This window comes from Sinohyriopsis cumingii, chromosome 8 (assembly GCF_028554795.1).
Source record: "Sinohyriopsis cumingii isolate HCF-2022 chromosome 8, ASM2855479v2, whole genome shotgun sequence".
Classification (NCBI taxonomy): Eukaryota; Metazoa; Mollusca; class Bivalvia; order Unionida; family Unionidae; genus Sinohyriopsis; species Sinohyriopsis cumingii.
In genome coordinates, this window is record NC_142968.1 from 10,083,223 (window position 1) to 10,227,401 (window position 144,179).

At 36.2% G+C, this 144,179-nt stretch overlaps 2 protein-coding genes across 2 annotated transcripts; both read left to right on the top strand.

The window, feature by feature from the left end:
* Positions 1-17,560: 17,560 nt before the first annotated feature.
* Positions 17,561-77,966, top strand: LOC149792962 (tropomodulin-1-like). Its single transcript, XM_089966831.1, has 10 exons — positions 17,561-17,703; positions 37,088-37,238; positions 41,068-41,224; positions 45,930-46,043; positions 51,693-51,782; positions 52,238-52,368; positions 60,355-60,462; positions 64,939-65,082; positions 66,388-66,535; positions 70,150-77,966. The coding sequence occupies exons 2-10, from the start codon at positions 37,110-37,112 to the stop codon at positions 70,185-70,187; spliced, it is 1,059 nt and encodes a 352-aa protein (XP_089822957.1). The 5' UTR covers positions 17,561-17,703; positions 37,088-37,109; the 3' UTR covers positions 70,188-77,966.
* On the top strand, positions 74,167-78,210 carry LOC149792963 (uncharacterized). The gene is made up of 2 exons (XM_089966832.1): positions 74,167-75,902; positions 76,107-78,210. Exon 1 carries the CDS (start codon positions 74,167-74,169, stop codon positions 74,602-74,604), a length of 438 nt encoding a protein of 145 aa, XP_089822958.1. The 3' UTR covers positions 74,605-75,902; positions 76,107-78,210.
* Positions 78,211-144,179: the final 65,969 nt, after the last annotated feature.

The window sequence follows — 144,179 nt, forward strand, 5'->3', positions numbered from 1 at the left end:
TGGGAGGCGGCTAGGACTTGGAAGAATGAGAAGAGAGAGGAGAGGAGGAAGGAAGCACGTCTACGGACTACTGACCACACTGAACCTAGACCTGTATCTAATGTTCCGGTCATCGAATTGAGACATACTACCCAAACCGGGGAGGGGGGGGGGCGAGTGGTCTAAAGCGCTCTCCGTTCCGGATCACTGCCATCTCACCTCTGTCTGCGTGGGTTCGAGTCCAAGGCTCGGCTAGCGTGGGTACGTGGGAAAGCCTGCCAGTAGCTCGTCGTGGGTCGGTAGTTCTTCCCTGGGTTTTCCAGGGTTCTACCTCCATCAGTTATACTGGCCGCAATGTATCATATGCTGAAAAATTGCGTTAAACCCTAGAACAACAATAACCCAAACCCAGACTATCGAATTGACAAGAACCTGCCCATCAATTTCAACAGTAGAAAACAAACAAAACAAAAGACTGCTTGTAGAAGAGGAGGAGACAGAGGATTATATTCCAGATAGGCAAGGGCTCGTAGATATGGGGTACAGCAGACGCTTGAAGGTTCGGGGTACAGCAGGCGCTTGAAGATTCGAAGAAGGCTAGCCATATAATATTTGGCTTGGAGATCGCTGAAAGCCTGTAAACCGAGACCTCAACAATGGCAGTTTGGAGTCCGAATCCTCTCGCCAAGAGGCTTAATGACATCTTCCTTTTGTCAAGTCTGGTGGAGGAAGCCGAGCAGAAGCCAGAACCACGTGGGTCTGAGACATTCCATGAGCCGCAGTTCGAAGAAACACTGTACGCGGTGGAATGCTTGGACAAGGACCAGCTGAAAACGTTCGATATGCCGACATAATGCCCCTTTTAAGGGCGACTAACAAATCACTCATATTTAAAGGGTTTTTAACTTGGATTGAAAATCCGACTTGTATATCTATTTTCGAATCAAATATAACCCTTTAGTACCCGTTCCAAATTTAAACCGAATAATTTCTTAACGAGACTGAACAAACTATAGTGGCCACTTGATCAAAAGGTTTTTATTACTTTCGAACATGTAAGTGCACATTGTACATACTGTACACGGTGTATACAAAAATTCAAATTATAAATAAGAGGTAAATTTATAACTTTAATGCGTGACCCTAATTATTGTTGTGTCTTACACAGAATTGGTACTAGGGACTGCCCAGAATTGGTACTAGGGAATGCCAGAATTGTTACTAGGGACTGCCCAGAATTGGTACTAGGGACGCCAGAATTGGTACTAGGGAATGCCAGAATTGGTACTAGGGAATGCCCAGAATTGGTATTAGGGAATGCCCAATAGAATAACTGAGCAAGATTTGACCTATTCATACTACATTGGCATTTCATCCATCCCGTTGACACTAGGCATTTCCTTCCGAGCCTTTTGCCTCCTATTCCTCTCTCGGACTTGCAATAGACCACATGTACTCAACGCGAGCTTGATGTTGAAAAGAAGCAATAATCTGAAGCGGGTGGGGGAGCAGCAGGGAGGGCGAATCCTACAAAGGTCTAGAGACCGCCAAATGATAAAATAAGCCTTAAAAAAAAGCTAATCCTACAACAGCAACGAGACAAAAAAACGCGACCCCCCCCCCCCTCAACTTGTTGTCGCCCCCGGGGCTGCTCTCTTCGAGTTTCTCACGTTAACCATACAATGTATCAAGTCCAATACGGTATCGTGTCCGCGGGTCGTGTAAATTTATTGTTACAAATCCATGAGGCTTTCTTTGAGTGCGACTAAAGAAATTTTTAAATTTATTTAAATCCATATCGCCACCACACCAGGTTTGATGAATATTTCTCAGCGTATGAACATCAACTCCATTGAATATCGCAAGAAGATTACAGTTATCCCTGATTACCTTTGGTATTTGTGTGTAACGTTGAGTAACATAAATGACATCGGTGTTTTTATGACGACCCCGGGAAAATATTCTTGCAGGATTTTTTTGCTTGTCCAGCATCACATCATCATACACTACTAGGTTATTTTTTTCCCCGTCGAGGTCTTCCACGGACGGAGCTTCTTCGATATCAGTGATAAATTCAACTACATCCTCGTCACTCAGCGCTTTTGCACTCTCATTAAAATCTTTTATAACATTATAGCATCGCTGATCGTCTACAGATGGTGCTACCAAATACAGCTTATCCCACTTCATCCACTTCATAATCAGGTTCAGCAACAACTGCGTTTTACCCGATCCTGACGGTCCAATGATAATCATTCTGATAGAATTTGGCAACACCGAATTATGCTTGATTGGCTCCCTTCGCCGCGTCGCAGAAAAGTCTGTAATTTCCATTTGTATACAAAGAATAATAATTATGGATCTATATTGTGTGAAGTGTCGGGCACGAACCCCTACGAATGATCTAACAACGGTTACAACAAAAAATAACAGACTAGCACTTTCTGGTACGTGTACGCGATGTGGCACAAAAAAATTTAAATTTCAAAAAAAAAACGAGGTGGTGACATTGCAGCCGCCCTCGGACGACTTCCAGGTACCCCTTGGGGAAAGTATCCCGGAGAAAAACATCTCCCAGGATACAATTACTGCGGTCCGGGAACACGACTAGATATCAGGCTTGACAGCAACGATCAGCCCAAACCCGGCGAGTATCCGATAAACGCTATCGACGCAGCGTGTCACATACATGATATTGCTTATCGAAGTAAAGATCTACAAGACAGGCATATCGCGGATGTGAAATTAATTCATGCACTAAGCGCCATAAAAAATAAATCATTTAGGGAGTCACTCGCTAATTGGTTAGTAAGATCAGCGATGAAATCTAAATTAGCATTAGGCGCTGGATAATTAATAACGATGCAGACAAGTCCAAGGACTTCCAACGCTAGTGTTTCCATGCAAGCGATTTATTATTCCCCGGCCGGATACTGGAGAGGTAACTCAGCAATTAATAAACTCGCCAACGCGGCATCAGTAACACGCGAGGTTGCCAAAAATTGGCTGTCAAAACAAGCAATATGGCAAATCTACTTACCACCACCTCGACAAATCAATTTTGCACATTTTGATGTTAGTACCCCCAATGAAGTTCATCAGGCTGACATACTATTCCTGCCTCATGATACTGTCCGCAGAAAAACATACAAATACGCGCTAACAGTAGTTGATGTTGCTAGTAGATACAAAGAAGCAGAACCGTTAGCGACTAAAACAGCGTCCGAAGTCGCCTCTGCGTTTTCGCGAATTTATCAGCGAGGACCTCTAAACTGGCCACGATTATTACAAGTTGATCCTGGTAAAGAATTTCAGGGCGCGGTGTCATCGTTGACAAAGCAGCATAACGTTACCATACGACGAGGACATACTGAAATTCATCGGGATCAGGCAATTGTTGAGCGATTTAATAGAACACTCGCTGAGAGATTATTCGGATACCAGTACGCGAGGGAATTCATTTACGATACGAGATCTCGTGAATGGGTTGCAAGACTGCCAAACGTGATCCACGCACTGAATAATGAAATTACCAGAACAACAAACATGAGACCTGTAAATGCAATCACAAAAAAATATATACCCCGCGTCAGTGAACGTGTTTCAACGCAGCCAACGACGCTAGCGTCCCCGTTGCTGGGTAATGTCACCGTTAGGTATTTATACGAACCCGGCGAACTCGAAGGAGGAAAAAAAAGGGCAACTGATCCTATATGGAGTGTTACCACACACAAGATATCTAGCATAACCAGATCAACTGGGAGAAACGCAATCTACAGATTAGATTCAACTGCTCCTCAGCGTGGGTTCACACGCGAGCAACTTCAGGTGATCCCCGCGGATACACAATTACCACCTCGATCGCTTAAATAACTGCAGCAACACCTCTGCGTCGATTACACTCAAGACAGGTCAGCATTACATTTTCACGCGTATGACCGCGATTGCTGTCTATTCTATCCACGGTAAATTGTCTTGGGTCGTTTTTCGAATACTGCCACAGCAATAAACAATTACAACTCGCACAGTGATTATTCTGACGCTCACGTAACGACAACACAGCGTTGATATCCAGGTTAAACTCTCTATTATTTTTCTTGTCGCTTTGTCGGTAACTGTCTAATTTTTTTCTTATTTGATCTTTTTGCGTTAACTCAACAACGGCTGACTTCGTTGACGTATCTAATGCAATTCTTCGTAACTGAGCCATCTTTCTTACTCTGGACACGGCTAAATAAACTAAATTTGACCATTCGATGCGGTCATCAACGATCCAAACAGTTGTATCAGAAATAGTTAATCCTTGTGCTGAATGAATCGTCATAGCATATCCTAGTGTCCACGGTGATTTATTTATTGCTAATGCATCTTCGACCGCATCGACGTTAACTGTTACTATATCATTCAATACTAAATTTTGTTTCTCTGGTTTTCCGGGAATATCAACATCAGTATTCTGCAATCGTGTATCATCTGGTCTATAACATAACGGCACTTCCCGCGTTGGAAATTTCTGCCGCTGTAACTGAAATAGTCGCCGCTGAAGTGTATCTCTGACTGATTTTCTACTTGCAACAATTAAATCATCTGGTTTCCACGCCGTTAAAAAGTTATCAAATGAAGTCTCTGGAATTATTTCACGCATTATTTCACATTGGACTTTATTGGTTTGTAGCCTAATTAGTTTTTTAAACTCCTTTAATGTGTCATCAAGCGCTCTGATGTCATCACGCATTTCCTCGTAATAATCAACAAACCCTCGTAACCACTCGTGGGGGGATTCGCCGACAAATGGTGGTGGTTGACCATGATCGCCGCACATCACAACTGCGGTATTTTTCGTTAACAACCACGTCAGGAACCGTTGTAATGTATCCAGCGGCACAGTGTCTATTTCATCCCAGATGATTTTCTCCGGGATATACTTCGTTCCCATTCGCGTAGGAGTCCATGTACCGCCGCTGTATTTGAAAAAGCCGTGATAAGTGCAGGCCTTTACTCCGCGTTGTATCATTTCTCTGGCAAGTCTGTGTGTTGGTGTTAGCACGACCAAATCAGAACCGCGGAATAGTTCGATTGCACGAGTTGTCTTACCACAGCCTCCAGGTCCGTTCAAATAAACTGTTCTGTGTCTAGCAATTGGATCGTGCACAGAAGGTCCCGATGAAGGTGTCCATGACATCCCTGTTGATTTCCGATATTCATCTTTAATTTCGACATCAGCTGATGCGCAGTACGAGTGTAATTCTTCTTTTTTTACTCGCCATGTTCCCCATTGACCATCAGATTCTGGCAAATCTAACACAGTCAAATCGTCTTCGTGAATATAAAACGAATCTGTCGCAACTCTTGCCACGAAGGGAACTCTATTCACCATCGACAGTAAATTTATAGAAACATAAGCCAGCATAGAGGATCTCAAATGAGTATACTGAGCTGAATCACCGTCTATATAACTAACAACTGTTCCTAATCGTTTTCCGTCCGGGATTATTATGTCCTCGCGGGAGCAGAATGTATCTTTCGCAGTAGTATCAGCGATAATGAAATTTAATTCTTCCTCATCCATAATTAATCGACTGTGATGTCGTTTATGATCATATGCTCCGCCTTGAGTAAATTTACCTATCAATCTTCGGCCGAGATCTTTACAGTTGCGCTCTTCCTCGGACGTGTCCGCAGTTGGTAACCAAACTGAGGTTTGTTTTGAGTAACAAATAATCCCCGTACTGACAGTAATAGATTTTAATATTCCTTTATCAACCATAAATCGCAACAGCGAAAACGGTACCCATTTCTTTTCGTGGAAATGTCTGCCAAACCAAGCATAATTAATAGGATGTAACCGTGTTGCAAATTCGAACGATTCCACGTGAGCAAATCCAGTCAGGTCAAAATCAGGTAAAGGTCCGTTAATAGCTACTCTTGTCATTAAATTTTTGGGATGTCCAAACCGCGCAAAGTATTCAGCGCATTCACCACGGCCAAGAAAACTTCCTGGATAGCACGCAATCATATCCACCGATACCATATTATCACTAACAAATACACTATTCCATAAACCGCCGTGTCCGTATTCGATGCAACTCTGCTGAACATTCTCGAGAAAACTCTTCATGGTTGGTTTCCAATTATTTTTTTGTCGTGCTATATGTGCGGCAACACTTGGAACAGTAAAACAATTAGTTAGTAATTGATCAACTTGCTCAGTTGAATATTTTTCTGTGAGCGCTTTCATTTCATTTTGTAACTCCGCAGTTCTATATATTTCTCCGTTCGGGGTCACGAACTGGTCATAATCACCAACTTCAGAACTTCTAAACAACCATACCGATACCGGATCGGTTTTACTCATTTGATAAATACAATCAAACATACCCGCGGAATAATACCTTATAACACGATCGCGTGGAAATATTTTAACTGATTCCGTCCAGGCGTGGCTGTTATGATCAATAATTGTTATTGAAGCTCCACTACGGTTGTATTTCGATTTATACAATTCCTCGCCTGTTAGCGATAATACCGTTATAGGAAATCTTAATAATTTTTCTAGCGCGGCAACATCCTTAATTGACGCCCCTACATCTTTGACTCGATTAGCCCATGTTGTTATTTTATTTTTTCTGATCTCAGTTAGACCATTTCCACGTGCTGCGTTTTTAAAATGTTCCATTACTCGCTCAGCTACACAATTTAACACCACTGATGTTTTCATTGGCGTGAGTTTATCTACACTTGGTTTCTTTATCGGATATATTCCGTAAACGACTGCAGTTACTGGATACGATCTGGCGTAATACGGTATATCAACCCCCGTCAACATTCCTGGTCTAGAATTATTGCTCAACAAAATAGTTTTCCTTTTAATGTCAAGGATAGGATCATTTTTATCACGGATAATCCACGTGTCATCGTCGTTTTCGTTGACCACTTTGACAATAAATTTTATCTGTATGAAATATCTTCTATCGTCGAGATACCCAATTATGTTACGCGCGATTGTATCGTTCATGGTAGCATCAATGATAACGCTCGCGTGAGCGATGCTAGCATCGCCAAAAACTCTTCGAGTTTCGGGGATAATTTTATATGTCGACCACACATGTGCGGCACCATCACGACGAAACTCTTCCTTGGCATTCTTGATAACACCAAGCAGTTCCTTTAACTCTCTTCGTCGTACATCGCCGGTTAACCGGTCAAGATCGAATCGACCTCGGGGAAATTGGAGATTTCCAGGTTTTATTCTGGATAGTCTTTCAAAACTCATTATTATAATTAAGACAAGTATTTAAATAGGTAAAAAGTGTTATATATAATGAATCAATGCAAATGGATCAGACTAAATTCGACCACGCCGTGTAACAAACCATGCAGACACGAATACTGCGGACAACATGCTCAACAGGTCCGCCGTGGAAGTTTAGGACCAACCGTGTGTATCCGATGTGGTGTTGGAACACGAGGAAAAACGCAATTGTGTTCAGCGTGTGGTGGAAAACGCTATCGAGAACTAAAACGGTATTACGATAAAAAAAACTGTGATAACACTCTCGTAGGAAACTCTCTGAATTTCTCCGAGCGTGATTACATAAATAAGTTTTCAGACAAATTATGAATTAGACAAATGATTTGCTTGTAATATAATGAATCAAGAATTCGTCCCCGAACAAGAATTTGTTCCCGAACAAGAATTTGTTGCACAACAGGAATTTGTTGCACATCCAACTATTAAAAATTATGAAGCATCACGCGATGGCACGGTACGACACCGCCGACTAAAGAAACCAGTCGGTTATGTAACCAATACTGGTTATCGTCTATTTACTGGCCCCGCAAAAGAGAAGTATTTATGTCACCGTTTCATCTATGAATGTTTCCATGGACTGATCAAGGATGGTTTTGTCATTGATCACATTAACGGTAACCCTCTTGATAACTCCGTAGACAATCTTCGCATGGTCACCCAGAGCAAGAACTGCCTGCTGGGTAAAACAGGGCGTAGTAAAAAAACTGTAAGAAGAGCTATTAAATCTATAAACGCAATTACAGGTGAAGAAATTGTATTCCAGTCAATGTGCGCCGCTGGTAGGTATTTCGATATTTGTCCACCTTCTGTACAGCATGTCGCAGATGGGATCCACAAAACAGCATTGTCCAAAAAATTAAATCAAAAAATCACATTTTGTTATATCCCTCTTATCATTGACGATAACTCGGATATGCAAAAACTACATTGAAAATCTCTGATTTCAAAAATCTCTGATTTCACACGTGTAAAATGTTTACATTTTTCCATATTAGATAAAAAAAATGGTATAATAATATGAATTACGAAAACATAAGAATCGTAATTGATGAAATTCAAAAATTGAAACAGCGGGGTTTTAATATTTTAACAGACCCGGCCACAGTTATGTCGGATTTTGAATCCTTGAATGAGCTATCAACGAAGAAGAATACTCTTCCTTCCCGATACAGGTTTATTAAAATGCTGCAAAATTGCATTTATAGATCACTTGCCGAGATCACCAATGAACAAATACCCGAATTTATTCCACTGACGCGTGCAGTTGAAAGTATTCGTCGCACACTATCACACGAGTATGAGACTCGAAAATTAATTAATTCCCGAGTACGACTGCTAAAAAATCAAATAAAGAATTCCGACGCGGCAATCTCCGATTGCTCTGAAATGCAAGCATTTCCAGAAATGCAAGCATTTCCAGAAATGCAAGGACTTCTGGATACATTAAGCATTTCTGAGAAGTCAGAGACTTCCCTGGAAGTCTAACGTAAAAACGCTAGCGTGAGAAATGTTTCACATTTCCGCAGAAACACCATTGTGAGTTTACAAGGGTAAAAAAAAAGTATTATTTTTTTTTGTCTTTGAAATTCTACTATGGAAACGCTAGCGTTTCTGGAAATATGCAAGCATTTCTCAGGAAGTCCTTAGATTTTTAAGATTTGCTTGAGTGTTTCTGCGGAAATACATGAATGAGAATAGTTCATGATGTGTTCTTGGTCACAAAAAACTGTGATCGTGTGATACTTCTGTAACTGTTCCTGTTGCGGCCGTGTCAACAAGAAGTCTTCGTTGCCGTGGTCGTCAACGACTTGGTCGTCAACGACTATTTCGACATCCGAATACTGTTCCGGGAAATCAAATGCGGTCCTGATTGCCGCGTTGAGAATTTGTTTGTCATGTATGCGAACTCGGACATGGATATACTCGCGCATTATACACAACTGCAATTTTTTTAAATGAGAAGTCTTAAGACGAAAATCCATTAGGACTTCACCAACAGGTTTATGCTCACAGTCTCGCCACGCAGGTCCAACAAATTTCCCCGTTGGTCGACGAGTTTGAAATTTATCGTTGACAACCACGGATTATTACACCGCAGATAGACCACATTGATTGGTTCTTGCACAATCAGAAAACCAGGGGGGTCTTTTGGTGTGAACGTATACAGGATAAACCCCTGTTGGGGTGTAGTATTATCTGATGCGCTGTAGCTACCGTCGATGACGTCACATACAAGATTGACCGCGACCACATCTGTGATCGAAACTATCCCGGGAGATATGTGTCTGCCATCGGATGCTGTACTGTTGTCGTGCTTGAGAATAACCGGCTGCGGTTTTATTTTCGTGTACGCGGCAAGAATATCTTTGAAAGATTCCTCGATGAGATCCTGGACTGATTTTCGTAGCGCAGGTGCGTTATATCCAGGAAATTTAAAATCTGGAATATCCTTCACGGAAATACCATATTGGGTTGCAAATTTTAATCTAGTTTGCTGTCCATATTCCCCCAGGACATTCCGAGGATCCTCCTTAAACGAATCCGGATCCACGAGATCCAACAACAACTGAATTATTTTTAGATTTATGATTTCCATCGCGGATGCAAGTTTGTTTAGTTTTTCTAACGTGGTGATAATTTTATCGCGAGAACTGCTTGCAGAAACGCTAGCGTTTCTAGTTCCCGTTGACGTATCGGAAATATAATCCTGAAAATATCCTCGCAACAATTGTAGCTGTTGCTGATGTTCAGTCGATATCGGAATAAAAAATTTAGAATTTAAGTCGTCGAGTTTGTAATTATCTGCAATGTGAGTTCCATCATCACGTGGAACCGTGATCTTCCAAAAATTAAACATATCATTTGGCGGCCAAAGATCTCCTTTTCCTTTTGATAGTAATTTATCTGCAAGGGAAAAATAATTGCTGTACGCGAGGTCGTGTATTTCTTCCTTGGTGGTCTCGAAATCCGATTTTTCAGGTTTTGGTGGACCCGGTTCGACCTTGGGTCGTTCTCGTGGCCATCCTAATACTGTTCGAAGAGAGCTGCTATAAATATCCACGGCGTATCCCGGTGTTGAGATTTCAATGACCGCAGACAGCGTTGGTTCGTGCGCGGCTATAGATATTTTGGCTTCCTTGCCGGTGATTCGTTTTATTTGGCGTTGTATCTCCGCGTTGATTTCTTCGATCTGATAACTCCCAGTGGGTAGCGTAATTGTATCCCAGTCGAATTCGTCAGAGTCGGCTTTGGTTTTCCACGAAAACACAAACGAATTATTTGGCTGCTGACCGGAAAATGATTCCGACCTGATATTGGGCCAGCTGTGATACGCACTGAGCTTCGACAACGCGATTTCGTTCACGGCAATTGGAGTTCGAAAATTAATACCGAATTGGGGTTCCGTCGACGATACTGAGATCATCGTTGTTTTTACCGGTGTTGTGTTTGTGACTATTTGTTGAAGCAATTCCTGTGGCGTTGCCATCGTTATTATTTACTGAACTTTTCAAATAGTCATTGTACGCGTGTGACATCGCCGTAAATTCAGAATCTGATATCGTTCCGTCGTCGAGACTTGATGATATCAGCGATGACAGTTTCTGATATGCGGTCACGGCGGTAGTTAATTTGGTTGTGTAATCGTGCAGTTTTGTATTCGCGCATGATGATATTTTTTTTGCTATTATTCCAAAGACGCCGGCGGTGGTTGTTGTCACAGAAACACAAATTGTTGCAGCGACTACTGCAGTCACGGGAGTTATCGCTGATAGTATTAATCCCGCGGATGCAACAGCGGTAGATACCGAATAAACCATAACATCCAATACTACAACGCGGCGTCGGTACTTCCTTACTTTACGATTAAGCTCGTCGATGACGGTTTTTAATTCTGATTGCCACTCATAGACCTGATTGTATCTGTATTCGTCCCCGCGGAAATGCTTCGCATTTTCAGAAACGCTTTTGTGTGAGGACTCGGAAATCGGAGATTTCTCATCGGAGAGTCCTTGCGTTGACATTATTTAAATCGCATGCGATTCAATTATGCAGTGACCAATTGAGGCGTTGCAGCGACGAATTCCAAACAAAACCAGTAAGATGTTGCTGTTAAAGTATCGTCGGCGGCTTCAAGCATAAATGTTTCCTCGGTTCCGCTGTTTAGTATTACGGTTACAACCCCGGAATACTTATCGGTGGAATGTCTCCAAGGATATGTTGTGAAGATTTCAAATTTAGCGGCTGAAAACACAGACAACCTGTAAACACCGGTGGCTGTTGCTGTATATTTGATAGTGTTATTTTGTCGTGACCATGTTGCGAATCCCGATGATACCGTGAATACGATGTTGGTGATATGCCCGGAAGTAACTCCAACGGGGACTTTAATCAAATTGGTTTTGTTAACGATCTCAGGAATACCCAATACTATATCGTGCTGTGTTTGTTTGATCGTGTTAATGTTATTTTCTATTATCTGAACTTGATCTGAAAAACTTCTTTCCGTTCTGACTACACCTAACCGGGTATTAATCTTATTGATATCGTTGGCGTTATTAGTAAGATTTGGTATGATTTCAGAAAGTTTCGTGTCGACGACTGGAGGATCCCCAAAGAACTTATCCACGGTCTCATCAGTTTTTGAGAAGTTTCTTCGAAGTCTTGTAAACGCGCCCACGTGAACATCATACTCTGCACGCAGCGTATTTAGTTTACCGTTGACGATGTCCACGTATTGTTTGTTTGACGCATCCTGGTCGGATTCGGGATTCGCTAACGCGGTTATTTTGTTGCCGCTCATGTCAAGTCCGCCGGTCATTACGTCGCCGGATTTTGTTACTTTGTCGCTGACTAGGTCAACAACGAGTTTGTACTGCGCGTCGACGTATTGTTTGTTTGCTGCATCGTCGTTCGAGGCTGGATCTCTGAGTACGGTTATTTTGTTTCCATTCATGCTGAGTTCGCCTGTCATCGTGTCACCGGCTTTTTTCACACATTTATCAACGCCGCTATCAATACTGTCTTTGATGCTTGCGATTGATATATTCGAGTCCTTGATGCTACCACGGTCAGTAAAAACGGGAAAGTTACCAGGGATAGCTGTACGAACATTACGGATTAAATCATTCCACTTGATGTTGCTAGTTTTTAGTTTTCCTTGCTTGTCCTGAAAAACAGCAACTTCATCTGGGTCAACTCCGGCTAGATTCAAAAGATTATCGACTTCATCTCGGGTCGCATATTTTGAGAGATCAACATCTGTGCCAGGTTTGACTTTTCTTGTGAAAGGTCTTCCGTAAATATCCACCATTATTCTTATTGCTGTTTTTCAAATGCGTGAGAAGTCCTCAGAAATCGGAGATTTCCAGGGACTTCCAGAAATGCTAAGCGTTTCTCGATGCGGTATATTCATACACTACTCGATGCGGAGACGTTGCTGGATTTCTTGAGATTGCATCAAGAACATTTAAAACCTCGTTCCCACAAATGGGCGGATCAATTAGTGTTTGTGTTGGTAGCGTCGACTGCCACACTGGAATATTAAAAAATCCGCGGACATACTTGAGAAACTCAACTGGCGGTGCTAAACCGTACGAATCAAAATAGATAATTCCACGTGGATCGATCGCGTAAGCAACCCAGTGAGTTCCCGGACCGTCTTTGTTGTCGAGATTGATAATGCCAGTTTCTGGATTATTCGGCCGCGTCGGTAATTGATCTCGCATGAATACTCCTCTGAAATGTTTTATACGCAATTTTTTAACAGCATCGAGTAAATCAAAATTGGACGCTGGAAGCTTCAATGGAAACTCTCTGAGTTTCTGCGTTAGAATTTTTTTGGATACCATGATGCGGGGGTTCCCGGTAGTCTTAGCCCTGATCCGCGAGTGGATCTCCCCTTTTTTTTATATCCACTCCCAGTTGTATTCTTTGATGCTAGTCCCAAAAGAGTTGCCATTAAAGGAAATCTTGGTGAATTAGGTGAAGACATAACACGCTTCATGACGGTGGGAAGTACTGTAGCGAGAAGGGCAGGTGGGATATTACCACCCGTGGTACCCCGGTTGCGGTATCCGTTTCCAGTTGCTTTCTTTAGTGCGAGTCCAGCTGCGGTTCCAACTGCTCCTAACGCTGCTGCCTTTGCTGCTGCGACTGCTGCTGGTGCTAGTGTTGCGGCGAGTATTGGAATAAGAGGAAATATTCCACCGGTTTTAACCATATCGTGGATGGCCCCAGCTGCAAAATGAAGTTTGATTCCACGTCGGGCCGCGATCGCGTTAGAAATTTGATTGAGCTGTGTTTGAGTAACTGATAGTTTATTCTGTCCTGTACCGAGCTGTGAATGTTTGAGAGTTATAGATGTTCCTGACGATGATGCTTGTTTGGATCGTAGTTTATTGATTTGTCCTTGCGATAAAGCAACATTGACGTGATGATATACCATTTATTTAATAAGGTATGATTTAATTGTGTTTCATTACATATTTTCTACGGGAGCGTCGATGACCCTCATTCGTCCGCCAACACCTTCAAGCAGCATTGCTTTATCGGAGAGTATAACCGCGACAGCTCTAAAACCACCAACGGGAAACTCACCAACGTTAGCCTTAAAGTGTATATCAACGACAGATTGTTTGGTTAGATCAAGATGTTCCAGCGAAAAGTAATAAATCGGATACAGCGTTGTAAAATCCAGTTGTGATATCTGCAACCCGGTATCGATATTTTGATCACGCCCCATAAATGTCATTAGACGATGATACGCACGCGCAACCTGATTACTTGTAAAATCTATCACTATATCTTCGGATGGTTCTTGATGCCCGTTTATTCGCAGCGAAACCCCGCTGACCCGAAGGTGGTCAAATATCATATGCGAACGTATTTGATTATTTACTCTCGCGTTAGCCTGGAGTGCTATGAAAATATGTCGTGGTGCTGACACCCCCTGCTGTGATGATATGTGCCACGTAAACTGTCCAATACCGGCGCCTTGAATAGAATCTGTTGTTGTTGTCAACCATGATATCAGTGATTTACCGCCTGTGTCCATGAAAGAGAGTAACCGTTGCTCTTCAGCGAGTGATGGAGACATTACTGGCATCCACAACGCAAGTTTGAGTAATACTACTTTACCCTGATTAGCAGCAGGATCAGCACCTTCTCGCCAGATAGCGTCGTTGTCGTCACCTTTTCGCACGAATACAACTGTGTGCTTGGCTCCGTAAATAACCTTTCTGACATTTCTGCAGAACCCAAAGATGTGAGACAGTGGAATTGCGCATGAGAATTGTCTATTTGCGCCTGATAACATTAATTTACGCGTAGCAAAACCAAGATTGTACTCAGGGTTGGGATGAGCTACCGGCCACACATCAGCATCAGCGTTATCGGCAAAGTTTCTTGGTCGTCTCACAATGCTAGATCTGTGGTCGGGATGATTAGAATTATCCTTAGCAAACATCATAGTCGGACCAGCCGATCTAGTGTAATCATCTGAGTATCTCGCTAATCCCACGATTGTTGTAGCAACGTCAACATTATCCTGAATCGTTTCAATTTCTTTTCCGTCAATGCTGTATGAGGCACTTCTGAATAGTGCCATAATGCCATTATTAACAAGACCAACTCGGAAATCATCTCCATATGGTGTATTAGCGTCAACATTTGTTACAATTTGCCCCGTGACTTCAAGAAATGCTTCAGCGGGCAAGAAATATCTACTTGTGTCCTGAACTTGTAATTCAATTCGTCCTCGCTGATTGGGATTTCTTGCTTCGTAAGAATAATACTGATAATCGCGCACGGACTCATCTTTTAGTATTGGTGCATCCATGTCAAATGCTGGATCAGATACGCGTTTAAACATTTTATATAAAATTATTGTCGTCTAAAACGAGGACCATTTCGGGAAATTCCGCTTCCTGATATCAGGCTCGTATTTATTTGTTCGGGTGTTTGGGTTACAAGCTCTGCAAGTTTTTGATTGGCGGCTTGATTTATCACTTTACTGACGTCCGCGGGCATAAGTTCAGTACTGGCCAGTTTCACCGGTGGTGGTTTTTTTGATCTGCGAATTAACCGTGACAGTCTGTCCTTGATTGACGCGAATGCCTTCCCGGCGAGATCACCAACAGATCCAAGGGCTTTATCCTTAATGACATCAATAGCTTTCATCGACAATTGTTTTGCAATCGGTAATGCCTTAGGGGCTATTCTTGAAAACAAACCAGTAATTGTATCACCGAGACCATCTCCATAGGTTGCTCTGTAGACTGGTAATCGCGAGTTTACTACGCGGACTTGTAACACACGAGCGTGTCCGGGTTGAGAATTGTGCACGATCATTTTATTTAATTATTGTTTCTCTAACTAAATTTGCTAGTCGCTGTGGTAACCGTCTGCGAGTTCATCAATGAGTCCCCGGTAGATGCCGATATCCATAATACCACGCTGAAATAGTCTCTGACAGATATCTGCGGCTTCATTTATAATTTCCCGAGAGTTGTTTCCGGCACGTCTTCCTCCTATGAGAACTTCTAACCGTGACACATCATTGACGATATTGTCAGGGCAAGTAATGTGACCACCAAGACCACTACCAGTAGCGGCTGGTGCGTCGTGAAATTCTTCCTCTGGAGATTGCGGCCGAAGTTGTGGCTGCGGTGGTGAAGGTTGTTTTTTCCGCTGCCGAGTTTGTTTCTGCTGCTGCGGTGGTGGAGAAGAAGATTGCTGTTGTTGCAGAGGTGAAGGAAGTTGATACCCGGCGGGTTGTTTTTGTTCTGCTTGTTTTTCTCTTGTTTGTTTTACTAGTATATTATGAAGGTTTCTTAAATCTTCATTAAGATTTATAAAATCTGGATCATCATCTCTAGCCTGCTTTTTGTTTGTATATATTCGATATATCCATTTGATAATATTAGCATCAGCTGCTTTTTCATAGGCGGGGGTTAAAATTTTAGTTTTATTATATAAACCGCGTAATACTTTTTTAGGTAATTCTTCCCTTTTAGTATTTTTAATTTCTTCGATAAAATCTTCCTTAAATCTTTTAATTAATTCTGCGGTTTCTTTTACTGATTTTGGTTTTTCTTCCCCGGCGGCGACGTCAGTACCCTCAAGTATTTCTTCACCGACAGGTGGAGGTTGAGCTGCAGCGATATCAGCTGGAAGTGTTCGTAAAATCTTCTTTGTCTGTTTAGTTCTTCTTGCTATTTTTTCAGCCTGCGTCGCAGTTTGTTTTGATACCGGAAGAAGATCTTCTTTGATGACAGTTGCAACTTTCTCAGTAGCTGCAGTGACGGGTTTAAATAATTCCTCCGCGGATTCTGCAAAGACTTCCCGTGCTTGCTGTCTTAGTTGTAATTTTTGTCTGACACTATCACGGACAGGAAGAAATTTCTGAATTGCTTCGAGACGTTCTCGAGCTAATCTAGTAGTAAGTGCTTCTCCGATATTTGCCATTATTTATTTGTCAATGATTTAATTTCCCCGCATGGATTTGTAACAATAAATTTACACGACCCGCGGACACGATACCGCGTCGGCCTTGATACATTGTATGGTTAACGTGAGAAACTCGAAGAGAGCAGCCCCGGGGGCGACAACAAGTTGAGGGGGGGGGGGTCGCGTTTTTTTGTCTCGTTGCTGTTGTAGGATTAGCTTTTTTTTAAGGCTTATTTTATCATTTGGCGGTCTCTAGACCTTTGTAGGATTCGCCCTCCCTGCTGCTGGGGGGGATCATACCCAGTGGCAAAATGACCTCAGATTACTCCCATGACCCGTCTCTTTTATAGAATTGATAGACATGGTCCTGTGTCAGAACTGGTCATGGACGTAATCTGAGGTCATTTTGTCACTCGGTATGATTTTTGCCATTAGATTATTGTTTGTTTTTTTTTTTTTCTTCAACAATTCGCTCGCGTCGAGTGCCATTGAGTAAGAAAGGAAACTTAAGATATTGCATGACCCAGTCTGTCACCAGAATTTGTGATTCTTCTCACATATATACACTGATATGACACTGTCGCGATTTAATCGAGAAAGCATTGAATTATGTATGAGTGAAACTAGTTCTTTTGCATAAAACTACTTCCTCCATCATTTTCGGTACTTTTTGTGTGACTGCTACTGCCGTATTTACCCGGAGGTTTCTGCTTCATATTTTAATGGACACATTTGTTGTTGTTTAGATTTTGCCCTTTAGCCAGGAACCATATTCTTCCTGGATACTTCTGTTTGTAGAGGATATCGTATGCGGATGAAGTACTAGGCTGCATGTTCTTTAGCACGAGTGACACATCATAGATATCTGATCCGGGATAAAATAATTGTAATAGATGTATTTACATCAGCACTGTAAGCTTTAATGTCAAGGTCGTCAGGGTTGGAAAGAAGGGCTGTGTAATCAGGTAAGCTCAAAAACTGAGAAAAGTACATTTCTTGAGTGAATTTTATGGAAGAGGTGGTAACTATATTGTTACAATGATTTTACCTCTAATAATTTCAAGAAATTTTTGCTTATATTTTGTAGGTTTGTTCAATTGTAAGACACCTTCCCCCCCGGCTTGGGTCTGAAGTTTGCGAAAATGTTCTGTACTGTATACTACACAACGAGCATTGATGATTCATCGTATAGAAATTCACATGAATATTTTATCTTCGTGCTCAGCGCTTTTATCATATTTGTATTTTAGAAAGAAGTTCTGATGCGGTTTAATCGCTTGACAAATATGTGAGTTAGAACGGCGAGCTTTCTGATCTGTACTCGGTAAGGTTCTTGGCCAAGCCTAACAGTTAAGTTAGTCCTGTTTGAGAATAAACATCTCGTAAGGAATTCACCAACAAACCATAGGTCTGGAAGTATCGCCATTAAAAAAGCATACTTATGCTGGGGATAACCAATGAGTTTTTAAATTTTTAACTACTCAAAAAAAGAAAATTTCATCTTGCAAACTTTCACAAGAAAGTATTTTGGCTAGTATGAATTTCTATTTGATTTTGGCAAGTTTTCAATGTTTTCATCTATGACGTTTTGCAAAACCATTTCAAACTGATTGTCAGTATCACAAAACTAACTAGTACTAATATTAGTACCCTTACTCGTTCCTCGTGGACAGGGTACTAACATGAGCATATATGTGTCAATGTAGCAAGCCAGGTGTGATTCACACCCGCCACTCGTTTAGACTAATATCAACAATTTGAACATATTCCTTGCATATAATCCAATAAATTGAGTAGTCCTCTTATTTAATACCGGAAGTATCGAAAATCATTGTAGAAATAGTTCTAAAATCTTGTTTACCTTTTTCATCTGATATTTTCGTTTAGATCATCCACCATATTATTTCAAATAATGATTATTTCCATTCTCAGCCTCTTTTGTTTGTTTGCCATATAAGGACATCAAAGCCTTTTTTGGAAACAAAAACAAATCGTAGTAAAAATATGGCACGGTTTGATTAAGAAATTCTGCGCATTAAAAGTAAATACGGTTTATTGGCAACTTTGAAATTCCACCAAGAACCCATTATTGATTGATAATAACATTGTGTAGGATATCCAGATATGGTCTGGCAAGCCTTATTTAGAAAAGGGGTCACTGCGAGAGTCTTGCGTTATCTGTCATGGTGGAAACGGTGAGGTTAGTGTAACCGTGCCAGTTTATTTTGTCGAGTAAGGGTTTAATAAATTCAAAACAAGCCAAACTTTTTTCATAACATGATTATAGTTGTGTAGTAGATTTCTACCTGACTCAAGTAATGACTTTTTTTTGCTCCATTACATGATATGGGATCAGTTCATAGCCTCAACCACAACAGATCAAGTTGAGGCTACGACACTACTACCATGTTGACTTGCACATTCTGCTTGACAAATCTGGCTTTAATATCCAGGTTGCTGCATCAGCAGTAGGTTTCTGGTCATTGTTCTCTGTATAAATATGTTGAGAATTTTGTCTTCTTTCCTTTTTCTACCAACAGTACTTAACACTTATTTAATAGTTTTGGACTTTTCTATGACAACATTGGAAAGCGGTTTATTGTTGATGTCATACAAAATTATTGTACCCCCAACAGGGATGGCGCTGGCTTTAAAAAAATTGTCACCCAAAATATCAACAATTTCAGTATTTTGTTGCCAATTTAAAAAATATATTGCCTATTTCATAATGCAGTACTATCCGTTTACCTCAACATCCTTGGGACCAAAGTAATATTGTCAGCATAAGTAGGTGTTTAGATAAGTGGGGTGGGCTGAAAATAAATTGAAATTCCTCATACAAGTGAAATTTTTAAAACATGGCCTGTCGTCAGTGACTAGGATTTACACAGAATTATTTTTTTTTTATTAACCAAAGACAACTTGTCTGAAATACACTTGTATATTGACAACTTAAATTTGTGTAGTACACTCCACAACATGTTAAATAATATACATGCATATGAAAAATCCATGAAATCGAGTATCTGATTATATGTTAGAAACTTAATGTATCAGTCAAATCCTGTCAGAAAACACAACTAAAACATATATACAGTAAAAACTACTATAAGCAACCTCTGCTATGAGTGACCACCTGTCATTTCCGACCACAATCGTAATGCATGGATCGATTTTATTATATAAATGCTCTGTTATGAGTGACCACCTGCTGAACGTGACCAGCGACTGCGATGTCTTGGCAAAATATGCATTTCGACACTGCTATGAACAACCACATTGCAAAAACAAGGATAAACTCCACCGACCTTTATTTAATCCCTATAAGAACGATTGCTTACTAAAAACATTAGGCTGTCTACCTATGTCCATATTTTTTGCTATGGTTATAGTGTTTTATAGTTTTTGTCGTAAACCAGACTAATGTATAGGTAGATTATTTCCTAGGCTGGTTCCTTGCTTTGTATGCTCCCTACGTTATTCTCCACTATTCGTACTGGGGTGAGCAGCGCAGAGAGCATACAAAGCAGGGAACCAGACTAATTATTCCCACACTTAACCTGCTTCCTGGCCTTATCGTAGGACCCAGCATCCTTATGAATGACCATATCGCAAGAACAGAAAGACACCACTGACCTATATGTAATCAATTGTTACAACAAACGCTTGATTGCTAACAATTATTCTGATCAAAAACAAACATAAAAGGAATATATTTTTTTTTAAAAAGGATTGTTACTACCGGTGATATATGCTGCAGTCTGTAAACTGAGCTAATGTACATGTCATGAATTGCCATTTTAATGTCAAAGTTGACGTAGTGGTCATGTATATTGTTTGTCTTTAGAGTTTATCCGTATTGCCAGGGGTGAATAAGGTCATTGTCTATTAAACCAGTAAGAGAATCATTTGTGGGATTCGATTGATAATGTTTAAGACTTGTAATGTTTGTTGTCCCCCCGCCCCCAGATTTGGGAATCTGGGTTTCTTCGAGGGTGTGGAAACTCTGTTCATGTCTACCCAGAAGACATCCAGTGGTGTTTCTCCCTGAGTGAAACTGGGCAGGTCTGAGGCTGGGGAGAGTTTGGAAGTCCCTGAACTCATCTTCAAGTTGACACTGTTTGTCAGTTGCTGTAACCAGTCTGTCACTCAGCTGAAGCACAGCTTCTTCTGAAATCTCCAATCTCCTCTCAGGATTCAGGTAACCAAGGGTCTTCAGGGTCAGGTCATTAAATGGAAACTTGGCTAGCATCATGCTGTAACTTCCTTATAGAAGGACGTCACACTCCTAAAGTAGGAGCTTAGCTAGGTTGGAGAAATGTCATCTGGGGTGTTGTGAACAAAACATCTGGCTTCCATACCCACTGCTAACAAAGAGTTGTCATGCTCAGGGTTGAAAAATGATGTTTCTAACACAACTAGGCATTAGGTTATTTGAAAATCACCTGGAAGTTGATGTGTTACGATGTATTCAGAAATAGTTTTCAAAATGTGTTCCCTACTCAATTTTCAGGTGAAAATGACAAAAACCTCCAGGGGTTAATGTGTTAATACTGAGCACCAAGTCAGGCAGTTGTTAGTACCATTTTGTAAGTCTTTGGATCGGGGATCAAACCCATGACCTCCCACATCCGAGGCAGATGCTCAAACCGCTAGGGTTAAAGTAGGAATGTTATTGCTCAGTTCTATGCTTATATACATCTTCTAGAGTCTAAATGTCACAATCAGTGTTACCCTTTACCTGCTTCAGAGACCCCAAAAATTTTAATTTGACACCCAGTTTTGACACCAGGGAAACTTTTGACTCAGTCTTGCATCACTAGGGGACACACTGCACACTATACCCAAAGTAAAAGTTCTTAGTGTAAAATATCAAAATACATATTGATGTGACTGAATCCATCTGAAAGAAATTAATGTCATACTTCTAAGATACCACCTATCCATGGGAAAAGGCCAAATCTTGTAAACATGTTTACAAATTTTATAATTAGTAAGTGTCAAAATGTTTGTAAGCACTGTTTAGACTTAGAGATACTATGCAGTTTTACATTATTTAATATCTTAAAATAGACTACCATATATACTCACGTATAACCCGAATAATTTTGGAAAAAATAAAGGCCTGGAAGGGGGGGGGGCCAATGCATAAACTTGACACTTTTTAGGTCTTTTTGTTGACTACTATATTGACTGTAAATCTTGGGACAAGAAACAATAATTTTTTTCCGTGTCCTAAGACATAGGCATGTGAAAATTAACTTTCGATGACCCGACAATTATTAAACTGTTATAAAGTACTGTGATTGATTTTTGTTATTTTGCATGTGTATATTTTCTGATTTCTTCAACATGAAGTTAAATAAACGTAAATACATACTTCGTAATTCGTGGGCCAATTGAGTTTACCAGGGAGACCATGCTGAACTATAATGTATGGTATTTACACAGTGCAAAGCGTGCATAGTGTCACTAAATCATTCTTTATTCACAAACATAATAGATGCAGATTTTGCTTTATTCATTGTTTCAACCAAATTGCATTCTTTGAGATAATATTTCAGCTAGTCCTTAATAGCTATTTCATTTACGTTGAAACACGTGCTAACAAGTTGCTCATTTTCATTGATATAAGCAATCCTACAAATTGAGGTAATTTTAAAAAAAAGGTAAGCACGTTTAATTGTACAAGGCACATAATCATAATTTAAATGTTCACAAAGAGTGGTAATAATAGAGGCTCAAATTCTCATATAGAGCAGCTAAGAACAACATCAGTCAATTTTAGTTTTGTGTTTTAGCTGAGCAGACATAACTTTCCACACAATGGAAAGCTTGATGTTTCAGTGTCTCCTGTGTTGATTGTTGGCAAATTTGTCTTTTCGTTTTGCGACAGCAGTACAGGCCAGTTAATCATTAAAACCCTAAAACTGACTTGTGATGAGGGAATTTTGACCGGTAACTATACCAGTACATTGATATGTAATTGTCTTTTATTCCATATGGCATACGTAATGAACCTTTCAAAAGTCAAGTAGGGAAACTGAATAAAAAATAGAGATTCGGACTTAAAATGGGGAGGTTTATCATGGCATTTTTAAAGCCTTGTTTTCACTAAATATTGGTCGATCTTCCTGGTCCAATATACGTGAAATTAATAAAGAGACTTGATAGTTTTCCTCTACCTCTGTCTTAAATAAAGAACTCAGAATCATTTGAGAGTGAACGACTTATCTTGAAGTAATGGAAGCAGATTACTAATTAAGCTCCATATTCAGCATTTGTGACTGCTTTTGATCATGCATAAATTTAATGTTATTTACACTTTGTCATATAGCACTGTTGACTATTTAGCCCATTGGTAAGAACAGATTTAAAGCATGGAAATAATTAGTATTTTGTTATATAGCACTGTTGACTACTTAGCCCTTGGATAAGAACAGAATTAAAGCATGGAAATAATTTAGCATTTTGTTATATAGCACTGTTGACTATTTAGCCCTTTGGTAAGAACAGATTTAAAGCATGGAAATAGTAAGCATTTTGTTATATAGCACTGTTGACTATTTAGCCCTTGGATAAGAACAAAATTAAGGCATGGAAATAAATTGGCATTTTGTTATATAGCACTGTTGATTATTTAGCCCTTGGATAAGAACAAAATTAAGGCATGGAAATAAATTGGCATTTTGTTATATAGCACTGTTGACTATTTAGCCCTTAGATGAGAACAAACTTAAAGCATGGAAATTATTTAGCATTTCATATGCCTGTATAAAGAGGAAGTAATAAATTCAGTCTTACGGAAGAAAAAAATAATAGCTTTGGATGATAAATGATAAACAGGTGTAAATTTATTTTCTGCTTGTATCTTAAGCCACTGGACCAAGCAACATTTATTGGCTTAGGGCACATATACTCCTGATAACACTGCTTAATACTAGAAGCAATTCTTCATTGAGGATTTTGGTGGGTCAGATTTGGCCTAGCTCTGCACTGAACTCTATCATGTACATCTGGCCATCTGTATCCATTCATCTGTTCATTTCACCATCTGTCCATCCATCTCTGTTTTCCTTGCATCCTAACTCTCTGATTGTGGAAGGATGATCATATTCGGATTGTTTCGACTCTGATACGCGGATAACTGTGAAGTTTTCTATCCTAAATAAAGTCACTAGACAAAGAGGGGTGGGTGTCTGAAACCCCATGTGCATAGGTGATGTGAATTTTCCCTGTAATCTTATGTTGGATGTGAGTGATAAGTGATACAATCCCCCACCTCTATGATGCTTTTGTTATCATTACCTAGGATATGATCAACCATGGTGTTATTCTCCGAATTGAGCAAACAATAAAATAAAATATGAAATTAATGAATGGAGTAACAGAGATCTGAGCAACGATAAAGAATAGAACAACGCAAGCCACTGTATATAAAATATAACAATTTAATCAATTACATAAACAAAATGAAATTGAACTTGACATCGGAATGATACACTTTCTCATAGAAATAGATAACAAAATTGATGTGAAATGTGATTAGTTGTTCTGTTATACCGATAAAACAAATTTCATCATAGCATCAAGTGACTGATAGCACTCAAATTGCTTGCATGTCAGCCTGATTGCCGCTGGTCCTTTCCAAATCACTGTTGGTGACAGGTCAGCATTGCTGTATTTATTCTCTCTTTCTCCAGCCTATTAGAGTACTCAGCTGTAACTTGGCAATTCGATCAATTTGAACAAATTAATGTAATTTGTGAGTCATGTAACATTAGCGAAAAATGCATGCAGATGCTTTAACTTCTGAACTAAAAGGAAATTGATGTATGAATTTAAATGACTTGAACAAATAATTACAAACTTGCATCAATGAACATATTGTATGTGTTTGAGACAATACCTTTGTGTTTTCAGGACTTGTTCCCTTTTCTATGAAGCTGAACCTCTCGCTCTCAGGTTTCAGGTCTCTCAAATTCTTCCAAGCCCAGGTCCCCTGGTCAAATTTTTTAATGAGTTAAATTACTTATTAATTTACTTGGAGTCCCTCAGACCTATCTTTTGATTGAAAAACTTGGACTGACTAATTTTGCATCGAAATTACGTGAAGCCTTGAATTTTGACAGGGAAACACCTCACTTGTTCAGCTTAGCCAATCAGAATTAACTTTTTCTATCAGCCAGAGTTTTAACACTCCCATCAAAGTCAGAATAATTCTCTCTAGTTTGCCTTTGTTAAAAGCTATTCTGAAAAATATATTTTATGACACCTGTTTCTGTTGGCCCAAGATTTCCCAAAATTTGTCTCTGGCTTGTATTTACTTTGTCATTTATTCCATTTGACCTTACCGTAATATCCATGTCGGACCATTATCCTAGCAGGTCCTAATTAAAATTCACTCAAGCTCCAAAGAGAGCATAGATTAACCATTGCAAGCTACAGTTGTGAGCCTAGCCCATACGTCATTCTTATTGTGTGTCACGCTGACCACGAGAGAATGTACTTAAAAAATGAAACTCCATTAACACAAATTTGGTGACGGGGGAGAGGTTTATAATAATATACTGTATGATTTCTTGTATTATGTTCCATGAGGATGAATAGATGGCAGTGAAGGTTTCAGAATTGGATGTAACTTTTGCAGTGTATCCCCTAGGGGTGCAAGATTGAGAGTCAAAAATTCCCTTGGTGTCAAAAGTGGGGGGTCAAACTGAGTATAAAACAAAGCACAAATGAGGGTAAAGGGGAACAATAAATGTTGGGATGATGGTGATGGGTCATTGAGGTGAACTTTATATAAATGCAGCTATTTGTGATGGCTTCCATCTTTAGTTCGACTCTGGAAAAAACTCTGGCTTTAAAATTTATGGGGTTATTTTGGCTGAAGTTTGCAAAATATGAACTGCTTTATAGATGATCTACATTACATGATTGGAATGTTGCGGCTTATTTTGGTAATACTGTGCATGTATGTTTAAGACAATAGATAAACTCATGTCACATTCCCTGGAGCAAGTGTACTTGTGTACTTCCCTTCAACACTTAAAGTTATCCTTTGAGTTACAGTATATGATGATGTAGCTTTAGGAGAGACTGTGCAGACTTGAGAAAGAGAAAAAATCCTGTATAATGGTTTTCTTTTAAGCATTAAGCTTGGTAGATTATTATGTAGATAGAAGCAAAGTTAACAAAATATTTGGGCAACAGGCAAGTTAGACGAGATAACATAAACAGGCATGTGGATTGGAGCATTACCTGAACACTTCAAATACACGTACATGTAATTGATGTAGAGTTAGTTAAAAAGTCTGTCAGTAATGTAATATGCTGGTATGCTGATAATTTTATCATGTAGACTAGAGTCTTATCTTGTTTGATAGAAAATCAGTTTATATGGTGTCTACAAAATTGGACTAAATAGCACCCAACGATCCACTGACAACCCACACTACGAAATCTTTACACCTCAGCTGCAAGCAGAATCCATTTTGCTATAGGACAGGAGCACAAGGCATGTTTGTATTTTCTGTTGCATTTTGCTTAATATGCATGTGTTTGGGATTTGGATTTTTATGTAGCTTTTACAATTTTTCTGTCATATCACTGCGATGTATGCAGTGTGGCAGTTCATATTGATGTCTAACAATGTGGCATCATGCTGCAGACATGTAGCATGATGTCCCACCCAGTCACATTATCCTGACACCAGACCATATACAAACTCTTAATTCTGAGTGCCAAGTGAGGCAGCTGCTAGTACCATTTTTAGAAGACTTCAGCATGACTTGTCCAGGTTTTGAACCCGCAACCTCTGACACCCGAGGTAGAGTTCTAACCACTTAGGCCACAGTAGCAGTTGCTTGTTCAATCTGGTGTGACCATCATGTTATTTTAATATATAATCTCTTTTTTGCATTTGGCCAAACATGCTTATTATTTCCATAATTGAAAAAAAAAATCTACAGTAGAAAAATTTGCAAAGTTACCAGGACTGCCTCATTTGTGCTGATAGTGTATTCACCCTTTCTCAAATTCATGATTGTGTTAATAAAATATCAAAACATTAGCTTTTAAAAATCTTTTCGAATAAATGTTAACACATTAGTCTGTAAGAAATTTGTCTATTATCAGAGATGAAGAGGGTGGGTATTGCACAGCAGCACAAGTAGGTTATCTAGTGCCAAGGCTATTGGAGTTAAGTTCCTTGCCATAGGCACTACATAGTAGACAGCCCAGGCTGTGGCAGTAGGAGGATTCAAACCCACACTGTTAAATCAAGAGTCTGGCTTGATAACCACTGAAGGTTGAAGAAACTGAAATAAGCAAGGGAATTCAGATAGTCACTTCATATTATTTTGATTGATGCTAGTCTCAATTCAGTATTGGGATTGTCAATAGTTATTACATCTTATTATTTCTAGCTGGTGCTGCCATAATAGAGGCTGCCATAAATGGATGGAATAGCATAGAGTAAGATGGTACTTTCATTTTTAGAATATAAATACTCGTGGAAACATTTGCTATTAAATATATAGTAAAAATTTATGTATAGATGAAGCTTGGCTTCGTATTCGTTGGCATGTAACACGGGTCACAGTGATAGAGGCCCCCCCTTTCCCCCAAGTTTGTGTCCCATGGGTTAGAGTGTTAGATAGGTGGAAGTGATGAATAATTTCATGGTATCTATTAGTGTGTAGCTTAGGTCACAACAATGAATAATGTATTGTATTATAATTTGTTAGAGTGTAGCTTGAGGTCACCATGCTGAATAATGCAATGTTGATGGGTACATCATGTCTAAGTGAAACCATTTTGCCTAAAGGCAGTAGCATATAGAGGTGGTGGCAAAGGTGAAAGCAGTAAATCCTGCTGGTAAATATACAGTAGTTTTCACACTGATTTGTTGAACACTTATATTGGGATATTGCAACTTACAGCTTGTACTACATCTGGCAGTGTGAGGTAAGTGTAGAGTGAGGGTAACTTAGCTTGTGTTTGTATCCCTGCAGAGCTTAATTGCTGCTACATTTTTAGCACAGCTGTCTTTAATATTTTGATAAGAGAAGTACAGGGCCACATTTCTCTGATACCTGCAAATCCAGTGTATTGATAACTCCACACCTAAAATTTTTGAGAAGAATCAGGACCAGAAACTGGCAGTAGGCAAGGTTGACTCTCAGTGCCATGAGCTCTTATATGTGTTTTTTTTTCTTCACATTTCAGGGCATTTAAATTATTGGATACAAGCCAGCAAAGATAATTGTGTTTTTTGTGTATAAGCAAGAAGATTCATTCTTTAGTTTGGTTTCATGTTTTATAGTACAGTTTTACAGTTACAGCATTTTGTATCAAAACAAACAATAAAATTTCCTTGCTCAGATACACACCACCAACCAAGGTATCTGATTCGGGTGGATAAAAAGGCCAAAATCAAATCTCTACTGTTCTGGACAGGAGTCGGATGCTTTATCACCGAGCCACCATAGATTATTAAGATTTGTTGTTCCTAGGTTTACATATTTGTTGCAGTCACATGTTGTTTGGGTGCTGTACTGACTCGTAGATCTTATGGCTAACTTGGCTATCTTACATTTGGTATCAGTCAGCCCAACACTGGAAATGCATTTGGTATCAATCAGACCAACACTGGAAATGCATTTGGTATCAGTCAGCCCAACACTGGAAATGCATTTGGTATCAGTCAGCCCAACACTGGAAATGCTGATAAAAGATGCCAAACTTTTATTTTTTATTTTGATGCAATGGGTTTACTAACTTGCACATCTGCCCACTTGTACTTATTATAGGGTCGGGTTAATATTGTAGGTTTTACTTAAAGATGTTTAAATTTTGGCATAATGGGGTTATTTGCTCCTTAAAACTGTAACATGTTCCAGGAAGCTTGGAATTTTTTGGATAATATCCAGAATAGACAGGTTTATTTTTGTGTGCCAGGTTTTTTAAATCTGTTTTATTGATGTTGGTGGGGGGAAGGGGCATATTTTGATATCATCTGTCATTTGATCATGCAGACTGTTTGGCTCTATCTCCTGAACTAATAAAATTCACCAAACTGAATACATTGGTTGTTTATATGGAAACAATCTGTGACAGTGGTATAATTGTTTTTGGCTGTCCTCTTGGCTCCCTGGAAATGGGCAGGGGCATTATATAGATATGAAATAAATTACAGTGACATTCCTAAGTTTTTTTTTTTATTATATCAAACTTGATACTATATGTAAGTGTAGGGGGGTGACACTTATTTTATGAATTTAGGATTATGACCTCTGGGTCACGATCTGCAAAGGGAGAGAGTTGGGTTGAGGGTTGCCATAACAGCTAAGATGCATTTTCATTATATTTGTATATTGTAGAGCAGGTGTCCTGTAAAGTGCTCAACATGGTTTGATTGATGTTTGTTTATTTTGCTTTCATCTTGCTTGTGAGGCCTACATATTGTTTTCTGACATAATTGTTGTCCTTATTGGTCACATCGGCATCAGTCTTGTGCAGTTTTACTTTCATTTCATTGATACTTTCTTGTAGTCATGCCACATGTTGTGTTCATTCACATTGATGTACATATACTTTTCATGTGCCCATGATTACATTTAATGAATGGATTCAGCTTTATTTCTCTGATGCTTGTACTACTGCAGTAGTGAAAGTTGATGACTGGAATTATTTCAAGAACTAGATCAAAAGTAATCAGTAAAGTTAGGGCATGGTGACTTTCTTTGTGACTGGTTAACTTGGGTTACCATGCCAGATACAAAGTGTAGCATTCTCTTCCATTTATTATTAGAGTTTTCAGTATAAGAACTTCTTTTTTTAAAGTTATACCCATACTTGGTCATTGCTTATGAAACAATAGAGAATTGGAATCAATAGAGAATTGGAATCGTGATTCTTTTGCTCATATGCTGTTACGTTACAACAAATGTAAATAAAAAGCTGCAAAGATTAATTGAACCTTTCTTTGAAATATTGCTAGTGTTCAATTTTCAGTGCAAATTATCTTAAAGAATGGACTGTGATAGGTATTAATTGTGATGTACATGACCATAACAATGTTCACTGTACATGTAGGTGCGTGACCATAACAATGTTCACTGTACTTGTAGGTACATGACCATAATATTCACTGTACACATAGGTACATGACCATAACAGTGTTAACAGTACAGTACATATGATAATCATAACAGTGTTCACTATACATGTAGGTACATGACCATAATGTTCACTGTACATGTGGGTACATGACCATAACAGTGTTAAACGTACATGTGGGTATATGACCAAAACAATGTTCTCTGTACATGCAGGTACATGACCATAAAAGTGTTAACAGTACATATGGGTATATGACCAAAACAGTGTTCTCTGTACATGTAGGTACATGACCATAACAGTGTTAACTGTAACTGTAGGTATATGACCATAACAGTGTTTACTGTACATGTAGGTACATGACCATAACAATGTTCACTGTACATGTAGGTACATGACCATAACAATGTTCACTGTACATGTAGGTACATGACCATAACAGTGTTAACTGTAAATGTTGGTACATGACCATACAAGTGTTTGTTGTACATTTAGGTACATGACCATACATTTGTTTGCTGTACATGTAGGTACATGACCATAACACTGTTCATTGTACATGTAGGTACATGACCATACCAGTGTTTACTGTACATGTAGGTACATGACCATAACAGTGTTTAATGTATATGTAGGTACATGACCATAACAGTGTTCACTGTACATGTAGGTACATGACCATAATAGTGTTTACTGTACATGTAGGTACATGACCATAACAGTGTTTAATGTATGTGTAGGTACATGACCATAACAGTGTTCACTGTACATGTAGGTACTTGACCATAACAGTGTTTAATGTATATGTAGGTACATGACCATAACAATGTTCACTGTACATGTAGGTACATGACCATAACAGTGTTTAATGTATATGTAGGTACATGACTATAACAGTGTTCACTGTACATAACATGGTGTTAGATCTCACTTATCAATGATCAGTAAGAAAACATGCACAGCTTGTTGCAGATTGTATGTATTACTAACAAAATGTATACCATTATGCAGATTGTATGTATTACTAAGAAAATGTATACCATTATGCAGATTGTATGTATTACTAAGAAAATGTATACCATTATGCAGATTGTATGTATACTAAGGAAATGTATACCATTATGCAGATTATATGTATTACTACATTGCTTTGGGTCTTTTTACCAGGGTACACACTTGTATGAATCCAGTCTAAAATTTAATGAATCTCCTTTAAAAATGAGTGACCATGCAAAAATTGTGTAACACTAAACAGATCCATTAACTTTATCATTCGCAAAGCTCAGACTGACTGTACAAGTGCTTGTAGATCAATGATCATGATCAGTTATTGTATATTAGGTGACTTTTTGCATTGAAGCAATTAGACATTTATATTGATATCAAAATTGTTGTACTAACTGTACTTGGTGAGGTAAAAAAATCAAAGCTGAATGTGCATAAAATATAGTGCCATTGCAGGGGTCCATTTAGCCACTGTCCTGCAGGCCCTTAACCTGTAGGTTTGAGAATGGCCAGTTAATATTGGCAGCTACAGGCCTATGGGTTCAGTTATATTTTCAAAAGTCTTTTTTTTTATTTTATGGAGAGGGCCAGTTGATTTTCCACAGAGCCAGATGATTTCTATGTGAGCTGGCCCTATTGGCCAATGGAGAAATCTTTGTTAAGGCAACCTCTTCATTGTCATAACACATGCTTACTGCCACTGCGCTGACAATTGAGATACATTTAAACAACTGCAAGTTTCATATTTATTAATTGCAAGTTATTTATCACACACAGGTTTATGAAACATACGAATATGTTTTTTTATAAACAACTTTTCTCATATAAGAACTCCATAACAGTTGAAGCTCCATCTTATGAGAATGCCATAAGGGGGAATTGCCCCTTTGTATACTAAATCCTGGAGAAAAGACTGGCACTGTGCATATTATTATAAAACCATATGCTCTCCAAACTCGTCTGGTTTTGTAGATCATGTTTGGTAACCCACTCTGATTTATCTGCATCATCAGTTCATAGGGAGGCTGCACATGCAGTGGAACTTTCTGACATGTCAATCAACCTTGCTTAGCACCAGCATTGTGTACTTATAAATTATTTACCATGGCCCACTGTAGGGCTGTCCGCATGGGACTTGTGCAACAATGTTACTTATAAATTATTTACCATTGCTTATGGTGGGGATATCAGCATGGGGCTTGTGCAACGATGTTACTTATAAATTATTTACCATGGCTCATGGTAGGGCTGTCAGCATGGGTCTTGTGCAGTGGTGTTACTTATAAACTATACCATGGCCCATGGTATGGCTGTTAGAATGGGTCGTGTGCAGCAATGCTACTTATAAATTATTTACTATGGCCTATGGTAGGGATATCAGCATGGGTCTTGTGCAGTGATGTTACTTATACATTATTTACCATGGCTCATGGGTTTTGTGCAATGATGTTATAAGTTATTTACCATCGCCCATGGTAGGGATGTCAGCACGGGTCTTGTGCAACGATGTTAATTATAAATTATTTATCATGGCCCATGGTATGGCTGTCAGAATGGGTCGTGTGCAACAATGCTACTTATAAATTATTTACCATGGCCTATGGTAGGGATATCAGCATGGGTCTTGTGCAGTGATGTTACTTATACATTATTTACCATGGCTCATGGGTTTTGTGCAATGATGTTATAAATTATTTACCATCGCCCACGGTAGGGATGTCAGCACGGGTCTTGTGCAACGATGTTAATTATAAATTATTTATCATGGCCCATGGTATGGCTGTCAGAATGGGTCGTGTGCAACAATGCTACTTATAAATTATTTACCATGGCCCATGGTAGGGATGTCAGCATGGGTCTTGTCCAGTGATGTTACTTATACATTATTTACCATGCTCCATGGTAGGGATGTTGTGCAACTATGTTACTTAATATGTAGTGAATTTTCCCACAACCAGGTTAAAAATACATGCATAGGTAATGTATGTATAGTAATTTTTGAGCCAAATTAACAAAGAAACCACTGCTTCGTTGTTGTTTAAAGTTGTAAGGTGTCTATCTTTTGATTTAACTGTTAATTCTGTACAACTGTATTTTTAGTGCCCTAAAATAAGATTTTCTTATGCAAATGAGCATGGGTTGGGTTTTGAGCACACAAAAAAACAAATAGCCACTCCTTCAATTTTGTTTAAATTTGTAAAATGTCTATCTTTTAATGTAACTGATAATTTTGCACAATTTTATTTTTATAGTGCAGCAAAAAGAAGATTTCCTTATGCAAGTGAGCATTGATTGGGTTTAGAGCAAATGTTGGAAACTTCATCTGACACTGTGACACATTTTCCAAGAGCATCTAGCCAAACACTTACCTTTTTAGATAGATTATTATTGTGGCTAATCAAGCCTATGGAGATAATTGGTTTGCATAGAAACATATCAAGAAAGGCTTTGGTGTGTTGCAAAATATACACCAGTCCAGTGCTGACTGATCTACAATTATACTTACAAATTAGTACATTTATGGACCTTTTATAGGTCTTGGATGCCATCTATTCACTGACTGCTACCTATTACACTTCGCAATTGTAATGTGTAATTGGGCTAACCTCACAATGGATGGATTTACATAAAGCAAAGATATAAATCATTGGAGCATGCATACATGTGACAGAAAAGACAGGTCAATTCAGGACAGGTCAAGACATTTGTAAAATTGGGTCAGGAATTTTGACCTTAGAAGGAGGGAGGGGGGTTTTCACACACAGAATTTTAGCATGTAAATGGACAAAAATACAACCATGGAACAAATTTACTTTTTTAAATATTAAAAGAAAATGGTATGCACAGTAAACTGTTGTCATTCATAATCTTATATGTACCATAAGTAATGTTGGCATTTGTTAGGAGTTTGTTTAGTGCACTGTATTGGTTGAATTCCACATTGTTAAACACTTTGGAAATGGTGTGCTGTTACTGGACCCAGGTTGTCTCTGAAGTCAGTCTGGATTTTCCTCAGAATGTAAAATATCCATTTAGTGTCTGCCAGTGGAATGTGACAATGTCAATACAACTTTGCCATGTCCAGCAAGAAGTCTAAATCATTTCCTGGCGATGACTATGAGTAGATTCAGATTGCTGACTATCTGCCAAAACTGGTCAAGGTTGATACTGTTTGCGTCTAGTGTTGTTTTAATGTCTCTACGGTTTTCTCCACACGAAGCACGATCTTGTACATTATATGACCACACCCTTTTTTTATGTGAAGCCTGTTTTTGGCAGACAGCTTTGTTGTCATTATCATCACACTCCACTATTTAATACTGACATCAGATCTGGGAAGTGAATATTACTTACTAGTATTATAGACAAAGACCTCATTCATCCTAGGCATGATGCTGTTGTTTTAATGGTTTTTCAGCACACAACAGGTTAGACATGGTGACCAGTATAACTTCATATGAAAAGCCAAGGTAAATTGGTATAATTTATTTTTTGTTGTTGTTGTGCCATGTGACAGGTTCACATGTATGAGCATGTCTCACATTCAATTTTTTTTCCACACCATTTCTTAATGTAGCAAAAATTTTCAAGATTTCTTCCCATTTTGCTAAGTCATATAGTCTTACCTATATTAGCAGACCTGTGTATCAGTTTTCATTTACCTCTTACAGTTTTAAAGTTGTGCCACGGTTTTTTAAAAAACAATATAAACATTTGTGAAAAAATGGCATGTGGCTTTCATAGCTAAGAAAAGTGATGGTTATTGGGAAATTGTGAATACATTAATCTGGATTGAAAGCCTTCAAAATGATCTAAACAACAGGGGAAATCAAATCAAACATGCAAGTGGCACATCTGTTGCTTGCAAATGCACATGTTCTGGTAGTACAGTCTCCAACTGCATACTAATTTGTTTTTATTGGTTCATTTATGTTACAATATAAAACAAGATCACTACAGTCCCAAGATTGTTGTACCTAAATTGTCAGAAACTGTGTACTCTAAGACAGGCTCCATTTAGAACATGAGCAGATGCAGTACTCTTGAGACAGGATTTACTCAGTAAAAGAGCAGGTGCAGTACCCAGAAACAGAATACACTAAGGACATGACCAGATGCAGTACTCCAACATTCTAACAGTGTTTTCCAAACTATTTTAAAGTTGCTGTCCATGACTCCTTTCTTGAAAAATATTGGTGTGTGTGTGTGTGTCACATTATCCTGACACCAGGCTGACCAGTCCAAACACTAACCTCTTAATGCTGAGCACCTAGCAAGGCAGCTGTTAGTACCATTTTTATAAGTCTTTGGTATGACTGCCATGGATCGAACCCATGACCTCCCGCATCCAAGGCGGATGCTCTAACCACTTAAAACCACTGGAGCAGTTAAAAAATATTGGAGTCCCACCACTTAAAATAGCAGCGCAGAAACAAAACCCATTATCCTTGCAATAATTCAGAATATTATGTGTATAAATAAGTCGTCATGGGTCATGCTCTTTCATTGTGAAATACTGTTATATTTAAAGACTGAAAATCTGAGGCATTTGAAAACTTGTAAAATTTGTATTGTGATGCTACAACTAAATCAATTCTCAATGGCTTTACTTTGTGAAATACTGTTATATTTAAAGACTGAAAATCTGAGGCATTTGAAAACTTATAAAATTTGTATTGTGATGCTACAACTAAATCAATTCTCAATGGCTTTACTTTGCCATTCTTTATTTTTATGTGCAGCTAGGAGAAATCAAGGTAGAGGTTACATATTTTTTGGTATTTACTATTTGGTTGGCTTAATTCAATTTCAGATCAATAAATGTGCCAGTACTCTGGAGGTAGAAACAAAGGACTATATTTCTTTTATTTGTTTTCATTTCATCTGAAGCAACACATACTACATTCACATTTTTCTTAAACCAAGCTTAACCATACCTCTCCATTTCATGTTTAGGATCAAAATCCTTAAGTTCTTAATTTTCATTCATCACTATCAACAATTGCATTGTGTTTGAAACATCGACAATGGTTTGCATTGATATGATTATTTGATGAGAAAACTCACAAGCCACTGACAAGAAACCTCACTAACAAGTCACTCACAAGTAACCTCACACACAAGCCACTGACAAAAGACCTCACACAAGCCACTGACAAGAAACCTCACTCACAAGCCACAAGCATTATAGGTGAAATCAGCAACGCTGCAGCAGAAACAGGTTTGTCTGCAGCCATATGTTTGGCACCAAAGAAATAATTTCAAGTTGCAATCAAGAAAGTACACATGATAATTGCTAGAAAAAGAATAGGCATAATAGCCCCAAAAATAGCTGAATTTGTGATGTGTGATAATTGACATGGGAGAACATTCTTGTGACAAGCAAAATAAATCAGAAAATTTTAGCATTGTTTTTCTTAATATGATACATGTGCATGCATTTGATCAAATGCAGCTGTTCCAAATATTGTAGAACGATTTAAAATACAATGGAGTGAATGTGTACAGTCATGCTTATCAAAGCATGGTATCAGTTTGCACGAGTGTAATTCATCTTTTCATCAAACAGTAATTAGACATTGAGAATTGATTAACAAGTGTATTAATCTCTGTATCTGCTAAAATCTGGCATATATGAATTACAAAACCCTTTACAGTCACTTAGAACTGGCTTATTTCCTGCACAGTACGTTAATTTTACTTAATCTGTAGAAATCGATCATATAAAAGAGAAGATCACCAACAAAATCTCGCATAATGAGGACTGACCTAGTGGAATTTTCATGTGTTCAGAATTAAAATTAAAAGACCAGACAGTTTATACATATTTGTACACATATTTCTATAGCTCAGAGAATGCAGGGTTCACAAATACTTTTCCCTATAACTTGTTTATTAAGCACATGCATTGTGAATTTATTAATTTCTGCAGTTTCACTTTCCTAGCTTTACACGCTTTGAATGAGTCACTATAGAGTCTGAATACAGGACTGTTTTCTATTATTTCCTTGCTTGCTGAAATAACTGTCTGCTATTCAGATCACAGTTCTTTAAGTTGGGACGGAATTTATAGCAAACTGCAGTGACTGTCTATAATCAGCATTAATGATCATTTATCTTTATTTTGCCTGGTCTAATTTATGCACAGTATAAGAACCATGGGGAGAGCGAACTTCTTTTCACCAAAACACATGAATATAATACATGATGTGTACATTTCAGATAACAAGAGAAGGGCTTCATCATGACGACGGCATTTCCAGTACAGTTGAAATCTGAGTTTCCAGACATCGATCTTGAAAACATTGATGAACTTTTGGCCCAGCTGACGGCAGAAGAGATAGATGAGCTTAATGGGGATTTTGATCCAGATGTAATTATTGTTTTACCCTTTAACTGGCTCACCAGTATTTCACCAGAGTGACCTTTGATGTTGAAGAATAGTAATTTAATTCTATGCATGTTCAGATGTACACATTGCACAGACCTTTCGAGATTCCAGGAATTTTTCTTACTAGTAATTCAAATGAAGAAGCTATCATTTTTCTGTGCAAATCATACAGCTACTTAATGAATGACTCACTGTTACGTTTCCCCTTTGATTTTGTTGCATATTCATACACTCATGCTGTCCCTGCTGTACTTGCACCCCCACCCACCACCATCCGCACAGTTATAAAGCGCTGAGCAGTGACATTAAACCCAAAACAAGATCAACTACATATAGCTCAACGTTGTGTATATTCAGCTTTGTGGCTGTTGTTGACTGCATACACTGTCATTAATGCTTAATAACTAAGCACAAGGTTTGCATTTCAGGATCAGTTAAGTCGTTTCTCTTAGCTCTGTTGGTCATAGACCAGAAGAACATATGGGATGTTCTGTTGTCTATCATCCATCACCCTTCCATCTGTTTGCACATGTTTGTTATCTCTATCCTTCTAAACTGCTTTGAAGGTTGCAATGAAACTTTACATGCACACACTCATCCTAAGTGAAACTTGTGCTTCTTGGATATCTAATATGGCTGGCAAAGTGACCATATTGAAAATCTTGTCATGCGTATTTTTCAGAAAAAGGATGACAGTGGCTGTCTTGAAAATCTATTTTATTGCTACTCCAGAATTGATTGTCATATCAACGTGTTTTTACTGAAAGACTTCATATGATGTCTACTTGGCCCTGAATTAAAATAACGTCAATTTGATATAATCCAATATAGTATAATAACAGGGGCCACCTTGAAATCATGTTATTGCTACTCCTACAAAATGGAAAGTCACACTGATATTGGCTTTTCACCAGAAGATTTTTTTTAAGATGTTTGGTGGATGCTATTGAAAATGGTGCTGACCTGATGGCCAGTGTCACTGTCATAGTGGTCAGCTTGAAAATTTTGTTGCTACTTGTCCTGAATGGGGTAGTCATATCAGCATGTTTTTGTTTTACTGAATAACTGTTTTTGATGTCTGGTTGGTCTTAATAGTGACGATCTGATGTCCAATATGGCTGCCACAGTGGCCATCTGGAAAATCTTGTTATCACTATTTGAACAAAATGCAATTTTACCCTAGGGTATTTACCAGAAGACATCTTGTGATGCCTAATGGTCCTAAATGAAAATGGTGTCAACCTAATGGTCCTAAATGAAAATGGTGTCAATCTAATGTCCAATATGGCTGCTACAGTGGCCATCTTGAAAATATTGTTATTGCTAATTTTCATGAATGTAATATATCCAAATGGTGCCATTCACACATTGAATATGCCTGCTGTAGTCGTCATCTGGAAAATCTTATCACAATTTTGCCTCACTGAATGCTCACATCAACATTGGGTTTTCACTTTAAGACTTCACCATAAAGACTTCTTATGGTGTCTGTTGGGTCATAATCGAAACTGGTGCTGATCCCACTTGTAATATAATTGCCACCATGGCTATCTTGAAAATATTATCTCTTTCTACATGGCTGGTGTTATTGACATTTTGCTTTCACCATAGGGCTTCTTATGAGACTAGTTGTTACTAAATGGAAATGGTGCTGATCTGATTTTGAATGTTGCCATCCATCTTGAAAATTTTAAATGAAACCAGGCTGACGTCTAATATGTAGTTTGAAAATTTTGTTATCCCTGAAGAATATTTAATATGGTTTCAGCACTCTGTTAACTCTTTAAATACTAGAGCTGCTATAGTGGCTCACTGCTCTTTATTGTAGATGCAGTCACTATTGCAGCTGATTTTTGGGCTGACTAACAGGGCCTGATGATTCTGTAGCCAAACGATAACTTTTCAGTGATGACTTGAGCATGTGGACAAATTATTTTTATTTTCTTTCAATTTTGCAGCATAGTTAGTTTCAGCCACATTTCTTTCATTTAATACCATGGAAAAATATCTTTATTCTTTTCACTCTCTCCCAAAATGAAAATGGGACCAATATTTTATTGAACTCAATGACTTGCAGAGCATGTGGCTTTCTTATCCACACTGCACTGTCTTCATATACCGCTTTGGTGGCCTAGTGGTTAGATCAGATGCCTCGGATGCAGGAGGTCATGAGTTCGATCCCCGGCCGAGTCATACCAAAGACTTATAAAAATGGTACTAACATCTGCCTTGCTCGGCACTCAGCATTAAGAGTTTAGTGTTAGGACTGGTTGGCCTGTTGTCAGAATAATGCGACTGGATGGAACATGATGCTACATGTCTGCGGCATGATGCCCCAGTGCTAGACATCACTATACACTGCCACACTGCAGACATTGTAGCAGTATGACTGAAAAATTGTTAAAGCTATGTTAAAATTCCAAATCACACACACGCACTGTCTTCATCATCATATTCTATCACAATTTCTGACAGACTGGACAAAGGTGATAATTCATTGTCACCGCCAAGACTTCCTAGATCAGTATCATCAATCTCATCCTCAAAAAAAATCTGAAATTTGTGATTCCAAATCGCTAGCAAAAGCCTTTGTTACCACTGTCAACAACCACATGTAATAACTAGAAATCGTGTGTTACAGAAAATCCCCATATTTAGTAGCCATATGACATCTTTCACAGCATAAACCGTCATTTTCTGTTAGCTCTATTTTGATTGGTTGTGTGCCCTTTTACTGCCCATTATTGATGACTTAGATTGTAACATGAATGTATAGAGCAGATTGGTATATCACTGAGGTGTAAAGCATGCAATAGGCAAGTGGATACATCTGTTAATATCAGTTCTTGTTTTCAGGCAGATTGATTTATCACTGCAGAGGCAAGGCACATGCATATAGCAAATATACAAATCAATGGTAGGGAGAGAGGTAACGGAAGAAATAGTCTCATCTTGAATTCCAGAAAATACTTTTCCAGACAGTGGATTGTCAGTCTGTTAGAGGGCCTTTTGTATTTATTTATTGTATATAGCTTAGGTTGTCATTTGGAATTAAACTGGTCATATCAAAAAGGATTACTTTTCCACTGTAACAACAGGATAAATTTTTGCTCTTAAAGAGCAAATGAAATGTGTTTGTTCAGATTTCTTTCAAAAGAGGAAAAATGTTAAAATAGAAGCATATCAACCTTTACTAAGCACACATTATTGAATATACAAGACTTTTAACATAATTTTTTTTATTGTTCAGATATAATCATCATAAAGATGACTGATTTTTCAAACAGTGTCTGATTGTTAATCACTTTGGTGTCCATCTTTCTATGGGTGGATTGTTTTTCATGCATCGGCTATTGAAATGTCAATCATTAATGTTGACCATCCCCCTTAATGGTATAATTGACAAATGCGTACCTGCCAAGGTGTGCTGGTAATTTGTTGATATATACCCTCCAATGCAGCACATTATTGTATAGTGAGTATGGCGGGACTTAAATAACCCATCATGAAGCAAGGAGAAAAGAAAAATCGCATGCGCTGTAATGGGCCTCAAATTTAGTACAATGTTAATTGTGTTTTCAGTTAAAATATTTACATTTCAAAGTATGATTGTTTAGTTTCCCTGCTTCTGGATTTTGACATATCCTTTAAAGCTTACACTTTTTTGCATTTTATGAACACTTGAGCTTTTCAGTGTATAAAGTATAATGACCCAATATTTAAGGACATCTTTCCTGGAAGAACAATTTTCCATTTCTCTTGACTGTCCTTTACATGCAGGTTTTACTGTACTGAACATTTTTTCTGTCAGAATGCCCTGCTGCCACCCTCAGAACGCATGAAAGATCAGACAAAGAAACAACCCACAGGAAAGTTTGATCGAAAGAAATTGTTGGACTTCTTAGAAAAGAAGGCAAGGGAAGAGAAGGACTGGGAGCAATTCAAGCCATTTATTAAGGAGTTAAGAGGTTTGTTTACTATCCGTGAATTTCTACACTAGTGGGTGCTTCATGTGGGATAGTCATACTCGAGTCTGTCATTTCATCAAAACATTTCAGGAAAGCCTGCTTTCATTTCATGCCATTCCCCCACCTCTTGTTTCACTACAATGCATTAATAATCATCTGCCCATCAAATAGGAGGGTGAAAAGTTAGAAAAAAGATACTCTAAGCTCATTAATCAATTTAGTAACAAATTTGATGCATCCAGGTCTGTTACTGATAAAATTTATCTTTTTAATATTTATTCCTATAAATATGTGAAAAGGGGACAGCTGCTATAGAAACAGTCGCTGATTTTTCACTATAACTATTTTCATGGTTGTCATTTTATACAGTGGCTTTATCATGTCAGAGTGTCACATTTTAAAATCCCAATTGAAATATGTGATTATGTTTTCTCTGTAGTGCAGTTTCACTGGTGCCTATACATAGTCTTGTTTCAGATCCAGCACACTAGCAAACCATTTAGAATGCACTTTAGTCTGTGTTCTCAAAATGAACTGTATACCAGCCTGAAATGTGTCCTGTTATGTCTTATTTATCAGTTTATCATTAAGGATACACTGTCATTGGTTTTCATACAAATATATTCAGTGCATGATACATTTTTTCCGTTCATTTTCAAAATAATGATTGCTATAAGGGCCTGTCACATAATTAGCTCAGTGTAGTGTATATTTTTATACTTACACCATACCATATCCATGTGTGAAGATACGTATCAGACCCCTGTGATGACATTAAGGATGGATGCAGTAAAAAAAAAAAAAGACTATAATGTATTAAAAATTGATGCTAAAATAGTGATGCAAGTGGAATGCTAACCTCAAGATTTATATGTGCAGAGGACCAGGCCAATATAGGAGGTGGATTTATAAATCTTGGTACATGATAATATTAAATTAGAGTCTGTGTTATGGATTTGACAACACAGATCCATGAAAATCTGCTGTAAATGATGACATGGAATAGAATCAGCATTTGTTGGAACCAGCTTTTTTTTATCACCGTAAATGGCAAGATCTAGTCTGTATTAGCTCCTGAAATTGGAATATATTCTGCCACTCTGTCCTCAAAATCAGGGGAACATTCCGGTGGCCTAAATGGTTAGAGCGTCTTCCTCAGCTGCGAGAGGTCATGGTTTCGAACCCCAGCTGTGTCTTACCAAAGACTTATAAAAGGGTACTAGCAGCTACCTTGCTAGGCGCTCTGCATTAAGAGGTTAGTGTTAGGACTGGTCGACCTTGTGCCAGGATAATGTGACTTGGTGGGACATAATGCTACATGTCTGTGACATGATGCCCCAGTGCTAGACATCACTATAAACTGCTACACTGCAGACGTTGTAGCGATATGACTGAAAAATTGTTAAAGCTATCAACACTCAGTATTTAAAAGTTGCTTATGGTCTTATCTTGAATTTCTTGAAATATTTTTCCGCCAGTATAACGTTGGTCCCTTAAAGGGACATTTTGTTGATCTTTCCTTCCATGGACACTTGCATTATTGTAATACAAGCATTATCAAGCTCTTGGCATTTTGATTGCTGTTGTTGTCGTAGGGTTTAATGCCATTTTTCAGCACATGATAGGCTATACATGGCGGCCAGTATTAATGGTGGAGGAAGAACCCGGGAAAACCCCGGAAAGAACCACCAACCCACAAGAACTTGGCATTTTGAAGCATGAGGCATTATCTGGCACTTAAGGAAATGGGAGGTATTTGGCATATTGATCTAGTCTGGAATTTATCAGTTGAAATTTTTCAAGCCTAATATGCAAGGTTGACTGTTTAAATATCAACAGCAGAGTACCAATCTATGATAAATCATCTCATTCCCTCTATACACACAATGACAACATCAAAGTACCAGTCTGTGATAAATCATCTCATTCCATCTGTACGCACAATGACAACATCAGAGTACCAGTCTATGATAAATCATCTCATTCCATCTGTATGGGGGCGCTCACCAGTTATTCTGTACTTTTGAGAGAGTGACGTATGTAAGGTGAAGTTGTTTGCATTTAAAACATGCACAGTGGAGAGAATGTTGACATACCTCTATGCTACATTAATGTAATGTGGATGATATTTCTTTGGATATTGTACTTTTGGAAATTTTACATGATCTAAGCACACTGCTAACTAAAATGACTGCTCCCTTGTGCTAAAAAGTCAGCCTGGATTAGTCTAAAGTACACTATCCATAGCAGCTGTTAAAATAGGGAAAATGAATTTTGCCAAACTAGACACTACCAGCTTCTGAAAGTGCATTGAATGAATTACCAAATATATAAAATGTAAAAAAATTATCAGCTCTTTTTTTATACAATTTACCTCTGTAGTTCAGGAAGTGAAAATGACCAAATGGAGCTAGCACTTTTTTGAAAGGTGCACATCTGGAGTAAGGCCAAGCTGTATACTCTATAACCCATATTACACCCATCAATCATACACCAAAATAAAGGGAATTAAAGGTTCTTTGAATTATACCTAAGATGTACAAGGTTATTTTTAAATAGCCAGTATAACCAGTGAGGAAGGCTGATGGAAATTCTTTTTCTTTAAAATTCTAAGCCTGTGCAAAATACGAAACTGTAGAGCACCACCTATACACAATGACAACATCAAAGCACCAGTCTCTGATAAATCATCTCATTCCATCTGTATACACAATAACAACATCAAAATACCAGTTTATGATAAATCATCTCATTTCCTTTGTACACATGACAACATCAAAGTACCAGTCTATATTAAATCATTTCATTTCCTTTGTACACATAATGACAACATCAAAGTACCAGTCTATAATAAATCATTTCATTTCCTCTGTACGCACAGACAACATCAATGTACCAACCTGTGATGAATCATCTTATTTCCTCATAGTACCAGAATATAAATTATCTTATACCCCCTGTGCATATAATGCCAGTATCAGTGAGGTAGTGTTTGCCAACGCCCTTGTCAGTTTGAACCAACGTAGTGATTTTGAAAATGAAAAGCATCAAGGATATAACAATTACATAAAATTTAGCCATTTCATTGATTCATTTACAATTTCTAACCTTATTGTCCCTGGTGTCCCTAACAGTGTCATCTTATTAGCATTTAATGCCAGACCGGAGTTTTCTGTGTGAACAATATGCCTGCTTGCTGTTGTTTTCTGGTTCTTGAAAAGTTCATTTTCATTGAAGGGTTGAAATCCTTGGACTACATGTACCTAAAAGGCAAACACTGTATCCATTATTTGCAATGTCTCGTTTTAATATTTCTATTTAAAAAATTGAACAAAATAACTCTTATGTAGAGTGCATCATATGAATGTAACTCTAAAAGTTATAGAAAAATATACATACTTTTTTGGAACCTATCAAAGATGATGAACCAGATCACTCCAGTTGTTTTGAAAAATAGACTTGCCTGTGCAAATATGGTCACCATGTTAGTTAAGGAACTCCAGATTGGTTTAAAACATGAACAAGAGGACAGTTTTAGGGACAGTCAGATTAAAATTATGATGAATGAAATGAAAGATTTTTGTGCAGTTTTATATTCACAAGGATTTTATTTTATGTCAAACTACTAGGGTGTTTGGTAGCAAATAGTGTAGTCTAGTCTGTGATTAATCATCTCAGGGTGGTCCAACATATTCAACACTGTGGGCCACATGGACCAAAGAAATATAAAGTTTGCGGGACTCGCACACAAACACACATACATACACACACACATAAACACACACACACACACACACACACACATTGAAATTATACTATGATTATAGAACTGACCTTTTATATGAACACAGGCCACAAAGAAGTCACAGTCCACATTTGGCCCATAGGCCTGTAGTTGGACCATTCTGGATTAGTCACAGTCCACATTTGGCCCATAGGCCTGTAGTTGGACCATTCTGAATTAGTCACAGTCCACATTTGGCCCATAGCCTGTAGTTGGACCATTCTGAATTAGTCACAGTCCACATTTGGCCCGTAGGCCTGTAGTTGGACCATTCTGAATTAGTCTCAGTCCACATTTGGCCCATAGGCCTGTAGTTGGACCATTCTGAATTAGTCACAGTCCACATTTGGCCCATAGGCCTGTAGTTGGACCATTCTGAATTAGTCACAGTCCACATTTGGCCCATAGGCCTGTAGTTGGACCATTCTGAATTAGTCACAGTCCACATTTGGCCCATAGGCCTGTAGTTGGACCATTCTGAATTATCTCATTCTATCTGGGCTGATAATGATGCCAGGCAACAACATACTGATGTTTTTGTTACCACTAAGATTCCATAGTATATGGTGAATATGATATTTTCTTAAAAGGATAACATAATAAATAAGCCACTCCTGTACATTTTATGTGTTCCATACCTAATGTGCAATAATGCCTTGGTAGCATGCTTCCACTGGCCGTAGTACAGTGTTGTTGATTATGTTTTGATTTTTGTGGTGAAGGTCTTATTAATAAATTATTCAGCCAAGACTGGCACCAAGTAATATATGTCTGTGACTCTGGCACAAATAATAATATGCCTGATATGCAAGGGTTACCTGTTTTGCATGTTTAAATTGGCAGCTGCATAATTAATTTGATGATCACAGGCAAGTCACTGCACACTTGTTTATAACATTCATATAATTACTTTAATTTTAGGTAAAGTTTACAAGAAAAAAGAAGAGCCTAAACCAGTGGAAGACTCTGAAATTGAAACAGAGTGGGATGAGATTTTAAAACAGGCCTCAGAAGAAGAACTAGTGGATTTAGCAGGTACTTGATGACATGGACTCCTTCTTATATCCGACTTATAAGCAGTGCTTAGCTCGAGATGAAATAAGGAACCAACACTATTAAGGCTATTTAATTGTCACCATCAGTCTGCCTGTTCTTCTGTAATTATTCTCTCACCTACTTTCAATCTTCCCTTGGCCTGGTCCCTTTCAAGGGTTTAAATGCACTGTCTTGCAGACAAGTTGAGTCTAACTGCAAACAGTTTTGTACCCCTGATCTGCTGCCTCATATTGTGTACTAGATAGATTTGGGTGTGTGTTGTTTGTTTACTGGTTACTCCTAACAAACTGCATATATCCAGATTGGCCAACGCATTCTGATGTTACAGTGGCAGATTTGGTTTTGTGGAATTTTGCAGTTGAACTCCGCTTGTAATTGAGTATAGATATTTCATATTCCAATTACAGTGTATTGTATTTGTAATGAAACTTTTAATACACAGCATTACACCTCACTCATCATATTCGGGGCGGGGGGGGTAGCTGGTAGGAAGAAGATCGGGAATGATGCATTTTTCATGGGCATTATGTAAGCATTTGACAAGAGTGGGAATTTGGAGATGGTGAGTCATTGACAGTCACATGAAATTAGTATATACCCAGCTCACACCTTCCTATGCAAATGCATCACATTTGCTGATCCAGGAAATTGTTTAATTTATTGGGTTAGATGCAACATGGCATTTTTAATCAGAACCATTTAACATAGTTTGAGAACTACTTTTAAAGATGCCTAGAAATGGTGGACACATCAAAATGCAATTTCCTTGAAATAGCTCATTTACAATGCAGACCCTTAACAGAACTTTTTATCAAGCCTTTAAAGTCATTGAAAAAAAGGGAAAGTATTTTCCTGGATCAGGTCAACTCTGTCAGCTGTGTCACATATCGGATCTGGAACAAGGATGTTGTTGAGGGAGAAATTGATGTCATCAAGTTCCTTGAAAGATGATTGTTGTTTTGGGGTTTAACACCATATCCATGTACTCTGGTCCTGTGGACTACACAATACATATCCATGTACTCTGGGTCTGTCAACTGCACTGTACATATCCATGTTCTCTGGGCCTGTGGAATTCACTTTGCATATCCATGTACTCTGGTGCTGTGGACTGCACTGTACATATCCATGTACTCTGGTGCTGTGGTCTGCACTATACATATCCATGTACTCTGGTCCTGTGGTCTGCACAGTACATATCCATGTATTCTGGTCTTGTGGACTGCACTTTACATATCCATGTACCCTGGTCATATGGACTGCAATATACATATCCTTGTACTCTGGGTCTATGAAAAGTACCACAGTTATCTTTTTGTTGCATCCTATTTTTTTTCCATGGCATCAAGTGTTCATGATTCAGTATGACGTTATTTTAAAATTAAGAATGAATTTAGTATGAACAAAACTGTTACACCATGCTTACCATTAATAGTTCATTCACTGCCAAGGTCCCATTCATAAATTAAGAATGAATTAAGTATGAACAAAACTGTTACACCATGCTTACCATTAATAGTTTATTCATTGCCAAAGTCCCATTCATAAATCCTTACCTTTATGATGTAACAGTATGCACAAGCTTAAGTTATAATTTTATATGTGTTCATCCGTGTTACTTGTAAAGATTTGTACAATATTCTTAATTAAAACGTAATTTCTTTCCAAACAGTTCCTTCGTAATTCACAAATAGTAGTTAAATTTGTAATAGCAATCAAATATCTTTCTTTTTCAATGGGATGTCTATAATAAATAAATTACATTGTATTGTTGGAAATTGTGGTCTAGCCTGAAGTACTTTGGGCTTACAAGTTGACATCATTGTGTTGAAGTGGTAGTGTTATTGGTCTTCAAATTTAGCAGTTAATTTGTGACAGATATTAAAAGATGGCATAAATAACAAGCTTGATAATGCTCAGACCCTTTAGTAATAATAGCAATATTGCACTTAGCCGTTTTCATTAAGGCACTGCACCCAGCTCTCCTTAGCTGGTGCCATGTCATCTTGGTTTTTAAAAAAAGGTTAAAAATCTAAATCAGACACAGACACACACACACACATGCATGGACACGTTTTGAATGCATAAAAATACCAGATCTTTGTCAGAGGTTGTCCCAGGAAGATACTTGACCATCTTTAAATTACACTTAGAGGCAACACTACACATGAATCACCTGTTCTGTCCCACTGTCCATCCATTGACAATTGTTAATTGATATCCTTGTATCATATCTTGTCATGACATCATTTATTAATTATATAACAAAATTGTTTTATTCAGATTCTTCTCTTGGAGAAAATTAATAAGAACTGTAAACTTATTACAACTACAAAGACTGTTCTTTTTTTTAAAAAATATAGGATTAACGTCCTTGTAAATCTCGTAGATTTTAAATAGCTCTGCTGACATTTTGATTTTTACCATAAGAAAAAAGTATTGTAGATAAAAAGTATGTCATAAGCATATCCAGTTTTTAATTATGACAGTGTTGACATAGTTTGGTGCTTCCTATTTATAAAGATGACCATGGTATAGTACTCACTGGTGCCTGGAGCGGCCAAGTGGTCTAAAGCCCTCTCCATTACGGATCACTGCCATCTCACCTCTGTCTGCATGGGTTCGAGTCTCGGATTCAGCCAAATGTGGTTATGTGAGAAAGATTGCCAGTAGCTTTTCGTGGGTCTGTGGTTCTTTCCGGGGTTTTCCCGGGTTCTTCTTCCACCATTAATACTGGCTGCCATGTATAGCCTATCATATGCTGAAAAATGACATTAAACCCTACAACAACAACAGTACTAACTCATTCTAACTGTCCATGGTACAGACTTACTTATAACACTGTCCAGGGTACAGTACTCACTGATTATAACACTGTCCATGGTACATTACTTACTCATTATAACACTGTCCCTGGTACAGCACTTACTCATTATAACACTGTCCCTGGTACAGCACTTACTCATTATAACACTGTCCCTGGTACAGTACTTACTCATTATAACACTGTCCCTGGTACAGTACTTACTCATTATAACACTATGTTACAGTACTCCCTTATTGTTTAGCTGTCCATGGTACAGTACTCCCTCATCGTAACACTGTCCATGGTACAGTACTCACAACAGTGCCCATGTTACAGTAATTACTTGTTATAACAAGGTTACAGTACTCTCTTATTATTTAGCTGTCCTTGTTACATTACTTGCTCATTATAACACTGTCCATGGTACATTACTCACTCATTATAACACTGTCTCTGGTACAGTACTTACTCATTATAACACTGTTTCAGTATTCCCTTATTATTTAGCTGTCCATGGTACATTACTCGCTTCATTATAACACTGTCCCTGGTACAGTACTTACTCATTATTACACTATGTTACAGTACTCCCTTATTATTTAGCTGTCCATGGTACAGTACTCCCTAATCATAACACTGTCCATGGTACAGTACTCACTCACAACAGTGCCCATGTTACAGTACTTACTCATTATAACACTGTTCATGTTACAGTACTCCTGCTTTATAAACCTGTCCATGGTACAGTACTTCATTAAAACTATTCATGGCCTAGTACCCCCTCATAAAATACTGTCCATGGTGCATTACTCTCATAACATTATGGTACAGTACTCCTTCATCATAACACAGTCTGTGTGAGCAGTGGAATATAAAACCTTATAGAGACACTGCCTTATTATGATGTATATTATACATATAACTTGACTACCAGTTAATGAGATTTGGTGCCATGACCATGCCAATTAATGAAATTGGAACCAGGACCATGCCAGTTAATGAAATTAGAACCTTGATCATACCAATTAATGTAATTGGAACCAGGACCATGCCAATTAATGGAATTGGAACCAGGACTATACCAGTTAATGAAATTGGAACCAGAACCATACCAATTAATGGAATTAGAACCACAACCGTACCAATTAATGGAATTGGAATTATGAATATAAATTAATGGATTGGAACCAAGACCATATCAATGAAATTAAAACAGTGACCATTTCATTTAATGGAATTGGAACCATAACAATACCAATTAATGAAATTGAGGCCATAACCATACATACCAATTTATGAAAGTGGAATGATGACCATACATACCAATTAATGGAACTGGGACAGTGACCATACCAATTAATGAAATTGGAACGATGACCATACATACCAATTAATGGAACTGGGACCTTGACCATACCAATTAATGAAATTGGAATGATGACCATACATACCAATTAATGGAACTGGGACCTTGACCATACCAATTAATGAAATTGGAATGATGACCGTACATAACAATTAATGGAACTGGGACCTTGACCATACCAATTAATGAAATTGGAATGATGACCATACATACTAATTAATGGAACTGGGACCTTGACCATGCCAATTAATGAAATTGGAATGATGACCATACATAACAATTAATGGAACTGGGACCTTGACCATACCAATTAATGAAATTAGAATGATGACCATACATACCAATTAATGGAACTGGGACCTTGACCATACCAATTAATGAAATTGGAATGATGACCATACATACCAATTAATGGAACTGAGAACCTTGACCATACCAATTAATGAAATTAGAATGATGACCATACATACCAATTAATGGAACTGGGACTTTGACCATACCAATTAATGAAATTGGAATGATGACCATATGTACCAATTAGTGGAACTGGGGCCATGACCATACCAATTAATGAAATGGAGCCACGACCATAACTATCTTATAATAGGAACTGCGTTATAATAAAAAGTCTTATAGTGAAGGAGTTATATATTGTCTGGTATTGAATGTTCTGGACTTCAAACCTCTTTTGTCAGTAGAATGTTTTGGTCTCACATTGTAAAATGTAAGACGTAAGTTATGCATTACTGGCATCATCAGAGAAATGAAAGACAGGTATCATATTAGTGGGATCGTTAGAGAAACATGATACATAGGTATCACATTGTTGGCATTATCAGAGGTTATATGTTGAACATTTTGTTGAAAGTTACATGTCTTCTACATTGGTCACTTTATTTAATGGAAACTTGTATAATATTGTTCTCCCCACGTTTATACTTTGCAGTGGTAAGGCTTCCGGTTTTGTGTTAACAGAAAGCTATGCTATCATAGAGCTGATTATTTCTGTGATTTTCGCCTTATCTTCTATAATACATTTCCCAAGTATGTGGTCCATAATTCAAGATATGAATTTTACCAATAGAGAAGGTATGCACAAAGTATTGTGATCTCAGTCAATGTGCAAAACATCCATCTGAGTGTATAGATGCACATTGAATTTGGCACCTAATTAGAGGATCATTATTTCTACAAAAAGCTATTTGCATACTGAATGAGCTTATGCAACACTGTTGATGTTAGAGCCGGTTGCTAAAATTACAGCTAAAACAAGAGGAGATTAATAATAGAAATCTGCTGGGATAAATAGGTCAGCTGGGATAAATAGGTCAGCTGGGATATAAAACCTTTGAAAAATGAGGCACATTATGCTGAACTTTTGTCTTAGTGCTGTTCTTTTCATATGGTGCACGTTAATCTTAAAAATTTGTATTGTCATTGACATTTTGTGTTACAGCTGTTCTTGGTTTTCATGGAATGCTAAACCAGACTCAGTACTATGCATCATGGGAAGGGAAGGAGATTGAAGCTGGTGGTGGATTCAAAGGTCAGTCACATTAATCCATTTTCAGATGTTTTTAGATGGCTTTAAAGCAAACCTTGTATTGATGGCACACGCAAACATACATCACAGAGTGAGCTTATGGTAAGAGCAATACGCAGACAAATTTTGACTCATTATTTGAAAATAAATTATATTACATTATTTTCACACAATAATAACTTTCTTTTTATTTACACATGGCAACTCGTTTTGAAGCTTTTAGTAGTCTGAGCATTAATTTTAAGAGATTTAGGGTAGTTTTCAGTTGTGAAAATGTTTTCATTTCTGATCAGTACTTGAAAAGACAAAAATGTAAATTAAAAGAAATAATACTTAAGTAATGTTTAAACAGCAAGCGTTTTCACATCTTAATATGTTCACTTTCAGTCTGAAAAGACTCTTATTTGAAATGTTAGCCTAGGAAAGATACTGACAACAGAAATTATGCATTTGAACAGGGGTAGCCAAAGCTGCAGATCTGTTGCCACTCCCAATGGAGCCACCCAATCCCACAGATGTGGAGGACAGTCTGAAAAGGATAAAGGAGAATGACCAGAAACTGAAACACCTTAATTTAAATAATATCAAGGTGAGAATGCTATTCATATAAAATAGGTTATTGCATGATTTAGAATTTGAATTGTATTTTTGTAGTTCTACTACCTATAGACCAGAAGATTTTATGGTATGGCCTGTTGTCTGCCATCTGTCCATCCGTTAACAGAAGCTTATTATTGTTCCTCCTCTTAAACTGCTTTGAAGATTGCCATGAGTGCTTTCAAAACACTTTCATTCCATTTTCTAGTTGGTCCAAAATGAAAATAGCACAGTTCGGTCATCAAACATGGCTGCAACAGTGGCCATCTTTAAATGTTTATCACTACTCTGGATTTGTTTTTAAAAAATCTCATTGTCACTGCTTCATTTGAATTAACGCTCATATCAACATAAGGTTTTGACTGAAAGACTTCTGATGCCTAGTTGTTCATACACGAAAGTGATGCTGGTCTGACATCCATTATGACTGCTGTTGCAGCCATCTTGAGAATCATGTTGTCTCTAATTCTAATTCTCATGAACAGAAAGTCGTATTGACATTGGGTTTTCACCAGAAAAATTCTTTTGATGTCCAGCTGGTCTTAAATAAACTTGGTGCCAATCTGCCGTCCAATATGGCTGCCACAGCAATCATCTTGAAATTTTGTTATCAGTACTCCTGAATAGATTTGTGGATCAACATGGGTATTCCTTAAAATACGTCTTATAATGTCTAGTTGAACCTAAGTGAAAATGATGCTAGTCTTATATCCAATATGGCCACCATAGCAGCCAGCTTGAAAATATTTTGCTATCACTGCTCCTGAACAAAAGAGCTAGTTTGAAAATCTTGCTATTGATGTAGAATATCAGAACATGTTTAAACACTTGGCATTGGAAAGGAAGAATAGCCTTATTTTGACTTCCTGCAAATTCTTTTCAGGCTGTAGTTTGAGTTTCATCAAGGGAATCGTGTTTTATAGAGTTATATCCATTTGAAAAGGACAAAATTTATGACTTCCTTAGAGTTATCTCAATAAAACTATTACCATGATTTCATTTATTTTCCTCATCATTTTTTGCCTTTTTACGGAAAGTAACATTTTTATCAGGACCTCAATGTGGGAAGTTATAAAGGTAGTCATATTGTTTCTGCAAAAGGATCATATATGGGGTCCTGTCATTTTTGCAGAAAGGTCATTATAAAAGTGTCTTATTATTTCTTCACAAAGATCATTAATCTGTTGGGTCCTATTTCCACACAAGGATCTATATTTGATTGGGTCCTATTTCTGCAAAATGATCATTATTTAATTTGGTCCTATTTTTACACAAAAATCATTATTTGATTGGGTCCTATTTCTACACTTGGATCATAATTTGATTGGGTCTTATTTCTACACAAAGATTACGATTTGACTGGATCCTGTTTCTGCACAAAAGGATCATTATTTGATTGTTTCCTATTTCTATGCAAAGATCATTATTTGATTTGGTCCTGTTTCTACACAGTGATCATTATTTAATTGGGTCCTATTTCTACACAAAGATCATTATTTGATTGGGTCATATTTCTACATAAAAAGATCATTATTTGATTGGGTCATATTTTTACACAAAGATCATTATTTGATTGGGTCTTATTTCTACACAAAGATCATTATTTGGTTGGGTCCTATTTCTACACAAGGATCATTATTTGATAGGGTCCTGTTTCTACACAAGGATCGTTGTTTGATTCAGTCCTGTTTCTTCACAAGGATCCTTATTTGATTCAGTCCTGTTTCTACACAAAGATCATTATTTGATTGGGTCCTATTTCTACACTTGGATCATTATTTGATTGGGTCTTATTTCTACACAAAGATCATGATTAGACTGGATCCTGTTTCTACACAAAAGGATCATTATTTGATTGGGTCCAATTTCTATGCAAAGATCATTATTTGATTTGGTCCTGTTTCTACACAATGATAATTATTTAATTGGGTCCTATTTCTACACAAAGATCATTATTTGATTGGGTCATATTTCTACACAAAAGGATCATTATTTGATTGGGTCCTATTTTTACACAAAGATCATTATTTGATTGGGTCTTATTTCTACATAAAGATCATTATTTGGTTGGGTCCTATTTCTACACAAGGATCATTATTTGATAGGGTCCTGTTTCTACACAAGGATCGTTGTTTGATTCAGTCCTGTTTCTTCACAAGGATCCTTATTTGATTCAGTCCTGTTTTACACAAAGATCATTATTTGATTGGGTCCTGTTTCTATACAAAGATCATTATTTGATTGGGTCATATTTCTACACAAAAGGATCATTATTTGATTGGGTCCTGTTTATACACAAGGGTCAATATTTGATTAAATCCTGTTTCTCCACAAGGATCATTATTTGATTGTGTCCTATTTCTACACAAATATCGATATTTGATTGGGTCATGTTTCTACACAAAAGGATCATTATTTGATTGGGTCCTGTTTATACACAAGGGTCAATATTTGATTAAATCCTGTTTCTACACAAGGATCATTATTCAATTGGGTCCTATTTCTACACAAAAATCATTATTTGTTTGGGTCATATTTCTACACAAAAGGATCATTATTTGATTGGGTCCTGTTTATACACAAGGGTCAATATTTGATTAAATCCTGTTTCTACACAAGGATCATTATTTGATTGGGTCCTATTTCTATACAAAGATCATTATTTGATTGGGTCCTATTTTTACATAATGATCATTATTTGATTGGGTCCTCTTTTTACAAAAAAGAATCATTATTTGATTGTGTCCTATTTCTACACAAATATCGATATTTGATTGGGTCCTATTTCTTCACAAGGATCATTATTTGTTGGGGTCCTGTTTCTACACAAAAAGATCATGATTTGACTGGGGCCTGTTTCTGCACAAAAAGATCATTATTTGATTGGGTTCTGTTTCTACACAAGGATCATTATTTGATTGGGTCCTGTTTCTAACACATGGATCATTATTTAATTTGTCCTATTTCTACACAAAGATCATTATTGTTTTTGCATAAAGAACATTATAAAATTGTTCTGTTATCTTTGTAGAAAGATCTCTTTAGATTCTAAAGTTTTTGTCACCTCCACAAAATTCATGAAAATTTGAACCCCTTAAAAATGATGAACTCACATCAATTCAGTGGTTGATGTATTGGAATAATTTGGAAGGCATTTTTACAGTACATAATCTAAATATTACAAATGAATGAAATATTGCCTTCTAAAACTTAGAGAATACAGTTTTCCTGGTCAAAGAGGAAATTGCTGGTAACAAGAAATAGCATACTGGTACTGAATCAAAATGCTTAGTCTATGAATTTAGCATTATTTTGCCACCACCATTTAGTTAATCCAAGTCAGTTTGGATTTGTCATTGTCACAACAATGTAGCTAATCCAAGTCAGTCTGAATTTATCATTCTATTGTCACAACAATTCGGCTAAATTAAAATTCAGTTTGGATTTATCATTATATTATCACCACCATTCAACCGCTCCAGTGTCGATGTGGTTAGAGCATCCGCCTTGGATGTGGCAGGTCATGGGTTCAGTCCCTGGACGAGTCATACCAAAGATTACAAAAATGGTACCAGCATGATGTCCCAGTGCTAGACATCACTATAAACTGTCACACTGCAGAAATCATAGCGATATGACTGAACAATTGTTAAAGCTATGTTACAATTCCAAATCACGCACACACACACACACACATATTTACATACACCACCACCACCAGGGGCCCTTCTCTATAATCAACAGATTTATGCTGATAACTGAATTTTTTTGCACAACTCCCACAAAATCAACCCTGGGAGAGTACAAAATAGCACCCACCACGTAGTGACATGGTGGGATTGTGTACATGAATTTTCAGTTATCATTATATTTTTCCATTGGATTTTGAGCATCATCAGTTGGAGCTTAACTTACTATATGTGTTATAAGTTATATAAAGTCATTAATATTTGGAAATCCAGAAATAGCTAACACAGGGGTCGTGGCATATTCACTGTCCATTTTTTCCTTATTATTATCCCTGATAAAGTCAGGAGAATGCAAGTAACCTGACAAAGTCAGAAAAGCAAGAATATTTTTTTTAAAAAAAACAAGAAAAGCAGCCAATTTTTTAACATTTATTGCTGTAATGAATTGCCAACTGAACTTAGATACAAAGACACAGTGATCACATTCAAGAGGGCTCTCAAAACTCATTTATTTCGACTGCAAGAACAAACTTAAAGACCTAATAATGTTTCCTACCTTAAATATTCTCAGCATGTTTTTTTAATGTTTTCTGATTTCATGGTGTTTGTTTTTGTAATCTTATCCTTATATGTTTTTTATCTTATAGGTGTTGTCTAATGTTGTAAAGCACTTAGAGCTTCTAAAGATTAGGCGCTGTACAAAGTCCTCATTATTAGTATTATTATTGTAAGCTTACTGATCACTGGCACAGTTATTTCCCTTGATGTTGTCCAAGGACATTTAATTTTTCTGTTTTAAGATAGGAGTGTTTTCTGTCTTACTTCAGGAGTGAAGTACTGAAATATTATTCATTGTTTGAATGCTGATTTGGTTACATGTCGTATGAGAGATTTTAAAAAAAAAAAACACAAAAATCCAACCCAAAAAATAATTCATTTATATGTGAATGCTATTGTAAAATACAAGCAAGGCTACTCACTAATCTCTCTAGGTATCCTTGACAGAGTTATCTCCCTTAATCTGGAGTGTTTTTGCAGACAAAGCCAAAGTAGATTCAGGAGTGGCGTTATCTGCCTCTGGCACAGTCAGGAGATACTGAAATGTTAATGTTAGTTTTTGTTTGTATTTCTTTGAAAATGCTGATCTGGTTATTTTATCTGCAACATTTTATACCGAAGCTGGAAAAATGCAAAAATATTTGCCAGCTGCATATATCGATGGAATTTCTAGATTGTGTCAAGGAACATGGAGCTATGATGAAAGATGTTGCTGAGATGAAAAAGAAATTAAGATATCCAATAAGGGTGAAAACAATAACTGGCGAGATTTTGTACAAATCGAAATATAATAAAAGTGAGCTCTGATAGAAATCTTTGATCATAATGAACATGCATGGACAATAGCTGTAACAGTATTTCCATGAAATCAAACTGCTAAATTCTATAATGGTGATATGTTTGATTTTGTCAGAAATATCAGTAAGAGTGACCCTATATCCATGTGGTTGATTGAAAGTTCTGAATGTGGAAATTATGATCAGTTTGTATGACCTAGCTGAGCCATTTACCATGCAGAATATCTCCACGAAGAAATGAAAAATCTTGTGTTGAAATATGCTGATAGTGCAAAATAATTACTCAGTAATTGCTTTACTGTTCCATCAGTTGCCAGCCACTTTGCCAAAGAGAAATATTCATGGTCACCGACAAGATCAGAATTTCTTGAAAGACACGGTGGATTATGGAGTACTAAATACGATTTTTAAAAATGATAATTCAAGAACAGATTCTTTACATATACTCTTAGCTATTTTTTTATCTTTAATCCAATTGTGTTGATTTTATTTAGTATATATATCAATGAAAATGGAAAACATAACTTCATAAATGCATTAATTTTCCATTTCCATTGCAAATGAAAGTAACAGAAAGGAAACAATTAATAGAAGTCATAAGTGCATAGTCATAATGCATTCTATGACCATGAAAAGTAACATTTCGATGACCATGAACAAGTTACAATGAAATTTGCATTTTATATGACCATGTGCATGTAACATTTCTATGACCATGAACAAGTAACAGTGAGATTTGCATTTCTTTGGCCATGAAAATTAACAATGTGATTAAATTTTGAATTTCTTTGACCATGAAAAGTAACAATGAGATTTGCATTTCTATGATGGTCACCATGAAAAGTAACAATGAGATTTGCATTTCTATGACCATGAGAGGTAACAATGAGATTTGCATTTCTATGACCATGAAAGGTAACAATGATATTTGCATTTCTGTGACTATGAAAGGTAACAATAAGATTTGCATTTCTATGACTATGAAAGGTAACAATAAGATTTGCATTTCTATGACCATGAAAGGTAACAATGAGATTTGCATTTCTATGACCATGAGAGGTAACAATAAGATTTGCATTTCTATGACTATGAAAGGTAACAATAAGATTTGCATTTCTATGACTATGAAAGGTAACAATAAGATCTGCATATCTATGACCATGAAAGGTAACAATAAGATTTGCATTTCTATGACCATGAAAGTTAACAATGAGATTTGCATTTCTATGACCATGAGAGGTAACAATAAGATTTGCATTTCTATGACTATGAAAGGTAACAATAAGATTTGCATTTCTATGACTATGAAAGGTAACAATAAGATTTGCATTTCTATGACCATGAAAGGTAACAATAAGATTTGCATTTCTATGACTATGAAAGGTAACAATAAGATTTGCATTTCTATGACCATGAAGAATAACAGTGAGATTTGCATTTGTGTGACTATGAACAAGTAACAGTGAGATCTGCATTTCTATGACCATGAAAGGTAACAATAAGATTTGCATTTCTATGACCATGAAAGGTAACAATAAGATTTGCATTTCTATGACCATGAAGAATGACAATAAGATTTGCATTTCTGTGACCGTGAAGTTGAACAAGTATCAATGGAATTTGCATTTTATGTGACCATGAACAAACCCGCAACCATAGATTGATGAACTTTTTTGTGTATGTTCACATTGTCTACCATTACTGTTTTTAGAAGGACCGAATTCGTCAATGCTCACACGTGGATGACGAACGATACTACAGCTACTACATTTTCACTCACCCGCCCAACATGCAACTTTGTATTCACGCTATCAAGTCAGTTGGCCCCGGTCCATATTCATCCCTCTGCATCAGTTCAAGTTAGTCACCCTGCCTCCACTATATTCCGGCTGGCAGCCGGCAGATTTGAATTTTGAAGCCAGGTACTTGTGAGCCGGATATGCAATGGTGTGAGGTCCTGAGGCTGAATGCCACAATTGTCAATTTCGAATGTAGCTCGCATGACGTCAATTAACTACCGGTATTCAGGCTCGGTACACAGTGCTTGTGCGCGTAGGCTGTCTATAGGAGCTGTGCCTCAACTGCAGGCTACATAAACACAGACATTTCTAAATAATCTTGTATTCTTTTTAATTGTAGATTCGAGTTTAAATAATTTCTTTCTGTTTAATTTGAAAAATGCCGAAACGAAAGTCTTACACAGCCAACTTCAAGCTAACTGCCATTGCGTATGCTGAAGTGCATGGCAATAGAGCCACAGGCAGAAAATTTGATATTGATGAGAGTGTAATCCGAGGTTGGAGAAAAGAAAAAGGAACGTTGGAGAAGATGAATCCACGAAAATGTGCTCGTTGCGGACCTAAAGCAAAATGGCCTCACCTTGAAGCTGACCTGAAGCAGTGGATCATGGCCCAGCGGGAAAACAACCGATCAGTCTCGACAGTTGCCATCAAACTGAAGGCCAAACTCATGGCGGCAGAGAAGCACATTGATAATTTTAAAGGAGGAGTGCATTGGGTATATAAATTTATGAAGAGGAACCAATTGTCAGTCAGAACACGAACGACCGTCAGCCAATGTCTACCCGAGAATTGGGAGAAGAAGATGGATGATTTTCGTGAATTCGTCGCCAGGGAAATATATTGAAATATTATTACGTGTAAAAAATTTGTGATATAGCCTGCACCCTTATATAATTATATAACCCGCAAATCCCCCCCTGCGGGGTTTGTAAAATCTGGTATAACCCGCGGGATATATGCGGGAATATACGGTAATATATGTAATACTCTGAAAACATATGAACTGGAAAGAAATATATGCAACAGTGTGATAATATTTGGTGAAAAGTAATATATCTAAAGTGTGATAACAAATATTGAAGTCCACATTGATTTCTTTTGACCACTGACTTTTGATTTATTTTTTTTGCAGAATATTTCCAATGAAAGATTGATAGAGTTCTCTGAAGCATTAACAACCAATACACATCTTGAAACTTTAGAGATGGCCAATGTGAGGATGACCGATAGTGTAGCCAAGGTATGTACAATGTGAGGATGACCGATAGTGTAGCCAAGGTATGTACAATACAGCTCACAGCTAGGGTAAGCCAGGGTATGTACAATACAGCTCACAGCTAGGGTAAGCCAAGGTATGTACAATACAGCTCACAGCTAGTGTAAACCAGGGTATGTTCAATATAGCTCACAGCTAGGGTAAGCCAAGGTATGTACAATTCAGCTCACAGCTCATAGCAAGGGTAAACCATGGTATGTACAAAACAGCTTACACAAGGGTAAGCCAAGGTATGTACAATACAGCTCACAGCTAGGGTATGTACAATACAGCTCACAGCTAAGGTAAGCCAAGGTATGTACAATATAGCTTACAGCTAGGGTAAACCAGGATCTGTACAATACAGCTCACAGCTAGGGTAAACCAGGGTATGTACAATACAGCTCACAGCTAGGGTAAGCCAAGGTATGCACAATACAGTTCACAGCTAGGGTAAGCCAAGGTATGTACAATTCAGCTCACAGCTCATAGCAAGGGTAAACCAAGGTATATACAAAACAGCTTACAGCTAGGATAAGCCAAGGTATGTACAATACAGCTCACAGCTAGGGTAAACCATGGTATGTACAGTACAGCTCAGAGTAGACCAAGCTATGTACAGTGCAGTTCATGGCTCATAGATGGGGTAAACTAAGGTATGTACAATGCAATTCACAGCTCACAGCTATGGTAAATCAAGGTATATACAATGTGGTTGACAGCTCACAGCTATGGTAAACCAACATGTACAATGCATCTCACAGCTAGGGTAAACCATGATATGTATATTGCAGCTCACAGCTCATAGCTAGGGTAAACCAAGGTATGTACACAACCAGGATCAACCAAGGTATGTACAGTGCAGCTGACAGTTATGGTAAACCATGGTTTGTGCAATCCAGTTCACAGCTTACAGATAGGATAACGCTGTCCATTACGGATCACTGCCATCTCATCTTTGTCTGCGTGGGTTCGAGTCTCTGATTCAGCCAGTGTGAGAAAGCTTGCCAGTAGCTTCTTGTAGGTTGGTGGTTCTTTCCGGGGTTTTCCCAGGTTCTTCCTCCACCATTAATACTGGCCGCCATGTATAGCCTATCATGTGCTGAAAAATGGCGTTAAACCCTACAACAACAACAACTACAGATAGGATAAACCAAGGTATGTACAATTCTTCTCACTGCTTGAGTAAACCAATGTATGTACAATGCATCTCACTGCTTGAGTAAACCATGGTATGTACAATGCATCTCACAGCTAGGGTAAACCAAAGTTATGTAAAGTGCAGCTCACAGCTAAGGTAAACCAAGGTATGTACAGTCCAGTTCACAGCTCACAGCTAGTGTAAACCAAGATTATGTACAGTGCAGCTCACAGTTAGGGTAAACGAAAGTTATGTAAAGTGCAATTCACAGCTAGGGTAAACCAAAGTTATGTAAAGTGCAGCTCACAGCTAGGGTAAACCAAGGTATGTAAAGTGCTGTTCACAACTAGGGTAAACCAATGTATGTGCAATATAGTTCACAGCTTACAGCTATTGTAAACCTGCCTAGAATTTAACATAAATTTATTTGTATCTAGAAGGACTAGTAGAGTGAGTGTTATTTACTTGGCATGCTGAATCGTGACAAAACAATGACAGGCATATATCAAGATTAACTAGTCTTACGACATGAAATTATGAAAACCACGAGTCCAACTGGAAATTTACAAGTCTTAAGCTCACAAACTGCCACTAATTTAAAACTCTGTAAACTAAATGTCATTGCGCTAAGATCCAGTTTTTTCATATTGTTGTTGAAAGTTTATTAAAGGATGAATGAAAGTCCTTAGAATCAATTATAACCAAATATTCTTCAGATCATATTTGCTGAGTAAAGTGCATACAATGTTTTTTGAATAATAAAAGCAAACGAAATTCCTCATTCACCTTTGCCTTATCTGGGAGGATAACGCTTTGTTGATTCTGAATTGACAGATGAAATCCTAAACGTAAACTTCTTAACTGTATTTATGGCTTCCACCTGAGGGTAAAATAGTTGTTCTGGCATTGCACAATATATGTAAGAAAACACAATCTGCACAACAATGACAATATATCAAGATCATACTGCACTGGTAACAATATTTTCAGGTCATACTGGTAACTTTGCTGACATTGCAAACACATGAACATAGACATTTTATACAGTGACAACAGACATGGTAGGAGTATGCATTTGATTGGCCTGGGTTGTCAACACATTAGTGACTCAGTTTCTGATATATAAATCAAAATTGGTAAATAGACCATCAAGCTATTTTAGTATGTGAGAGTAATGCATATTAATGAGGTGATCATGCATTTGATTGGCTGAGGTTGTCAGTACTTTAATAACCAAATTTCTGATCATATATCAATCAAAATTGGGAAATAGGCTAAAACCATCAAGATATTTTAGTATGTGAGGAGTAATACATATTAATGAGGGTGATCTTGCATTTGATTGGATGAGGTTGCCAATACTTTAGTGACTCAGTTTCTGATGACATAAATCAAAATTGGTAAATAGGCTCAGACCATCAAGATATTTTAGTATGTGAGGAGTAATACATATTAATGAGGGTGATCTTGCATTTGATTGGCTGAGGTTGCCAATACTTTAGTGACTCAGTTTCTGATGACATAAATCAAAATTGGGAAATAGGCTCAGACCATCAACATATTTTAGTATGAGTAATATTATTGCTTATTAATAGCATGATCCAAAGAAAAAAGTTTTCATCCAGTTTCTGTAAAACTTGTTGAATGGTTTTATATTGTCAAGATCTTGAATGAGTTCAATTCTGAGATTGAGATTATGCATCTTAAAAAATAAATTTTATTGTGATATTAGTAATAATAATCAATCATATCAATTTTTGGAAGGTCGATCATGTTCTTACACTGCTGTATGAGCCTCCTTAGTGATATGATCAAGCGTGAAGTTAAATAAACCAGGTGGGCAAATATGCAGTACACTTTTGCCACTCCACCTTACTGCATTGAAGAAAATTCTTGAAACTATTTGAAGTAAGCCATGAACAGAACAACAAAATTTGTTTTGATTATGAAACTTTTTAAAAGCTTCTGTTTGAATAACGTTTAAAAAATCTTGAGTTAATCACAATGCAGTCAACAGGATTCCTGTGCTATCAAGAAAACAGAAAAGTCAGGAGTTTGTTCCTGACCTGAAAAAGTCCTGTATTTTTGCAGAAATTTGGTTAGAGTTGTGAAAAGTTTTGGAATTTTTAAAAGCTACATAGATCATTTACAGAAAGAAAAGTAATGTTAGAAACCATAACATAATTGATCAGCTGAATGCATATTTAGTATGGTTTGAGTTGAATTATCATGACTTAAAAAATAATGTCCAACGGATTCTAGCATTTAGTGACAATATAACAGCAAATGCACATGTACTGTCAGTATGTCTAGTTGAAGTGGCAAAAGTGTACTGAAAATTTAGCATGAAGATTACGTGAGGATAGTTCCATGGAAATGGAAAGAAAACAAATGTTTTAGGTAGTTCAGAAGACTGAAATATCCCACATTGAATTTGGTATTTAGACTAAATTATCCCATATTTCTTTTGGCAGTTCATTAGTTCAATGTATCTCCTATTTTTGATTTTGGCAGTTCCTTAGAATAAACGTTCCATATTCATTTTGACAGTTTATTAGACTGAAGTATCCCATATTCGTTTTCGAATTTCATTAGACCTAACTATTCATTATTCCTTTTGGCGATTTATTAGACTGAATTATCCAATATTTGTTTTGGATTTTCATTAAACTAAACTATTCATTTCGGCAATTTATTGTACTAAACTATCCCATATTGATAATGGCAGGTAATTTAATTGAAGTATCCCATATTGATAATGGCAGGTAATTAAATTGAAGTATCCCATATTGATTTTGGCAGTTCATTGGACTAAACTATATCGTTGATATTTGTCAGCTAATTAGGCTGAAGTTTCCCATATTGATTTTGGCAGTTAATTAGATTGGAGTATCCCATTTAGATTTTGGCACTTAATTAGATTGGAAAATTCCATATTGATTTTTGGAACTAATTATTTTGAAATACCTCATTGATTTTGACTGGTAATAGATTGAAGTATCCAAATTGATTTTGGCAGCTAATTAGATTGGAGTATCTCATATTGATTTTGGCAGCTAATTAGATTGGAGTATCTCATATTAATTTTGGCAGCTAATTAAATATCCAAATTTGAGTGGAATTAGAGTTTGAGTCAGAAGAATAAATGTTCTTATTCTTAGCATCTGCTTCCCTATTTCAGAACATACACTCATCAGCAAAGTACTCTTAAATAGAAGACCAGTCTAGAAATATAATACTGCACATATAGTCTTTCAACAGTTGATTGTGATGGGCATGTTCCCTTTTGTAAATAACATATCTGCATTCATTTTTTTCAGAAACTGGCAGAAGGTCTAAGAGGGAACAAGACACTGAAAACTTTAAATGTGGAGTCAAACTTCCTCTCAGGAGAAGTTATTTTGGAAATCTTGAAAGCTATTAATGTCCACAAGTCTGTTATTGAGTTACGAGTTGTAAACCAAGTAAGTAAATTCTACAGTTATGTTTGGTCTTTATTTCAGTACTATTAGAAGCTGGAACAGAGTCAACAACAGATAATTATTACATGTAACTAAAGTCTTAACCAAAGACAATTTGACAGGTTCAGCTAAATGGATTTCATTACCTGTCTTGTTTTAAACTTGCTTTCAGTTGCTGGGTATTTTCAAATTCCAACTGGTGCAAAAGTTATTGGTTTACCATAATTGGTCATTAGGCCGGTCTCATAAAATTGATTCTGATATTAAATAGATTAGAACTATTTCCATGCTAAGATTTCATGGATTTGTGAGGTCCTATTACTTGAAACAGTGTGATTAAACTTAGCATGTACTATAATGACTGTATGTCTTCGGACACTATAAGTCTTGGAACACCGTAAATTAATTTCAAAAGTATTTTTTTAATGACCTATAAATGTTGGGACACAAAATTTAAGCAATTTTTTCATGTCTTGGGACACCTTCAACATTTTTTTCTTCTACTAATTGATCAGTGTATTTTCTCGATCATAATGACATTAAAAAATAGTGACTGTTTTTGTTAAGGGACTATCATTATGAATTGTTACATAGGAATGTTATAATATGGTATAATTTGTTTGAACAGTAAATAAACATTTTTAATTTTCATCTGTTTCCTTATTATTCCTACCCAAATGTGTATAATTTTTGATCAATGATTAGTTTGTGTCCAAGATCCAGAGGCAGTTCATTCCAAGTAGCTGGGCCCAGTTCGCAAGTGAATGACGTCTATAAGACTTAATTTTAATATTAGGAATACTGCGAATACAAGTATCCGATAATGAATGTCATTTCTCACAGGAGTGTACACCTGGGTGAGATCATGTAGGTATTTCGAACCAGAAGCAGTCAGTGAAATGAAATGGAGTGAAGAGATTTTGTGTTTGATTCTACCGCATATAAGTACCCATTGAAGTTTGTGAAGAAATGGGGGTGGTATGATCTGTTCTTTGTACTCTAAGAAATACAGCAGTAAGACTTCTATTCCTGCAATATATTATCAATTTTCTGACTTTGATAGATCAATTTTCAATGACGGGATTCCAGAATTACATGATGATTGATAACAAAATATCATATGCCTTGAAAACTGTTAGATATCTGTAATTACCTGCTTATTTAAGTCAATATAGGTCAGATGAGTAACATTGACCTTTATCTTGCCTTGAAAATACACTTATTTAGTAAAGCAGTTTTACATACTATTGACTTATTTTTGACTGTGCACCTGCTTAAAAGTAGCGCCTTTTGTTTCACTTTTTTCAGAAACCAGCAGTACTTGGAAACAAAGTTGAGATGCAGATTGCCAAGTTGATTGAAGAAAATGATGTGATTTTGAGATTTGGAATTACTTTTGAATATCCAGATGCCAGGATACGAGTAGATCACAAACTTCAAGAAAACAATGATGCCTGTAAGATTTTTAAATTCAGTGTAAACTTTTCTTCACTCTTTACCAGTGTGTAATTTTAGGTTAGTCTGCACATTGGATAAAATAAAGAAAGAAAATTAAAACCTTTTAGAAAAATATTCAAAACTTTTCTAACCAATTAGTTTCTGTTAAAGGGTTGATTTAAACCCTTAAAGTGAAAGCAGTATCATTGTATTACTCTGCTGGCTGTTGTTGTTGTAGGGTTTAATGCCATTTTTCAGCACATGATAGGCTGTACATGGCGGCCAGTATTAATGGTGGAGGAAGAACCCGGGAATATCCTGGAAAGAACCACCGACTCACGAGAAACTAATGGCAAGTTTCCTCCCATGCCCACATTTTCTGAATCCAAGACTCGAACCCACTCAGACAGAGGTCAGAAGGCAGTGATCCATAACAGCGAGCGCTTTAGACCACTCAGCCACTCAGGGCCCCAACTCTGCTGGTTATAGACCTGATCAGCTTATGGGTCTTTTGTTCATTATCTGTCCGTCCATTAGCACAAGTTTGTTATGACTGTTCCTCCAAAACTGCTTTGGATTTTAGACACATTCATTCCATGGTCTTGGTTGTTCTACATGAAAATGGTACTGCTTAGACATCCAATATTTCCACCTCACTGGTCTTCTTAAAAATGTTATTATTGCTACATCTCCTGAATGGGTGGTCATTTCAATATGGAGTTAAAATGATGCTATGTTTGTCCTGAATGAAAAGAATGGTACTGATCTAATGCCAGATATGACTGTTATGACACTCCTGTTTAAAAGTTTTGTAATTGCAACACATTCTGGACCAAAAGACTTCATATTGTTTGAAATGAAAATGGTGCTGATCTGACATCCAACTGGCTGCCACACAGTGGACAACTTGAATATTTTCTGTTGTCTCTACTCCTTTTGAAATTATATTCACATCAGAATTGGATTTTAACTAGAAGACTTCTTACTGTGTCTAATTTGTCCTAAATCAAAATATGGCTAATAAGACATCCATTATGGGTACCACAATGGCCATCTTGAAAATCTTTTTATCACTTCTTTTCCTGAATTATTATTTCTTGTTCCAAACTACTTCTGAATTATTATTTAATCCATATTTAAAATATAAAAGGTATATGCAAGAATGCGATTAAGAGTGAGATTGTATCAAGTCAGAATATCTGATAATTGATGAAGAGAACTCAGAAAAGATGTGTTTTTTTTTTTAAAAAATTGTTTTTCATGTATTCATTATTTGGCAGAGTTTAATATTTACACTTTCATTTCACCCTTCAAAGAGTGAATTAATTGACCACACTGATGAATGAATTAATACAATAGGATCCAAATGTACCTTCATTATAAGGAAAATAAAATAGCATTAATTTCATCACAATAATCAAAAGAAGCTAATAGTAAATACGAAAGGCGAATCAAAATTCTGTTCAATCTCTCTCTACAAAACAAGTATACATTTATGATTAAAATGTAGGTATACAGCTAATTCTGCATGCCTAAATACATCTATTTAACATCGAGACAGTTCCGTATAAAAATTAAGTGGGAAGGTGTGGAAAAAGTTGTCTTTTCTTTCTGTGAATATTGACTGATCCACAAAAAACAAATAGATTCAACTTAGCAATGTCAAACACTGGACTAATTAGTGAAGTAATTAAAGAGTTTGAATGGCCAGACAAACAGTGGACTAATTAGTGGAGTAATTAAAGAGTTTGAATGGCCAGAAACTCATCCATATCAGCATATATAGTGGAAAAATACAATTTCCTGTTTACATGGTTACCACTTCTCTTTGTAATAATTAGGCCTACCTAATATTTTGAATGTTAAAACTTGTTGATCCCAAATTAAAATGGTGCCTCTCTGATGTCGAATATTTAGCCATCTTGAAGATCTTGTTTTTGCAACTCTAATTGAATATCGTTATGTGCAGGGGTTTTATCAGACAAGTTCTTGTTGATATTATATGAAAATGACTAACCTTCATTATGGCCACCATGGTGGCTATCTTGAAAATATTGCACTGTCTACTCCTTCCCAATAAGTGGCTGCTATACCAACAGTTTTCTCCAGCTGACTTCATACAATACCTATTTGGTCATAAATGAAACAGGTACCAGTCATACTACCAATTTGGCTGCAGTGCAAGCTGTCATAACAGCATTGTGTTCACTACTTCTCCATAATATATGGTCATTATAATGACCAAGAGTCTAATGATACCTTATTTGGCCAAAATGAAAGTCAGGCAGATCTTTCCAATATGTCCACCACAGCAGCTAGTTATCAGTGAAGAATATCAGAGATGATTTAAATGCTCAGCAGTTAAAACAGACCTTTCAACTCACACGATTTGGCCATAAGTCTTATGAAAATTACCCTTAAAATACGAACTTATGGCATACAAGCAAAAACTACTAGAAAATGATGGTTGCCAAAAAATCTGGATAATCGATGCATCCGTGTTTGATATGGATCTGGTTTTCATATTAGGATTAGTGAAATAAGTCAGCAAACCAGACTAACTTTACAGCAGCACACCAGATGCTTTAAACTGCACCTATTCATGCAAAGCAACTGCATGATCAAACTGTTGATTATAGAATTTTTTTTAATTGTGTCCAGAAAGAGATGCATGTTTAAGATGTAAGGGAAAATAAGCTTCTAAAAAGTGTTAATAATCAACACAGAAGAATAAAAAGAAGTATTCAGATTCTTGTGAATAAAAGCTAGAAAGGACACAATTACATTTATTGGACATCACATGCCAATTTCAGTATGTCTCGTGACAGGAGATATGATTGCCGTCGTCATGTGAAATGGGAAAAGACTTGTCAAGAATTATATCAAGTTGAGACATAGCAACAAGCCATTGAGTTGCATAGATTTGTTAACTATAGTTTGTGCAACTGTATTTGTGGTAAATAAAGTCTACACGTACTTTACATACTTTTCAGTTGAACATAATGTTTATCGTTGCTGCCTCGAACTTTTAATTACGTTTTCCAGCATTACAATAGCAGTTATTGATATTTTGTTATTGGTGGGATATGATGCTACATGTCTGTGACATGATTTCCCAGTGCTAGACATCACTATAAACTGGCACAATGCAGATATATTAGTGATATGACTGAATTGTTTTAAATACTGCGTAAAAAAATCCAGATCACAAACACACACATATACATACACAAAGGTCCAGATGATTGAAACCCATTGGCCAACAATGTCAGACTGGCCCACCTGGCCACCTTTCCCAGGATAGCTGGACCACTGATTTTTAAGTAATTACAGAGAGATGGCTGCAATGATTGTGCACTGCAATGCCCAACAGTTTTCTTCATACAGGTTTATTTAACATGGGGGCAGATATAATCTGAAATATTCATAGTACTGTTGGTTTGTTGTAGGCATAAAATCCATGAAAAATTTACATTTGTTGACAAGAGAACTATAAAAAGTGCTTAACTGAGTACCTCTTAACCGAGCTAATGTTAATAGTTTGAACAACTGTAATTATGTATAAAGACTAGATTGAACTATGAATATCTTCTGTCTAAAACACTAGACTGTTTTCTACTTTCTTTTTTTCAGTGCGAAAGAAACGAGTGGGAGACAAAGATGGCGAGTAATGAGAACACAGCAGTGTTGACTTAGCTCGCTCAAGTTTAGTACTTTCGGAGCATTTAGTTTTATCTGTACCAAATCCTACACCAGTTCACCTTCTCTAATCATCACACATTATCTCTATTATACATTTAATAGGTCAGTAGGTTCACATATGATTATTATATGTAAAGGACAGGCAGTGTCATATCCAGACATGACACATAATGATGAAGCAGATTCATTCAAAGACAGGATTTAGGATTTGGGATTGACATTAAAATATCATGGACAAAGGCAAACATGTGCACAGACATGGCCCGTGTCAGATTTGATGTTATATGTGCATCCAAACATAGGATCTAAATGCGGTAAAAATACATTTTTTATAGCTCTACATGTGACAGAAAGGTGGCCTTATACGCAGTTAGGAAATAAAAAAATGTTAATATTTGCTTGATAATGAATATAACACACCCAAACATGCAGAGAACATGGACACTGTACCACTTGATATGTAACATAACACACCCAAACATGCAGGGAACATGGACACTGTACCAATTGCATGTATGATGCAGTCAGCAATATGACTTAGCAGTCTCATGTAAAATATAATTTGCCTTTGTTTTTGAGAACAAATTAAATATTTCATGATTTGACATAATTTATCGTTTAGCTGACTGTTGTGGTTGTCTTCCAAAAATATTTGGTTGCATCATATTATTTCCCTTATTGTACATTTTCCATTTTTTAACTTTATTAGATACAAAGTCAGTTTTTGTTGTTGTGTGATATATATATATAAACTGCATAATCATGTATTTGATTTTACAAGTTTACGCTTACATATAGTCAGATATAACCCAATATACATTTCTCTTTATTGCTGAATTTACTCTTAGATCCAGAAAAAGTACCAGAAGCTCTAGTTTTCCTCTTTTTGTCAGGCTCCCATTTGTCTCTAGCTATTCCAGAATGACCCAACTGTCCCATTTTTTTTCTGTAATTGAAAATTATTTGCACATCACATGAGAGCAAAAAGAATTCCGATACACTATCTGTCATTTTGAGTTAGGTGTACAGCATGTACTTTAAAAGACCACCTGGGACCTTATGGTATGCCCTGTCTACATATTAAATATATTCAGTTGTGTTTTTATCAGCAATTACTTGCCACAATTTTGTAGGCCTTACTTGTGATTCATTTATCGAACTCTAAGATAAGTTTGATAATGGGTGAGATGCACATTAATGAGACCTTGTGTGTGGTTGGCTGAGACTGTTATCACTTAGGAAGTCAGCATAAATAAGCAAATATCGTCATAGTCATTAGCTTGTTCGGTAAGAAATTGGATCTGTTGTATAGGTGATTTCCATTGTTTTAGCTCTGTATTACACAATTCAGTTTGGAAATAAGTTTATATCATTCAAGTCATGGATGAGTTCAGTTAAAAGTGAGGTCAGTGCATATGCTATTATCTTTGGAAAGAAACTGTATTAAACTATAATGAAAAGGTCAAATGAGCATGCTATAAAGTTGTGGGAATGGTTTACTTGGGGTGGTGTGCTTAAATAATACATAAGCCAAGTGAATGGTATCCGACCCGATTGGGTCTTTTAGATTTAATTTACTTTTTTTTTTTTTAATTCAGTAAAACTTTATCAGCAAATAACTTTGCAAGAAGAAAATTGGGGTGTTAGGAAAAGGTCTCTGAGGCAGGAAAGCATTGTAATACTTAATTTACTTTCATAAGTTAGATTTTTTTTGTGACAAAGTCTGGTGGAAGGTAATGTGTAATTGTGCCGATCAGTAAGTCAGCGTGACCGAATCTGGTGAAACACAATGTGTAATTGTGCTGATCAGTGCTCAAATCTTGCTCATTTATATACGTGTTGAAATATTTTAATTTTGAGGCAATATTTTAAGAAATTGAAAAGTTTATGGAAACTTTGAAATGGCGCTCTTTTCTTCACACTGTAGTTTTTCATATTCATTTTTAATTATAATTTGACTGGCTTTCTTGAAAATTCATATGCTTATTGTCATGTACGTTAAATATTTGGCTTTAGTAGTAAATGTTTATTTGTTATGTATATGTTTGCTTTAGTGTGTTTACCTATATGTAACTAGCTTTATTTAATATTTTGATGAACTTAGTGTTAGCTCAGAAAACCATTTTTAAATTTTCTGCAGCGTATTTGGCCGATTGTTGTTGTACCTATGAAATGTCAGTGTTTTTGTGTTCAGAAATGCATCTGTAGATATAAGTTTATTTATTTTTAACTACTTGCTAGTTTCTGCAGTTAAAGGTCAGTTATACAGGTTCTGTGTAAACTTAGTGTTTGATAGCTGATATTTGAAAATCTCACATTGTTAATACAAGTTGCAACTCCATTGTTTACAAATAAATTTATTTCAAAGCAAGACTGTCACAAATGGTATAAGTATTACCTGCCATGATAAGTTTAATACAATGAAAACAGACTAGCAAAGATATTATAGTTTTGAGAATTTGGAGTAAGATGTGAAATGAATGGTGGTTCTGTAGAAATTTAAATAATTGTAGCAGCTATTACTATGTCATACAGTCAATATAGTCATTGATGGTTTGAGATGAAAAAGGAAATCAAATGACGACCATTGTTGAAAAGAATTACACTCACTGCTCATTACAATGTAGAAGTATAATTGTGGCATATTTTCTAATATTTGTATTGTACAGGCCACATTGAAAAAGATGGATTAATCAGATCCCTGTGTTTAGTCAAAATTTATAGACAGTACCTCAAAAAATAAAGGACAGTTTATTGGCCTGATACTCATAGGACCTTGCCCTAACATAATATCAGCCCACATCTACAGACCTAATATTGTTCTACCTAATACTTGCAGCTCTTATTTTTCTATTGTAGATCTATAAAATTGATACTCAGTAAACATACATGTTTCCAGTTACGATCTATGTACCTTAAAAAGGGAACATGTTGTTTTTGTAATACTCTTCTTTTTCCTCTCTCTCTCTCTCTCTGTTTTTAAACAACTTCTTAAAAGATTCAAAAAACAGAATTGGACATTAAGTACCCAGGCAAGAAGGCTTTTAAATGTTTCACAGATGATGTTGACCTGCTATAAATTATAATTGCCATTTATAAAAATAGAAAACTTTTTTAAACAACTTCCAAAATATGCCAAACAGAATGCAAGGGTTATTCAATTTATGACTTATGATCACTAAATATGACCACCTTTATTATAATTGACCACAAAATTCAAATGCCTTCACAAAAACTGCTTACTAAATTCTAATATTTTTTAACAGAAAGCATCTTGTTGTATAGATCTTTTTTCATTTTGTAATCTATAATGAAATATGGCTGCCATAACTGTGAAAAAGAAAACCCTTAAATAACTTATATGTATAACAGACCTTGGCCAGATATGATCGAAAGTATCCTGGGATCAAAGGCATTCAGACCTTGGCCAGATTTGATAAAAAGTATCCTGGCATCAAGGGTATTCAGACCTTGGCCAGATTTGATAGAAAGTATCCTGGCATCAAGGGCATTCAGACCTTGACCAGAGTTGATAGGAAGTGTCCTGGAATCAAGGGCATTCAGACCTTGGCCAGATTGATAGAAACTATCCTGGCATCAAGGGCATTCAGACCATGGTCAGATTGATAGAAAGTATCCTGGCATCAAAGGCATTCAGACCTTGGCCAGATTTGATAGAAAGTATCCTGGCATCAAGGGCATTCAGACCATGGCCAGATTTGATAGGAAGTATCCTGGCATCAAGTGTATTCAGACCATGGCCAGATTTGATAGGAAGTATCCTGGAATCAAGGGCATTCAGACCTTGGCCAGATTTGATAGAAACTATCCTGGCATCAAGGGCATTCAGACCATGGCCAGATTGATAGAAAGTATCCTGGCATCAAAGGCATTCAGACCTTGGCCAGATTTGATAAAAAGTAACCTGGCATCAAGGGCATTCAGACCATGGCCAGATTTGATAGGAAGTATCCTGGCATCAAGGGTATTCAGACCATTGCCAGATTTGATAGGAAGTATCCTGGAATCAAGGGCATTCAGACCTTGGCCAGATTTGAGAGAAAGTATCCTGGCATCAAGGACATTCAGGCCTTGGCCAGATTGATAGAAAGTATCCTGGCATCAATGGTATTCATAACTTGGCCAGGAGAGAAAGTATCCTGGCATCAAGGACATTCAGACCTTGGCCAGATTGATAGAAGGTATCCTGGCATCAGTGTTATTCAGAACTTGGCCAGAGTTGATAGAAAGTATCCTGGCATCAAGGACATTCAGACCTTGGCCAGATTGATAGAAAGTATCCTGGCATCAAGGGTATTCAGACCATGGCCAGATTTGATAGGAAGTATCCTGGCCTCGAGGGCATTCAGACCTTGGCCAGATTGATAGAAATTATCCTGGCATCGAAGGCATTCAGACCTTGGCCACATTTGATAGAAAGTATCCTGACATCAAGGGCATTCAGACCATGGCCACATTTGATAGAAAGTATCCTGACATCAAGGGCATTCACACTTTGGCAGCATTTGATAGAAAGTATCCTGGCATCAAGGGCATTCAGACCTTGGCCAGATTGATAGAAATTATCCTGGCATCAGGGGCATTCAGACCTTGGTCACATTTGTTAGAAAGTATCCTGACATCAAGGGCATTCACACTTTGGCAACATTTGATAGAAAGTATCCTGGCATCAAGGGCATTCAGACCTTGGCCAGATTTTATAGAAAGTATCCTGACATCAAGGGCATTCACACTTTGGCAGCATTTGATAGAAAGTATCCTTACATCAAGGGCATTCAGATTAATGCAAATTAAGCTGATCCACCATCAAATATGACTGCCATTACAAAATAGACAAATATTTTTTAAAATGTTTCAAAAAGTGCTGAAAAGAACTTGACCAAAATTAACAAAAGATATATCATATCATTAAGGTCTATGAATTGCATCAAATATTGCCAGGTTTGCTGTATAAAAAAATCAAAAATATTTAAACAGCTATCTTAGAAACTGCTCCGTAAAGTTTGATTGCATTTACAGTAAGCATCCTTGGATGAAGGATATTCAGTATTGGCTAAATGTTACCGCCATGAAATATAGTTAAAGATACCAAAAATAGTAAAAACCATGAAACAATTGCTCTCATAACAGAATGAGAAAATATTTCTAAGAAAGCATTATACTGATTTGGTTTCTTGAACAACTTGCTCTTGCATTTGCCTTTTATACAGATATATAACATGAGTAATTTCATGAATGCTTGGGCCTCTTGTTTCTGATCAGTCTAGCTTGAAATATATGCAGTATGACAGTTTCTTTATTGGTGAGGAACGCATTTTTTGGAATACATTAAAATTGCAAAAACATACAAGCCAAGCATAAACGTTAAATATCATCACAGATTAAGCAACAGTAACTGTTTTTAAGTGTGACTTACCTGCTTACTGTATAAAATATTCCTTTAAAAATTGTAATGATATTTAATACCTAATTATATACGTTTCGCTTGCTTTGGGGTAATGCTTGAAAGTCATATGTTGATGCTATAAAATCCTTCCATATGTTTCATATTGTGAGACAGTCTTAAACTGTAGTACGTCCTGAAATCGAGAACTTTAAATATTTCAGGCTGTATCATTGTTCATTAGGTCTATAGCATAGTATAGGAAAGACTTGTGCACAAGGTCTGTCTGCGGCGGTTCGAGTCTAAGATTTAGCCAATGTGGGCATGTGAGAAAGCTTGCCAGTAGCTTCTCGTGGGTCGGTGGTTCTTTCCGGAGTTTTCCGGGTTCTTCCTCCACCATTAATACTGGCCGCCATGTATAGCCTATCGTGCTGAAAAATGGCATTAAACCCCACAACAACAACAACAACAACTTGTGCACAAGGCTTGTTGCCAATTTTCTGACAGTCAAGAAAAGTAAATTTGGCCTCTTAATTTCTTGTATAAGAAGTTATTTTTTTTGTCACTGGCATATTTTGACATGTTTTGTGTATTATTGCCAAAATGTACATTTAAATTAGACATATTAAAGAACTCACTGAATTAAATAGAGAAATTCTATTCCAAAAGAATTATTCATCAAAGAAATCTATTTTTGATTTATTTGATCTGCGTGACTTAAAAACTAAACAGTTCTAAATCAGCTGATTTCTAAATACAACTGTAATTATGATGATAAATAAGAATGCTGTCGGATGGAAGGATTCTGATCATGTTGTTATTTGTTAATTATGCAATGATTAATGTTGGCGATGAAGCCTTTACTGTTTGCTTGTGTTGAATGAGAGCTAATAATTTTTTTAAAAAATTGGGTATTCTACTCTGGTTTGGAATTATTACATTGTTTCAGATTCAGTGAGGTATTTTGTAAACAATGCAAAATACAGTATTAAAATGCCACAGTCATTAGGAGGTTAATCTTACCTTTTAGAACGCTTCAGACACCTTGGTGACTTAGACTAAATCAAGGTGAGATAGCTGCAGTGACTCTTTTAAAGTAAATATTGGCACAGTGATCAAGTATTATCATTCTAAACTTGTACAGAGCATTAAAAGATCGTCTTGCAGCATTGAACTTAATGTTGAAAATTAAGTTAGTTTTGATTAATCTGAACACATATTATTTACGCATTTTAATCAGTTTGTGTGAATACATGTTGATTAGGTGGGAAATTTTATTCTACGTGTTCATTATTGATTTGGTAATTTACAGCACAGCAATTCAAGTAGGTTGTTTAGTTAAGCAGCAGTTGAAATAAATGTAGCTTGCCCAATGATGCCACAGTAGCTGATCCAGTCTGATCCGATGATAGGATTTAAACCTGCACTCTTGGTGGCAAGTCCAGCATACTAACCACAGAGCCACTGTACAAAGAATAATAGTCATTCCTTTGCAGTGGAGTTAAATTTATAACTCATTTGTACCATTACTGCATATTGTTGGGCATAGGGGTGGGGAGATTAGATTTGTTTTTAACTCTGACACGTTTATCAGAATATATTCTGTAAAACAATAAATGCTGAAGGAGGTACGTTCTTATAAAAAATAGCATGAAACCTGTCTATAAAGGTTACTTTCAGGACTGCAAAATATCGTCCACTCTGGACTAGTTGGCCGTTATACAGAAAATATCAATCTCAATAAAGGTTCATAAATGATGTCCTCTGTATTCAAGTGTCCAAATTACTAGGTGTCACTGAAGTTCCTTCTTCATGCAGAGCTTGAGAGTTTTGTTTCACTTGCAATAATAATGGCTTAATGTATGTCTTAGTAAAACTGTGTAATGTTAAAATCAAACTTGGATGCATTTCTTACATCACACAGAATTCAGAGAAATTTTATATCATAAGTTTGAAATCATGTTTAAAGAGATACAGCACAAAGAATTAAAAATGTAAGAAATTTATATTGTAGTTGTAATAAGATAAAAATTAGGATATGGAATATGTATTGATATACTGTACAACATATTTTGTGTGTGCATTTCGCATGATATAGCTTAATTGAATTCTGATGTTTTATAAGTCTGGGTCCATCCTTGTCCCATCTTGTGATCTGCATAGTATACACTCTTGGTAATTGCTACCAAATCTATTGTTATCATATCTTTTATTTAATGTAGCTTTTCTAGTCAAGTTACTGCCCAAGTAGATCCCATAATAGGAATGTGTCTTTGCAGTTCATGTAACATGTAAGTTTATATTGCTTGAACAAGTATAGACCATTAAAGCCATTTTAATACTATTAATGAATCGTCTTTTTGTTTACTTTCCTTAACAAGTTATAGATGTAGGCCAAACATGATGTATTATGCAGGTTGAAGATGCACCTATTAAGTTACATACAAATAATGTAATTGGACAACACCGTACATGACAACCATTTTAATTTTGGTGTGATCGTAAAAAAAATTTCACCTAATTATATCTCATGCTTGCTTGTATATTGATCAAACTTTTATGGTAAATTAAAAGACAAAGCAACACAATGTTGTATTTGGCATTTTTATTATCATCTCTTTCATCCCACTTATCATTATACAATTTTGTAGAAGCTTCGAAAGAATAGAAGAATGCAGTTTAAGAATAGCATAAAAGTTTCTCATAGACCTATATGTACTTATTTTCTATTTATATATGGACTATGGTCACAATTATTACATCTGGTTCAACACACCCACGAATGTGGTACTAGACTATTTTTAGAGCATTTTCTCCTCTCATTGTGGCCATAAACGAGTTAGGCATTCATGGATGTAGGGATGTCAATTTCAAGGTAATTGTTTATCCTTTGTAGTATGGGCATTATAGTGTTGTTATATGCTTGCTTTTTGGTGAGGGTGCACAGTGAGTCATAATGCATTCATGCTGGTCATGAAGTGAAATCTGTGACAAATTACATGTTGCATTGTTCACAGTCCAGCTTCTCAAATATTTGATTGAAAACCTACAAGAACTTCACCATGATTTCATCTTTGAAAGTCCTTATATTAACACTGTTTTTAGAGGCAATATGGGGGAAAATAACCTGAGTCCATATGTCACATTTCCAGGAAAACAGATGGTATCTTCAATTTGGGGGCCCAGAGTGGCCGAGTGGTCCAAAGCGCTCACCGTTCCGGATCACTGCCATCTCATGTCTGTCTGCGTGGGTTCGACTCTTAGGTTTGACTAACGTGGGTACATGAGAAAGCTTGCCAGTAGCTTCTCGTGGGTAGGTGGTTCTTCCCGGGGTTTTCCATGGTTCTTCCTCCATCAGTTATACTGGCTGAAATGTATAGCCTATCTCGTGCTGAAAAGTGTAGTTAAACTCTATAACATCTTCAATTTGAAAACTTGTCTCACATAATTATATTTTGATTATACATTTAGTCTATGGGGTCGTTCACATATGACGTCACGCAGTGATGGGGGTCAAAATTTTGTGTGTGGGGGGGGTTTGAAGAAATATGATGTCACAATATATATATGAGTATGGAACACTTTTTTCAAAAATAATGTCAGAACAAAAAAAGATTTTGTGACCTGCATCCTCAGTCCATTTTTGTACGCAATGGATAACTCGCTTGTGGACAATTTATACTAATGTTATCTCAGATGAAATACTGGGTAGTTGTTATAACTTTTAACTCGTTTAAACAGTTGTTTTTTTTTAATTATGTAATTCTTATATTAATATAATGTAATACACACTTTGAAAACAGAATGTAGACAAAATAAACTGCATTCCTACTGGTGATTAAACGTAGATTTTAGAAAAGTAAAACAATAGGCTAACAAGTTATCACCATCCTGACAACAGTCCAACGAGAAAAAACAAGAGTATTGCAAGTTGAAAGTCGGTATTCGGTCCGCAGTGAACGTTTAATCTTTTAATATTTTTTATGCGAAAAAACAACAAAATGTAATTAGTTGAGTAGCGCCAAGGTTAGACCATGTGTCGCGCTGGGACACCGCACATTAAAGAGAATAAATATATCAAATGTTATCTTTTTTCTTTCTTTTTATTGAAAATGTTTTGTTGACACCACTGATGTGCTTGATTATAAACAGTCCTACTAGTGCAAAGAGTCTTTGAAGCTTGATGACACTAAACAAAGCAGTCTAAAAAAGACAGGATGAGGATAATAAAGAACTTTGAGGTTTGAGCCAACGTGCGGCACTAGTAACATTTACGCTATTGAAACCATACAATGTAAGGTGTTCCGTGTTACATTCATTTTAATTTTCATGACTTTTTGGCAGCCCATAGCAATGGATAAAATAAATTATATCAGTCTTTGTTTAACGCTTATGTGATGTCGTAATTATGTGCCAATATGAATTTATTATAAAGTGGAATAGTATCAAGAATGACACATATTTGGCTGAAAAAGTTAACCATATATTGTAAGAGCTCAAAGCGATTTCCATCATGAAAAAAGCATAACTTCTTAAGTTTTGGACAAAACAAGCACCATCATTTTCAAAAAAATGTTTCTACTCAGGACAATTTAGAGTCCAATGAACAACCGACTGATGTCTTGAATATCATTAGTTGTGAAACATTGCCTTCTACAAGCCATTTGGCTACTCCGAGAAATGCTACTGTTCAATTACATTTTGAAGTCCCACATTGATGTAATAAATTCTGACCTCGTTGGTTTGTATCATCGGCAGAAACAAGGACTGCTTTCAAATGGACAGAACTTAGAGTTAAAAGTTAAACAAAAAAGACAAACTGAGTTGGAAAATAAACCAAAGAGGAAGATTGATGATCAAAGAAAATCACAGAAAGTAAAGGACTTGAACTGAATGCTTTATTGGAAGATAATCCTGAACTGCACACAAAACTGACTATCAGGGCCAGATTTGGTCAACCAAAAATCGAAGAGGAACAACCATTGCTTTTGCAAACTAGACTGGATATCGCAATGCAAGGTTCAGCTTCTCATGATAAAAGACAGTTCGAAGTCTACAGAAGTATCAAAATCTTAGATCAATTAACAGAGCATTTAAAAAGATGGATTCAGTATCAGTCGAAATGGACTATACCTACGACAACTTCCTAAGCGTAGTTCGTCGTCAGAAGGTAAGCGTCATGTAACCACTGTCCCAGTAAAGTTAATTAGAGCGCAAAATGATTATCACACTAAACATATTGATGGCCGGTTTTGCACAGCTATTATTAGACATTCGGAAGAACTGTCTTCCATGCTTGGACTGGATGAAGTTAGTTGTATCAACCAGGATGATAAATGTAGCGTCCCAATTGATCTGGTCGCTGCCAATAAGTAGAGTCCACTGCTAATGTACGTTGAATATAAAGTCAACTTTCCTGACCATGATTGGGCAGCTGCTGCCTGGCACAAGCTTATAACCAAAGTGTATTCCGGCATTGAGATCCATCGCAACGGTCTTGGAAACAGATACGCTGTTGGCTTTTCTGGCCCAACGTTTATAGCCATCCGATCTTGAAAAGAGCCCGCATCAACAGCACTCATCCATGGATTTGACTTTGAAAAGTTGCTGTGTCTGACAGAGTTTGATACCATAACCAGGACTTGTATTGATAAATTGGTCAAGCAGATTTTCGTGTTTACTGTTGATGGTGGACCTGATGAAAACCCACGGTATGAAAAAGTCATTAGGGTTGCCATCCACCATTTCCTGAAACATGATCTTGACTGTCTTCGTTGCAACAAATGCTCTGGGACGAGGTGCTTTTAACAGAGTGGAGAGAAAGATGGCGCCACTGAACAGGGGATTTGAGTTGATTAATATTACTTCATGACAACTATGGCAGCCATTTTGATGAATGAGTTAAGACAATTGACAATGAGCTAGAGAAATAAAACTTTTAATTTGCCAACAACAAAAAAAAAACGTTGACCGAAATATGGTCACAGTTGACTGTAGACAATTACCCAACCATTACCGAGTATATGGATCCATTCAATTCAGAGGTCATGTAACAGGATATATTGTGTAGAGTTAAAAACTGGTGTGACACTCATGTCCACTCAAGCCAATACTTGCTTCAGATTGTGAAATGTGACAACATGTGCTGCTCGAAAGCACGAAGCTCATTCTTCAGCGTGATAAAAGACAGATTTCTTCCTCCTCCTTTATCCATTGTTCAAACATGTGAAGGGCTTAAAGTTCCACAACGAGCAACAGATGGAGCTTTCCACAAATTTTCATCTTTATTGGCAACTCAAAGTCTAAAAACGGAAGACATTCTACCTCGGTCAGCAAACACATTTCGGACGATTCCCTACGATCTTTATTGCCCTTCACTTCAATCTGTATCCTTGTCTGAATTCACAATAATTCCAAATGAATGTTTCAGTCCAAGAATATTATTGATGAACACTTTGTATTCCAGTGAATAATGATTTAAATTAATAATTTCACCCGAATGAAAAACTTAATAAAATAATGATTGCTGATTCAGCTTCAAGATGTAAAGGCAAAAATGAGTAATTGTTCATCATATAAACAGCATTATATATCAAGCTAAGTCACAAAGATACAACCAGGATGAGGGTCAAAGTTCATTTCTAGAACATTCAACAGGTATGTTACTAAAATTATAATAAAGAACATGGCAAACATCAGGTACACCAGATTTCTCCATGTGGGAAGTCCAATGTCCTAGACCCGGATTAAGATAAAGATGTTTGCCTCCATTGATAATGATCCTAAGTTTTAATCTATATTAACAGAGAAATATTAGCTATCTATTACATTGTTTAAAAAGTCAATATCCCTGCCAGAGACACAGCGAACTTGAGTTTGGACAAGGTCAAGTACAAAATGCAAACGCATATAACATGTAGTCATTAAGAAAAGTCAACATATAATACAAATTAAATGTACGTAACAATTCATTGTTGATGATGCCCGATAAAACGGTGTAAGACCAGTGTTTCTTCATTATGTTTGAAAGCCGTCTCTAAATAAACGTTTACTCCACCGACATCTACTTCCTCTGATCTTGTAACTGCTGAGGCAGCCACAATAGTTGTGTTCCCTGAGACTAAAGTACAAGACAAGACAGGCATATTACCAAATGTACTGGCTCTGTGCAAAGAAAAACTGGCAAGATTTAGTTCGTTAAGAGCTCTAGTGATACCAAAAATCAAGTTGATACGATAATCAGTGGAGACGTATATCAGTTTTAAAAATATGTGTTAACTAAGATTCACTTCAGTTTTACTCCTGAAGAGAGCTGCCAAAAATTTCACACCATCAGCCAAAGAAAACTTTAAAAGAAAACAGAAGGGAAAATATATGCCTCCTCGTTTACTTATACTTCGGGGAGCTTTGTCTGGATTTAAACAAATCGAATGCTTCAATGTGAAGTCAAAACAATAGAAAAGCGCCCTATGCAAATATTGTTTAAACTATATGAACGGTTCATATGACTCAGAAACTGCAGTTAGAACAACATCGCTGTTTTTTTTAACAAATAGTGAAATTTCTACCCATGCAGACAGGACTACTGCTGAAATTAGCTGTTCCTTTGTTCGGCTCATTTGTTGAACCCCTTTTTATGAGGTGTGATGAAATGGAGATAAAACAAAGACATATTCCTGGAAAGACATCACTATTTGTACCCTCAGATCTTATTTAATACAAACATTTAGTTCCTTACGAACAATGGATGGAACTCCATCGTTGGTACGAGTAACGAAAATGCCATTTACCTCCAAATCACAATCCCACCGAGATGCCTTATTTACAACAAGACCAACATTAGCTGATGGCAGGGCCGGCGCCAGACCCGGCTAGACTATCTGGCGCCCTAGGCAAGGTTAGATTCTGGCGCACCCCTCACCCCGGAAAATATCAATTTCAAAATTTATAAACAATAATTTATTTTACAAATGCGCCGCCTGAAATCAGCGCCCTAGGCGGCTGCCTAGTTTGCCTATATGGTAGAGCCGGCCCTGGCTGATGGATCCCACAGATCTGTCAGTAATAAAATCATCACAACGATGCCGACACTTTAGGCAAGGGCTGCAATTATTTCCTCCGAAAGTTGTAGAACAAGAAAATAAATGAAAAGTAACAGCTGCTGCCATGAGATTGACAGACGCATCTACGCAGAAGCCTTGAGTCACGAAAATGATGTTACAAAGTCCTTCTTATAGGTATTCGTGCTAGCGGACACACCTGCATATCGACCTAGTAATTCTTATCTGAACAGTCATTCGGGATTCCTATGACAGAAATCGATTTATATAGAATTTATTATTATTATTATTATTATTATTATTATGATTAAGAACTGAACATAAAAAATGTATAACATCTTTTGTGTCATTTATGATGCACACTACTTCTCAAAGTGCTTAATAAAATGTCAAACTGTACAAAGTTCGGTGGCACTGCATCTTTGACGACCATCGAACTGATTGCCGGGTGAAAGTTTTGTCAAATGACTTCTTTTAAATCTTACTCCTCAACGTACCGTGTGGTGTTACAAAGATGGAAAAACCTCTTATGCATTACTTGGAGAAACTCAAGGACGAATAATTTTATTTGTAGAATGATTTCATCATGAAGACAATGGCATCATGCCTATTATAGGCAAACACCTTTTGTCAACTTCGATGAATTTTAGTAGATAATGATGAAATCTTACTTTGGTTTACGCGCAAAGGATATCATGATAATACTATTATTATTTACATCACTCAAAATGTATTACAACATAGGAAAGGACCTCATGGTAATACTACTATTATTTACATTACTCAAAATGTATTACAACATAGGAAAGGACATCATTGTAATACTACTATTATTTACATTACTCAAAATGTATTACAACATAGGAAAGGACCTCATGGTAATACTACTATTATTTACATTATTCAAAATGTATTACAACTTAGGAAAGGACATCATGGTAATGCTACTATTATTTCCATTACTAAAAATGTATTACAACATAGGAAAGGACATTATTGTAATACTACTATTATTTACACTACTCAAAATGTATTACAACATGGGAAAGGACATCCTGGTAATACTACAGTTATCTATATGACTCAAAATGTGTTAGAGTGTCCGCCTCGGATGCGCGAGGTCGTGGGTTCGATCCCCGGCGAGTCATACCAAAGACTTACAAAAATGGTACTAACAGCTGCCTCGCTTGGCGCTCAGGATTAAGAGGTTAGTGTTAGGACTGGTCGGCCTGGTGTCAGGATAATGTCACTGGTTGGGACATCATGCAACATGTCTGCGGCATGATACCCCAGTGCTAGACATCACAATAAACAGTCACACTGCAGACATCGCAGCGATATGACTGAAAATTTGTTAAAAGCTACGTTAAAAATCCATATAAAACACACACAGACATAGGAAAGGACATCATGGTAATACTACTATTATTTACATTACTCAAAATGTATTACAACATAGGAAAGGACATCATGGTAATACTACTATTAGTTACGTTGCTCAAAATGTATTACAACACAGGAAAGGACATCATTGTATTAGTACTATTATTTATATTACTCAAAATGAATTACAACATGGAAAAGGACATTATGGTAATACTACTATTATTTGCATTACTCAAAATGTATTACAACATAGGAAAGGACATCATGGTAATACTACTATTATTTACATTACTAAAAATGTATTACAACATAGGAAAGGACATAATGGTAATACTACTATTATTTACATAACCCAAAATGCATTACAACATAGGAAAGGACAGCATGGTAATACTATTATTATTTAAATTACTCAAAATGTATTACTACTTAGGAAAGGACATCATGGTAATACTACTATTATTTACATTACTCAAAATGTATTACAACATAGGAAAGGACAGCATGGTAATACTACTATTATTTACATTACTCAAAATGCATTACAACATAGGAAAGGACATCATTGTAATACTACTATTATTTACATTACTCAAAATGTATTACAACATGGAAAAGGACAGCATGGTAATACTACTATTATTTACATTACTCAAAATGTATTACAACATAGGAAAGGACAGCATGGTAATACTACTATTATTTACATTACTCAAAATGTATTACAACATAGGAAAGGACATCATTGTAATACTACAATTATTTACATTACTCAAGATGTATTACAACATAGGAAAGGACAGCATGGTAATACTACTATTATTTACATTACTCAAGATGTATTACAACATAGGAAAGGACATCATTGTAATACTACTATTATTCACATCACTCAAAATGTATTACAACATAGGAAAGGACAGCATTGTAATACTACTATTATTTACATTACTCAAGATGTATTACAACATAGGAAAGGACATCATGGTAATACTACTGTTATTTACATTACTCAAGATGTATAACAACATAGGAAAGGACATCATGGTAATACTACTATTATTTACATTACTCAAAATGTATTACAACATAGGAAAGGACATCATTGTAATACTACTATTATTTACATTACTCAAGATGTATTACAACATAGTAAATGGCATCATGGTAATACTACTATTATTTACATTGCTCAAAATGTATTACAACATAGGAAAGGACAGCATGGTAATACTACTATTATTTACATTACTCAAAATGTATTACAACATAGGAAAGGACATCATTGTAATACTACTATTATTTACATTACTCAAAATGTATTACAACATAGGAAAGGACATCATGGTAATACTACTATTCTTTACATTACTCAAAATGTATTACAACATAGGAAAGGACATCATTGTAATACTACTATTATTTACATTACTCAAGATGTATTACAACATAGGAAAGGACATCACTGTAATACTACTATTATTTACATTACTCAAGATGTATTACAACATAGGAAAGGACATCATGCTAATACTACTGTTATTTACATTACTCAAGATGTATTACAACATAGGAAAGGACATCATGGTAATACTACTATTATTTACATTACTCAAAATGTATTACAACATAGGAAAGGACATCATTGTAATACTACTATTATTTACATTACTCAAGATGTATTACAACATAGGAAAGGACATCATGGTAATACTACTATTATTTACATTACTCAAGATGTATTACAAGATAGTAAATGGCATCATGGTAATACTACTATTATTTACATTACTCAAAATGTATTACAACATAGGAAAGGACAGCATGGTAATACTACTATTATTTACATTACTCAAAATGTATTACAACATAGGAAAGGACATCATGGTAATACTACTATTCTTTACATTACTCAAAATGTATTACAACATAGGAAAGGACATCATTGTAATACTACTATTATTTACATTACTCAAGATGTATTACAACATAGGAAAGGACATCATTGTAATACTACTATTATTTACATTACTCAAAATGTATTACAACATAGGAAAGGACATCATTGTAATACTACTATTATTTACATTACTCAAGATGTATTACAACATAGGAAAGGACATCATTGTAATACTACTATTATTTACATTACTAAAAATGTATTACAACATAGGAAAGGACATCATGGTAATACTACTATTATTTACATTACTCAAGATGCATTACAACATAGGAAAGGACATCATGGTAATACTACTATTATTTACATTACTCAAGATGTATTACAACATAGGAAAGGACATCATTGTAATACTACTATTATTTACAGTACTCAAAATGTATTACAACATAGGAAAGGACGTCATTGTAATACTACTATTATTTACATTACTCAAGATGTATTACAACATAGGAAAGGACATCATTGTAATACTACTATTATTTACATTACTCAAAATGTATTACAACATAGGAAAGGACATCATTGTAATACTACTATTATTTACATTACTCAAAATGTAGTACTACCTAGTAAATGGCATCATGGTAATACTACTATTATTTACATCACCCAAAATGCATTACAACATAGGAAAGGACGTCATGGTAATGCTTCTATTATTTACATTACTAAAAATGTATTACAACATAGCAAAGGACAGCATGGTAATACTACTAGTATTTACATTACTCAAAATGTAGTGCTACCTAGTAAATGGCATCATGGTAATACTACTATTATTTACATCACTCAAAATGTATTACAACATAGGAAAGGACAGCATGGTAATACTACTATTATTTACATTACTCAAGATGTATTACAACATAGGAAAGGACATCATGGTAATACAACTATTATTTACATCACCCAAAATGCATTACAACATAGGAAAGGACAGCATGGTAATACTACTATTATTTACATCACCCAAAATGCATTACAACATAGGAAAGGACAGCATGGTAATACTACTATTATTTACATTACTCAAAATGTATTACAACATAGGAAAGGACATCATTGTAATACTAGTATTATTTACATTACTCAAAATGTATTACAACATAGGAAAGGACAGCATGGTAATACTACTATTATTTAAATTACTCAAGATGTATTACAACATAGGAAAGGACAGCATGGTAATACTACTATTATTTACATCACCCAAAATGCATTACAACATAGGAAAGGACAGCATGGTAATACTACTATTATTTACATTACTAAAAATGTATTACAACATAGGAAAGGACAGCATGGTAATACTACTATTATTTACATCACCCAAAATGCATTACAACATAGGAAAGGACGTCATGGGAATGCTTCTATTATTTACATTTCTCGAAATGTATTACAACATAGGAAAGGACATCATGGTAATACTGCTAGTATTTACATTACTCAAAATGTAGTACTACCTAGTAAATGGCATCACGGTAATACTACTATTATTTACATCACTCAAAATGTATTACAACATAGGAAAGGACAGCATGGTAATACTACTATTATTTAAATTACTCAAAATGTATTACAACATAGGAAAGGACATCATTGTAATACTTCTATTATTTACATTACTCAAAATGTATTACAACATAGGAAAGGACATCATTGTAATACTTCTATTATTTACATTACTCAAAATGTATTACAACATAGGAACAGACATCATTGTAATACTACTATTATTTACATTACTCAAGATGTATTACAACATAGGAAAGGACAGCATGGTAATAATACTATTATTTACATTACTCAAGATGTATTACAACATAGGAAAGGACAGTATGGTAATAATACTATTATTATTTACATTACTCAAAATGTATTACAACATAGGAAAGGACAGCATGGTAATACTACTATTATTTAAATTACTCAAAATGTATTACAACATAGGAAAGGACATCATGGTAATACTACTATTATTTAAATTACTCAAAATGTATTACAGCATAGGAAAGGACAGCATGGTAATACTACTTTTATTTACATTACTCAAGATGTATTACAACATAGGAAAGGACATCATTGTAATACTACTATTATTTATATTACTCAAAATGTATTACAACATAGGAAAGCACATCATTGTAATACTTCTATTATTTACATTACTCAAAATGTATTACAACATAGGAAAGGACATCATTGTAATACTACTATTATTTACATTACTCAAAATGTATTACAACATAGGAAAGCACATCATTGTAATACTTCTACTATTTACATTACACAAAATGTATTACAACATAGGAAAGGACATCATTGTAATACTACTATTATTTCCATTACTCAAGATGTATTACAACATAGGAAAGGACAGCATGGTAATACTACTATTATTTACATTACTCAAAATGTATTACAACATAGGAAAGGACATCATTGTAATACTACTATTATTTCCATTACTCAAGATGTATTACAACATAGGAAAGGACAGCATGGTAATACTACTATTATTTACATTACTCAAAATGTATTACAACATAGGAAAGGACATCATTGTAATACTACTATTATTTACATTACTCAGAATGTATTACAACATAGGAAAGGACATCATTGTAATACTACTATTATTTACATTACTCAAGATGTATTACAACATAGGAAAGGACAGCATGGTAATACTACTATTCTTTACATTACTCAAAATGTATTACAACATAGGAAAGGACAGCATGGTAATACTACTATTATTTACATTACTCAAAATGTATTACAACATAGGAAAGGACATCATTGTAATACTACTATTATTTACATTACTCAAAATGTATTACAACATAGGAAAGGACATCATTGTAATACTACTATTATTTACATTACTCAAAATGTATTACAACATAGGAAAGGACATCATTGTAATACTACTATTATTTACATTACTCAAGATGTATTACAACATAGGAAAGGACATCATGGTAATACTACTATCATTTACATTACTCAAGATGTATTACAACATAAGAAAGGACATCATTGTAATACTACTATTATTTACATTACTCAAAATGTATTACAACATAGGAAAGGACATCATTGTAATACTACTATTATTTACATTACTCAAGATGTATTACAACATAGGAAAGGACATCATTGTAATACTACTATTATTTAAATTACTCAAAATGTATTACAACATAGGAAAGGACATCATTGTAATGCTACTATTATTTACATGACTCAAGATGTATTACAACATAGGAAAGGACATCATGGTAATACTACTATTATTTACATTACTCAAAATGTAGTACTACCTAGTAAATGGCATCATGGTAATACTACTATTATTTACATCACTCAAAATGTATTACAACATAGGAAAGGACAGCATGGTAATACTACTATTATTTCCATTACTCAAGATGTATTACAACATAGGAAAGGACATAATGGTAATACTACTATCATTTACATTACTCAAGATGTATTACAACATAAGAAAGGACATCATTGTAATACTACTATTATTTACATTACTCAAAATGTATTACAACATAGGAAAGGACATCATTGTAATACTACTATTATTTACATTACTCAAGATGTATTACAACATAGGAAAGGACATCATTGTAATACTACTATTATTTACATCACCCAAAATGCATTACAACATAGGAAAGGACGTCATGGTAATGCTTCTATTATTTACATTACTCAAAATGTATTACAACATAGGAAAGGACATCATTGTAATACTACTATTATTTAAATTACTCAAAATGTATTACAATATAGGAAAGGACATCATTGTAATACTTCTATTATTTACATTACTCAAGATGTATTACAACATAGGAAAGGACATCATTGTAATACTACTATTATTTACATTACTCAAGATGTATTACAACATAGGAAAGGACAGCATGGTAATACTACTATTATTTACATTACTCAAGATGTATTACAACATAGGAAAGGACAGCATGGTAATACTACTATTATTTACATGACTCAAGATGTATTACAACATAGGAAAGGGCAGCATGATAATACTACTATTATTTACATTACTCAAGATGTATTAGAACATAGAAAATGACAGCATGGTAATACTACTATTATTTACATTACTCAAAATGTATTACAACATAGGAAAGGACATCATTGTAATACTACTATTATTTACATTACTCAAGATGTATTACAACATAGGAAAGGGCAGCATGATAATACTACTATTATTTACATTACTCAAGATGTATTACAACATAGGAAAGGACAGCATGGTAATACTACTATTATTTACATGACTCAAGATGTATTACAACATAGGAAAGGACAGCATGGTAATACTACTATTATTTACATTACTCAAGATGTATTACAACATAGGAAAGGACATCATTGTAATACTACTATTATTTACATTACTCAAGATGTATTACAACATAGGAAAGGGCAGCATGATAATACTACTATTATTTACATTACTCAAGATGTATTACAACATAGGAAAGGACAGCATGGTAATACTACTATTATTTACATGACTCAAAATGTATTACAACATAGGAAAGGACAGCATGATAATACTACTATTATTTACATTACTCAAGATGTATTACAACATAGGAAAGGACATCATTGTAATACTACTATTATTTACATTACTCAAGATGTATTACAACATAGGAAAGGGCAGCATGATAATACTACTATTATTTACATTACTCAAGATGTATTAGAACATAGGAAAGGACAGCATGGTAATACTATTATTATTTAAATTACTCAAGATGTATTACAACATAGGAAAGGACATCATTGTAATACTACCATTATTTAAATTACTCAAAATGTATTACAACATAGGAAAGGACATCATTGTAATACTACTGTTATTTACATTACTCAAGATGTATTACAACATAGGAAAGGGCAGCATGGTAATACTACTATTATTTACATTACTCAAGATGTATTACAACATAGGAAAGGACATCATTGTAATACTACTATTATTTACATTACTCAAGATGTATTACAACATAGGAAAGGACAGCATGGTAATACTACTATTATTTAAATTACTCAAGATGTATTACAACATAGGAAAGGACATCATTGTAATACTACTATTATTTACATGACTCAAGATGTATTACAACATAGGAAAGGACATCATGGTAATACTACTATTATTTACATTACTCAGGATGTATTACAACATAGGAAAGGACATCATTGTAATAATACTGTTATTTAAATTACTCAAGATGTATTACAACATAGGAAAGGACAGCATTGTAATGCTGTTATTATTTACATTACTCAAAATGTATTACAACATAGGAAAGGACATCATTGTAATACTACTATTATTCACATTACTCAGGATGTATTACAACATAGGAAAGGACGTCATTGTAATAATACTGTTATTTAAATTACTCAAGATGTATTACAACATAGGAAAGGACAGAATTGTAATACTGTTATTATTTACATTACTCAAAATGTATTACAACATAGGAAAGGACATCATTGTAATACTACTATTATTTACATTACTCAAGATGTATTACAACATAGGAAAGGACATCATTGTTATACTACTATTATTTACATTACTCAGGATGTATTACAACATAGGAAAGGACATCATTGTAATAATACTGTTATTTAAATTACTCAAAATGTATTACAACATAGGAAAGGACAGCATGGTAATGCTACTATTATTTACATTACTCAAGATGTATTACAACATAGGAAAGGACATCATGTTAATACTACTATTATTTAAATTACTCAAAATGTATTACAACATAGGAAAGGACATCATTGTAATACTACTATTATTTACATTACTCAGGATGTATTAGAACATAGGAAAGGACATCATTGTAATACTACTATTATTTTCATTACTCAATATGTATTACAACATAGGAAAGGACAGCATGGTAATACTACTATTATTTACATTACTCAAAATGTATTACAACATAGGAAAGGACATCATGATAATACTACTATTGTTTAAATTACTCAAAATGTATTACAACATAGGAAAGGACAGCATGGTAATACTACTATTATTTACATTACTCAAAATGTATTACAACATAGGAAAGGACATCATGGTAATACTGCTATTATTTACATTACTCAAGATGTATTACAGCATAGGAAAGGACAGCATAGTAATACTACTATTATTTAAATTACTCAAAATGTATTACAACATAGGAAAGGACAGCATGGTAATACTACTATTACTTACATGACTCAAGATGTGTTACAACATAGGAAAGGACAGCATAGTAATACTACTATTATTTAAATTACTCAAAATGTATTACAGCATAGGAAAGGACAGCATGGTAATACTACTATTATTTACATTACTCAAGATGTATTACAACATAGGAAAGGACATCATTGTAATACTCCTATTATTTACATTACTCAAGATGTATTAGAACATAGGAAAGGACGTCATGGTAATGACATCATGGTAACAATACTATTATTTACATTACTCAAAATGTATTACAGCATAAGAAAGGACATCATTGTAATACTAATATTATTTACATTACTCAAGATGTATTACAACATAGGAAAGGACGTCATTGTAATACTACTATTATTTACATTACTCAAGATGTATTAGAACATAGGAAAGGACGTCATGGTAATGACAGCATGGTAATACTACTATTATTTACATTACTCAAAATGTATTACTACATAGGAAAGGACAGCATGATAATACTACTATTATTTACATTACTCAAGATGTATTACAACATAGGAAAGGACATCATTGTAATACTACTATTATTTACATTACTCAAGATGTATTACAACATAGGAAAGGACGTCATGGTAATGACAGCATGGTAATACTACTATTATTTACATTACTCAAAATGTATTACAACATAGGAAAGGACAGCATGATAATACTACTATTATTTACCTTACTCAAAATGTATTACAACATAGGAAAGGACAGCATAGTAATACTACTATTATTTAAATTACTCAAAATGTATTACAACATAGGAAAGGACATCATGGTAATACTACTATTATTTACATTACTCAAAATGTATTACAGCATAAGAAAGGACATCATGGTAACAATACTATTATTTACATTACTCAAAATGTATTACAGCATAAGAAAGGACATCATTGTAATACTACTATTATTTAAATTGCTCAAAATGTATTACAACATAGGAAAGGACATCATGATAATACTACTATTATTTAAATTACTCAAAATGTATTACAACATAGGAAAGGACATCATGGTAATGACATCATGGTAACAATACTATTATTTACATTACTCAAAATGTATTACAGCATAAGAAAGGACATCATTGTAATACTACTATTATTTAAATTGCTCAAAATGTATTACAACATAGGAAAGGACATCATGATAATACTACTATTATTTAAATTACTCAAAATGTATTACAACATAGGAAAGGACATCATGGTAATGACATCATGGTAACAATACTATTATTTACATTACTCAAAATGTATTACAGCATAAGAAAGGACATCATTGTAATACTACTATTATTTAAATTACTCAAAATGTATTACAACATAGGAAAGGACATCATGGTAATGACATCATGGTAACAATACTATTATTTACATTACCCAAAATGTATTACAGCATAAGAAAGGACATCATTGTAATACTACTATTATTTAAATTACTCAAGATGTATTACAACATAGGAAAGGACATCATGATAATACTACTATTATTTACATGACTCAAAATGTATTACAGCATAAGAAAGGACATCATGGTAATACTACTATTATTTACATTACTCAAGATGCATTACAACATAGGAAAGGACATTATTGTAATACTACTATTATTTACATCACTCAAAATGTATTACAGCATAGGAAAGGACATCATTGTAATACTACTATTATTTACATTACTCAAGATGTATTACAACATAGGAAAGGACATCATTGTAATACTACTATTATTTACATCACTCAAAATGTATTACAACATAGGAAAGGAGATCATTGTAATACTACTATTATTTACATTACTCAAGATGTATTACAACATAGGAAAGGACATCATTGTAATACTACTATTATTTACATCACTCAAAATGTATTACAACATAGGAAAGGACAGCATGGTAATACTACTATTATTTACATTACTCAAAATGTATTACAACATAGGAAAGGACAGCATGATAATACTACTATTATTTACCTTACTCAAAATGCATTACAACATAGGAAAGGACATCATTGTAATACTACTATTATTTACATCACTCAAAATGTATTACAACATAGGAAAGGACAGCATGGTAATACTACTATTATTTACATTACTCAAGATGTATTACAGCATAGGAAAGAACATCATTGTAATACTACTATTATTTACATTACTCAAAATGTATTACAACATAGGAAAGGACATCATTGTAATACTACTATTATTTACATTACTCAAAATGTATTACAACATAGGAAAGGACAGCATGGTAATACTACTATTATTTACATCACCCAAAATGCATTACAACATAGGAAAGGACATCATTGTAATACTACTATTATTTACATTACTCAAAATGTATTACAACATAGGAAAGGACATCATGGTAATACTACTATTATTTACATTACTCAAGATGTATTACAACTTAGGAAAGGACATCATGGTAACAATACTATTATTTACATCACTCAAGATGTATTACAACTTAGGAAAGGACATCATGGTAACAATACTATTATTTACATTACTCAAGATGTATTACAACATAGGAAAGGACATCATGGTAATACTACTATTATTTACATTACTCAAAATGTATTACAACATAGGAAAGGACATCATGGTAACAATACTATTATTTACATCACTCAAGATGTATTACAACATAGGAAAGGACAGCATGGTAATACTACTATTATTTACATTACTCAAGATGTATTACAACATAGGAAAGAACATCATTGTAATACTACTATTATTTACATCACTCAAAATGTATTACAACATAGGAAAGGACAGCATGGTAATACTACTATTATTTACATTACTCAAGATGTATTACAACATAGGAAAGGACAGCATGGTAATAATACTATGATTTACATTACTCAAGATGTATTACAACATAGGAAAGGACAGCATGGTAATAATACTAGTATTTACATTACTCAAGATGTATTACAACATAGGAAGGGACATCATGATAATGCTACTATTATTTACATTACTCAAAATGTATTACAACATAGGAAAGGACATCATGGTAATAATACTATTATTTACATTACTCAAAATGTATTACAACATAGGAAAGGACAGCATGGTAATAATACTATTATTTGCATTACTCAAGATGTATTACAACATAGGAAAGGACATCATGGTAAAACTACTATTATTTACATTGCTCAAAAGGTATTAGAACATAGGAAAGGACAGAGACAATACTACCTCATATAATTCTTAATATAAGAGGCATTGTCTCATAAGACCTATTATTTCTTTTCCTGTTGAAATTATGTATATCGCCTATATACATTTATTACAGTAGATACAATGATCTTTGGTGTAATTTTTTCTGGTGTGCCAAAGCAAGCTTCGAAATAAACTATATGGTTTTTATGTCTATGCGTATTGCATCACAGCCTTTCGTTTGTCAGTATGTATGTACGCATACACATGTATAGTTTACTGTGTACTATATCACCTAGCATTAGGATTCTTAATTAATTGTTATGGTGATGCAACATTCGCAAAGCGTGAACTATGCTAAAATATTCATACAGAAGCAAACAAAAATCACTTCTTTAATTCTTTCTTTCCTTATTTTCCTTTCTTTCATTCTTCTATCACCGGTCTCGTGAATTACATTGAATATTCATTGTTTAATAAAGGAGTCAATGGGAAAGCTGAGTTTGTTTGTGCAGCATTTAAAACAAATCATAAATTTTGGCGATCTGTCATCAATTAAAATATAAAAAGATCGATCTATTTTGCCTACCATTGAGAGAAACGCAACACATGTTTGTACACATTTGAATTGATCCAACTTATGTGGACAGTGTATAAATAATTAAAAATTATTCAGCATAACATTAACTTGGAGCTATTATTTGTGTACTAATCCTAGAGATATTTTGTGATTTTAAGGCCAGTCATGCCGATTTATTGTCTGAAAAAGAGGTACAGTAGGTTTCATGAGATAATGTTTGTTATATTAAGAATTACACGATGTTGTATTGTTTCTATCTCATATAGGACACTCATACTTGACTCGATCTTACCTTCTGAAGGATGTATCTCTTTAAAAGAGCACACCCCGATAGCATCCAATGACAGTGAAACACATTCTTGTCCAGAGTATCTACTTCCACCCCGTTAACCAGAAGTCTGTTATAATAATTTTATCAGGAAATGTCATGATGATATGTCCGTAGTATAGTGGGCACTTTATAATAAATGGGCTACCCATGTTAAACAACGTAAAACATTTATAGAACCTAACGGGAGTCTAATAATCGAGCGCCATCTTGAAGTTTACATAGACAAAATTTGATGAACTAAACATTGATTTTTCACACGTCTAGTTGGAATGATATAACATATTGTGCTTGTTTGGCGGAAATATGAGCTTCTTTGATCACTGAAATGAATATGTTGTCGTATGTTTATCTCCGTATATCAAGTAGGAATTTGTCTGCCCAAGGAGAGAGAGAGGGAAACCAAATATTAAACATTAACATATTTACAAAGTTGGCAACGTTGAAACGTAGCACTAGATGTCACAGGAGACTACATGTTGTTTTTTGTGTTCTGACCATTGTGACATTAGGACTGTCTTCTTGTGATTTTATTGTCTTTAACTACTGTTTAGGTTTCGAACCATTCACCTCTTTGTCAGTGCGAGTGACCTCGCGTTCCATATCACTCATTTTGTCTTCTGCTGTTCTAGTTTGAAAACATTGATCATTTTGTTTACGGCCTTTAGCAGCAGAGAGGGTGAACATCCTCTGATTGGTTCACTCTCCATTTCGCAAAATAAGCCTTCCTCGAAAATCGTAAAACAAACTCGCGATTGTCTCAGTACCTGGTATGAGACAACCCAAACTCTAATTTGACTTACCCAGCCTATCGCTGATAAGTTTTTCTGATCGCGAAAATATCGCAGGAAAATACGTGATCGCGTCGGTGCCATGTTGGAGTCAACACCCTCTCTGCTGCTATTATCCAAAATTTTTATCAAGACCGACTCGGTATCGTGTTCGAGGATCATGTAAATTTATTGTTATAAATCCATGCGGGGATAGCTGAGCCTGACTAACTAAATTTCTAAACTTAATTATGTCCATATCACCGCTGCACCAAGTCTGATGAATATTTCTCAGCGTATGTGTATCAACTCCGTTAAACACAGCAAGAATATTACAATTATCCCTGATCACTTTAGGAATGTGTGTATATCGCTGGGTTACATAAATTACATCTGTGTTTTTATGTCTTCCTCGAGAAAATATCCGAGCAGGGTTTCCCAATTTATCCAACATTACATCATCGTATACCACTAAGTTGTTAATAAACCCATCAATATCATCAATAATTGGTGCTTCATCGTTATCAGTGATAAATTCAACAACATCTTCTCCGTTTTCATTTAACAATCTTGCATTTTCATTAGAATCCTTAAGTACACCCATAGCACCGCTGATCATCGGCAGATGGGGCAATGAAATATAATTTATCCCACTTCATCCACTTAATTATTAAGTTAAGTAGCTGTTGTGTCTTACCAGATCCGGACGGACCTACATAATTTGGTAACGCAGCATGATGCTTGACCGGTTCTCGTGTTCGTGTTGCAGAAAAGTCAGTGATCTCCATGTTATAGAAATATAATAAATAATATGGATTTATATTGTGTGAAATGCAGGGCGCGTACCCCAATAAGTGACCTAACAACTATTACAACAAAAAATAACAGATCAGCAGTTACATGTAAGTCTGAAAGATGTGGTACAAATAAATATTAATTTATTCCCTGTGACAAGCCAAAGCCAAAGTCGAAGACAAATAATGTTTTTAAAAAAAACGAGGAGGTGATATTTCAGCAAAATTAGGAAAAATACCCGGGACTCAGTGGGCTAAATACCCAGGAGAAAAACATCTCCCAGGATATAATTAGTGTGGTCCTGGAACCAGACTTGATATCAGACTTGATAATCAAGATCAACCAAAACCAAGTGAGTATCCAATAAACGCTATTGATAAAGCGTGTCATGCTCATGATGTAGCTTATAAAAGTAAAGATCTACAGCATAGGTACATAGCAGATGCAAAATTAATTCATGCGCTAAATTCCATTACGAATAAATCTTTCAAAGAATCATTAGCTAATTGGTTAGTAAGATCTGCAATTAAATGTAAACTAGTGCTTGGAAGTGGAACTTCCCGCGCTGGTAATTAATCAACCGATTATTATTATTATAATGGAATCGATTTATTATTCTCCAAGAGGATATTGGAAAGGTAGAGCAGCGATTAGTAAACTTGCCAAAGCAGCAAAAGTCAAACGTGTTACTGCTGAAGCGTGCTTAGCGCGACAGACAATATGGAAAATTTTATCTACCACCGCCTAAAACAATACAGTATGCACATTTTGATGTCAGCGTTCCTAATGAAGTTCATCAGGCTGATATTTTATTTTTACCACATGATACTATACGTCGTAAAACATACAAATATGCGTTAACTGTCGTTGATGTTGCAAGTAGATACAAAGAAGCAGAGCCGTTGTTAACAAAGACAGCAACTGAAGTAGCTTCTGCGTTTAAACGAATTTATCAACGTGGTAGTCTACGATGGCCACAGCTGTTACAAGTTGATCCTGGAAAAGAATTTCAGGGTGCAGTATCATCGCTGATGAAGCAACATAATGTCAAAATACGACGAGGACATACTGCAATTAACCGTGATCAGGCAACTGTTGAGCGATTTAATCGAACTCTTGCTGAGCGGTTATTTGGATATCAATACGCGAAGGAATTCATTCAAAAACAAGAGATCTCGGGAATGGGTTGCAAGATTACCAAGTGTGATAACTGCGTTAAATAATGAGATTACTCGAACAACCAACATGAAACCCATTAATGCAAAAACATATACCCGTACAACGGCGTGATTCTTCAGCACAGCCAGTACTGGGTAATTTGACTGTAAGATATTTATATGAACCCGGTGAACTTGAAGGTGGTAAAAAAAGAGCAACAGATCCTATTTGGAGTATTACCACACACAAGACATCTAACATAGTAAGATCCACAGGTAGACCCGCAATCTACAGACTGGATTCAGCTGCTCCTCAGCGTGGATTTACACGTGAACAATTACAAGTAACTCCCGAAGACACTCAATTACCACCCCGATAACTTAACTATCCCCCCTACGTCGATTACATTCAAGACAGATCAGCATCACAATTTCTCGTGGATGACCGCGACAGTTATCTTTTCTATCTACGCTAAATTATCTTGGATTATTATTTGAATATCGCCACAACATTACACAATTACAGCTCGCACAGTGATTATTCTGCTGCTGATTTAGCGCTATGATAAATTAAACGTCGAGATCGAATTCGTTTTTTTTTTGTCACTTTGTTTATAACTAGCTAATTCTTTTCTTATTATATCATTATCGAGGACATCATCAACAATTTTTGTAGTTGTTATGACAATCCTCCGCAGCTGAGATATTCTTCTGACTCTAGACACTGCAAGATAAACTAAATTCGACCATTCGATACGATCATCAACGATCCAAACAACTGTATCAGAGATAATTAATCCTTGAGATGAATGTATCGTCATTGCGTATCCTAGCGTCCACGGAGATTTATCCAACGATAATGCATTCTCGACAATACTGACATCAACTGAAACAATATCATTCAACACCAGATTCTGTTTCTCGGTTTGTCCCGGTATGTCAACATCGATATTTTGTCGCCGTGTATCAGTTGGTCTATAACACAATGGTAACGCTGAGAATTTCTCCTTGTGTAACTGAAATAACTTCCGTTGAAGTGTGTGTCTGACTATCTTTCTACTTGCAACTATCGAATCATTTGGTCTCCACGTTTCCCAAAAGACGTTCGTGGAAGTTTCTGAAATTATTTTGCGCGCTATTTCACACTGAATTTTGTTCGGTTGTTGTCTGATTAATTTTTTTAATTCTCTTAATTCTGCATCAAGTGATCTATGATCATCGGTTATTTCTTCATAGTAATCTACAAAATTCTTTAGCCAATCATGTGGAGATGGTTCAACAAACGGAGGTGGTTGACCGTGATTGCCGCACATTATCCCAGCTGTTTTTTTCAATAACAGCCAATCGAGAAACATTTTTAATATATCTAACGACACTGTGCATATCTCATCCCAAATGATAATACCAGGAATGTATTTCTCTCCCATTCGATCAGGAGTCCATGCGTCACCCTTGTATCTCAAAAAGCCGTGATAAGTACAAGAATTTACTCCTCGTTGTTTCATTTCTCGTGCAAGTCTGTGTGTTGGTGTTAGCACAATCATGTCATCGCAATTCTGTCAAAATAATTCGATCACCCGAGTTGTCTTACCAGAACCCCCCGGTCCTCTTAAATAAACGGTTTTGTGTCTGGATACTGGATCATACACGGATGGCTTAGACGATAATTATAATATCTGATTGCTGTAATAAATATCTTTAACCGCAACATCAGAGGATTCACAATAATTATGTAAGATTTCTTGTTTTATTCTCCACGAACTCCATGATGCATTATGATCAATAAAACGAGCCAGTAATTCTGAATATTTTTTATCGATATAAAATGAATCCGTGGCAACTCTGACTGCGGTGCGAGAAAATCTGTTTATCATCGATAACAGGTTTATAGGCACATAAGCGAGCATTGAAGATCTTAAATAAGTATACTGAGGAGATTCTCCACTGATAAAACTAACAACAGTACCCAACCGTGTTCCGTCAGATAAGTAAGCATCTTCCCGATTAAAAAATATATTTTTCGCTGCTGCATCAGCGACCACGAATTCATATTCGGCGGGATCCATACTCAATCTTGCACAATGTCGTTGATGATCATATGCACCACCCTGAGTAAATTTACCGATTATTTTTTCTACCGAGATCCTTTGCGGTTTTTTCACTATCACTAAGTTTAATCTTGAGAATATTAGAAGCATCATTAACGATGGAATCAATAGGAGTATTTGGACATTCCTACTTATATTCTTCAGTAACCTCATCAAGACTGATACGTTGTGGTGTTGGTAACCAAACTTCAGCCTGCGCCCGATACGATATAATTGCCTCGCTGACCGTCAGCGATATTAATATTTTATTGTCAAGCATATATCGTAATAACACTATTGGCACCCAGCGTTTTTCTGAGAAGTGTCGACCAAAGCAAACATAACAGACTGGATGAAGATCCTTGGCGAATTCGAAAGACAATACATGAGCAAATCTCGTCAAGTCAAAATCGGGTAACGGTCCGTTTATGGCAACTCTTGTCATCTCGTGCGTGGGATGTCCAAACCGCACAAAATATCTATGACATTCTCCGTAACCAAGAAAACTCCCGGAATAACACGCGATTATGTAAACGGATATCATATCGTCACGATCATACTTTGTATTCCAGAAACCGCCATGCCCGTATCCGACACAACTAGCATGAACATCCTCGAGAAATTGAGTTCGTGTTGGTTTCCACGAATTTTTCTCTCTGGCAAAATGAGCCGCGACTGACGAAACTGTAAAACAATTACTGAGTAACGGGTTAATGTTTTCTGATGAAAATCTTTCAGCGAGTTTTCTCATTGTTTCATGAAGAGATTCTCGACGATATAAATCGCTTTTGGGTCTTACAAATTGATCATATTCTTCATCAGAACTTTTAAATAACCACACTGACACAGGATCGTTTTTACTTATCTGTCTGATAAAATCAAACATATTTTCCCCAGAGTTCTCTGGGGGGTAAAATCGTTCAGTACGATTCCGTGGAAAAATTGTGACTGCGCTGGTCCACGCGTGCGCATTATGATCAATAATTTCAATTGGCGTCCCTTTTTCTTTATTCGCTGATTCATATAAAATCCCTTCGGTTAACGTTTTAACTAACATTGGAAATTGTAATTTTCTTGATAACACAGCGACATCATTTATTGTGGCTCCGGTATCCTTAACCGATTCAGCCCATTTGGTTATCTTTTCACGTCGCTGATTAGTTAACCCATTCCCACGCTTCGCATTTGTAAAGTGCTCAACTACTCGTTCGGCTACACAATTCAACCTTGAAAATCTCATTGGTGCAAGATCATTGATGTTGGGTTTATCATTTAGCTGATAAATTCCATAAATAACCACGGTCACAGGATACGATCGAGCGTAATTTGGTTTGTCAATACCAGTCAGTGTTCCTGGCTTGGAATTTTTACTCGTCACAACAGTTTTTCCATTAGCAAGAACAGGATCACGTTTGTCACGGATAATCCATGTAGCGGAATCTGCTAGCACAATAAACTTTATTCTGAAAATATATTTCTGATCACTTTGATGAATATCAAAGAGGTAATCGATAATCTTTTTCGCCCGTGTATCATTCATTGTAGCATCAATGACGTCGACACCTTTGGTGTGGCGTACAATTTGAATGTGGACCACGTGTGAGATGCCCCATCATCACGAAATTCTTTTTTTAGCGTCCCTGATAATATCAATCAGATCAGTTAGAGCTCGCCTCCGCAAGTCAGGGGTTATTCTGTCCAAATCGAATCTGGAAGTTTCCCAGGGCTTGATCCTGGATAATCTCTCGAATTCGTTCATATTGTTTTTAAGACAAACATTTAAAAAAATATTATGTATCCAATGTCTCAAAAAAGGAATAAATTTATGATTTAAACAAATGATATTATTATATAAATGAACCAAGAGTTTTTGAAGCATCCTATAATAACGAAATACGAAGCGTATCGTGATGGTACAATTAGACACTATTAGCAAAAAAAAAAAACAGTTGGTGATGCTAATAATGCCGGTTATCTAACGTTCTCTGTTGGGAAAAAAGTATTACAATCATAGGTTCATATTCGAGGTTTTTACGGGGAGATCAAAGACGGTCTTGTGATCAATCATATTGATGGACAAAAACTTAATGATAATTTATCTAACCTGCAAGTTATCAGGCAGAGCGAGAATTCTGCAAGTGGGAATACTGGGAAATGTAAAACAATTGCTAGAAAAGCAGTAAGATCTGTCAATTTTGAAACCGGCGAAGACATAATATTTGAGTCAATGAACGCGGCTGGCAAATATTTCAGTATTAACCCGCGTTCAATCCAACGTGTTGCAGATAAAATAACCAGATCAACGTTTACATACAGGTTTGAAAACTGAATTTCATTTTCTTATGTTCCAACAGTGTTAGATACAGATAACGGAGATAACTCTGCGCGGATTGTGTAAAAAAAATGATAGAGTTCTCTCCGCTGACTTTTAGAAGATTGCACAAATACACATCATATTGTCCAGAAAATAAATAAATCTGACTTGTTAAGTAAAACTAGATTCAAGTTGTATTATTTTATTGCAATCCAAAAGTAACTTTATTATTTTCTTGCAATCCAAAAGTAACTCTCTGAAACATGGTTTCGTGGCGTAACCGTCTCCTAGTTTCTCTATTGTAAAGGTAAATAACTCTCTGTCCTTGATTTCAGAATACCGGTACAGATTAACACGGAAGCAAAATATAAACGATTACTTCCCGTAGATAAAATCAAGGACTGTCAACACAGGCATTTGTAATCGTTTATTTCAGATAAATAATATTTTTTTTTCACAGACAATATACTTGTTTTGCTGAATCCGTCTGGTTTTCTGGTTTATCTATATTTTTTTCTACGATTATATTTAAGAAAAAAAAGAAATACAAAAACAGCAAAGAAGCCACGCCCATCGCATGAGCTATCCTTGAATTTCCAAGTAGCAGTTCAGTTTATATATTATAGGGTCCGTATTCTTTATTGGGGTTTTCGAAACTCAACAACAAACACGCCTTTCCGCAATGTCCACTCTTGGCGGGTGCCTTTTGCACCATCCACAGGTTGATTTTGGGGGAGGGTGTGCAAAATCTGTTGAGCGTAGAAAATAACCCCGTGTCTGTCTGTGCCGTCCTTGTTGTAAATAATTGTAAATACAATGCTGTAAATAAACTGCTATATGTGTTGTGCCTTCCTCCTTAGAATTAAGTTTGTAAATATGTAAATACAATGCTGTAAATATGCTATATATAATGAATTACGAAAATATGAATGATGTAATTTCTGCTGTTAAAAAAATTAGAGCGCGACGTCATAAATATATCTGATGAATTATATCCTGAAAAAAATTATTTCTGATTTTGAAACACTGCAAGAGCGAAAGGAGGAAGGAGAATACACTCTACCATCTCAGCATAGATTTTTAAAGAGGATTCAGACGGATTCAATCACTAGCCACAATAAAAGAAAGCGAAGTAAATGAATTTGTTTCGTTGTCTCGTGGAATCAAAAAAATTAGATAAGAATTATCTCGTGAATATGAAGCAAAGAAGATAATACACGTGTGAGGCAACTAAGAAAAATTCTGTCAGATCGTGAAATGATCCTTCACGAAAGTTAAACTCGATAAAGTCAAGGACGTGGAAATGAAAGTGAAAGAAGTATGTCAGATTTCCAGCAAAAACTAAATTTCTGATTACTCTGACAGATTTCAGTAAAATATTATATTTTTTCACTGAAATGTTAGATTTACATGATTTTGACTACCTAAATACCCATCAGAATAAACAAATCAGCCTGATTTTCAGTAAAAAATAAATTTCTAATAATATTTTTGTGAAATCTGAAGAGTATTTGTCAATCCGCCTGTTGACTTATCCCTGATTTTATCCTTGATTTTATCAAGGAAATGGAGAATTATTTTTTGTGCTGTTTTTGTCACTATTGAAAATCCTTAGGATCTCACATATTCATTTATACTTATCGTCCCATTCCTTAAGTCCAGCAAGTGGCCGAACTGGTCAGTCAGTTTGAAATTTATTCTTGATAACATTGGATTATGACATCATAGATAGACCGGATTGATCGGTTATTGTGTAATCAGATATCCGGGTGGTTCTTTCGGTGTGAACGGATAAAGAATAAATCCTTACTGCGCTTGATTTGATATTTTTGTGTCTGTGCTGTAACTTCCATCAATTACATCACACACAAGATTGACTGCGACCACCCAAGTTATATTTACGATTTCCGGAGATACATGTCGGCCTTCTCCTTGTGGATTATTATTGTATCGGAGAATAGTTGCCGGCGGTAGTGTTTTTCTCCATTGTTCAAGTATATCAGGAAAATATTATCAATGATATCATTGGTGGATTTTCTTAACGCGTCTGCGTTATACCCAGGAAATTTAAAATTTGGTAGATCAGCTTCTGTTATCGAGTATGCATTTAAAAATTGTTGTTTATGTATATTTATATTGTCAGTGTAATCAATTGTTGCCTGGATTACTCGCTGGTTAATATATTCCATGTCGGATACAAGCTGATTTAATATTTCATTTTGTTTAATGATTTCGCTGTGTGAACTTGTATCAAAAAGATGTTCTTGGAAACTTTGCCGTAGTTGCTCTCGTTGTCGTTTATGTTATTGATTAATGATTTTAAAATATTCAATAATTTGATATAGGCGAATAACAATAGGTCTGGTTTCTCCTCTGGGAATTTGTTCATAAATAAATTACCAAAATACATTGTCCTTACTAAGAAAGCTAAAATTACTACCCATCATTGCATTTTTTATATCAAGTAAATGAGCTTTTTATGATGGGGTAATTTCTTGGTATGGTTGCTTATCCGTGACGAAATCAGACATCTCTGGTTCAGGTGGACGCGGTGGCACTTGAGTTGGAATTTCAGGAGATTCTAGCACAGATCTGATTGATGACTGATATATATCCACGGCGTAGTCAAGGGAATTTATCTCGATTGCAGATGATAGTGGTGGTTCGTGGGCTGTTATTGCTATTTTGGATTCTTTTCCTGTAATATTTTTTATTATACGCGCTAATTCCTCATTGATTTCTTCGATTTGATAGCATCCGGTTGGTATTCCAACAACATTCCAGTCGGGAGTACCATTTGTTTTGGGTTTTTTTGTGCAAATACCAACGAAATATTTGCTGGTAGTCCACCAAATGATTTTGTTCTAATATTTGGCCAGCTGTGGTATACTCGCAACTGTGCTAACACGATTTCCTTTAGTGGAATCGCAGTGGGAAAATTTATACTGAATTCAGGCTTTGTTTAGCTTACAGTTGTCATCTTGGTTTTCGGCGGAGTTGTATTTGCGGCTATCTGTTGAAGTAGTTCTGTCATTATTTATTTTTTCTTCTTTCAAATGGCTGTATATCTCAACCATTAATGCAAATTCGGAATCTAATATTTTTTCATCATTGAGGCTTGATGATATCAGCGACGATAATTTAGAATATGCTGCTGTTGCCGTGTTTAATTTTATAACGAAGTCGTTGAGTTTTATGCTCGTGCACGTGGATATCTTTTTCGCAATAATATTTAAAACACCTGCAAGTGTCGCTGATGATGAAACGCATATTGTTACTGCTACTGTAGTTGTTACTGGCGTTAGCGCTGATAATACTACCTCGATGGACGCAACTAACGCAGATACTTAATAAACTATCGCGTCGAGGACAATTATGCGTCCTTTATATTTTTTTACTTTCAGCGTATACTGGTCAATGATGGTTTTTAACGCTGATTGCCATTCACGTACTTGATCGTATCAATATTGTTGAACGGTTGACTGCGTCCTTAACTTTTGTTGACAAAATCAATGCCATTATTATTTTATGCAGTAACCAATCGAGGAGTTTCAGCAAAAAATTTTAGACACCACCAGTAAGATGTTGCGGTTAATTTCTTATCAGCTGCTTCCAGAATAAATGTTTCTTCGGTTCCGCTATTTAATATGATAGACATAACTCCAGAAAACGTATCAGCTGAATTACGCCACGGATACGTTGTACATATCTCAAATTTTGCAGCACTGAACACAGACATCCTGTATACACCAGTGACTGTTGCGGTATATTTGATAGTATTATTTTGCTTTGACCATGTTGCGAATCCCGATGATACTGTGTATGCTATGTTAGTAATATGCCCCGGAGTAACTCCGGGTGGGATTTTAATCGGACTAATTTTGTTAACAATCTCAGGAATTCCACTTACGACATCTTCGAGTGTTTTTTTAATCGTATCCAATGTTTTTTATATCAGAGGGTTTTGCGTCAACGGTCAATGGAGTACCAAAGAATTCCTCTGCGGTTTCATTAATTTTTCTAAAGTTTCTAATTTGTAAAGGTGCTTACGTGAACATCATACTCGGCCCGCAAAGTGAATAATTTAGTTTCTACGGTGTTGTAGTTAACGTCAACATAATTTTTTGTTGCGGCATCTTCGTCGGATGTTGGATCTCTTAACACTACTATTTTATTTCCGTTCATGTTGAGTTCACCTGTCATTGGGCCATCAGTATTTTTTAAACGATTAGCAACACCTTTTGTGATTTCATCTCTGATGGTTGTAAATGGTATACTTGAGTCTCTGATTTTTCCGCCGTCAGTAAACACAGTGATGTTATCCGTAACCGCACCGAGTACTCGTCGAACTATGTCATTCCATTTGATATTTCTGGCTTTTAGCTTGCCATATCCATTCTGAAAAATATAAACCTCATCTGGGTCTATCCCGGACACGTTTAAAAGATTATCAATTTCATCTTTGGTCGCATATTTTGATAAATCAATATCATCGCATTTTTTTTGCCTTTACTTTCGCTGAGAGATCCTCCTTAAATATCAACCATATTATCTTTAAGGGTTGTTTAAAATGTTAAATTTTGCTGCGGTAAACTCGTGCACGACTTTGTGAGGTGGTTTGGTTGATTTTGATAACGCGTCAAGTACATTAATTACTTCACGGCCACATATTGGTGGATCGGTTAATGTTTGTGTTGGTAGCGTTGAGTACCAAACTGGAATTTGAAACGGAATACTTTGTACTCTACCAATATATTTTTAAATTGAACTGGAGGCGCTAACCCATACGAATCGAAATAAACAATTCCACATGGATCAATCGCGTAGGCAACCCAATGAGTTCGTGGACCATCGCTGTTATCAAGGTTAATAATTCCTGTTTCTTTGAGATTCGGTTGGCTCGGTAACTGATCTCGGATAAAAACACCTCTAAATATTTTTATATTCAATTGTTTAGCAGCATCAAGTAAATCAAAATTTGACATCGGCGTGAGACGCGCTGCGTCTAAAACCGTTTCGGGTACCATGATGGTGGAGTTCCTAAAAGTCTTAGACCCGCTACCATATTGTTCCACTGGTAGCCTTAGACGACACGGCTGAGGCATATTTGACTTTTTGGGGCCCCTTGTTGATTTTTGTGTCCGTGATGATCTTTTTTTTTGAGCTTTCCTTGTGTAAAATTCCTTTCCCAGTTGCTTTCTTTAATGCCATTCCAGCAGCTGTTCTAACAGCGCCTAATGCAGCTGCTTTTGCGACAGCTTGGGCAGCATCAGCAATTAATCCTGGTATTGCTGCGAGAAGTGGAAATATACCACCGGTTTTAATCATGTCTTTGATGGCACTTGGAGCGAAATCAAGTTGAACTCCGGTTTTTGCTTTTTGCGCCTTATTGAAATGTTTTAGTTGAGTGTTAGTCAAGAATAAATTGTTTGGACCACCACTAGCAATTTGATCTCGCTTTAATGTTAATTTTACTAACTGTGATATTTATAAACCAGTGTCTATATTTTGATCGCGTCCCATAAATGTCATCAAACGATGCACGTGCTACATAATTATTTTCAAAATTCAATAATATATCCTCGAATGGTTCTTGATGTCCGCTTATTCTTAAAGATACTTCAGAGACACCAAGTTTGTCAAATACCATTGGATTTCTTTCTTGATTGTCTAATCGTGCAACATCTTGAAGAGCAACAAAGATATGCCTTGGTGCAGAAACACCTTGCTGCGATGATATATGACAAGTAAATAAACCATCGACGGTAGTTGTTGTTAACCATGATAATATCGAGTTACCGCCTTGATCCAAAAAATGAAAGTAGCCACTGTTCTTCAGCGAGCGATGGAGCCATTACCGGCATCCACTAAGAAAGTTATTACTTTACCAGCAGCACCGCCATCTTCTCGCTAGATAGTGTTGTTATCATCACCTTTTCGATGAAGAACAATTGTATGTCTGGGTCCAAAAATAACCTTTCGGACATTTCTGCAAACTCCAAAGATGTGGGACAGTGGAATTGCACATGATAATCATCTACGATTAGTTTTCAGCATTAATTGACGTGTTCTAAATCCTAAATTGTAATTTGAATAACGCCATGATACCATTATTAACAACGCCAACTCTGACATTAGCTCCGTATTCTGTATTAGCGGCAATGTCTGTTACAAGTTCACCTTCGACTTCATTAAATGCTTCAGCGGGCAAGAAATATCTACTTGTATCCTGAACTTGTAATTCATTTCGTCCACGCTGATTTGGATCTCGTGCTTCATAAGAATAATACTGATAATCACGCACAGACTCATCCTTGAGTACTGGTGCGTCCATGTCAAACGCTGGGTCGGATATACGTTTAAACATTTTATTATAATTTGTTATCGTCTAACACGAAGACCACTTCCTGATATCAGACTTGTATTTATTTGTTCAGCCCCTTGATTTATCAAGGCTGTTAGTTTTTTATTTGCGACTTGATTTATTACTTTACTGACATTTGCAGGCATCATTTCAGTGCTTTGTAATTTTACTGGTGGTTGGACCGCTTTTGGTGGACCTCCTTGAGGTTTACGTATTAATCGTGCTAGTCTGTCCTTGATTGCCAAGAACGCTTTACTGGCAACATTACCAATAGACCAAGAGCTTTATCACGAACAACGTCAATAGCTTTCATTGATAATTGTTTTGCGATCGGTATTGTTTTGGGGGCTATCCTTCTGAATAAACCCTGAACAACATCACCGAGTCCATCTCCGTAAGTTCCTTTATAGGTTGGTAATCGCGAATTTATCGCCCTAACCGCTACAGGTCCACGATGAGCATTATCTATAATCATCTTTTTTGTTATTCATTTATCTAATCGCGATAACAACTAGTCACTATAATAGTCATCAACAATTTCATCAATGAGTTCCCGATAAACATTAATGTCCATGATACCAGCTTGAAATAATCGTCGACAAATACAGCTGCTTCATTAATAATTTCTGGATAATTATTTCCAGCTCGTTTACCACAAATCAGAATTTCTAGTCCTTGTACGTCAGAAAGGACGTTGTTAGGACAGGCAATAAGACCACTTCCCAAACCACTACCAGTAATACCAATGTCAGGCTCATCGTAAAATTCTTCCTCCTCAATACGAGGTGGAGCGAATGAAGTTTTTTTTCTTGATGATAAAATATCTCCTGGTAACGGATGTTTTTTGATATCTTCAACTTTTTTCACACATTGTTCGTATTTTTTCATGTAATTTAGTAGTGATTCTTTATTTATTTTCGAGTGTTCGAAATATAAAAGGAGTCCATTTCTCTTCTGAAATATCGGCGGTGGTTGGATCTCATAATTTATCACGATCTTTATATCCGTAAGTGGCAACCCAGGGGGAAATTCTCATAAAGTTGGTTATAACCCTCTTTGTAAAGTGAGTTGGTGGTTTTTGAGGTGGTTTTGATTTTGGCGTAACAAGTTTCTTTACTTCATCGATCTCCTCGTGGATTTTGTCAACACTATCGTGTACTTGTTGAATTTCTTCTTGTAATTGTGGTTGAGCTGCAGCTATTTTACCTGGAAGTTCTCTTAAAATATTTTCTGTTTCCATAGTTTGTCTTGCCGTTTTAATCGTGGATCTAGCTGTGTCTATTAATGGAAGCAAGAGCTTATCAGTGGATTTAGTAACCGGTTCAAATAATTATTCTGCACCCGTTGCAAATTCCACCTGAGACTCTTGATGCGCTTGTAATTTTTCTTTGACAGCATCACGTAGGGGAAGATATTTCTTTATTGCCTCTAGTCGCTCTCGAGCTAATCTAGTGGTATACGCTTCACCTATGTTAGCCATTATTGATATAAAAATGATTTAATTGATAGCAGCAGAGAGGGTGCTGCCTCCAACTTGGCACCGACGCGATCGCGTATTTTCCTGCGATTTTTCGCGATCAGAAAAACTTATCAGCGATAGATTGGGTAAGTCAAATTAGAGTTCGGGTTGTCTCATACCAGGTACTGAGACAATCGCGATTTTTTTTTTTTTACGATTTTCGAGGAAGGCTTATTTTGCGAAATGGAGAGTGAACCAATTAGAGGTTGTTTACCCTCTCTGCTGCTCCGTTTGTATTCCTTTACTTTCTTTTCTTGTTTTTCTCCACCAATTTTTTATGACTGCTGCTGTTCAGGGTAGAAAACGTCATCTTTACTTATTTCTATCGGTTCTTGTTCTACCTTCTTAATAGTCCATGCTCATTTCTCTAAAATTGTTGATTTCCAAAGTATTGTCGAATTCTGCATCCAAGAATACAAGATGATGTTCATTGTGTTCACCAGGCTCTGTGCAAAACTTCATTTGCGCACAGAATTGACCTGACCTTAAAGGGAGGAAATGACCTTTGCCTTTGCCTTGGTATGTAATGAAATCGAATTCCAATAAATCATATCCTCCTGAATAATTATGGTTGTAGTAGATTTTAATATCTCTCCTAAGTAATGTCCTGGCAGCGAAGCTGATCATCTGTACATATCATACATCAGTTACAATTCACTGGACAGCCTTTCCTCATAATGTAGTTTCACAATGAATTTTCCTTCCGAGCATAGAATATTGTGTCCAAAATCTCCTTTTATGCTTATTTTTACTTTGTCAAAATACTATCTACTTTATCAAATACCATTTACTTTGTCAAAATGCTAGTTACTAACAGGAAGGTAATGAAGATATAAGAATTATCTATTAGCGTTTAATCTGTTTCCTGATTTATCGTATGTATTGATGCTATAATGCACTTTGAAATGAATGCGTTTCAACAATACAATAGTTGTGTTTCTTGATTTATCCTAAGTATATATGGCATAATGTATTTTGAAATGAATGGGTCTCAACAATAATAAAGAGGAAAACTGCAAAATCTTTCCTTTGCTTGCGTTTATTTGTTTTTGTGCAATGATAGAAAAAAGTGCGTTTTCTTGTCGCTATTGCCATTATACGTGGCTGCATATTATCGAGGTTATGTATTGCCCGTGATAACTCTTTTAATGCAAGGAGCAACATCTTTATTAAAAGAAAGTATCAAAATTCAAATAAATCAGATATAAACAATTTTTCTGTATGACTGTCTAAGTACGAGTAGTGCGTTGTATTACATAGCGATTTTTTTTCTTCTGGATAAGTCGACAAATAAACCCGAACACGGCAAAGACAAAGACAATCTCAGACCCCAAGTCCAGAGGGAATGCCAGCAGGGGACATTCCTTGAGACAATGAAAGAAGTTTTAAAACTGAAACTAAAAAAGGAAGTAAAAAAGAAAACAAAGGAGAGAGCGAAGACACGCAATCATCTTAAAATATACAAAAAGAAAAGACAACTCAAGAAAATCTTGCCCTTTAAACACGTAGATTCAAACTTAGAAATGCAACAACATATAGAACTATCCAAATTAAAAACACTAAAACTTAAGACTTCAGGGCAGATGACACACACATTAGAAACTAGAAAGGAATAGAAGGAAAGGAAATGCAAATGACAGAACATATTTGGAGGGAGGTGATTACTGGAACGGAAACCCTTAACACGAGAAACTTGGCTATATAGTAAACCAGAACTCAGACCTCAAGTTAAACTTTATCTAAATCTAAACATTAAGCCTTTGGGTATATAGAAAGATTCCGAGGGGGCAGCTTAAAAGCTTTAACCAGGCATGCATGCTGGGAAGGACTTAATGCAGTCCACACATATATTTTTCCCAAACAGAATGTTCTCCAGACATGAAAAGAATTAGACGATTGTTTGAAAGGAAAATTTTAATCTTGGCTGGCAACTGTGCATAATGGACACATATTTTATATTAACTTAATCAGCTTTCGCCATGGTAGGATAATAATAATAATAATAATAGGAGGAGGAGGTATAAGTGTAATGACTGAATTGTGTTGCTGGTAACGGAAAATATTAATTTCTATTTTTCAAATATGATATATTTTTTACTCCACAGCTGATTATAGTGCGTCACAAACAGGTTTTGCAACCTCACATAAAAGTAAATACATGCGATGGATCTTATTTGCAACAGTTGCTTGTACAATGCAAATTAAGTCGCTAAAAAAGGTCTGTTGTGTTAATAAAAATATTACTATTTGCCGTCGGTATATTTTATAGTTCTTTATGTTAATATGGAACAATCTATAGGCCCTACATAATCTGATGTTTTGGACCTCTTTGCTTTTTGTTTATCCACCTTCGTTATCAAAGATCTCTGAAATTTAGCCTCGAAATATCCATGTGTTTAAATGAAAATAAGATATTTTATCCAAGTGATGCGAAATTTTGCAAACTTTAAACTCACCACTTTACAATAATTGTTAATTATCTATAATTGCCAATATACACATAAATATATCTTGAAAGATGTACTTAAAAACTCCTCTCTGGATGAGGAAAAAGAGCATCCAACTGAATAGATTAGCAACAGAAAGGTCGAGAGAAGAGGACAGAACAAAGAGGAAAAATAAGAGATAAAGTCTAGTATTTCCATTAGAAATAAACGGAGACAAAATTATTCATATAATATAATTATATTTACGTCATTTAAGTAAGATAACCAATCAGAAATTAAAACACCTGAATATTGGCAATGGAGAAACCACGAATTTAAAAGGCATATACATTGCAATGTACATTATGATGTATTTGCAACAAAACGTGTAAAATGCCAAAAGAAATATTAATAAATTTGTACATAAATGAAGCATGTAGACGTCTGACATTAAATCCGCCACAATGTTGAGAGCTGTTGTTGTAGTTTATCGGGACCGGAAACCCAGCCATGCCCATGTAGCTTTTTGCCGGAGGTACGATTATGGCCCCGTGCCCCACGGTATCTCGTACCAACATCGCAGAAAGCATAGAAACAAACACGGTGACCATTTTACCGGTCATCGCCTTAGTATTAGCATTCACTTATCTCTAATCGGTTTATCTTAAACCTTGGAAGATGTTATTGACGCTTAGTTACGCTTAAGAGGACAGCAAATCCTACATATTCCCTGATCGCCTGCGTGTAACTGGAACAGTTGAGCTTTGAAAGAAGACGTCAGAAGTTTTCCAATTAATTAGACTGCTTTGACGTCAACCAATGTTTTACCCGATTGAAACAATTTTTCTTATAAATAAATCATTTCTATCCGGTGTCTGTTTCCTAGAAACTGGTGTCTGAACTGAACTGAAGTAATGTCACCAAACGATCAAAATTGCTTGATCTCACAAAACCGCCTTTATCTGCATCAGTTGACACCTGTCAAGTATAACATGTACAGACACACACAAACCCGCGCCCTATTAACTGAATGTGTGTTTTAAAAGTACCAGTTGTTTGCTACTCTATTTCTTTTTTGGGGGTGGGGGATTTGGGTTTGTTTCTTTTGTCTTAATTGCTACATTGTCACTGAAATTTAGGGTAGTCTACTTCGCTGGCAGTTTGGAAAACTGCAATCGAGAGTTATGGCGGCGTTAAGACTGAATATTGTTTGGAAGGGTTCTTCTCTACTTTAGCTGTGCTTGTATAAGATTTGCCGGCTTTCTTAAGTTGAGCATGGGGTTCCACGAACCACCTTGCCCTACTGAACCTCACACTTTTTTAATGTTTCAAACTCAAAAGATTTTTCTCTTTGTTCAACATAAGACAATCGCTTTAGCACGATAATTATGTTCACATGCAATTCGGACTGTTACCTATTTCTTCGCATTACGATATCCTGCTCGTTCTGAGCAAATCAAGGGAGACTACATTCCTCTTGCATTCTGTTGGCCATTTTTTGGGGCAGTAAAATCATCTCTAAGGAAAATGGATGAAAGGGTCGACAGGGATATTCAAGAAAATACCCGGATCGATGTAAGTGGCGCTTTCGAAAGCATCATGATGTAAGTGTTTGTGTGAATCAAACTGCAGCTATCGCCCATGTTTATTCGTTTCATTTGTGGGACGTTCAGAGATCTGTGATTTTCGCGCATATCATTCTCCCTGCACCAACAATATCTCTAGATCACACAACACTTATTGATTGCATAACGGGTTTGTGTAGAAATGTCTTTATTTGTAACCCTATATACCGCATTGAGCGAAGTAGATTTGAAAAATGAATTTGGCAGCAATAATGTACAATTAGATGGCTTACGCTAAACAAAAATTACACGTCTTGGCTCTCAAAGACTTGATGTGGTTTAGCTGTCAGAAAATTTGATAGGTAAGTTAAAAAATACATTTTTGCCATCGAGTCTAATTACGATAAATCATGGCCTGTTTCCCATAGGAAGAATAATTTGTGCTTCAAGTCACTGGTTGAAAGTTTCATGGTCCTTATGAGATCAGACTTCATAGCACTACTTGAGTCTTTATGAGATCAGACTTCATAGCACTACTTGAGTCCTTATGAGATCATACTTCATAGCACTATTTGAGTCCTTATCAGATCAGACTTCATAGCACTACTTGAATCCTTATGAGACCAGACTTCATAGCACTGCTTGAGTCCTTATGAGAACAGACTTCATATCACTGCTTGAGTCCTTATGAGATCAGACTTCATAGCACTACTTGTCTTCTGCTCCTTTTTAAAGTTTCAAGAAAATCAATATGTTTCTTTCATCTCAGTGGTGATGCTCGAAATGTTTAGAGAACAGCAACATGGAATGTCGTAAATATAGTTTAATTTGATCAACCGATTGATCAGACCGAGCCATTCTAACCATCCATCTAACCGAATTTGAGGCTAAAGTGGTAGGTTTCATCGGCATGGAAACCATTGGTCTCTCATCAACTCAAATACCAAACAGCTCCCCTTCACTGACATTATCAGCAACCAACAGTAATTGGTTACCCTAATTCAGTAGCCTCTTACGCCATGTAGGAGGACGCACTAGGCGTATTTTACAATCCAGATTCCATATGGGGATTTTCTAGGAGAAGACAAGTTTAAATATTGTTAAAATAATGACAAAATTTTGACGTCTTCGGACTCACGAAAGATGGTGCCCTGAGTGAGAAATACGACTGTTGAAAATATAAACTTGATCCAGTGTTAGATAAAATATAAAAGAATACAACGTGTTCCATGAAGAATTCTGTTTACAATTTGGAAATCTGACCCAATACGAGGTGAAATGATAAAATGATTTATAATACGGAGAATTGTTAAATATTGTTTTAACATAACAGATAGAGCCTGAATTACAAATGTACCTTTACCGGGCACGTGTAATTAACGTACTTCAACAGAAAGTAAACATGCGATACAATTTTATGATTTGCTTATGAAATCAACATCAATTTCCATAATGGTGTTCTTATCAAAATGAAAGCAAGTGCAAGCTTAAACAATTCTCATCGGCTACTTTGAGTAAAAGCTGTGAGAAACCTATGGGGGAAGAAATGCGTAGTGAACGATTATTATTAAAGAAAACTTTAAAAAAACAAACTTGTTTAGTTAGATTAAATATATGGTTGCTAAGTTTCCTCAAATATTTAAAAGTATTTAACATTTGCACTAGATACTTTGTCAATACATAGACTTGTTTACTTGAACTATGTTAAAGTTTCCAGCTATAATTAACACTTACATAAAGAGAGGGATTGTGTTGGTCTGTACATGTCATACTCGACAGGTGTCAAGTGATGCAGACAAAGGTCGGTTTTGTGAGATCATGCAGTTTTGATTGGCTAGAGACATTGCTCCATTTCAGCTCAGAGACCGGTTTCTAGGAAAAAAACACTTGAGAGGAATGATTTATTTATAAGAAAAAATGTTTCAATAGGGTAAAACATTGGTTGACGTCAAAGCAGTCTAAGAGAAGATTAATATTTGAACTAAGACGTTGAAATCAAAGATCTATTTATTTGTCAATATGATTTGCCGTCCTCTTAAGCGTAACTAAGTGTCAATAACACCTTCCAAGATTTAAGATAAACCGATTAGAGATAAGTGAATGAATGCTAATACTAAGGCGATAACCGGTAAAGTTGGCACGGAGTTTGCTTCTATACTTTCTGCGATGTACGTACGAGATATCGTGGGGCATGGGGCCATAATCGTACCTCCGGCAAGAAACTACATGGGTATGGCTGGGTTTTCAGTCCCGATAAACTACGACTACAGTTCTCAATATTGTGGAGGATTTGATGTCAGACGTCTACATTTTTCATTTATGCACCAGTTTATTAATATTTTATTTTGTATTTTACACGTTCTGTTGCAAATATATCATACTGTATATTGGAATGTATATGCGTTTTAAATTCGTGATTTCACCATTGCCAATATTCATGTGTTTTAATGTATCTGTTTGGTTATCTTATTTAAATGACGCAATAATAATTATAGTATGTGAACATTTTTTGTTTTCGTTTAATACTAATGGAAGTACTAAATTTTATCTCTTACGTTTCCTCTTTGTTCTGTCCTTTCCTCTCGACCTTTCTGTTAAGTTCCAGCATATAATGTTGCTAATCTATTCAGTTGGATGCTCTCTTTTCGCATCCAGAATATAGTTTAAGTACATCATTCCAAATATATTTATGTGTATGTTGGCAATTATGGATAATTAAGAATTATTTTAAAGTGGCGAGTCAAAAATTTCCAAAATTTGGCATCACTTCTTGTTTGTGGCACACGCAGACATAAAATATCTTATTTGCATTTAGATACTCGGATATTTCGAGGGTAAATTTCATAGATCTTTGATAATGAAGGTAGATAAACAAAAAGCAAAGAGGAACAATAAATACAAAGATTGTTCCATATTAAGAAAAGAACTATAAAAAATACCGACGGCAAAAGTAGCATTTTTATCTACATAACGGATTTATTTTACCGATTTGATTTGTATTGCACAAGCAACTGTTGCAAATAAAATCCATTGCATATATTTACTTGTACATGAGGTGAAAACCCTGTTTGTGATGCATTATTATTAGCTGTGGAGATAAAAATTATATCAGATTTGAAAAACAATAAAAACAAATTACCGTTATCAGCAACAAAGCCAGCTATTACACTTATACCTCCTCATATTATTATTATCATTATTATTGTTGTTGTTGTTGTTATTATTATTATTATTATTATTATCATACTACCATGATGAAAGCTGATTAAGTTAATATAAAATACATGTCCATTGTGCACAGTTGCCAGCCAAGATTTAAATTTTCCTTTCCAACAATCGTCAATTCTTTTCATGTCTGGAGAACATTCTGTGTGGGGAAAAAACATTTGTGGACTGCATTAAGTCCTTCCTTGCATATATGGCTGGTTAAAGCTTTCGAGCTGTCCTCTCAGAATCTTTATATCTACCCAAAGGCTTAATGTTTAGATTTAGACAAGGTTTATCTCGAGGTCTAAGTTACGTTAGGGTTTTCCATGCCAGTACTCATCTCTCTCCGGATATGTTCGGTCAGTCTGCATTTTCTTACCCTTCTATTCCTTTCTAGCTTCTAATGTGTTTGTCCTCTGCCCTGAAGTCTTAAGTTTTAGTCTTTTTTATTTGGATAGTTTTATATCTTGTTGTTTTTCTAAGCTTGAATCTACGTGCTTAAAGGGCAATATTTTCTTGAGTTGTCTTTTCTTTACAGTTTATTTTAAGATGAGTGTGTGCACATGCTTTTCCCTTTGTCTTCTCTTTTACTTCGTTTGTAAGTTTTTGTTTTAAGACTTCTTTTTCGTGTCTAGAAATGACCCTGTTGGCGTTCCCTCTGGACGTGGGGTCTGGTTGTCTTTGCGGTGTTCAGGTTTATTTGTCGATTTACCTAGATAAAATAAACGCTATGTTATACAACGCATTATTCGTAGTCAGACTGTCATACAGAAAAAATGTTTAGACCTAATGTGTTTGTATTTTATTACTATCTTGCAATAAAGACGTTGTTCTTTTCATTAAAATAGTTATCATGGGCAAAACACAACCTCGATAATGTGCAGCCACGTATAATGGCAATAGCGATAAGAAAATGCACTTCTTTCTATCATTAATGAAAAGCAAATAAACGCAAAATCTTCCCCTTCAAGCCATGCGGAACAGCCTTTAAGATATATTATTTTAAAAAATGTCATTGTGAATAAATCATTTTGTAAAATACCTGATAGGCGTTTTTGTTAATCCTCATCAATCTTCAAAATGACAATAATCGTATCAAACGGGTGTAAACCTTATACAATAAAGAGGCTTTTCTCTGTTACAATCAACATCGCCATAATTATTTTTATTAGGAAAATAGGTTCTTATGTCACTTGTTTAGGATCGAATAAACAGTAACATAAGAAAGAGTGAAAACAACAAGCTTTGAAAAATACAATAATTTGATTCCTTTGAAAAATTCTATCAAAATGGAAAACAAAATATGAACTTACGGTTGTATGGAATCAAATCCAAAAATAATCCGAGAATAAAATTTTAGCAGTCCTAATAACAAAATCTTCTACTGATTTCACGTTTGAATCCCGAGGAAAAATCCAAGATGGAAGACGATGACGTATGCTGCAATATGATGTGTTGAAGTCTACAGTTCCTTGTAGAAATAAAAATTATCACTCTGGTTTCTGATAGCTGAATACATATTTATTAAAAAAAACTGTCCTTGTTCCAAAATATTACATGAGCACACGTATTCTCTAGAAGAAAAAAACAACAGAATTAATCCTTTTCAATCCAAGTAATTTGAAATAACTCCGAACAACACAACATACAAGTTTGACAGCCCAGCTTCTACTGAGATTAAATTCTCCAAAACATGGGTTATATGGGCTTTCTAAATGCAACCAAGGGTCACGTGATCATCTTCTGGAAGTTTACAGAAGCAAGTACTTGATACAGATCACGTTTACCCAGTGTGACCCTGACGAAAACGAATCATTTTCACTCTAAGAAATAATAATTAAAAACTTGTTTATATCTTAAAGACAAAGTCCCATCATGACCTTGGAAACAACCAATCATTTTAAAATAAAATAGAACTTGTTTACGAAGGTTACTACAAATTCTGAAACAAGGTTAGGATTTAGATCAGCACCTGGTGTTTATAAACTAACAGTCAACGTCAAACTATTTTCTGAAAAAGTATCATCTCTAGTAAATAAATTTACATTAGAATATCATGTAATTAAAAATAAAAAATTTAAAACTGACAAACAATTAAATTGAAATAAATATATATGAAATCAGATATAATTCAGTCAAATATGCATAACAATGTACAAGTGCCAAGTTTTAGCATTAAACGTAATTTTCGGGTGGTTCCAAAATATTTGATGGCGTGTTCAAAGGAATGTCGTTTCAAAGGTTTTGTTGCATGCCTGACACAAACTGCAATGATATACAAACATCAATGAACCGCTTACCAATATCCCTGGAAAGGGGTACGACACGAGGTAATCAGGAACACATTGACAACTTGTCGAGGTAATTGGGGTTGTTGCTGAGATACTACTAACTGACACTGTGTATCATGTATAAATTAATAGTGCAATAATGTACACATGTTATGGCCTTGTTAATGACATTTAAAATGCTAATAGGCCGCATTTCAATTGAATCATCTATCGAGTTATTCCAATGTGGAGTCGGATCGGATTAGTGATGCATAATTTGAGAAATAATTTTTATTGCAAAGGAAAGGTGTCCAGATTTTAAATTTAAAATATTCGGAGCTTTTTTGAAAATCTTATTCTTGTTGGTGGAGACAAGCAGAGATAACATTGTGATAACGTTTTCCCTTTTCTAACATAATCAAATAACACAGAGAGGCAAATGTAGCGTCCGCGGAGACCCCTGGCAGAGACCACTTCTAATTGCAAACAGTTATGCATGGTTTGGAAATTGATTTCGAATGTGAACCTTTCAAACTTTTATCCCTAAACAGAACTCGTTCATAAACTTAGATGTTCTAACATTGCTACATAAGGGTGTAAATGTTGACGGATTTTATAAACTGATTGTCAGCTTTAGAGGCAGTACCGGATTAAACCCTGTGGAGACCCTTAGGCAGTCAACATATTGCCCCCCCCCCCACCGCCCCTACATTAATACAACATTTTCTCTAAGGAGACTTTAACGTAAAGTTTTCGTTTCTTTGATTAATTTTTTGTTTCTATCTTTTGGAAACAATTTAAGAAAGCTTGATTGCAATTTTCTTTCAAGATCAAATCAATATTATTCTGACCCTTTGTCGCGGGGCCCCTTAAAGGCTTGCGGCCCATAGGCCGGTGCCTACTCTGCCTATTTGGTAATCCGGCACTGTTTAGACCTGGTTCAATGTATCTTATTTTAAAACGGACTGTCTGCAGCCTTCTATCCATGTGATGACTCATCAATGTCTTGTGGTGTCTGCTAATCTTAACGATGCCGATTACTGCATTAATGAAGCAAAATAACATTAACAGTACGTAAGCTTTAATGGCCATCCAAACTGTACAAGATTGAATCCTATGCTATGGAATTGTCTGTGGCTCTATTGGTATTCCATTTTGCAAAATTATTTGTAAGAAAAGAACACACGACTATTAGCATATTGTGACAGTCTTCTCATTAATCTGCAATCCACACTGAAAATAGCTATTTACACGGCAACCTTAGTCTGCACTGATAATAGCTACTTACAGGGCAACCTTAGTGAGCACTGAAAATAGCTACTTACACGGCAACGGTGTTTAGTCCCTTTTTTTTCTCAATCTGCAGGGCTCGGGAGAAAATACACGTCCTCTCGTCTTGACCGGGTAAAAATAACCTGGGCGGAGTAAAACGTTCTTATGCAATAAATTGATATATTAGAACATTATATAAAAATGTTTGTCAGTTTAGTTTTCATATGAAATTGCTCTCTCTCCCACTCCATGCATATATCGTGATGTAAGTGTGTATGTTGGCTCGTTGGGTACGAGATTACCTCTGGTTGTATTTATGCCATTGCATGGATGGATGGATGGACGGATGGTGTAAGGCTGGATGCATACATGTACGGATTGACTGAATGATTCTTTGTTCATTCCAGGATACTTCGTCTTCAAAATGTGTCCCAACAACAACCCCAAGACGAATGCTTCCCAAAAATGTTTCTACCAATATCCTCTTCAACTTGTCGATGGCGGACACAAGTATGATATCGCGAACAACGAGGCCAGAACTCACAACGTACAGCTAAATCTACCGCAGGGACATAAATTTACACAATGTATCATATAAGGGAATTACATTGCAGATCATACAGCATCAACAAGAGGTATTGACTATAGTCACATCATTAGTAAAAGTAGCAGTAAAAGTTAGTAGGACCAACTGCAGAAATGAATAATAGTAATAGACTCAGTAACAGTAGTAGTAGTAGTAGTAGTAGTAATATCAGGACTAGTAATAATGACAGTAGTAGTGCTCGTATCAGCAGCAGTAGTAGCAACAACATCAGCAGCAAATCAGCATAAGGAACGACACTGGAGGTAGTAAAGTGACTGTAGAAGCAGCAATTTCAACTGTAGGTTCCAATTCTACCCTGTCCAGCAGAGTCGGGTGTCGTGTCGTCTTCCTGATCCCGGCACTTAGCTACCGTTGCCCAGGAACTGAACAGTTATCGATACGCTGCTGTGCTCGTCAATACCAGCCAAGCAATCTAGAATTAATTTTTACTAGCATTATTGCTCGACATACTCTCGAGATACCTCTAGATAGAGTACTCTCTAAACTCCATTAGCTAGAGTATTAATTTACTCTATAGTCTCCATTAGCTACAGTTCTCGACTTACTCTCTCGCCTCCTCTAATCGACAACTCTGGATAGTTACACTGTAAAATGCTCATGACGTTCAAAGTGTTTTAAAACACAGCTACTCACTTTATTATGTATTTTTGAGGAAATGCATCATCTGAAGCTGAATTAATAATTAATTTTTTTATACAAAAAAAAAAAACAGTTAAATCGATTAAATTACTGATGCTGGGCTAAATGAACTGGTATAGTTTCCTGATATAAAAAAAAAATCTTTCAAAATATTTTGTTTCAATACAAACCAAATAATTATGGAGGGATCATACTAAAAACGGAGTAGCTTTTAAATGTGATGATGTCAGTATTTTTAAAGAATGTTTCCTGCAGGCATAGTAATGCAGGATCATGTTCCTTTAGAAGTAGAAGAATATCACTTCAGTTGGTTTTAAGTCCTAGACAATTCCATTGAATGACGGTGTTCTTCATTGTGGAGTTAACGTGGAGATTAAGTAATTAGGTTAGACCGCTGGAGGGATCTATAAGCTTATATATCTGGCGGAAGTACCGGGTTAAATTTGTGGGTCATAGATCTGGAGCCACCTTGAGTACATGGAGCAGTTTCTTCTGCATACATGTACTCATTGTCGCCAATCCTATTGTAAAGCTTTATGGGGTCATCAGACCACTTTTGCTGACTGTTTGCTTGTGATATCGTTTTACTATTTGGTAATTTTGGTTGATTGATTTATTGATTTTTATTTTACGCCGCACCTGCACTGTTAGGCTATTTAGCGCCATAAAATAGGTTATACATAGCATTATCAACACGTGATAAAATGTTTCTTATCGATCAGCGATAATAAAATCAAACATTTAAAAACAAAACGATAAGATGGTAAGGGTAATATATAAAGCTTCCCGATCAACGGGGAATGTAAATGGCATTTATCAATGAAGATTTAGATGAAAAGTTATTGAGTATGAACGACGGTATATACATTACATAACAATACTCAAGGTAATAGCATACAAGTTATATCTTAGAATAAATGGTTAGTGATTGCATACAAGTTATATATTAGAATAAATGGTTACTTCTTTCCGAAATTTTAAAATGCAAGAGATGTTTATTGTATCAAAAAATGCCGTCATGTCATGTACATTGTAGCAACGATAGTGCAGGTTGGAGATCGAAAGAATCTATCATGAAGTGCTTAACTGTGAATGGTTCATTACAAGGAATGCACTCATGTTGGTCTTTGCCTTTTAATATTATTATTTTTTGGGGGGTGGGGGTATATAAGTATGGCCAATTCTTATCCTTGCAACCATTACCTCGTCCCTACGGTTGTTTCTGTAGGAAGGAGCCAATTCCTTTTGACTGCCAGGTATGCCCAAATCATCTCCAGATTGATCCCTTATGACATACTCACTAAGTAAAATTACCTCCGTATTGACCCGTTACGCCAGTCTTTTGCGTAGTAGGAGAAAGAAAAATAAAGGAATAAAAGGTAGGGGAAAAAAGTAGGGGCAACGGTGTTGTCAAGAGAGATACAAGAAAAAGATCAAATGAGAGATTAAATTCAGACCTCCTAATTCCTAGGGCTCATCCTGAACAGTCGATTTGTCGAGACTGGGCCTTCCCGACCACCCGTCTAGAAGAAGTAGAGGTAAAAGAAGTGTATTGCATTGGAAAGCCTCTTCTCAACTGCCAGGGTCATTTCCTCCCCCGACACGGGACGCAACCCACAGCAAGCAGGTTGCTTCTACTTAGTCGCCTCTTACGATACGCAGCGACGACACATCGGGCCAATTCTACAACTCCGGATCCGCAGGGGGATAACAAGAAAGAGGAAAGCCAACAAGTTTTGTAACATTGAAAAATAAAATGTATCTTCCTAAAATGCAAAGTGAAAGAATTAAAAATAACTTACAGAATGGCAAATGAATTCCTAAAATCCTAACAGTTGTATGAACTCCAATAGTTCCGTGTAAGTTCCAAAGCTCTTCTGAATGGTGTCGCTACTGTATTGATGTGTCAACAGTACAGAAGAAATCACTGATATAACCACCACACATTTTTAAATGAATTCACGGTTATTACAATACAGCTATTTCCCCAAATATATTTGTATGAATTCATACGAACCCCAAACAGCCATTGTATAATAAAAGTAATCTTTAAATGAATTATAGAGCACTGTAATTCCAACAAATAATTATATCAAATAAATCAATCAATCCACTCTGAATAACGTCCAAGACCAATAGTACTACGAAAAATGTCCAATTCCGGGTAATAGTTCCAAGCTTAAACGCAATTCAGTTCGAAAATGCAACGCAAAACACCGAATGAACCATTATTGGTATTTCGAACTACTCTATCAGCAAGCAAACAAGCCGTTTTACAATTGCTAATCAAGAAATAGGTCCTGATCATTTTCTAGAAAACCAATTCCAGTAAACTTTCTAAATTTTATGGCCCTGCCTGGGGTCTTAATTCTTATTCACTGTTACTGTGGATAGTTGTGTATGTTGTTGCATTTCTAAGTCTGAATATATGGACTTAAAGGGTCACATTTTCTGGATTTATCATTTCCTTAACATGTTTTAAGGTGAGAAAAATACCACTAACAGTAAAGAGACTGACTAAAGAGGGATCTTATTTGTTAAACTAAATGTTGTTTTACGAACAAGGAAACATTGCATACATTGGCATTTGTCTTTATATGATGCAGAAAAATACCCATACTTTTGTTAGATTCAATGGAATCACCCAAAAGACCACTAAGAATTATATTTTGTTTGCGTATATATTATGCAAATACTATAAGAATCTTGACATTAAAAAATGTCAGATATTAACATTTCCCTGCGTGTAATTACTGTGTTTCCTCGCCTCCTTATTTATTGTGTAAATGAACGTCTCACATCATCATCACAGTGTTTTTCATATATATGTTATGTTTTCCGGTTTAATTTTGTTTAAAATATAGACCCTTTAAGTTGTGTTAGGTGAACATAAAGTTATGTGTTAGGTGTACAAATAAATATATAGTGAATTTAAACACTTGTTTTAAAACTCTAGGTTCCATGCATACCGTTAGCCACATTTGATTTTACTGCCTATGAGCCATACATGTATGATATGAGAACGGACATTACAGTGGCTAGCCAAATTTGGATAAAAGATACATTTAGGCATGTCTGGGTTTCTTAGAATCATACCTGTGGGTTATACTAAAGGGTATTGCAGACACTAGCCAAATCTTGGCTAAGCACACATGTACATTATGGAAAGAGAAAGCGAGGTGAATAGCCAAATTTGGCTAATCATGCAGTTACACAGATTTGGGTTTCTAACAGTATGGATTTAAGCTATGTAAAATGGCATTACAGCAACTAGTAGCCAGATTTTGGCTAAAAAATACATTTAGCAAAAATTTGTTTTCCTCTTAAGAGGTAAAATTAATATTTGCAAAGTGCAACTATAAAATAAATGGCTAAATTTGGCTAACAAGCCACACACTGCCTGTTAACGAGCGACAATGAGAATACATAGCCAAAATTTGGCTTATTTCAAGTCTGCCTGGTTGGTTCCACCAGCAGACATTAAAACTACTCTATAGTTATATATAGGGATTTGAATTGTGAAAAGGACTACAAAATTCGTATCAGGTGCATTTAGTAAAATTAGGGTATGAGATTCTAGCCCACAGTAGAGACCTTATTTGATTAAATTTGGAAAACTCAAGTGAAATCGGAAGCTGTTGTTTATAATTTTTGTGACCCTGCCTGGGGTTTTAATTTTTCATTACATGCTGCTTTGGATAGTTTTATATGCTGTTAAATTTCTACGTCTGAATATCTGGACTTAAAGGGTCACATTTTCTCGACTTATCGTTTCCTTAACATGTTTTAAGGTTAAGTGTTTGTGTATGTGTTTTTCTCCATCTCTTTCGTTTTTTCTCGTTTACCTGTGCGTTTCTTTCCTAAAACCTCTTTTATTGCTGGAGTTCCCCCTGGACATGGGGTCTCAGATTGTCTTTGCCTATACCGTGGTCACGTTTCGGGGTGTGGTAGAATCGCACATTTTAGACTTACCTAGTTGTATCGTTCCTTTTGCTTGGTTTCGGTTTTCCTTATCATAGTGGTTTTCGGCTGTCGCACCCTCAGCCAGTAATTTTTTCTGGCTTAAGGTTCCTTCTCCAAAGTGTAACTGAGTGTGTTGTAATCTCTTGTTTTTCTCTCTTTCGTCTTCTTTTCCCAAGCTGTATATCTTTCTGACGTAACTCAGGAGCAGCTGTCATATTGTTTACATTTTCCGTTGGGGGTTTGCTTTCGATTACGCCTGAGGATTTGCTTTCCGTTATACCCATTTAGGTAGTTGTTACTATGGTTTTGTACGATTTCGTTCTGATGATACTTGCTGGACCTTTCATGACCTATGATCTTTGACCTTGATACAGTTTCTAGGATTACGTACTTTTTCCCCACATTTGCTACATTTCATGTAGGAAGCCATGGATATAGACGACTATTAAGGTTAAGGGACGTTATCTTTTTCCATGGTTAAAATCCTCTCGTCTGTTTGAACAGCTACATATTTGGAACATGTCTCCATTTTAGATTATTTGAAACTACAAAGACCAAACTACATTTATGTTTTGTTCCGATCAAGAAGAAAGAACGAGTTTGATTTGTGTATGAATGTCGAGACCGTCAAGCTGATACATTATTCCTACTCGCATTAACGTGTTCTATCCCCCCGACTTTGAACTAAACACAGGTTCTGTATTCATTATATATCCCTCTGATATTCACAAATTCTTTTAAATTTGTAATGTATACTTTTCAAAAATTGGATAAGGCATTTTATGTTTATGAAATTATTGTGCAACACTTCTGAATGTACGTTTCCTGGGCAAGGCCGAAACATCTGCTGTGGAGCTGCGTCATCAGTCTCTCTGCATTGCAGATATGGTGATAAACGCTGCATTTTTACACTGTTGTATGGGACATATGAATGCATTTAATCGGCGGTCACAGGCAAGTCGATTGTTTCCTCAAATCTCAAATGGTACATGAAATTTGGACCAGTAAGGGCCACTTTTCTTATACTCTGCTTACTGTATCACCACTCCATTGGTTGCTTCTCTTTTTCTTTAGACGCGTGTGTCTTTTCTGGGGTAGACGTCGGTGCTTGGCAAAACGTTTATTCGGTTGACAAGACTGTCCTTTTCCTTTTTATTTTCCCTTTTGGACAGCAGAACGACCATGGTGACCGTTTACATATGTCTTAGGTGACATCTTTGTGTTCAGGTGCACAAAATCACTGATACCCATCCTTTACCGATATGTTTTTTTTATACTGGAATGCATCACCCCTGATTGTCTTTAAGTCGTATCAACTTGATGACAGGCATCACTCGACGTGGAAGGGTTCGTAACGGACTAAATTGGGACAGCTCCAGTAAAGTCTGCAACATCCCCAATCCCTCTTGGACTTTAATTGGGGGCAGATATTTTGTGAGCAGCTGCCTCTGCGGCTGAAGAAGCGAAGGGTGTCACCGCTGGAGGATAAGTTCTTGGAGACACTGGTTTTGGTTTGGCTGGCATTACTAGGAACGGAGAAGTGGAAAAATATGACTCCTCAGGTTTGCGAATGTACGGTTGGACCCTGGTCGGTGAACCTCTCTTGCCGGTAGAAGCTGTTTTCTGAGAACTTTTCATTTTCTGTAGCTGTGACCTGGTCTTGACACTACTGCTCTTATTCTTCTGGGTCCGTTGGGCTTTTCTTAGGAGTGTGGAGGATTTTGGGAGCATTAGGATCCCATTTTGAGAGGGAACGAATGATAACACCTCCTAGAGAACCGCTACCAGCAAGTTTCAAAATGATTTGGTTTTGGGTTTGAGTGTCAATGCGGAGATCTGCCAGTTGTGTCCAGGTTACTCTGCTTCTCCCACCACGATGGCCCTGGCTAAACACATCTGATAGTCAAGTTTGTTAATTCGGACAAGGCTCTTTTTGGTGCTGAGAAGATTGTCCAACGATAACACCTTTTTCTTCCGGTCCCTCGAGGAAGAGACGAGTGGGCCATGCACACTGTCGTTTTTCCATTGGTGATGTGAAACTTGTCGTTGCACTGCTGCAGGTGCTGAAACTTGTCGATGACTTTGGAGGGTGTCATTTCTGCTGGCCTGCTAAACTCGATCTAAACAGGGGACCTCAGACTTTCGTGATCAATGGAAAGGGTCAAGCGATCGTCTTCTTTAGCTTGACATTGTCGTTTCAGTGCGGTTAACAAAGAATCCCACACCTCGGTGATGAACTTTTCTGTATTCTCCAGTGTTACGTCGGACTTGATATCTTTAAACTTCACCGTGTACCTGTTGGCTGTAGTTCTAAATTTTCTAGAGGAGCGTTTGTCCGTCTCTCTAGTATGATATTTATTTTCAGGGTTTACTGGTGGTGGTGGACTTTGGCTTGGTGTAGACTCACTGGGTCTGGACTCTGGCTCACTCATGTCATTTTCAAAATCGCTGGAATCGATTTGAGCCAAGACTTCATCTACTGTGCGAGGCGATAAATCACGTTTCTGTCTCTTGCTTTCTACTCCTTTCTCCACGACTTGATGCGATGGTTTCATTGTAAGAGCAAAACGTCAAATAACTACATTTGAAACGTCATTGTCCCCATATACATGAATGTCAGACCAGTGTCTTGCCTATAAAAAGGGCCAGTGTCTTCCCTCCAAGTATTCATTTCACTCTCAATCTGAGCAGAAAGATTTAAGAGCCAACACAGATCGAATTTCTGATCAGAGCTTTGCGAGTTGTCATACGAAGGTTTTCTTCAGAAAAGCCAACGGATTACTCCCCTTCCTTTCGAGATAAAAGTCCAGATACTTGCTATATCTGTCAGAAGAAAGAGATTTGGTCTTCAGAATGTCCACAAAGGCAAAACAGCAAGACAAGCGAACAAAAGAGACAAAAGTCAAGATACCTGTTATCATCGTCAAAGAAAAGGACATTGGTCTCCAGACTGCCTAAGAAACAACAGAAGCAGGAGGCAGAGGGGTTCTGAACAGGAATAAAAAGAGTTACATTCCAAAAAGGAAAAAACCCAGACACGTTCAAAAAGAGAAAAAGAAAAGACGAGAAGAAAGTGAAGAAGACGATGCATAAGGAAACATCTGTGACAGTGAAGAAACTGAAGAAAAAAACAAACAGAGACAATGAACAAAGAGACAGAAGCGGCTAAGGAACCTTTCAAAGTTGTGTTATGTTGTGACATTGAATTGTACATTTGTACCAGACTAGACCCAAAAGGAAAACGTGTCTCTTGGTTTTGATTTTTAGAATAAGGACCTACGCTCAAGCACTCACACACGTACACAATGGGCAACAAAGGGATTTTGAGTTTTAATTGATTTTGGCAATTGGAGTACTATCTCTTTTTGAGAGAGTTGGGTGGCCCTGAAAAGGACCGCTGAATGTTTGATTTTTGTTTAAAAAACAAACTCAGGAACTTGAAGTAATCAGCTTTAACTGTCTTATTATTTTGCCACGACCAGTGCCTACTTCTGGACCGGCTCATGTCGATGATTTGGTAGAAATCACTAGTTTTGTTATTTCAAGCGTAGCAGGTGTGTGGACGGGGTTAGACTGTTTGGCTCGGGAAGGTCTTTTTCTCTTGGGTCGTATTAAAGAAGTCTGATAAATTTCCTTCAGATTCCTTAACTCTGCCAAAGTGTCTAAAAGTACCGTCACCGTTTGACTTTCATCCCCCTCCTTCTCTCTTAGACCTTGTTTCTTCTCTGCTTTTTCTTCTTCTTCTTATCGTCTTGCCTCTTCCTCTTCTCGCTGCTTCTGTTGAAGGAGGACAGTTCGTTCTGCTTCTTTCTGCTGTTGCAAAAATGTTTCCAATTCTTCTTTCTGTCTCTGTTTAAAATCGTCGACATATGGTAAAAAAGGAGAAGGTGGCGACGGTGCTGGTACAGGAACAAATTCTTGTGAAGAAGAGAGAAAATCCACTAAATCCCAATTAAAATCGGTGTCTTCTGGAACTAGGTCCGTGATGGCTTTGGTATCCGCTGCTAAGCCTCCACTTCTCGTCTCCATGGCCGGTGCACCCCAATTCATCTTCTTCTGAGTTTCAGTCATGTTCTAACAATGTCTCATGAATTCACTGCGCACAGACGCTAGCGCATCTATTTAAGGAATGTGATGTCACAGGTAGCTCGCTTCGGGTTGGAAGACAAACTCCGCCCTGTCACTGTAACGCGTGTTTGGATTGGTGAAACAACTCAATCCGTTTCGATCCGCCTTTCCACTAAAATAACCGCAGTTCACTTCATTCTCTTCACCTGTTCTCGTCAAAAGATGTGGAAAAACGTAGAATCGTATACCCTCGCCTTGTCGATGCTGTTCCACCCGGACTATCCCATGTATGTCAGATCATCATGGACTATCACCCTGGACTGATACAGTCCTTTGGAAAAGAAGGATCTATGTGGAGAGACAAGTTTGTCTAAACAAGTTTTAATCTACGGACCAGAGGTCAGACGAAGTCTGAGAAAGAGAAGATGGTCTGTGAGATGCGCTATATGTTAACGGAATGGTGTGAATATAAAAACCCATTGCCTCAAAAAGATATATTTCCTTTTCGCTATTTTGCCATTAAGTGTCTATGTATGTATGTATGTATGTATGTATGTATGTATGTATGTATGTCTTTGTTATGTTTGTCTTCATTCATATTGTTCCTATACAAACTCACTCGAATATATATATATATATATATATATATATATATATATATATATATATATATATATATATATATATATATATATACACAAACACAGTTTTCGGTACACATTGCCCAACATGATTATGTTTTAACCGTTCTTTGAGTGAATATAAAATTATTATTTCTTACTAAAGGTTGTGGTTTGTATGTATGAAATTGTCATGAGTGAGTGAAGTAAATGCAGATCGTAATGGCCTGATTCACAAGTAAGCAATTCTCTTGGTGTAAATAATAGGTATGGTGGGGACCAAGTTCTAACCTATATAACCTCGAAAGTAGCTTGTGTTTGTGATGTTTTGCATCACAGTTTCAAGTAATTTCATGAGTACATTTTTTTGTGCTGACTTTTGAAAATGGCTTTTTTTAATGTTTGTCAATTTATTTTTGCAATGATTGTACCGTCCTTGTGTTTTCACAGGAAGCTTTTTGGGGGACAGAGAACTTCCGGTTCCACTGGGTCTCAAGTCTTCAAGAGTTGGAGACGGAATTGACACTGTAGTCGAGACAGTCAGAGTCGACCGAAGGATACTCGTGGGAGAGAAAGTGGAGGAGGAAGAGATGGGTCAAGGAGGAAGAGGAGAAGGAATTGGGAGAAATAAGAGAGGGAGATAAAGGATACAACAGATGAGTAGAAATACAAGGACAGACGAAAATCAATCTCCCACTGCTAATCAAGTGATGCAATCGGCTTATTACAGGGTCCAGCTGAATGAGTGTAATTGGAAATATGAGTCATTTGATTATTTAATTGTTATTAAATTGTTATTCATTGAATTTCAACCTTTTTTGTATATTTGACCATCTAACCGTCGGCATTGCTGACTGGGGGCTCGGAGCTCTACATCTTTCCCTAAATTTAACTTCCAATAAAACAGAGTCTGAGTGGGACTTCTGTAATAAAATAACTAAATATTGGGAGCACCCCACTACAACAATATATAACGTCACATTAGCCAAAAAATTTTTTTAATAACTACTTCTACAGGAATAAAAACTTGAACATTTTGATGTTTCGACTATTTGGCTTCAACTTGACTGATAATGCTGAACACAACCTTAGATTCACTCACAAATGTATGTTCTTGCCACGTGCCCCCAACGAAATTATTAGTAACCCCGGAGAAGGACGGACAATTTGAAGGTTAAATAGCTCCAAGCCCCAGTCAGCAAAGCTGACGGTCTAGGTGTTAAAATATATAATTAATAAGGTGAAAGGTATAACAATTAGATAAACTATATCAAGGTCCAGATGTGAAAAGATTCTTTCAGAATTAAAACAACAGAATAATGCATGGCGGCATGAGAAACCTGCCTAAAATTCTACTATCTTATTGCTGATTGGATACCGGTGGTTTCTTTGAAAACGGTCTTGGGTGATATCATTGAGGTGTTATAATGTATGGTTTCCGGCCTCCAAGCCTAAGCCGATCAGTGACATCACTGCTAATTGCAACCAAACAGAGTTAGAGTTTCTCACCCCGCAGCAAGGTTCTTCGAAGGAAGTAACAGCAAATTTCACCGTAACGCAATGGCTAATTGACGGACAGGTAGTTTCCTTGTTTCAGAATCAGTATAAAATCGTACTATCATATAACACATGTGACATTACCCAAAGTACTTTGAATTTATAAACATGAGGCAGGAATTGTTAACAAATTTTCTCACATAACGTGACATAGCTATATTGCCTACTTTTTATTTAAAGAAATGTAAATTGGCGAAACCGTAAATTATATCCCGGATATTTCATTGTTTCATTGCTTTTTGGTATGTATTCAGAGATCCTTAAATACCCGTATTCGGTACGGTAGGCACATCGGTTTTGCTTTCAGAAAATGGTGCCCATGCATTGACAAATATTTGCTATACTATTTGCAAATTTGTTTTTATTGGGCTAACAATCTGTAACTCAGGGTAAACAATCCCTAAAAACATCGTCCCATCGATCTTTTTCTGAATACTCCAGTATGCATGAACATATTGCCCAGTAGCCATGGCACAAACAGTCCAGTATATACTGTAAGAGTATAGCGATCAACAGCTGGCCAATGTGTGTGTGTGTGTGTGTGTGTGTGAGTGTGTGAGAGAGAGAGAGAGAGAGACTACAGCCAGAGTTTGCTGCTAACTGAAATTTCATTAGGCTGCTCTCAACTAAGAGATTCTACTAGGGTGCCACGAAGACGCTGACACTGCTAGGCGTGTTAAATATAGTCTGCTCTTACAGACGATTAAGGAAGAAAAACACGACGACGACCACGTGTAAGAGTTTGAGGAGAATAAGAAGAAACAGTGGGAAAACGGAATTATAAACCATTACGCCAGCTGTTGATAACAAGGAACAATGATTTCTGTAACGAAAAGACCGCCACCTTTGCGTGAGCGTTCCGTTTCCCATGCGCCTCCACAAATGCCACATTTGCCCCCCCCCCCCCCATCAGATTCTGGTAGAGGAAAAGGGAATATTCGTAATGATGCTATCGCTCTTTATTTGCAACAACAAAAAGATAATTTGCATTATTTTAAGTTTAAACTCTGGACTCATTTACGTTGTAAGTAAAGGTTTCAATGTTGGTATTTATCTGTGTGTTTGTGTGTACGTAATGATTAAAATATGTGCCCTGTTTGGGCTCCAACTACACGACCCAGTTAAAATTCGCAAAGATTTAACCTCGAAAAACTCAGGGAGTATTTAAATACACAATTCCTATTTTTGTTTCCACCAAAGTTTGGAAACCTTTGACTAATCACTTGAAAATGATTCTAAATTATCAATTCGCACATATAACCATATATTGAAATGGCTACTTAAACTCTGTCCTGGATGCAGAAAGAGCTTATCGAATTGAATGGATCAGCAACAGCATATCCTGGAACGTAACTCTTACGTAGAAAAACAAGAAAAACAACGAATAAATGTGTGGCATGAAATCTGTTGTATCTGTTTAAAGAAGAAACTCACAAGAGAAAATATACTTGGAATAGTTGCTAATACGTCAAAGAAATAAAATGATAAAATCACGAAATTTAAAGTCGTGAAAATTAGGCAATTGGAAAATCAGGAATTAAACATGCATATTTCTCTCCAATATAGCGTATCATTTATTTGCTGCAGAAACCTGAATTTATGCAACATAAAACAGGTAATAAATGAATACATAAAAGAAAAAATGGAAATCTTACAAAATATCCTCCACAATTTACAGAATCGTAGTTGAAACTTATCGGCACTAGAAACCCAGCCATGCTCGTGTAGTTTCGATAAAGGCTACTTGTTCCACTGTCCCTCGGACCAAATCACAGTGAATACCAAAACAATCACTATCCCAGTTTTACCAGTCATCTTTTTTGTCTTGAAGATTCCGGAACTATGTGTATGGCCATGACATTCAGTGTTGGCTTTTATAAGCAGCCATCTTACTCCATTAATAAAAAACATTATCTAATCAAGAATCTGTTTTTCAAATCTTTCAATGGGTTTTATTGGCGCTTCGAAACATCTTAAGACGATTGCTTATCTTATTGGTAGATAAGTAGGTTCTGATTTTTGGAATAGAACATCTATGTCTGCATATTAAATCTTTTCGTTACTACATTGTGGATATATATTTCAAGCTGTAATTCACTGAATCGACCGCATTTTTATCATCTTGATTTAACCGTTGAGAGAGAGATAGAAAGAAAGAAGGAGAGAGATGAGCTGTAGTGGCAATTTTCACCACTCGCGAAGAGAGCTCTTGTACTATCGCGTATATCAATATACGTTATTTAGTGATCTTCTGCGTATAATCGGATAAGTTTAGCCTTTAAAAAAGGCCTAAGTTTTCCAATCGATTTGACTGATTTTGCATATAATTCATTATGACCACTTGCTCTATACGGAAGGTTCTCTTATTCCTATTGCAGATGAGACCACAATTTAGTTCATATCTTTGACAGTACGATGTTTTTTTGTGTGACATGAAAGCTAATTCCTACATTGCATAAACCTCACTCTGAAATTTTGCGTATCTTTAACAACATACAATTTGTACACATTTGGTTCGATCCTGTTAAAGTGATTTTGGGTATCAAGACAAATCAATTAAGCAACATTACATTAATTAAGATCGTATGCAGTATACTGTATACCTGGTGTCTTCGCTCCTACAAGATAAGATGCTTTGGATAAGCAGATAAGGTGCTTTGGATAAGCAGACACGATATTGTGCAATGAAAAACTGAATAAAGAGAATGATTTTAATTATGTAATATCCAATAAAGTGGCTTCTTTCAGATATTGCTCTCATGAACAAATAGAAAAAAATGGCCGTTTGAAATGTGAACGTTATTAAGATACATACACTTCCGACGCATCTAGGTCACTGAAATATCCATTCTAACTCAATTATTCAGCGCCTGATTAATCTACGAAACAATTAGGAGATAGTATCCTGCAGCTACATGAAATGTGCTCTCATTTTATCTATACTGTTGACCTGTTATTGAGTCCATATATGTTTAGAAAGCAGATCGTAGGCGGAACTGTTTTATTGTGCAAGCATTTGGTGCTTTCAATTTTTGGTTTTTTTATACCAAAAATACAGAAACCAGTCTGTTACATACATCCAAAGTGTTTATTCTGGCTTGTCTAGAAGACTGAGATTGCTCTGATGGCTAACCGCGTAGACTTGTGAGTAGGTTATCTCCCTTGGATACCATTTTACCTGTGGTAATAATTTAAATTATAGCAGAACATTACTTTCTCGTCTAATGTTTATTTTTTTGAATTTATTCGTTTAAAATTCATATTTCAATTTTCCCTTGAGTTAAGAAAATAATTCTACATTCATCTGTCTTGAATGTAATATAAATCATGTAGTGTAGGAATTTAACGCATGACTCTGATACCAGTTGTAAGATTTAAATGTCTTAAATGATTTCTATCATTTATGCTAAATACTGATTTTCTATGTCTGGAAATTGATGTCAATTTATCGCTAATTGGCAAGGAACGTAGTTAGGACAAGGAGTAAAGTTCATTAATTCATTTGTGTACTTAAGTTGTTAATTCTTTTCAACCGAGAATCGGTGATGTTAGCTTTAGGAACGTGTCTCGACTGACATAGCTAGTAATTTACAGACCAGAGCGGGGTGTGATGATTTATCTAATTGGTCTAATTATGTGATGCTTATAGTAGGAAAGCTGGAAAAGACGAAATCGCATTGACAGGTTGTTTGTGTATCAGTATCAGGTCGAGAACTGACCATAGCTTAATTCTGTTGATTTACGATAGGATAATATCTGTCATGAAAGAGTTTGACTATTGTTTGATACCAGAAAGAAAAATGCTGACACGTAATTAGGTTGGGTATAATATGTAGTTGAAGAAAAATAGCTCCACACCTGTATTTAACAGTGGAAAAGGGCGCAGTCTACAACCAAGACGGTTGATGCCACGAAGAGGCGAGAGAGAGAGAGAGAGAGAGAGAGAGAGAGAGAGAGAGAGAGAGAGAGAAATAATACGGTAACACTGAGCTATCACCAGGTGATTTAGAAAAGAAGCAACCAGGTGATGCTGACATGCCGGCAATTTTGATTAACCACTCGATTATATGATGAAATTTGTTTTATCAGTGTAACGGAACGGTTAATTGAATTTCGCATAAATTTTGTAGCTCTGTTTCTAAGAAAAAGTGAATCAATCAAACTGCATGTTCAATTTCATTTTGTTTGTTTAGTTGATTAAATTCGTGGGCTCGTTTTGTTCCATTCTATATCTGCCCAGATTTCTGTTATTCTGTCCATTAACAGAATAAGCACCATAAGGGGTGGGGATCTCACATGATCCAACTCCGACATTCTGCCATCATTGGAATTGGGGTTTGGAATTTTGCTTACCTGTTTGATTGCTAGCCTTTAATTAAACGTTGGACCATATAGAAAAACGCCTTAAACCTAATATTAACAAACATAATATCTTTAAGTTTATGTCTCTCCCTACGATCTCCCAAAGCTCACACTACGATCACAACAACTCACCCTACGATTACTTCAATTTACCCTATGATCACTCCAAGCTCACTCTGCGATTACTCCAGGTCACCCTATGATTACTTCAGTTCACCCTAAAAAATTTCCCTTCTCCAACTCACCTTTCGATCGCTCCAGCTCATCCATTTGGAATGATCTGGCGTGCTATACGTAATATATCCAACTCTGTTAACGAAAAACAGGATAGATCCAGATCAGCAACACAACATGAGATCGCTGACACCAGGAGAAATGCACTTTAAGTGACTAGTCTCCAATATACTTAAGAAGTAATACCCTTTAACCTAAGAAACCATGGAAGAGACCCAACAAAGTAGATTGGGAAACGTCTCTATCCCATTTCGAATAAATTTTGACAGGTGACCTTTGTGAAAACATTGTGGATTCAATACTCATATTTACAAAGATACTCTAAGACAGTGGTTCCCAACTTATTTGGTCGCGACCCTAAGAATATATTTTCTGAGCCTCACAATTCTATTTCCACAGTTTGATCAGTCTTTTCATACTCAAAAAAAAAATCCTGGCGATCTTCTGTGAAACTTCAAATCGTCCTCGTGACCCCTGTTATGAGTCGCAACCTGTAGTTGGGAGCGACTGCTTTAAGATGTTGTTGGGGATATAATACCAAACTCTGCGGAGATGCATAAATATGTTAATAAAACATCCATATTTTCATGCAACGAGGTCGTCAGGGAAACGGGAATAAACACTTCAACATTTCCGTGCAAATCAAACAAAACGTAAATGTATATATTTATATCTGTGTGTAAATTTATATAGCATCGTTGTAACATCAGCGTCTCAAAATTCCAGTACTTAAACCTGGAAAGGATCAAACCAACCATTGGGCCTTGTCCCATATTATTAACAAGGTTATTTGTAAAAAACATAGAATAGGTGATCATTGATAGACTCTTCTGGTATACCGAACTACTATTAGGTGTACGGTGTGGTTTAGGTGCACGGCGTGGACTTGGCGTCAAGTGCGGATTATTAGAGAAACCTTTATAAATAAGAACATATGAGTGTCGTCCTATTTGACTTGAAGAAAACTTACGAAACCATACAGAGTTCTTCATAATGAACAACCAATTCAATGTAAAGATAGGGTCGCTTTCCTTACTTTATCTCCAATTTTTGGAAATATAGAAATTTCAGAGTTAAGGCAGTTACCGTGCATTCTAAAAGCAATCCTCTGGACATATGTATAATTACAACTCATTCTAACAGCAATCCTCATAATATGGGTGCAACTACCAACCATTTTAAAAGCATTCCACAGAATATGCGTACAAATGCCACCAAATTCCTACTATTAATTACGGACAAAGTTCAAGCACATAAAACAAATTAAATGTACAGAAATCCAGCTACTGACCGCTTATTATATATAGACGATTCTTTGGTCTGCATTAAGCATATTATTGGATGTAAGTACATATGAAACTAGTGTTCAGCAATAAGCAAACGAAAATGAATTAAAAGTTTAGAAACCTATGCACTTCTCCCGAGTACATATAATTCATGTGATCCAGACTCTGGCTTGACGGTTGTCTTCTTACTGCTGTTGATGATTATTATAACCTTTAAGTGCTTACTATCGATCATGAACTGAGTTACCTTCCACATAGTAGATACCTATGGACAAATGTAGACAAGAAATAAAACAACAAGAACAACAACAAAAGTAGATATAAACAACAACAACAAAAAAACTGAATTTTATACGAATCATAGTAAACACAAATGTGGGAAAGGGGAATCTTAAGGTCTTGGACTGCTTATACGACACTTCAGTAAGCTGTAAGTCTGACTGTTGCTCGATTTTGTAAGGAATCGCTAGGAAATCTTGCCTGCAGATGCTTGATTCGATACACAGTCAGGCACTTAGACAATATCTATGCGAATTCAACTTTTTCAATTAGAAACCATCTAAATCGAGCAAACGAAGCATCGCTTTACCCAACACGAACGAAACTAGCTCACCAGTATACTATCACACTATCTCCTAATTCAGCTAATGCCTCATACAATGTCGTAGGAAGGACCAAAGATATTTTGGCATACAATCTAGTATTAAGGGCCAAAGACATTTTGGCATACAAAGTCGTAGTAGCATACAATCTCGTATTAAGACCCAAGACGTTTTGGCAAAAAATCGTCGATTGTCGTTGTAAGACGCAAAGACCTTTAGCCAAACAATCCCGTAAGAGGACCAAAATCCTTTTGACAAAACAATATCGTATTAAGGACAAAAGAACTTTGGCATACGATCTCGTAGTAAGGACGAAAGACCTTTTAGCATGCCAATTCATTCTCACTTAGAATCTGAAAAAAAATCTTTCTTGGAAATATTGTAAATTTATGTGTTCCAAAATCGCCATCTTGAATATAACCTTCACCCCTCTAAAAAGAAATGAAACAAAATAAATCACACCCTTTTTCAGAGTGATGCTATGACAACCAAGCCTTCAATCATGGCAACATGTCCCTCTATACAGAAAGTGCAAACAATGGAGACACGGATTTTGATGCAGAAATTACGGCCATACTCAACGCTTTGAAATACATTGAAATTTGTCAAAAACCAATTACGTCATCTTTTGGTTTCTGTTTCCACATTGGAAGCCTTGCAAACCTTTTATTTGTCAACCCGTTAAGATCCCAGATTTTGGACACATGATTTGTTGATAGAATCTGGAAAAGTGTTGGCTACATTAGTATGCAGGGGACTGAAAGACAAAGCATCCATGCAGTCATCCATTCCGGAATTTAAGATTCTATGAGTCGATCTATAGGCTTTAGAAATCAACATTTTCTTTATACTTGGTAAAAGATGTGAAGTGAATGCTCACAACATCAAATCCGTTACTTAAGAGTGACATTCTTGACATAGAACTATTTCCAGCATGAGGTGGCACTTTACCGTTCATGTATCAGGCACTTACTTATATATACGACCTGAATACCCAGCAGGTGTCCGCTATTTATTTGTTTATCGTGCACAGTGCATGCTCGGCCAATTAACAGCGTCGTCTGCAGCGAGGTGCAGAGCCTACAGTCCACCGGAGACCTTTGTCAGTGGACAGTTGCTCACAATGTGTGACATGGTTTGTTGAGCTTCACAGCTACATGAAGAATCAGTGGCCTTGCCCCATCGGTCAAGGTTGACTGCACAACGAACCTGCTCTGTCAAGAAATTGTTCAGAGTGGTCCACAGATGTCGCGGAAGGTTGAAGCCAGGAGGGCAGACAGATGGCTCAGCTACGAGGGAGTGGTTTACAACATCTGTTGAAGACCACTCATTACTCCATGCCGAAATAGCTGTCATAACATATGGCAACGGAGCCAACCAGATTGGATGTCTCGAAGCCAAGCGGATTGCTGGATGTGAAGAGATGTCCATTCACAAGGGAAATTCTCATTGGCATAAACCTTAGCCAGCAGTTTTGCGGTTGCGGTTGCTTTCTGGCGACGGAGATGTGGGGGAGGAATTTTGCTGAGCGCAGACAGGAATGCAATACTCGGCTGTCGAAAAACAGAGGGCCCGTCTTGAGCGTCTGAAAAACAGCGTCCCAGGTTGAACCAGCCAGTTTATGGAGTAGGTTGTATCTATTGCTCAGTTTGGCTGAAATTTTCTTCATGTGGTTGTAGAATGTCAGTGATATTTTCAGAGTCACACCCAGGTATGTTCGTGTCGGGTCGTGTTTTATGTGCTGCCCATTGAGGAGGATGCAAAGCTCACAGTTCGCATTTGAATTTTTAAAGTTGAAGGAGCTGGAGACTGTCTTTTGTTGTGCTTAACTGTTGATGCCATTTCTTGAAGAAATCTGTCATTTCCTCCAGATCCTTGTTGAATACAGATGTCCGCTGACACTGAAACACATTCTTGCCGAGTGCGTTGCCGTATACTCTGTCAACTGAAAGTATTTTAAAATGAACTCAATAATCAAACGTAATGATGATGTACCGCCATGACAATTTTGACTTTGTGGGGGAGGCGTATGTGCGGAGAAGTTTGACAATAAGTTTTAAGAACTTTGCACCTCCATCTTTTCTTTTGAGCAGACGATAGGTTAACACACTAAAGTGAAACCTTCAAAGATCTCACGTGATTTGGAGGACTCTGTGCATGCGCAACGGCAAAGCAACGCCCTGTATTACATTCATATATGTTTATTTTGTCTTGGGCATAATTTAGAAATAAATATATCAAGCATAATGTATACTGTAGATATTTTAATTTTCTTGTAAATGAATCAACACTAAGCAAGATTTATTACATCGAGAAATGTTATTTCTTTAGATATATATCCATTTATCCATCTCTCTCTGTCTGTCTGTCTGTCTGTCTCTCTCTCTCTCTCTCTCTCTCTCTCTCTCTCTCTCTCTCTCTATATATATATATATATATATATATATATATATATATATATATATATATATATATATATATATATATATATATTAAACCGGGTACAAACAAAAGATAATACACTTAATTGAAAGAACGGTAAACTTAACATTATACCAAGCAAGTAAAAGATAGGAAAAGAATATGGTCAAATCCATCCGGGCACTTAACAATTGATACCATTCGTGTACAATTGATACCATCCGGGTACTTAACAATTGATACATTTTGAGTACTTAGTTTTAAAATAGGTGAAACAGAACCATAAAAGAACAATTTTAAATGATTTTCCTTTATAGATTTACAGAGGGAATATTTCAAACCTGGCACGTAGTTTTTAGATGTTGCAATCGTTTACACACTTGAAAAAGCAAAATGACAGGATACAAATAGCATATAATAAATTGCCGATTTTACAAACAAGAGTTATCTTTATGCAACACAAAGATGACATACAATAAAAGGAGGAACTGCAGAACGAATATACTCGTTAAATACAAATGATTTGATGAACAGTTTAATGGATGAGAAACAGCTAATCGTCGTAAAGTATTAAAATAAATTATGTGTCAAGGACACAATCGTCTACCAGAAAGC

What these genes read in the sequence shown, in the direction of transcription:
- LOC149792963 (XM_089966832.1), top strand. Translation starts at nt 74,167, where the DNA reads ATGGCCAGATTTGATAGGAAGTATCCTGGCATCAAGGGTATTCAGACC.
- LOC149792962 (XM_089966831.1), top strand. Translation starts at nt 37,110, where the DNA reads ATGACGACGGCATTTCCAGTACAGTTGAAATCTGAGTTTCCAGACATC. An exon ending in ATGGGGATTTTGATCCAGAT is followed by an intron (nt 37,239 to 41,067) that starts GTAATTATTGTT and finishes TTTTTCTGTCAG; the next exon opens with AATGCCCTGCTGCCACCCTC. An exon ending in TGACCGATAGTGTAGCCAAG is followed by an intron (nt 60,463 to 64,938) that starts GTATGTACAATG and finishes CATTTTTTTCAG; the next exon opens with AAACTGGCAGAAGGTCTAAG.